This window comes from Bufo bufo, chromosome 7, assembly GCF_905171765.1.
Source record: "Bufo bufo chromosome 7, aBufBuf1.1, whole genome shotgun sequence".
Lineage (NCBI taxonomy): Eukaryota > Metazoa > Chordata > Amphibia > Anura > Bufonidae > Bufo > Bufo bufo.
In genome coordinates, this window is record NC_053395.1 from 226,204,275 (window position 1) to 226,348,453 (window position 144,179).

Consider the following 144,179-nt stretch of genomic DNA (forward strand, 5'->3'; position numbering starts at 1 on the left):
AAAAAAGTATACATATTAGGTATCGCCGCATCCGTATAGACCGGCTCTATAAAAATATCACATGACCTAACCCCTCAGGTGACCACCGTAAAAAAATAAAAATAAAAACGGTGTAAAAAAAGCCATTTTTTGCCATCTTACGTCACAAAAAGTGTAATAGCAGGCGATCAAAATGTCATATGCACCCCAAAATAGTGCCAATCAAACCGTCATCTCATCCCGCAAAAAATAAGACCCTAGTCAAGATAATCGCACAAAAACTTAAAAAAAACTATGGCTCTTAGACTATGGAGACACTAAAACATTTTTTTGGTTTCTAAAAATGAAGTTATTGTATAAAACTTACATAAATAAAAAAAATTGTATACATATTAGGTATCGCCGCGTCCGTGACAACCTGCTCTATAAAAAATACCACATGATCTAACCTGTCAGATGAGTGTTGTAAATAACAAAAAAAAAAAAGTGCCAAAAAAGCTATTTCTTGTTACCTTGCCGCACAAAAAGTGTAATATAGAGCAACCAAAAATCATAACAAAACTGCCACCCTATCCCTTAGTTTCTAAAATGGAGTCACTTTTTTGGAGTTTCTACTCTAGGGGTGCATCAGGGAGGATTCAAATGGGACATGGTGTAAAAAAAAACAGTCCAGCAAAACCTGCCTTCCAAAAACCGTATGGCATTCCTTTCCTTCTGCGCCCACATATGGGGTGTTTCTGTAAACTACAGAATCAGGGCCATAAATAATGAGTTTTGTTTGGCTGTTAACCCTTGCTTTGTAACTGGAAAAAAAATATTGAAATGGAAAATCTGCCAAAAATTTGAAATTTTGAAATTGTGTCTCTAAAGGGTTAACAAAGTTTGTAAAATCAGTTTTGAATACCTTGAGGGGTGTAGTTTCTTAGATGGGGTCACTTTTATGGAGTTTCTACTCCAGGGGTGCATCAGGGGGGCTTCAAATGGGACATTGTGTCAAAAAAACAGTCCAGCAAAATTAGCCCTCCAAAAACCAAACGGCGCACCTTTCACTCTACGCCCCGCTGTGTGGCCGTACAGTAGTTTACAGCCACATATGGTGTGTTTCTGTAAACAGCAGAGTCAGGGCAATAAAGATACAGTCTTGTTTGGCTGTTAACCCTTGCTTTGTTAGTGGAAAAAATGGGTTAAAATTGAAAATTAGGCAAAAAAATGAAATTCTCAAATTTCCTCCCCATTTGCCAATAACTCTTGTGCAACACCTAAAGGGTTAACGATCCTGGCCGGGGGGGTTCTGTCTCAGGCGTCTTTAACTTGACCTGTTTGACAGCCCCTCAGTGAAGTGAGTAGCAACTTCCAAAGTGTATGTGTCACTACCAGAGCTTTGAGACGTTCTCACAGCTCTGTTTCTCCACCCCTGTGATAATGTCACTACTAGAGCTTGGAGGAGTTCTCTCTGCTCTGTTTCTCTGCCCCTGTGATGAGGTCTATACTTTTTGTTTCCTTCCTCCCAGCTGTTCCTTCTGTGTTTGATTTCTCTGCCTTTAAATCACCCCTCCTCCTTTCTAGGGTGCGGATTATATTTCTCATTTGAGTTGTATCTCTCGCTTGAGCATCTTCACTTGTGTGCTATCATTTCACTGGACCTGTGTTCTGCTGCAGCAAGTACTCCGGATATTGCCAGCTGTCTTTGGATCTGTCTTCTCTGCTGCATGCAGCTCCTTCAGATTAAGTGTGCAGACATTGTGTGTTTCTGTTTGTTTGTTGACTGGATCCGAGACGACCCCGGTTCCGTCCATATACTGAGCAGGGCACCGGTGGCCGTGCCCCTTTCACTATTGTAGGGGTTACAGTGGTCATCAGTCTTAGGTACGCGGGCATGCCTCGATCCACCATTTGGATCCGGGCATGTGCTTAGCAGCATAGGGAGAGCTTTGAGGGTCTGACAGGGGTCACCCTTTATCCTCCCTAGTTTTGGTCCGGTCAGTAGCTCTATTTACGGTGTATGCTCTTGTTGCTCACATACAGCCGTGACAGTATGTTTTTATAATACAAATTCTCCACTCATGATGTCAATAGTTCTTAAAGTACTGTATAGAGAAATGTCGATCTTACCACTGATGTATACAAGTTTTTTGGGGATTAGGCGCTTTTGCGTAGCTGTTGATCAAGAAGGTCGATAACACTATAGACCAAAAATTTATATGCATTTTTTCTCCGTACTACTCGGACAACCTGGGAGTACAAAATTCATCCAGACATCCTCCCCATGCTGTTCCTGAACCATTTCGGTTGTGTTTCCATCAATTTCTGACCTTTTCCTATGAACCAGACACACTCCCCTCTTCAGAGCAGGGGGTGCCTGGTTTAATGCTCGGGTTCTCCCATTGACTTCCATTGTGCTCTGGTGAAAGCACCCGAGTATACCAAAGTGTTCTACTCGAGCACCCGAGTACTTTGGTGCTCGACCAACACTAGTTGGCAGTAATTACTTTAAGAGCCATGAGGTCACGAGTCAGAGCGGCCGAGGTCAGAACAAGGAGAAAAAAATCACATAATAATGAAAGGATAAGTGACATCACAACAGATGTGACATCACACTGAAGACTATAAAAGCTGTGTTGGTGCATAACTGTGGCCACTAGGAGGAGACCATTCAGAGTAACTGAAAGGGGCAGTTGAACCCTGCACAACCAGAAAGTAATCTCTTATTAGCCCCTAACACAGTGGAGCTGTGATTAAAAGACATTGGAATAAATAGGTTTAAATTTAATAAGTAAATGGCATAAGACATAAAAAAGAAAAGAAAACTAAAACCGTACAAGATATTAAAAGATATGTACATGAGGTACAAACAGCATATCAACAAGATACAGTAAAAGAAGCAGAGAGAGAGCCTGCTAAGTGGACGCTTCCCTCCCCTCGTCCTAGAGATTGATGGGGAGCTCAGCACTCAGACCCCCACCGATCAAAACTTTTGATATGTCCCTATGACATAGCAAAAGTTTACTGAAAGTACAGTGACCCTTTAATACAAGTTACTTTTTCAGTTACAGTAATCATATATATTCTATTCGAAACAAAGAGGGAGAGAGAGAGAAAAAGGAAGAAAGTGTCACAGCCACTATCTCTGGCTGTGACCTTCCGTCCTTGCTCGTTCGGCGCTCCTCGCTGAAGTTTTGTTTCTGTGTGCTATTTGTGGTTCTGTATGGGTTAACTCCCCTGTGTTCCTATTAGGAGTTAATCCTCTGTCTGCTCCATGGGTGTGGCCTCTCTGCTGCACCCATGGAACCTGTATATAAGGCTGAGGTTTCCTCAGTTCTGGGTCAGCTCTCCTGGTGTGTGTTGTCTTGTCCTGTCCTGCTCCTGGTTTGTACTCTCTCTCCCATGCTGCTGACCCATGGGATCCGTGTCTGTCTGTCTGTGCTCTGTGGGTTTCCCTACTTGTTCATTGACGCCCTTATTCCCGTCCTCTTTCCTGTCTTTCTGTTATCTGTTCTGCCAGTTATGTTTTAGTTACTTTGTGTTTATTTATATGTCTGTGTTCAACAAGCCCTTGCTGCACCTTTCTTTGCAGCAGAGTGGCATGCGCAAGGCCATGCAGTATACCACTGGTGGAGCAAGTCCTTCTCTGCTCATTGTCACTCCTGTTTCCTTGCTATGTATTTCTGCTTGTGTTATTAATTGCCCTGTTTTGTATTTGCCTGTCTGTTATGTTTGCCTATGTGCCGTCGGTACCTTCTGGTACTTGTTGTCCATTCGTTCCTGCTGTCACTGTCTAGTTCACGCTCCAGAGTGGACCCTGGCAACTTCCTGCGGCAAAGCCTAACCCTACCTTCTGGGGCCCTAGTGAATACCAGGAGTTGCTTAGTCACGCCCCTCTGGAGTATTACTAGACAGTGGCGCAGTGGGGTTTTTCTCCCACTGTGCTGACGGTACATAGAGCTCATGTTTTGTCTGTGCTGCCTTCCCTGGTTTTTATTTGTGCAATAAACTCTTGTGTGTCTGTACCTGATTTCCGTTTGTTTATTGCTTGACGACGCGGTGGTCTCTCCTGGGACCTCCAACTCGTGACAGAAAGTAACCAAAATAAGGGGATCTAAAGACTAAGTAGGACTCTCTTGTCTGAGGTACTACCGATCTGAGCCACACTGTTACAGATGTATGGCCAACTTCATCAGACCTCCTGAAATCCAGTTTACAACCTGCTCCTAGTTTCACACTTTTCTCATCTGGATGTGTCGCTACCAATAATACATGCTGGATCTGTGTGTCCAGGATGCTGCTGTCCTCCCCATGCACACTGCCTTGAGTGTGTTTTCCTCCCTATCGACAGTGTGAGCAGCCTTCCTTGGATTCTTTATCCTGTTGTCCACCACACTCTGATCTGGCCGGTACAACCTCCTCCCCCTCCCGGCTGCTATCTGTAACACTGAGCGAAGGGAGGGGGAGAGCAGAGAGACATAGGATAAAGGAGCAGGGCTTTGATGAAGCCAGGAGCTACATAAAGGACATACTGTACAGACGTAAAATGTAATTTTGTATTAGGAGGCTAATGAGCAATACCAAAATCAGTGCAAAGATGCCTTTAACCCTTAAAGTTCTGGAGCATACATCCATGAATTAAAGACCAGGGCTAGGTGATATGTTTATAGCATATGTATGTCCACTGCAAGCCTAAACCTCGCCATGCACGCTATGACTAAGCTCTCACCTGCCCTATAAATGGATGGTGAATTTTCCATTTACTTACCCTGTAAAAAGCAAACTTCAGGTCTTAATATATGGAATATGCAATTACTGCCCTGCATGTCATGTGCTATATATGTTCCCGTGCAAGAGAAAGTCACAATATGCCTGCAGCAGCAAGCACCTAATGTGGACGTCATCTTTTATAAATCTCACTGGCTCACCAAATGACTCATGGACCCTTGAGAACACAGAAGTGGTCTAGAAAAGTGCATGTTTACCAGCAAAATAGATTTCTGTGGGCAATGACTGCGGGAGACACGACAAAGCTGTCAAAATGTTCATGTCTGACGCCAAATTAGAATTCATGAGAATTATTTGTCTGTCGTATGAAAGAGCTGAGGAGAGATGAAAAGTAGCATAAACATATTAATATAAGTCAGGATGTGTAAGGCTGGAGCAGGAGAACGGAAAGGACGGATTCGGTATATAACTGAGCCGAACGGAGCCTACGGACCCCATAGACTATAATGGGGTCCATTAGGTTTCCGCTCAGAGGAAGATTTTTGAAGTGGAGACAAAAGTCCTGCTCTAAAATCATCACGGACACCGGCAATGTGCGTTTCGCATTTTGCGGACCGCACATCGCCGGCACTCTCATAGAAAATGCCTTTTCTTGTCCGCAATTGCTCTATTTTTTGGCGGAACGGAAGTGCGGACCCGGAAGTGCGGGTCCGCAAAAGCAGATGTGGATAGCACATTCTGGCCCCATTGAAAATGAATGGGTCCGCACCTGTTCCGCAAAATAATAACGTGTGAATGGACCCTTAGAGGGTATAGTCCTGACTGTCGTGTCGCAGTCGCAGCATGTAGCAGTGCAACACCATAGCCTATCATTATAATAATTGTTGAGACAAAATGTCTCGCAACACATGTTGTCGTGTAGCCCTAGCATTAAAGGGGAAGGGCACTGTTGAGGTCACTGTAAAGGGGCGGGCCCCTGAGGAGGTCACTGTCAAGGGAGTGGGGTGCTTTGAAACTCACTGTTAAAGGGGCGGGCTGCTGTGAAGGTCAAAGTTAAGGGGATGGGCTGCTGTGGAGGTCCCATTTTAAAGTGGCAGGTCAGTTTTAAGGGGTGGGGGACTGGGGGGGGAGGCGGGGTGCTGCAGAGGTAACTGTTATGGGGGATACTGTCGATATCTTTTAACGACACACACAAACATTAAATGAATCAGATGAAATATACCCGTGCAAAGCCGGGTCCTTCTGCTACTATGAATTAAAAGAAATGCAAGCAATGTTATATCATTACATTACTGTTCTTGGTGCCCCCCAACCATTAATTCTTCATGTGAGGAACCTCTCTATGGTGAACTATTTATGGGTAAAGCCTCTTCATTGTGTTATTCATGGGTGGAGCCTGTCTCACCTGTACTCTTCATGGGTAGAGACTATTCTTGATGGATGACACCTCCCTACATTGTACAGTGGATTCTCTCTTTAGACTAAACTCCTCATGGGTGGAACCTCCCTAGATTATACTCATTCATGGATGAAGCCTCTCTACACTGAACTCTTCATGGGTGGACCTTTCCTACACTTTATTTAATTGGTGAACCCTCCTTACACTGTACTTCATAGGTGGACCCTCTACTCCAGGGGTGCACAACCTTTTTTGGTTGGGGGCCACATTGTCACACTGAACCAATTCCAAGGGCCGGAAATAAAACTTAAAGGGGTATTACCAACTGAAATATTGTATTTATGGCACATTGAACATACAGTATATATCTTAAATGTCTTGTTACACTTCCAGGACTCCCATCTATTGGGAGAATACATGAAAGATACATGTGAGCAGCCACAAGCCATAGACATATATGTCTGTTACCATATGGTTGGGGGCCACACAGAATCGTATTGAGGGCTGCATGTTGTGAACTCTTGCTCTACTCTGTACTCTACATGAGTGGAGCCTCACTACAATACACTTCTTTTGGATTGAGTCTCCATACACTCTACATATTCATAGAAAGAGAGAATCCAGCTTCTTGTGGAGTAAAAAATAGTTCTTTATTGGCTCATCATATAAAATCCACCAAAATCACAGGAAAAAGGTGTAGTAACATGTTTCGGGCTACAGAATCCGGCCCTTCATCAAGACATAACACACATATTAAAACCATTCCTGTTTATGTAGCACAAGGTCCAACCCCCTCTGATCAGCAAAGTGTCCGCACCTGGAGCCGGGAATGGGAACCATTCAGCGGTCCAGGGGAGGAGATCCAGTATCACAGGTGACGCATACATACACATAATGAACATATCTTAGCCACTTTCACACCTGCGTTCAGAGCGGATCCGTCTGCCATCCGCACCTATAAATGCAAACGATGGCATCCGTTCAGAACGTCCGCATTCTGTGTAAAAAAGTTTAAGTCCAATTGTTAGGCAGACGGATCCGTCCCGACCCCACACCGAAAGTCAACAGGGGACGGATCCGCCCGCAACCGCACCACATTGAGTCAACGTAAAACGGATCCGTCCCCACCGACCCACACTGCAAGTCAGGACGGATCCGCCTGGCTCCACATGGCCAGGCGGACACCAAAATGCTGCAAGCAGCGCCCCGGTGTCCGCCTCCAGAGCGGAATGAAGGCGGAACGGAGCCAAACTGATGCACTCCGAACGGATCCGCATCCATCCAGAATGCATTGGGGCCAAACCAATCCGCCCGGGGCCGCCCGTGAGAGCCCCGATATGGACCCCACAGGCGGACACCGAAATGCCGGTGCGAAAGTAGCCCTAGTTGTATTGCAGAGTGAGGTCATGTTTTCTATTTAACCCCTTTGGCATGCAGGTATCAAGTGAAAACATCCAGAAGGTCTCCCTGCTAAGGAGTTTCTGTCTGCGGTCCCCTCCTCTTATGGGCAGTGACACCACTTCAATCCCCTGTGCACTAAACGCAGATGCGTCACCTCTGTGAACAGTGGCGAAGTGGAAAGTCGCTGCCGATACATTGCGAGTCTGAAGATGAGGAATATCACTGAGATGTTTTCTGATACGTATCTTCAGCTCATTTACACTGCACCCAACATACTGAACTTTACAGATTCTGCATGTAATAACGTACACAACAAACGCCGTATTACAGCCTTTATTAATGTTCTGGAGTATATAGCCTCTGTTTAGAGACCCCTGAGCAGAGGCTACACACTCCAGAACATTAATAAAGGCGTTGAGTTTGCCAGATTGAAAGATAGGGAATCTCTGATCTTTCCTCAGACCTTGAAAAAATCCCATAGATGTCAAAAAAGTCAAAAAAGTGAAGATCTTGCTGAGGAGGACAACAAACCTACTGTTTTTATTAGGGTTGTCCCGATACCACTTTTTTAGGACAGAGTACAAGTACCGATACTTTTTTTCAAGTAGTCACCGATACCGAATACCGATACTTTTTTTAAATGTCATGTGACCGTTTTGGGGGATCTGTGGATCTGTGGATGACGCACTGTCATGTGGGGGATCTGTGGATGGCACTGTTATGGGGGACCTGTGGATGGCACTGTTATGGGGGATCTGTGGATGGCACTGTTATGGGGATCTGTGGATGGCACTGTTATGGGGATCTGTGGATGGCACTGTTATGGGGGATCTGTGGATGGCACTGTTATGGGGGATCTGTGGATGGCACTGTTATGGGGGATCTGTGGATGGCACTGTTATGGGGGATCTGTGGATGGCACTGTTATGGGGGATCTGTGGATGGCACTGTTATGGGGGATCTGTGGATGGCGCTGTTATGGGGATCTGTGGATGGTGCTGTTATGGGGGATCTGTGGATGGCACTGTTATGGGGATCTGTGGATGGCACTGTTATGGGGATCTGTGGATGGCACTGTTATGGGGGATCTGTGGATGGCACTGTTATGGGGGATCTGTGGATGGCACTGTTATGGGGATCTGTGGATGGTGCTGTTATGGGGGATCTGTGGATGGCACTGTTATGGGGATCTGTGGATGGCACTGTTATGGGGGATCTGTGGATGGCACTGTTATGGGGGATCTGTGGATGGCACTGTTATGGGGATCTGTGGATGGTACTGCTATGGGGTGGGATATCTGTGCATGGCATTGTTATGGGGTGGGGGGATCTGAGGATGGCATTGTTATTTGGTGGGGGATCTGTGGATGGTGCTGTTATAGGGGATCTGTGGATGGAACTGTTAAGGGGAGGATCTGTGGATGACACTGCTATATGTCATCCACAGATCCCCCTCATAACAGTGTCCCCCAATACACCGGGCCCCGCCGCTCACCGAAGTATTTATAAACGTGAATCCTTATCCTGTTGTTAAGTTGAACTAACGCTGCCCTCTCCCATGTTCCCCTGTATCCCCCTGTATCTCCACAGCACTTACTTAAGCTTCCATAGCAGGCAGAGCGGACGGCACCAGTAACGTCACTCACTGAGGTCGCGCGCCTGCTCCGCCTGCTTCATTCATAAAGTGGGCGGAGCAGGCGCTCTACGTCAGTGAGTGACGTTACTGCTGCCGTCTGCTCTGCCTGCTATGGAAGCTTAAGTAAGTGCTGTGGGGATACAGGGGAACATGGGAGAGGGCAGCGTTAGTTCAACTTAACAACAGGATAAGGATTCACGTTTATAAATACTTCGGTGAGCGGCGGGGCCCGGTGTAAGAGTACAGTGACTGCACCGGGCCCCGCCCATAGTTACGCCCATAGTATTCTATTTATGTATCGGGGCGGGGTATCGGCGGCTGAGTACCGCCGAGAAAACTCGGAATCGGTCCCGATACCGATACTAGTATCGGTATCGGGACAACCCTAGTTTTTATTACTAACTACAGTAGAGAATATCCACACATCTACAGAATTATCCGTAAACATCTCCCTGTCCTCAATTACGATGAGGAGTGGAGAGATGTGGTGTCTGCGGGTATCAGGTGTGTATCCAAGAAAGCACCAGCGGTGGGAAAAAACACTCAGCCCCAGCCTGTTTACTGATACCATTCCCCGGGCAGGTTCCTGGCCAAAAACTACTGGCAATTATAAATGTGGAAGTAAGAAATGCATTTGCTGCCGATACATGTGTGTCACTAAGGAGGTCACATCTACAGTGAATAACAACAGATACGCTCTAAAACAATATATCAGCTGTAGTTTGTTGTGTACGTTATTACATGCAGAATCTGTAAAGTTCAATATGTTGGCTGCAGTGTAAATAAGCTGAAGATACGTATCAGAAAACATCTCAGTGATATTCCTCATCTTCAGACTCGCAATGTATCGGCAGCGACTTTCCACTTCGCCACTGTTCACGGAGGTGACGCATCTGCGTTTAGTGCACAGGGGATTGAAGTGGTGTCACTGCCCATAAGAGGAGGGGACCGCAGACAGAAACTCCTTAGCAGGGAGACCTTCTGGATGTTTTCACTTGATACCTGCATGCCAAAGGGGTTAAATAGAAAACATGACCTCACTCTGCAATACAACTAGGGCTACTTTCGCACCGGCGTTTCGGTGTCCGCCTGTGGGGTCCATATCGGGGGTCCCACGGGCGGCCCCGGGCGGATTGGTTTGGCCCCAATGCATTCTGGATGGATGCGGATCCGTTCGGAGTGCATCAGTTTGGCTCCGTTCCGCCTTCATTCCGCTCTGGAGGCGGACACCGGGGCGCTGCTTGCAGCATTTTGGTGTCCGTCTGGCCACGTGGAGCCAGGCGGATCCGTCCTGACTTGCAGTGTGGGTCGGTGGGGACGGATCCGTTTTACGTTGACTCAATATGATGCGGTTGCGGGCGGATCCGTCCCCTGTTTGACTTTCGGTGTGGGGTCGGGACGGATCCGTCTGACTAACAATTGGACTTAAACTTTTTTACACAGAATGCGGACGTTCTGAACGGATGCCATCGTTTGCATTTATAGGTGCGGATCCGTCTGTGCGGATGGCAGACGGATCCGCACCTAACGCAGGTGTGAAAGTGGCCTAAGATGTGTTCATTATGTGTATGTATGCGTCACCTGTGATACTGGATCTCCTCCCCTGGACCGCTGAATGGTTCCCATTCCAGGCTCCAGGTGCGGACACTTTGCTGATCAGAGGGGGTTGGACCTTGTGCTACATAAAAATGAATGGTTTTAATATGTGTGTTATGTCTTGATGAAGGGCCGGATTCTGTAGCCCGAAACATGTTACTACACCTTTTTCCTGTGATTTTGGTGGATTTTATATGATGAGCCAATAAAGAACTGTTTTTTACTCCACAAGAAGCTGGATTCTCTCTTTCTATTGGATATTCTATTAGGCCCAGTTCTGGCCTTTTTTCCGTGCTTCGTGGATTAAAGTCACAGGTGAGAGCTGCAGCCATTTCTATCATTGTTTTGGACTCTACATATTCATGGTTGAAACCTATTTACACTGTATTCTTCATGGATGGAGACTCCCTACACTGTACTTGATGGTTTGAACCTTCCTACAATGTACTTCATGAGTGGACGCTCTCTACACTGTATTCTTCTTGGTTGGATCCTCTCAACACTTTACTCTTCATGGGTGGAGCCGTCCCAATACTGTAATCTTCATGGGTGGAGCCTCGCAACCCTGTACTCTTTCATTGGGGAAACCTATTTACACTGTACTCTTCATGGGTGGACCCTCTCTGATTTGTTCTCTCCCAGACTCCTTATAAATTATCTTTGACCATGACTGTTTTGTTTGTCTGGGGACGAAGACTCTTTGGTCACAGAAGGTGGTATCATTTTAATAGACAGATGAAGACTGGAGGACATTAATTGGAGAAGAATGAGCATCACACAGAAAAAAATTACCAAAATCCAATAGCTATTTGTCACAAATAGTATCATTTTCACCCAGGTAAATGACTGCAATCATGGCAGACCAAAACAGAAACGATCTCATGTTTTTGAGATGATCATCCCCAGTGATATGTACATATGTGTATAGTGACCCCATTCAATGTACTCATGTGTTTCTAAAGCAAAATTAACACATTCTTTTATTGAAAAATAGAGTTTGTCCAGACAGATTGGCTGCAGATTCTGACTCCTAGTTCCTGTAGAAGATTTTCCTTCCTTCATGCCTCTCCTTTTGACATTGGTCTTGCCAAGCATGGGACAATCATTCACTTCCCGACAAGGCTCTAATTAATGATATTGGAATCTAAGCTCCAACGGCTTCTGCTGCGGAGATGAAATAGATGGCTTTACCTGCAGGTGGCAGAATTACATTTTCCAAATTACCTTTTTATGATATGCTGTTTTCCACTTAGCTAAATGATTGGCCAGTCTTTGATAAAACAGAAGAATGTCTTTGAAGTAAAGCATTTGCCTAACAGGCATAGATTTTATTTTTGTGCCAGGCAAGGTCAGTGCCATTCATGTATATCTATTGAATGAAAAGAATGAGGGCTGACTGGGAACGAGACACTAAAAACTTTTTAAAGGGCTGATTAATTCAGACTTTTAAGTGCTGAAAAGATAATTTAATATTCCACTCAATTGTTTCTTTTCAAATGCTGTAGAGACAGCTCAAGCTGCTAATTCATCTTCATTATGGAATATTTGGACAGCTAAGACAAAAGTTCTTTGTTGCTTTTTTGTCAGCTAGGAACAAATCATTACGCCCTGTAGAACCTCCTGTTTTGTCGCACTTAACAATGAAACAGATCAACAAAGCTGTTGAGGAGCTATTTCCCATTTAGTTAAGGCTCTACCAAAGTACATCATATCTCACGTTGTCTTAAGACCGACCCTGGTTTGTGGAGTGCACTTAACCTTAGTATTTTTAAGGTTCCTCTAAACTCAAAAATAGGAGGAGGTGTTTTCATTGAATTTCGTGCCTTCTTGGCATCACTTTGTGTCTCAAAAGTATTCTCAAAGAATAAAAATGAATAAGATGAAGAAAAATGTAAAAGTGTTATATAACAACCCATTCTGTATTCATTTTATTTCTGGGCTGTGGTTACCCTCTATGGACGCTGTAGATGGGTACTGTAGACTGGGTTATGGGTCACTGTAGTGGTTATGTCTAGGATCTTCCCATGGTGTGTAGAATGTTCCTGTCATTTATGAATGGAGTTGTCCATGAGGACCAAGTGGGAGAATGTATGTGAAAGTGCTGAGGGAATACCTAAGCCACTGGAATAGAGAGGATTGGCTAAGAAATACCTAGCAAGTGACAGTCAGTGACACTCGTTAGTTGGTACCGGGGCGTAGCTATAGGGGAAGCGGCTTCTTTGGGGCCAGTTCTCAGAAGGGGCCCACCTAGGATGAAGACTAAAAGATTTTATTGTCAGGACCCCCTAAACAGTATTATAAAATTTCTTTATATACAGTGACATTATAGGAAATGGATGGAGCGGCTGCCTGGCCTGGTATAAGAGAGAGATCCTGATTAGATGCAGGAGTGAGGGATGCACAGGAGGATGGGGTTGAGAAGAAGTTTCTTGGGGGAAAGGGGCTTCTGCAGTGGCCCACTGCCCGCGTATGGGGGATCCCTTGCCCCTTAGGAGGTTTCTACATAGTATGTCCTTCTTATAGAGCAAGTAAACGTGACGCCAGTTGCAGTTCAGCAACGAGGACATGGAGTCCCCTTTGTAGATGGTAGTGTTGTTACCAAGGGTAGAATTGCCAGAGTGGTGTAGAGCGGCCTACTATGTCTTTGTAGATGTTGTATGCACGTGTCACAGTGCTCCTACCTGGATATTCTTGGATCCTAGACGTGGTGTAGTCTGAAGCAAGTGCAAAGGGGGTGATTAACTTGGATGATAATGGAATAATTGAGTCCAGACTTGTTGTAACGTTGAACACAGCTTTACTTGGCATAAACGGTAATCCAAACAGTTTCCAAACGGTATCTTGGTCATCAGCAGGTATTGGCTTAACTTTGGCAGGCAATTACTTCAGCAACAATATCAGCTCTGCTATATCTGTAGCTCTCTCAGCTCTGCTATGCTAGCTGGGTTAAATAGGAAACTTCTCCTCTTCTGCTAGAACTTAGGTTAGCTGTATTCTATCCCTTACTTTAATCCTAGGAACTTCTTGTCCTGGCTTTTAGTACCTCAAGCTCTAGCTTCAGCTTGGATTAAGGCAATGCAAGCCCAGGAGAGGACAAGCAACCATGTAGGCTTCAGAGGAAGTGCCTCTGAGTACAGCAGAGCAGGCAGAGGTCTGCTGGATGACACACAACCTCTCCCTGAGGAGGGTAGGCTAGACTACTCACTAACTAAACTCCTCCCTCTCTAAAGAGGGATGAAATGGAACTAGAAGTTCCTCTCCAGAGAAACTAACTCTCTGCCATTGCTTCTGCCACCTGATGGTGAAACAGGCACATTACATGTTAACATTGGTTTAGAAGGAAATTCATATGCACATTGCAGGAAATGACAGTAAATATGTATGAGATGACACTTGCTGCACCAACCAAGATAGTGGGGGTATAGAAGAGGTGGTAATGCCACTCTGGGGTATTACACTTCAAAAATATGCTGTGGGCCCCAGTCATTTCTAGTTACACCACTGGTTGGTACTCCATCGTAGGGCCCTAGATAGAGATTGGATCAGAGCCACCAATAGCACTGTTCATCAGAGGCAGCACCATAGCACTTCCAAGCTCTTGTACCAGCAAGTATAAAGAGGACCTGTGATAGGCTAGGACAGGAGAAACAGACTTGCCAGCCTGACGGAATCAGAAATGCCTGTGTAGAGAGTGGAATACTGGACTGGCTAAGAAGAGGCAGTCAGAGTGTGCACAGTACTGTGGCTGAATGTGTGCATCACCTAAAGACTGTGAGCATGTATGCACATCACATAGGGAGAAGATCCGTAGCCTGAGGTCATGGCTTGGTAAAGAGTGATCTGCACATGGACAGTAGCCATGCCTCTAAAACAGCATCAAGAGCCATTCTTATCACTGGCACCAAAGGCAGATGCTAGAGCACAGTTGTAATGCCAGAGGAGTAAGTAAGCCAAGTAGAGATTTTGTCGCGTCTACGAGAATCTGCAACCATCAAGCCAAATTCCTCTTTTAACCATCAAGCTTGTTGCCTACTTGAGTTCAGTAAAACAGCTGTTTCTAATTTACAACTGACGGCATCCTTGAGGGGGAGCCACAAATACTTCTCTGACTTCATACAAGTTCTTCTTTACATGGGATAGGGCATTAGGTGGCATGAACCAGCACGAGTAAAGGGATTTACATCCTGAATTTGGCTACAAGGTCCCCTCTCTTCATATTGTCTTTACTCCTCATGGCACATTCTCAGTAATCACTATGCAATTTATTTACAATTTAAAGGTTAGGACACATTAGAAACTGCTTAATTTCCCTATGGCACCACCGCAGGAGAGATGAAGCATTACATTGTTCTCAATGATATCAATGGGCTGTCCGTGCAATAAATGGATGTGCTGGGTCCTCCAGAGGGAGAGAAGCTCTTTGTGGCTGCTCTGGTTAAAAGATGAGGGTCCTACATGGGAGACCCCTGTCCATTATCTCACAATTCTCTAATAGTATATTTGAGAAAAGTTTATTTATTATTTTTTTTATAAATGAGGCAGGTCCTGTAATATAGAGCTGCACTTCAATTTGCAAATTTCATAGAAACCACATTTTTTTGCATGAAATGTTCTAAAAATTGAAAATTAACAGGGGAAATCTGAAGTGCAAACTCTTAACAAGCATCTTATTTTTATTTCTCATGTCTTTTTCTGAATATTATTTTGCTTGGTGGTTAAGTCAAATATTGGAACTCTTATATCTGGAAAGTAACTCAGGAAGGCGCAAAAGACTTGGTGATAGACCAAAAACAAAACAATTAGCATATTCTGCATAAAACTGCTCTTATTTGCATATCAAGTGTTGACAAAGACATTCGCACTGCTACGCTCTACACATTTACAAAGTGAACTCCAGTTCTCACCTTCCAATTCTGACAGAATTAACCCACTTTTCAGCGCTAAATTATCACCTTTTTCTTGTACAAACATGAGCACCGCACGGTGTATAATTATGAGAGATCGTCAGTACAGCGTGTTCAGAGCTATCGCTTCATGCTGCTTCATCAACTAATTGATGTTTTAGGAGGAACGTTGTGTTTCATCACAGCTGGATCGGGGGAGAGAGATTTTAAATTCTCATAAATTAAATTGGATTGATGCAGATTTGAGAATACCGTCGGTATAAAGCTCATAATGATAGTCTAGGTGACATGAGAGCATGACCTAAGGGCACTTTAAATGTTAACACTTTGCACACCCAGTGCTTTAATTATTCTTAGGATTCAAGGCATTAGTAGTGCCATCACTCACGCCTTGCCGTATAGTTACACAATGGTGCCATTAGAACGATGGCATAATGCTCAGATATGTCATCACCTCCTGACTGGCTGCGGTCCGGACGCCTGCTGATCTTCAGAATGAAGGGGCCACATTGCTAGCTAAGCAGCGCAGCTCCTTCACAGCTTTTCCGTCAGTTTTTGTCTGCAGTCTATGCACCCGCTGTGCACATTATCACTTTTTTGTATGTCGTCATATAATTCAATGAGTAAGAAGCTCAACTCGCTCACTCTTTGCTGCACTTAAGACTTTTCAGCCTACTTATCAATAGCTTAACATTGCTCAAAACTTCTGCTGCTAAACCGAGTTATCTTGTCATCTATTATTATACTCAGGCAAGGTAACCTGGTCAGTGATTCTTATAAATGGGTAGATTTATCTGGTCAACATATGACAGCAGGTTGGGATATCTAGGCAACAATGTCTGCCAACAGGTAGAGTTATCTCATCATCTATCAGTATAAACAGGTAGGTTATTTGGTCACCAATTCTTATCAACAGGTAGATTAATCTGGTCAACGTTCACAAAGGGTACAGTTATCTGGGTAACAAATTTTAAGGAGAGGTTGAGTTATCCGGTCAACACTTCAAATTAGAGTTATTTGGACATCAACTTGTATGGATAGATAGAGGTTGTTAAGGCAGTGGTTGTAGAACCTACAAGTTTGACTTTGGGCTACTCCTAAGTGCTTTATCATGGCAGTCTCCTGGTTTTCACCATTTAGGGATTTTGACTTTGTATCAGGGGAACCACCAGGCTGCTACCTCCTAGAGAAGTCTCTGTTAGACACACTGATGCAGAGCACCAATGGATTAGGCAGGTTCATTTCCAGGGACAGGCTGAGGTTCAAGCAGCCAGTGTATGAGCAATCTGACAAACAATCTGAGATAAGGGCAGGCAGCGAATGGACAAAACAGAGGTCAGGAACTAGTCAGGCAGTGGAGGATCAATATCCAGGAAACAGGCAGAAGTCAGGTAAACAAAAACAGCACAACTTTGCAGGAACTAACAAGCTAGACAACCTATTGCTCAGGATCTCTCCCTATGAGGGAGGTGCCTTAATTGCTCAAAGGTGACCAGCCATTGGCTGATGTGACTAAGGGTGTCCGTGCACTGACCATAGGCAAACTGGTGTAGCGTGTACGCATGTTCTACAGCCAGAGGAAAGAGGCATTGGCATCAAGAAGCCATCTGCAGCTTTCTGAGAGACAGATGAGTCCAGGAACTGACCTGCCGCATGGGAGCAAAATAATGCCAGTGGGTTAGGCTGCTGGAGAAAGAGAAGAAGGGTAGGTGTAGAGGTACCTGTTCCCACCCTGAAGACATGGTCTGCCAACATAAATAAGTCATCTGGTCAACAACACATCACAACAGGGAGGGTTGTATAGTCATCTAACATTATGAACAGGAAGGGTTATGTGGCCAGCAATTCTTATGAACATGTAGATTTATGTAGGTGGCCAACTCATTATACGCAGAGTTATCTGAACAGCAATTGTTATGGACAGTTAGATTTATCTATTGACAAGCGCTATTGTGCAGATAAACCTAACTGTTGCCAAAAAACTTGGCAACAGTTAGGTTTATCTGCACAATAGCGCTTGTCAATAGCTCCTTACCTTTGACAATGATCCATGGGAACTATTTACTGTAGATTGTTTTCTTAGCACATCTATTAAAGACCCCTTGATCTATCTTTTATTTTTAAGTACAATTTATTTTTTCCGGAATATTTAGCCATCTTAACTAGCTTAATCTCTTCTGTCCTTCCATCCAATAAACAAGTAGTCAACCCTTGTCAACAACTGCTGTCAACTAGTAGGGTTCCATTGCACTTTATGGCCTATCTCTGTACAACCAAGAGAGCCCTCAGACTTTTCTAGCATCTCCATACTTTCCTATTTCTTGGCAGTGCTGTATGTTTCCTGATAGAAGTAGACCATTCGATGCTGTAGAAGAGACCAGTAATGGTTGGTTCCATCTTCTTTCCTGCTGAGTGTTGGGAAACCTTTGTGGATGAGGAATTGGTGCAAGACAGAGTCATCAAGAAGGGGAGAGGAAAAAATACTAATCCGTTCTGTACTGCACCATCATGGGGCCCATTTTGCCTCTTCTTTTCAATATTTAACCCTGATTGTTGGGTAATATAGTGATTGATAGGTCCTTTAGTCAATTCAATGTGGAGCCTGTTTTTGTTCTGACCTCAGAATAGGACTCCCAGTTTTTGTGTAATCGCCAGCACGGAGCTTCTGCCTTGTAGATGGCCAACTAAGACCTCTCGTAGGTTGCTAATATAGCTCATATGTTTATACAGCTAGACCTGCCAATACCCTTAATACAGTTCCTATGTTTGTGTGTTAAAGACAAAAACAGAGTTATTTACAGTGACTTCATGTTTGGATGTCATGTAATAGTTATATTTTGTGTCCACAGAAACAGAAAAAGATAATGTGCCTTTAAGATTCATTATATAATGTAAGGTAAGCTCAATGACACAGCAGAAACAACAGAAAGCATAGAGTTAAACAGTTGTTGCTGCGCACAGCCAGCCTCACACACAGCAGGAGTTTTGACCAATCACAGCCAGCCTCACACACAGCCCGTGTGGGAAATCCCCATAGCAGGAGCTGCTAGAATCATTACACCAGAGGAGAGAAGCTGAACAGACATTCACTCCACTAAGAGCTGTGTTTTATGGAAGCAGAGAGGCCAAAATAGGTATTTAAAACAGTTATATAATGTTCCTACTGTTAATATAGTGATTAGAACTGTATACTGAACTAGTTATATATGTGTTTACTTACAGTTTCACCAATTGCAAACTACGAAGTTCACAATACAAATTCAAATTCCATATTGCAATCCAAATTGCATACAACCATACCAGATCATATTCAATCAATCTGCAAATAGTTACTGCTAACTTCATACTGCAAATTGGGACCAAATTCAGCAAGTAAACTATTAGATAGACCTCAGATATACCTCTCAGAGAGATCATAAAGTGCTTAAATAACTTAAAGTGAGAGTACAAATACTGAAGAGAGAAATATATCCACCATTTTATGTTGAATGACAAGATTGAACAGTTGAACCACTATCTTATGCATACTGCCATTTTGTGATATCTTTTCAACAGGTGTTTTATAGATGGACTATCTGCTGTGGAGGCGGCAGTGTTATATATGAAGAAAAGTTGAAGTTAATAAAGAATTTATTTCAAGCATTTGGTGTGCTCTTTAAACCTACTGTTTCCATAGAACGGCGCTAGAGGAATTACAGAGTGATAGACAGTCTGGTTAGACTAATAGTCAGAGATATCAAAATTCTTCTAATGCCACAGCGCAAAAGGCACTTCACAGTGCTGCGCCTGCCACAGTGGAACTATAGCCCTCAGAGGGCGAAGTGATAGCGCTCCTCAACTTGCACAGTAAAGAGCGCATTAGAGCAGCAGAGTGCCAGCATATACCGCCGCGCAGCAAATGTTCCCTGAGTGAGCAAGCAAGGACACCTCAGCGGAGCTACCATAGAGGTCATAGAATGTGTGTGTTAGTCAAACTGCAGCCGACTCTTAAAGTGGCAGAATGGCAAAGGCAAAATAGTCAGAGAAAGAGCGCCAACCCTACTGCGATCTCTAGAGAGAGAAAGAGATGCATGGTAGAAGGAAAAAGTCCACAGTTAGAGTGCCCGCATCGCGATCCACGAAGAGGCCACGTACTGCAGACAGCTAGTTGCCTACCTGCAGCAGCATATCCAAGGCAGAGCATCGCAAGTCATCACAGAGCATCTCAAGTCAGCGTAGAGCATCGCATCATCAAGAAAAGACACGTCTCTTTTAAGACAGACATTTGTTCCTGCTCTTCAGAATAAGGTCAGAGCTTTCCTTATTACTTATCATTGCACATAGGTTTTGGTATAAAGTGACATTTTCATGTTCAGGAATAAAAGACAAAGGGCAGTTTGTAATACATGGACTCTATTGCATTTAAAGTGAAAGTCATTTTTTGCCTGCACTTATTGCTGTTACATTTAAAGTGAAAGTCATTTATTTCTGCATTTGTCAATATTGCATTTAAAGTGAAAGGCATTTTATTATTATTATTGATTGTTATAGCATTTTAAGTAAAATGTCTGAGAGTAGTATTACCCTGCCACTGTTAGAGAATACAAAGATAGATAGAGTAGAGGGGGAAGAGCAAGGGAACCTGTCTGAGGTAGAATGTAGAGTCTGATGCAGCATTAGTGCAGCTGAGGTAGAGTCTGATGCAGCATTAGTTTTGCCTCAAACAAATATAACCCAAACAGATGAATTAAGACGTTCAACACGTGCCAGAAAACCGACCTCAAAGATGCTGGAAAATTTAGAACTAAATGAGAAAATAGAACTGGATGATTCTATTCCTAGATGTCACTGCAACGGTCAGGAGAATGTTACAACCATTGTCCCACCAAGACAAAAGAGAACAGTTCTCGCTAGACTTCCCGTTCCGGAACCTACTGTATTTTCAGGAGAGGTACTGAAGTTCATAGAGTGGAAGGCAAGCTTTGAAATGATCATTGAGCATCATTGCTTCAGTCCAGTCGACAAGTTATTCTACCTTCAGAGATATGTTGGTGGAGAAGCCAAGGAAGTTCTTGAAGGTAACTTCCATAGAAAACACAAAGAAGCCTACAAGCAAGCTTGGGAAAAATTTAATGCAAGATATGGTCATCCTTTCTTAGTACAAAGAGGCTTTAGAGAGAAACTGAATAACTGGCCTAAAATAGGTCCTAAAGAACACTTCAGACTCCAAAAATATGGTGACTTGCTGCAAGCATGCAGCAATGCCATCCAACATGTACGAGGACTAGAAGTACTGAACGATTATCTAGAAAACCACAGGATGCTAACTAAGCTACCTGAAGAAGTGGCTTCTAGATGGAATCGCTATGTGACTGGACAGTTAGATCTAGGTAAGAACTTTCCAAGTTTTAAATAGTTCTCTGAGTTCGTCAATGAGGAAGTACGGATAGGATGCAATCCAATAACATCATCTTACGTATTAAAACCCTTGAAGAAAGGCCTGCAAGAGAGATAAGACATGCAAGAGCAACTAGCTTTGCAACCAACACAGCAGCTAAAAGTCCAGATACCTACGAGAGCAAGTTCAAAGTCACTACTGGGATCAGTAGAGAGACAGAACCGCCAAATCTTCAGACTACCTTCAAATGTATGTTCTGTGGAGAGAACCACTCCATACACAAATGCCAACAATTGAAGGAGAAGTCCACAGAAGAAAATTTGTACTGGATAACCAACTGTGTTTCGGATATCTAAGAAAAGGCTATGTTACTAAGGAGTGTAATAAAAAGGCCACATGCAGCATTTGCAAAGGACGCCATCCTACACCACTACATAAAGAATGTCCAAAGAAAGATAAATCCTCAATACCTAAAGATACTGAGGAAGGAAAGAAAGTATCAGCAGAGTGAGGGAAGGAGAAAGCAACGGCACATTAATGGTTGTACCAGTATGCATTTCAAATCCTAAAAGGAGGAACAGGAAGGTACATGCCTATGCGCCACTCCTAGGGAGAGTAGCAGCAGTGCTGAACTTTCTCCATTTATAGACAATTTGTCTTACCGTGGACTGATGAACAGCAAGGCTTTTGGAGATACTTTTATAACCCTTTCCAGCTTTATGCAAGTCAACAATTCTTAATCGTAGGTCTTCTGAAAGCTTGTTTGTGCGAGGCATCATTCACATCAGGCAATGCTTCTTGTGAAAAGCAAACCCAGAACTGGTGTGTTTTTTTATAGGGCAGGGCAGCTGTAACCAACACCTCCAATCACATCTCATTGATTGGACTCCAGTTGGCTGACACCTCACTCCAATTAGCTCTTGGAGATGTCATTAGTCTAGTGGTTCACATACTTTTTCCACCTGCACTGTGAATGTTTACATGGTGTGTTCAATAAAAACATGGTAACATTTAACTCTTTGTGTGTTATTAGTTTAAGCAGACTGTGATTGTCTATTGTTGTGATTTAGATGAAGATCAGTTCACATTTTATGACCAATTTGTGCATAAATCCATATCATTCCAAAGGGTTCACATACTTTTTCTTGCAACTGTATCAGAACAGTTTTGGAATAGATGGAGGAAAGAGTACTTAGCCAATCTGATGCTAAGAAGTAAATGACAAACACCCAGAAGAAATGTGACATAGGGTTAGTAAAAGAAGATTTACCTAGAAGTCAATGAAAATTGACCAAAGTTCTAGTTCAAAAGGATAAAGACAGACTAGTAAGAAAAGTGTTGTTACAAATAGGAGACTAAAAACTTGACAAAAAAGGAAAACGTCTCACTACTTCACTCAAGTTGGAACGTCCTATACAGAAGTTAGTTGTTCTACTTGAGAGTGATAAAAGACAGTTGGAAGTTGAGAACCTGATGGAAAATTCCTCAAATTCATGTTTAATTCCTACCACTAAGAACATAGAATTTAAGGTATTTTTGGTGGGAGTGTAGCTGGCCAGATAAGACCTGTCCTAGGTTGCTAATATAGCGTATATGTGTATACAGCTAGACCTGCCAATAGCCTTAATACAGTTCCTATGTGTTAAAGACAAAAGCAGAGTTATTTTCTGTGACATCATGTTTGGATGTCATGTACTAGTTATATTTTGCGCCACAGAAGCAGAAAAAGATAATGTGCCTTTAAGATTCATTATATAATGTAAGGTAAGCTCAATGACTCAGCAGAAACAACAGAAATCATAGAGTTAAACTGTTGTTGCTGCGCAGGAGTCTTGAACAATCACAGCCAGCCTCACACACAGCCTGTGAGGGAATTCCCCTAGCAGGAGTTGCTAGAATCATTACACCATAGGAGAGAAGCTGAACAGACATTCACTCTATTAATAGCTGTGTTTTATGGAAGAAGAGAGGTCAAAATAGATATTTAAAACAGTTATATAATGTTCCTACTGTTAATATAGTGATTAGAACTGTATACTTAACCAGTTATATGTGTGTTTACTACTAAGTTCATAATCCAAATTCACATTCCAAATTTAAATTCCATATTGCAATCCAAATTGCATACAACCAGATCATACTTAACCATTCTGCAAATAGTTACTGCTAACTGCATACTGTAAATTGCTACCAAATTCAGCAAGTGAACTATTAGTTAGACCTAAGATATACCTCTCAGAGAGATCATAAAGTGCTTAAATAACCTAAAGTGAGAGTACAGATACTGAAGAGAGAAATATATCCACCATTTTATGTTGAATGACAAGATTGAACAGTTGAACCACCATCTTATGCATACCGCCATTTTGTGATATCTTTTCAACACGTGTTATGTACATGGACTATCTGCTGCGGAGGCGGCAGTGTTATATATGAAGAAAAGTTGAAGTTAATAAAGAAGTTATTTGAAGCATTTGGTGTGCTCTTTAAACCTACTGTTTCCATAGAACGGCGCTTGAGGAATTACAGAGTAATAGACAGTCTGATTAGACTAAAAGTCTGAGATATCTGAATTCTTCTAATGCCACAGCGCAAAAGGCACTTCATAGTGCTGCGCCTGCCACATTCCTTAATCTGAGGACAATAGAAGTGAACCACGATGTTCTACCTCAACATTTCACTATGGATGATCATTTCATGTGATATTCCTTGTAAATTCTTAATTCGTATTTATCTTCCATTCGACAGAAAAGTTCCCTGTTTTCGCAGTCTTTTAATAAGCTTATAATAATCCCCTTTATATTGAATTATTAAATGTCAGACATTGTATGAGCGTTGACTGGATTGGATTGGAGATGTTAACGGTGATTTAGTGATTATTTCGTACTTGTAATCTTCAAGTTAATCTCCATCGCTTACTTCTGAGGCACCTGACGAGTTAACAGACTTTCCTATTTTGTTTGAACCTTTAGCCTTGAGCTTTGTCTCAATGATGTCCAAGTACGACTGGACTGGAGTCTGACAACTGGTTAAAGAGGAAGCAGGTGACAATGCTGGAGGACCTCCTTCCATGTGACAGGTTCTGGTGCTTTGTATTGATTCATCTCCGGCATGTCTGTATCTACTGTAGTATTCCAGAGACAGACATCAGTACCCAAGAGGTCCCCACGAAAAGCATTGACAGCGTCTAAGGAATGTGAAGGAAGAAGAATAAAGATTTGTTTTTGTTTTTATCTCGCTTCCATGGATTATATCTTGCAGATATTGCTAAGGTTTCCTACCTCTAAATAAAGGCATCCTAATATATATATAAATGGAATGAGGCAAACAATTGATCTGCTCCTAAATCTAGCTATTCATTTTAAAGAGAACCTGTCAGGTCAGCAATGTCAACCCTATTAAACTAGGAATACAGCCCTGATAAATGGGGTTGATCCTGTTGACAGGTGCTCTTTAAGATAATCTGTGGAGAGACCAAAGATAATTGTTTTATCTTAGTGTATATGAATGACTTCCAAACACATCTGCAGATCCAGATTGTAAAATAATAATGTACCCAGACAACCTGGGAATTCTACATGTAACCTGTACAAGACATTGGTATTTGCACCCTTGGGAGGGGTAAAATGTCTTCCTTAAAGGGTTTAGTAAATGAAGAGAAGAAGTGGCAGCATCTCCAGTGAATCATTTATTGGACGGACTTTACAGAAAGTGGGCCATAAAATCAAGCACGAACGTTTCGGCAGTATCCCAGCCTTTGTCAAGTCTTTGGGATACAGCCGAAAAAAAACATTGCTGCTTGATTTTATGGCACACTTTCTGTAAAGTCCGTCCAATAAAGAATTCACTGTAGATGCTGGCGCTACCTCTCTTTATTTACTATACGGTCGACTGCTGAGGATCTGCGGTCGTGGCTCGGCTGTTGCATTACCGGTGTGGCCTTTTAGGTCGGTGGGTGCTGCTCTACAAACACTTTTGTTCCTTAAAGCGTTTGTCCATTTTAGAAACCGCATTTAAATGTACCCCATCAGAGATTCTGCGCTAATAGACAATGGACAATGGACATTACACTGACATCCCACTGATTTATTGTGTAATGCTTCATTTCCCCTCTGGAGGCGCTGCAGAGAAACTAAACACGTACAGCCAGGTTTCCCGACAGATAGTAACTGATCATTGGGGGAAATCAATGTGATCTCTGTTAAAGGACTTTTCTAACAAGCTTGTCCAAAGGCTAGAACTCTTTTAAAGGGGTATTTTGGTTATATCAAGTTACTGCCTTTCCACAGGATAGTGGAAAACTATTAGATCAGTGGGTGTCCTACCGCTAGAACCTCCACACATCACAAGAACTGGGGTCCTGTACCTTGTGGAGCCGCCAAATTGAATAGAGTGGCTGGTTGGACATGGGCTTAGCCACTTCATTCAATTCTATGGTGGTTCTGGAAGTAATCAAGTGCTAAGATAGGGGACAACTTAACTTAAAGGGGTTTTCTAAGATTTTTCAACAGATGACCTATCCTCTGGATAGGTCATCAGTATCGGATCGATGGGGGTCCGACACCAGGAACCCCCTCCGATCAGCTGCTTTCAGTAGCACCACATCCTTTTCTCTGCTCACCAAGCACAGCGCCGTACATTTAATACTGGCCGTGCTTGTTATTGCAGCTCAGTCACTTCATTAGTGCTTAGCTGCGCCTAGGCCACGTAAACCAATGACTGTGACGTCACACGTCCTAGGAAAAGCTGAGAGAAGGACGCGGCGCTACTGAAAGCATTGTTATCTTCTCAAACTGCAGATCGGCGGGGGGTCCTGGGTGTCGGACCTCCACTGATCAGATACTGATGAACAGGAGGATAGGTCATCAGTCCAACAATCACAGTAAACACTTTTAAGTTTAGGGACTATCAATCAATTTTTATTTTTCACTAAAGTGATTTTTATAAGGAAACTTTCTCTTTCACTGCACAACATTTACCTTATATTAAAAAAAAAAAACTCCGACACAGTTATTTACCATGTAAGAGCCGGCTGATCGAGCGTGCCGCCGCTCCGGTATATAATGGAAGCCTCGGGCTGTATTAAGTGACATTGAAAAATTGCTGCACTGTAAAGAAGTAGGAGAAAAGAAAGTGGATCCCAGCTCCTTCTCCCAGAGTCTGAGGCTTCCTCCTTTCTCCCAAGTGCTGACAGTGAATCCGATACGCGGCGCTGAAAGCCTCCATCTTCAGTATAATTAGCTAAGTGACAGGTGTGTGTGGATTATGTTGGCCGCTGAAATGCATCTACTCTATTAGGAAGTAATTACATATTGCTAGACTGCACAATGTCCTCATCGCCGGCTGCAGAAATGAAAAGGGAAAAATGCGCAATAATTATCCATACAAGACGTTAATCATTTCTGAAGTGAAGGGGCTGCAGTTTTTGGGCTGAACTCTTGTCAGTTGAGTGTTGGCATCTTATAAATTACATTTAATTAATTTATCACAAAAAGCTCCAGACTGCTGTGAAAAACCGTAACTGTGAGAATAATAAAATGCGCTATATGGGCAGTCACATGTCATAACAAGCAGTATTATAGTAGTTATATTCTTGTACATAGGAGCAGTATTATAGTAGTTATATTCTTGTACATAGGAGGCAGTATTATAGTAGTTATATTCTTGTACAGAGGAGCAGTATTATAGTAGTTATATTCTTGTACATAGGAGGCAGTATTATAGTAGTTATATTCTTGTACATAGGAGCAGTATTATAGTAGTTATATTCTTGTACATAGGAGCAGTATTATAGTAGTTATATTCTTGTACATAGGAGCAGTATTATAGTAGTTATATTCTTGTACATAGGAGGCAGTATTATAGTAGTTATATTCTTGTACATAGGAGCAGTATTATAGTAGTTATATTATTGTACATAGGAGCAGTATTATAGTAGTTATATTCTTGTACATAGGAGGCAGTATTATAGTAGTTATATTCTTGTACATAGGAGGCAGTATTATAGTAGTTATATTCTTGTACATAGGAGCAGTATTATAGTAGTTATATTATTGTACATAGGAGCAGTATTATAGTAGTTATATTCTTGTACATAGGAGGCAGTATTATAGTAGTTATATTCTTGTACATAGGAGCAGTATTATAGTAGTTATAATATTGTACATAGGAGCAGTATTATAGTAGTTATATTCTTGTACATAGGAGGCAGTATTATAGTAGTTATATTCTTGTACATAGGAGGTAGTATTATAGTAGTTATATTCTTGTACATAGGAGCAGTATTATAGTAGTTATATTCTTGTACATAGGAGCAGTATTATAGTAGCTATATTCTTATACATAGGAGCAGTATTATAGTAGTTATATTCTTGTACATAGGAGCAGTATTATAGTAGTTATATTCTTGTATATAGGAGCAGTATTATAGTAGTTATATTCTTGTACATAGGAGGCAGTATTATAGTAGTTATATTCTTGTACATAGGAGCAGTATTATAGTAGTTATATTCTTGTACATAGGAGCAGTATTATAGTAGATATATTCTTATACATAGGAGCAGTATTATAGTAGTTATATTCTTGTACATAGGAGCAGTAATATAGTAGTTATATTCTTGTATATAGGAGCAGTATTATAGTAATTATATTCTTGTACATAGGAGCAGTATTATAGTAGTTATATTCTTGTACATAGGAGGCAGTATTATAGTAGTTATATTTTGTATATAGGAGCAGTATTATAGTAGTTATATTCTTGTATATAGGAGCAGTATTATAGTAGTTATATTCTTGTACATAGGAGGCAGTATTATAGTAGTTATATTCTTGTACATAGGGGCAGTATTATAGTAGTTATATTCTTGTACATAGGAGCAGTATTATAGTAGTTATATTCTTGTACATAGGAGGCAGTATTATAGTAGTTATATTCTTGTACATAGGAGGCAGTATTATAGTAGTTATATTCTTGTACATAGGAGCAGTATTATAGTAGTTATATTCTTGTACATAGGAGGCAGTATTATAGTAGTTATATTCTTGTACATAGGAGCAGTATTATAGTAGTTATATTCTTGTACATAGGAGCAGTATTATAGTAGTTATATTCTTGTACATAGGAGCAGTATAATAGTAGTTATATTCTTGTACATAGGAGCAGTATTATAGTAGTAATATTCTTGTACATAGGGGCAGTATTATAGTAGTTATATTCTTGTACATAGGAGGCAGTATTATAGTAGTTATATTCTTGTACATAGGAGCAGTATTATAGTAGTTATATTCTTGTACATAGGAGCAGTATTATAGTAGTTATATTCTTGTACATAGGAGCAGTATTATAGTAGTTATATTCTTGTACATAGGAGCAGTATAATAGTAGTTATATTCTTGTACATAGGATGCAGTATTATAGAGGTTATATTCTTGTACATAGGAGGCAGTATTATAGTAGTTATATTCTTGTACATAGGGGCAGTATTATAGTAGTTATATTCTTGTACATTGGAGGCAGTATTATAGTAGTTATATTCTTGTACATAGGAGCAGTATTATAGTAGTTATATTCTTGTACATAGGAGCAGTATAATAGTAGTTATATTCTTGTACATAGGATGCAGTATTATAGAGGTTATATTCTTGTACATAGGAGGCAGTATTATAGTAGTTATATTCTTATACATAGGAGGCAGTATTATAGTAGTTATATTCTTGTACATAGGAGGCAGTATTATAGTAGTTATATTCTTGCACATAGGAGGCAGTATTATAGTAGTTATATTCTTGTACATAGGAGGCAGTATTATAGTAGTTATATTCTTGTACATAGGAGCAGTATTATAGTAGTTATATTCTTGTACATAGGAGCAGTATAATAGTAGTTATATTCTTGTACATAGGATGCAGTATTATAGAGGTTATATTCTTGTACATAGGAGGCAGTATTATAGTAGTTATATTCTTATACATAGGAGGCAGTATTATAGTAGTTATATTCTTGCACATAGGAGGCAGTATTATAGTAGTTATATTCTTGTACATAGGAGCAGTATTATAGTAGTTATATTCTTGTACATAGGAGGCAGTATTATAGTAGTTATATTCTTGCACATAGGAGGCAGTATTATAGTAGTTATATTCTTGTACATAGGAGCAGTATTATAGTAGTTATATTCTTGTATGTAGTGTTAAAAACTTTCCTGTCTGAGCTCCATAGCTGTTGTCCCTAGCTTCAGCTAAGATGCGCTGTCCCCCAGCGACGTGGCCGCGTCCTTGGTAAGAGAGCAATGCTCTGTCTCTCCCCGTAGTGGGAGCTATGGGCTAAATGACAGCCCAGGTTATAAGTCGGTTTTACCTTAATCCAGGCCCCAATGAGTGCTGAGCTAATGGACCTATCAGGTCCTGAGCCTGGGATTCGGCACCCTATTTGAAGTCATTCCTGGCTTTGCAGCTTTGCTATAAATAGTCTCTGAGTGACTAACTTTGTTCCTGGCTCCTGTTTTTTGTATTTTGGTATTACTCGTGCTCCTGACCTTGGCTTCCCTTTTTGACCACTCTCTGTCTCATGTATTGGTACTGTGCTCCCCATCTGGTTGTGATCTTTGCTTGGCTTTTTTACTTTTCTCTGTCTCTCAATTTGGCGCTTATTGTCCTCCTGGTTCTGACCCATTTCTGTACGACTATGTTTTTGTGTCTTGTTTTGTCCCTTGGTGTTGTTCGTCTCGCACCTTAGCAGAGTAGTGAACGTCGACCAGTTGCAGACTTGCTACCTAGGGCTTGCACTGCAATTAGGCAGGGAATGCCAACAGGGCTCCAGTTTAGGGCTGACTGCCCCTGTCCCTTCCTACTGACACGTAGGAGGAAATATTACAGGACTTATATTCTTGTACATTGAATGCAGTCTTATTGTGGCTATTTTCTTAGACCTAGGATGTTCCATTTTCATGCTCATATTGTTGTAGTGTAAATTTTTTGTCAACTTCTATTCAACATTGTGTTCCTTGTGAAGCAATGCTGGGAATTGACAGGAAGGTAATTGTCCTGCCCCAGCCTAAATGCCACTCTTCCATTAGAGTTACTATAAATTATTCTGGTTGCTCTACTCTACTCTGCTTTTGGTACATTACAGTAGCACCTAGGCTACTTACTGTATGCCCTTTATCCGTATTTAACTTCCTGGTGGCTCCTGACTTTCCAGCTTTTATGTAGATGAAGTTTATGGTGACTTTGTTGAATTGACCTTTACTGCATTGCTCATCAGTTTATGAACAGAATAACATGGGAGCTCGGAGTTAATTTGTTAAATATGGTTGTATCCGTGGGTCCGCCCATTTTAATGGCTGCAGTTAATTACAAAATAAATGAGCAGTTCTCGATGTTCCAACTGAGCCCATCCAGAAAGTCATCTCCTATCGCCCGTCCTGCAGATGATGCTCCCATAAAGGTTACTCTCCATTCATGGGCCAATAAAACTTCATAACCTGGTTCTATGAGCCATGAGCCATGGGTTGTAAAAGACTTTTTCGCTTTCCAGTTTTACAGTCTGGTTCTCTGGCTGTAAGGCACCAAATGTACTGCAAAGTGTGTGATAAATTATGCAAAGCGAGTGAATTTAATTCCCCGACCTGTCGAGACACGAGACTCATGTTTTTGCTTTTCTTTTTTTCATGCTACAAAGAATTAAAGATCATTTGACACTTGGGGCTTTCGCCATTAATCTGCCGCCATCGACAACAACAGACACACAATAGGTTATGCCGCCCTCTGGCAAAGTGAAGGCCGGGACTGATAATTACTGCTATCTGTGACTGGAGCGAACAAGGTCCCACAAGTGGAAGGACAGAGGTGAGCAAATTCTCATCGGTCTTCAGATTTGTACTGCATTTGTCATCCTGAATCCGGTGTGACTATTATGGCTGCCCACAGTGCTTGAAGAGGTTGCATGAGATTTCAAAAATTATCTTCTCTTTTTTCAAAGACAGCGCCACTTTTGCCCATAGGTCATGTCTGGTATTGCAGCTCAGATTTTTTGAAGGGTTAGATGCTCTGTTGCAATTCCAGGTTCTAGTTCTGAAAATATCTGGTGTAGATTATGTATCAACTTGTAACAAAATGTCCTCCTCCTGACAATGTTTATCCTTTCCATAGGCAATCAAGATATTCAACTTAGGTTGATTTGACTTTTAGGGATATGGGAGCTAACAGAGACTTTTTAAAAAAGGGAAAGACCTGTCTTTATTGCAGGCAGAGCCGCGGGGGAGGTTCCTTCTACGACAGGCTCCTTCTCAGTCCGAGACAATGTAGTCTAAACTCCTCCCATTTTTATGGGCTTCCTGTCTCACATGCTCTGGAAGGAGGGGGGAATGGACATCTAATGACATACCTATTGAAGTTTTTTTTTTTTTTATGGGATTTTTAATTGGGATTTGAGATGGAAAAACATGAAGGAAGACCCATACTCTGTGTGGATGTCCTGTAATCCAGTACGATATAATGTGAGTGTGATGACATCATCATTACTTGTAGATAGATCTGCTTTTGTTCAGATGAAAAGGATTTGGAAGAGAATGAATTGCTCATGTGCTCCCACGCTGGATTGTTTATGTCTGAACGTCGCTGGTAATGGTCTCGTTGGAGGCAAATTATTGGATGTTTTGTGTAATGTGTACGTTTAGGCATCTTTTATGCTGGACGCCGTATCGATCCTTTTCACGCCATTTGCCTGATGGATCACTGTCCCTATTGATTGCCTTATAAAAAATACATGCTTTGTGTTTATACGGTGGGATGTGTTTCCAGCACATGTTCATGCTGGGATTTCACTGCAGAACATTAGCCGTGACAGCCAACGTAAAGAATGCGCAGGCGAATTGGCGCTGCAAGATCTGAAAACTGGAAATTTAACGGCACGCTCACATCTTAAAGGGGAACGCCACCATTAGTCACAGAAACAGGACATATACTCTACAGCAGTCAAGGAACAAATGAGATGTACTATGTATGTTCAGAGGAGTATATCAGTGGGCAGAATGTTCCTAAGGGCTCATGTACATGGGTGTATTGCACCCGAGATGTATGCATCCATAAAATGACACCCGTACCATTCTATGGGGTCATAATGTGTCCATATAGCATAAAGAATCCAACAGGTATGCTCCATGTTAACTGCAGAATTTCTCCATCACAAAGTGCATGGAGCACAAGGAGTGAGTGCTTATAGCACCATAGTGTGGTGTCACAGAGACTCAGACTATAATATCAAGACCACAGCACAGACCATAGGCACTTAAGTTGACATTTTACTTTCTGTGCAGTGTGCATGAGTTGTAAGGCCACAATACACTGTAGTACTAACTGTGGCCACTAGGTGTCAGTGCAGAGCTCTTCAATTCAAATAAGATACTTATTGCAACATGTTATTTGTAGGCTACACAAGGACAGGAGTCATATTGATGCCATTCTCTCTCATATTGTGCATAATTCTCTCCAGTGGCCAATAAATTGTGCTAATTGCTGGGGAAGAATGATGATTGTGTGTATTTTATAGGCAAATAGCTAAATATTTTCTATTTTTCCATCGTCATTGATAAGTTTAGTGTCTCCCCCAGTAACTTTCATCTATTCTGCCATTGTGTTTAGTTTTCATCCTTGTGACAGGGAAATGTCAGCAACAAGTGAGACAAGCTGATTACTCTTATCACCCGGCTTTTGTCTCCAGAGTATCAGCGGCTTCCAGGAATCACAGTTGCATAGATAATTGTACAAAGAGATGTGTTATTATGAGCTTCTTGTCATGGAGAAGTTGGCACAAAAGTAGAGTCCGTCTCCATCGGATCTGGAAACGAAGGCACAAAAGCCTACAAAGACAGCTGATTCTGCATGGTGGACAAGGGCCATCAGCCATACAGCCCCGAATCTCCTACATCTGGGGAATATACAGTATGTGGGCGGCTGGGGACACCTGCTGAAACCCTACGATTTAACTTGTGAATGATGCCTAATTACAAAGGCATGGATCAACAAGTATGAATTTTTTGTTTTAGGAAACATAATCTCTGTCTGTCATGGAAAGATTGAAGTGGTTGTCCCACCATTAAATGTTCTATAGATCATAGTAAGGAAGCATATTTACCATTTATGAATTTTGATATTTTCTTATATAGTACAATGCTACCTGGTGTTCATTTACTTACATAGTATGGCTCCCCCTGGTGTTCAGTTACTTACATAGTATGGCTCCCCCTGATGTTTATTTACTTGTATAGTATGATGCCACCTGGTGTTCATTTACTTACATAGTATGGCTCCCCCTGGTGTTCATTTACTTGTATAGTATGATGCCACCTGGTGTTCATTTACTTACATGGTATGGCTCCCCCTGGTGTTCAGTTACTCACATAGTATGGCTCCACCTGGTGTTTATTTACTTGTATAGTATGATGCCACCTGGTGTTCATTTACTTGTATAGTATGATGCCACCTGGTGTTCATTTACTTACATAGTATGGCTCCACCTGGTGTTCATTTACTTGTATAGTATGATGCCACCTGGTGTTCATTTACTTACATAGTATAGCTCCCCCTGGTGTTCAGTTACTTACATAGTATGGCTCCACCTGGTGTTCATTTACTTGTATAGTATGATGCCACCTGGTGTTCATTTACTTACATAGTATGGCTCCCCCTGGTGTTCAGTTACTTACATAGTATGGCTCCACCTGGTGTATATTTACTTGTATAGTATGATGCCACCTGGTGTTCATTTACTTGTATAGTATGATGCCACCTGGTGTTCATTTACTTACATGTTATGGCTCCCCCTGGTGTTCAGTTACTTACACAGTATGGCTCCACCTGGTGTTTATTTACTTGTATAGTATGATGCCACCTGGTGTTCATTTACTTACATAGTATGGCTCCACCTGGTGTTCATTTACTTGTATAGTATGATGCCACCTGGTGTTCATTTACTTACATAGTATGGCTCCCCCTGGTGTTCATTTACTTACATAGTATGGCTCCCCCTGGTGTTCAGTTACTTACATAGTATGGCTCCACCTGGTGTTCATTTACTTGTATAGTATGATGCCACCTGGTGTTCATTTACTTACATAGTATGGCTCCCCCTGGTGTTCAGTTACTTACATAGTATAATGCTACAGGTCACTCATTTACTTATGTACTATGGTACCACCTGGTCTTCATTTACTTATATATTAAGATGCTACCTGGTGTTTATTTACTTACATAGTATGGCGCCACCTGGTGTTCATTTTCTTAAATAGTATGGTGCCACCTGGTGTTCATTTAGGGTACTTTCACACTAGCATTATTCTTTTTTGGTATTGAAATCCGGTAAAAGGTCTCAATACTGTAAAAAAAAACGCATCAGTTTTGTCCCAATGCATTCTGAATAAAAATCAATCCATTCAGTATGCATCAGGATGTCTTCCGTTCCGTCCCTTGTACGGTATTTGACTAAAATCCCGGAACACTACTGCACTTGCCGGATCCGGCATTAATGTATTTTATTCTATGTGCCAACATTATATGAGTAATTATCTTGCACCATCGGACTGAATATTTTTGAAAGCTGTTTTCGTATCTACAGTTGCAAGAAAAAGTATGTGAACCCTTTGGAATGATATGGATTTCTGCACAAATCGGTCATAAAATGTGATCTGAGCTTCATCTAAGTCACAAAAATAGACAATCACAGTCTGCTTAAACTAATACCACACAAAGAATTAAATGTTACTATGTTTTTATTGAACACACCCTGTAAACATTCACAGTGCAGGTGGAAAAAGTATGTGAACCCCTAGACTAATGACATCTCCAAGAGCTAATTGGAGTGAGGAGTCAGCCAACTGGAGTCCAATCCATGAGATGAGATTGGAGATGTTGGTTACAGCTGCCCTGCCCTATAAAAAACACACACCAGTTCTGGGTTTGCTTTTCACAAGAAACATTGCCTGATGTGAAGGATGCCTCGCACAAAAGAGCTCTGAGGACTTGGATAAAGCTGGAAAGGGTTATAAAAGTATCCCCAAAAGCCTTGCTGTTCATCAGTCCACGGTAAGACAAATTGTCTATAAATGGAGAAAGTTCAGCACTGCTGCTACTCTCCCTAGGAGCGGCCGTCCTGTAAAGATGGCTGCAAGAGCACAGCGCAGACTGCTCAATGAGGTGAAGAAGAATCCTAGAGTGTCAGCTAAAGACTTACAAAAGTCTCTGGCATATGCTAACATCCCTGTTAGCGAATCTACGATACGTAAAACACTAAGCAAGAATGGATTTCATGGGAGGATACCACAGAGGAAGCCACTGCTGTCCAAAAAAAACATTGCTGCATGTTTACAGTTTGCACAAGAGCACCTGGATGTCCCACAGCAGTACTGGCAAAATATTCTGTGGACAGATGAAACCAAAGTTGAGTTGTTTGGAAGAAACACACAACACTATGTGTGGAGAAAAATAGGCACAGCACACCAACATCAAAACCTCATCCCAACTGTGAAGTATGGTGGTGGGGGCATCATGGTTTGGGGCTGCTTTGCTGCGTCAGGGCCTGGACGGATTGCTATCATCGAAGGAAAAATGAATTCCCAAGTTTATCAAGACCTTTTGCAAGAGAACTTAAGGCCATCTGTCCACCAGCTGAAGCTCAACAGAAGATGGGTGTTGCAACAGGACAACGACCCAAAGCATAGAAGTAAATCAACAACAGAATGGCTTAAACAGAAGAAAATCCGCCTTCTGGAGTGGCCCAGTCAGAGTCCTGACCTCAACCCGATTGAGATGCTGTGACATGACCTCAAGAAAGCGATTCACACCAGACATCCCAAGAATATTGCTGAACTGAAACAGTTCTGTAAAGAGGAATGGTGAAGAATTACTCCTGACCGTTGTGCACGTCTGATCTGCAACTACAGGAAACGTTTGGTGGAAGTTATTGCTGTCAAAGGAGGTTGAACCAGTTATTAAATCCAAGGGTTCACATACTTTTTCCACCTGCACTGTGAATGTTTACATGGTGTGTTCAATAAAAACATGGTAACATTTAACTCTTTGTGTGTTATTAGTTTAAGCCGACTGTGATTGTCTATTGTTGTGACTTAGATGAAGATCAGATCACATTTTATGACCAATTTGTGCAGAAATCCATATAATTCCAAAGGGTTCACATACTTTTTCTTGCAACTGTATAATGTATTTGGATTTAATTTCTTTGTACTTATATTGTATTTGACCCTTCAGTGCTATTTACAGGACTAAATGGCCGCCACCTGAAGCTGCCCCCATCCTCCTCCATATTTCAGCGTCATGCCATTACCCAGCAGGCTATCTCAGGGTTTTATATTCTGTAATAATAGGGAATGGTGGTCCCATAGAGCTGCCGCTCAGAGGAGGCTTGTAACCATGGCGTTGAATCACTTGAACTCCTTTCATTTATCATCGTCCTGACATTGTTCATGAAGTTACATGAATACACACACCGGGGAGCAGAGCGGGCCGTCACATAATGACAGAAAGCAAGTGAGGCCCAGCACAAATGGACTTTCAATGTAATGTATTGTCTGTCCAAGTGAAGGAACCGGAGGACATTTAGTGGTTCTATAGACTAGATATGACCCTGGGGATATTGGGGATACAGAGAAGGAGGAAAGAGAAATCAGGATGCGGGTGAAACGATGCTCCGCTGAACGAGGCTGAAAATGAGTCACAGGGTAATTGCAAATAAAAATAAATGTCTATGTATAAGGAGGAAGTTATCAAAGGCTTTACATAAAAAAACCTGACTGGTGTGAATTATACAGCAAAGCTACACCAGCGTAATATGCAAAAAAACTAATAATACTCCCTCCGAAATAAGGCAAAGGAGAGCATTGGAATGAAATGCTCCGATGCTCATATCAGGGGGGCTGTCTGGGGGAAAATGGAGATATGTTCGGGTTCAGCCCTTTAAAGAGTCTACATAATACTGCCATACAGTTACCACATAGTATATTGTTTCCAAATAATACTCCCTTAAACATTATATTGCTATATTGTTATAACATAGTATACAGTATCCAAATAATACTCACCTGAAGAGGCCACATAATACTGCCATATAACACCACACAATAAAAACTGGGCAAAAACCATTTGTCCTATACTAAATCGCTCAGAATTGTTGTAACACGTCACTAAATTTTGATCTGCATAGGTATGCCTAAATGAATGAAGCACTTGGAAAGCATTGAATCATTTTGAACAGAACGAGTTTTACTCCAACAATTCCCTGATCTACATCAAAGTTTGCGCAGTAAACAGTGTATAAAATGAAATGGAATAACAACATTTCAAAAAGTCTCATTTTTCAGTTTAAAAGTCTAACTTGAGCGAGGCCCAGAACTGGTAAAAGTGCTTCCGGCATCTGCTTTTGCGTTTGTGAACGGTCATATTTTCCTGTTGTAAACACCAGCAGTAGTCCCCCATCGTGTTGGGATTCCAGCGGCCTTGATAACTGTTCTCCACTGTAGAAATATCTTTATGGAACCGCTTTCCATGTTCGTCACTTAGGTGTCCCAAATTGGGTGGGAAAAAGTCAAGATGGGAATGTAAGAAATGCACTTTCAATGACATTCGGCAGCCAAGTTGTTCATGTGCTGTAAGCCGGCGAAAACTAATGAAGCGCTTCCATTTTGGAAGCGCTCATTAATACCGGAGGACCAGGAAGCGGTGAACGCTCTGTACTTACCACTTCCTCGTCCTCGGCTGTCGGCTGTGCAGGTCTGCGCACAGCGTGAGGCGCTTTGTGATGTCATGCTGTGCGCGCCAGTTTAGAGCACAGCCGAGAGCAGGAGGAAGAGAATCGTGGGCGGCGAGGAGCGGCGGCGAGGAGCAGAGAGGTAAGTAACATAGTAACATAGCGCATAAGACCGAAAAAATACATTTGTTCATCCAGTTCGACCTGTTAACCTGCAAGTTGATCCAGAGGAAGGAAGTGTTTTTTTATTTTATAAAAAATTTGGCTGCTGGGACATAATGGGGGCTAAAGAGGCATATGGGGGCTAAAGAGGCATATGGGGCTAATGAGAGGCATAATGGGGGCTAATGAGAGGCATAAGGGCTGATAATGGGGCTTATGAGGCATAAGGGCTGATAATGGGGGTAAATTAGGCATAAAGGCTGATAATGGGGGTTAATGAGGCATAAGGGCTGATAATGGGGGCTAATGAGAGGCATAATGGGGGCTAATGAGAGGCATAAGGGCTGATAACGGGGCTTATGAGGCATAATGGGGGCTTATGAGGCATAAGGGCTAAAAATGGGGGTAAATTAGGCATAAAGGCTGATAATGGGGGTTAATGAGGCATAAGGGCTGATAATGGGGGCTAATGGCATAAAGGCTATATATATACATACATACACACGCTCGCGGTGTGTGTGTGTGTTTGTGCTTTAGGGTGCACACCTATGATCCTAATAATACTCCTTTGAAAAGGCTGTGCCATCTCAGACATTGGTGGAATATCTCTAGGATAACCACCAAAGTCAGGTAGGTGAGGGTCCACACCTGTCTCCGGTCTCCCCAAAGTGAATGAGAGTGTCTTCAGCTATTTTGTTCCTCCCATAGCAGCAAATTGTGCATGCAAGGCCACCTCTCTATTCACCTCTATGGGACTCTCCTTCACTTTGGAGAGACTTGTTCTGAAGACAGAAGAGGGTCCCAGAGGTGGGACCAGCACCTATCTGACTTTGGTGGCATATCCAATGTCTGAGATGAGACAACCCCAAAATAGCTCACATAATACTGCCATATAGTTATCATATAGTTTACTGTACTTAACATGTCCACATAAGGCTGCTATACAGTAACCACATGGAATACAATATCCTAATAATACTCTCTTAAAATCCTGCCCTCGGGGACCTATATCATTAGCACCCCTTAAAATGAGCCCTTCTGTGGGGCCCCAAAACACCCATGTGACTGCCTGTAATGCCTGAAATCTCAGTGAATCACTCACAGTGCTAACAGCCAGGAGTCTCTTTGTGGCCACATCTGTATTTGCAGATAAACACTGCACCATCACACCGAGCGCTCCTGCGCGTGTACAGCCGCTCCCTCCAGGCCTTTTCTGATTTGATGGATGAGCCTTTCCCTGCCTCACATTTAATGTTGTTCCTCCCGAAGCTTTTCCACTGCAGCACTTTATTCTTGTCTGGTAACTTCTGACCTTATACACATCCCTGGATTTCTTGTCTTGTTTTCTGTCCAGAACTTGCTCACTGCCTCGCCTCCTCTGCCAGGAGTCGTTCTGCGCACATTTATAGCTTAGTACAGAAAGAATGAGAAATGGCAATCATTAAAGAGGTTTTTCAGGCTCCTGATACTGATGACCTGTTCTCAGGATACGTCATTAATATCTTATCAATGAGGGTCCAGCACTCCATACCCCCCACGATCAGCGATTCCCTGCAGTCTTTGGTTCTGAAGCTAGCACTTTGTATAGAACAGGAAGCACAGCGCTGTGCAGAGCGTAGTGGCCGGGCCGTGTTACTGCAACTCAGCTAACAATCACTTCCATGGGAAATGAGCTGCAGTACCCTGTACAGCCACTACACTTTGAACGGCGCTGTGTTTCCTGTTCTATTCAAAGTGCTAGCTCTGGAGGCTGCAGGATACAACTGATTAGTAGGAGTCCTGGGTGTCAGACCAATTCGATATTAATGGCCCCTCCTGAGGATAGGTCATCGATATGACAGGAGCTTGGAAAGCCCCTTGGAAGAGGAGAGGACTTTAAAGGGGTGGGCACAATGGAGTCACGGTGCAGTGAAGTTGTGTAGGAGAAAGTTTATAATGTGCTTACTTTTCCAAATTTACCTGGATTGGCCATTCTGGCTTCCGGCCAAGACTATGGACGGGTCAGGACTGTTCCTCTTCCTGGTACACATGCAGATGAAATGGATTTAGAAGTTCAGGGAGACGGACAGTTCTAGTCCTGTCCACAGCAGGAGACGTCCATAGCTCAGGCCGGAAATTTCGTAAAGAACGTGACTCCAGTGGAAGCAGGATCTTCAGAAGAGGAGCGTCAGGTAACCAGGTCCCGCGAGGGAATATCTATATCAGTATCTTAATTTTTATGTAAAAGGTTAACTTTTTGTTTCCAGCTGCTATCATTCCACTAGAGATTTTCCTGAAGGTAGACTGGAATTTTCTTAATTTAATTAGTTCATGGTTGCTAATTAATATAATTAATTAAAATCAGTTCGGTATCTTAGACCTTTAATTGGCATTAAATAGAATTTGTAGGACACCCTAATTATATGTGATCTGATGCCTCCGTCCCTATGAATTGATGTCGTATCATTATTTGTTAAGAAGAGGAGAAATGATTCTGTGTTCTCATTGTAACGAGTCATTTCATATCTTTCTCCTTTTTTAATTATCCGGGTAAGGAGCGCGGAGTCCCTGGATTTATGTGCACTTCAGACTGGTCGGCTGACGGGGTAATTGAATAAAACTTTCTGATTATTCACAGTGTATAATTGTTGTGATTTAATTGTAATAATTAATGTCGAGATGAGAGTAATAATAACTTCTCGTTACACCTCAGCGATCACACAGACGGGTGTAAGACCCAAACAGCACACAATCACAGCGCATTCAGTGCCTTGAAAAAGTATTTACCCGTGTGGTGTTTTTCCTGTTTTGTGGCAATTACAACCTGGAATGAAAATTGATTATTTTTTTTGGAGGGGGAGTTTTTTATAATTCAAATTGGTTGGTAGCAGAGCTGCAGCAACCCAGCACAACCCCTATATTTTGCACGGAGCTGTGCTTCCTGTTCCTTCAAAGAGCTCATTCCCATGCCAGAGGCTGGGGGTGTGGGTTGTTGGGCCATCACTGATCAGATATTGATAACCTATTGTTATGCAAGTGGGTGTGGGCCCACTGTGCCACTGACCGGCTGTCACGATCAGTGCGTGGGGGAAACTCCACACTGAACACAAGATGGAAGGGGAACAGTAGCTGGGCCTGGAAACAAGGGAAGAAACAGGTCACCTCCTAGACAAAAATCACGGATATTTTTCTTATTGTTATTCACCTCCTAGACAACCCTAATCCGGGCCCTGACTACCTATCAATATGAATAGACCTTGAAGGCAGGAAAATTCACAAGCAGTATACCTAGGCCCTGATTTCCCTATAAGGCCCTGGAATAAGTATAGGACCAGAGACAACCCATTCCTCCCCAGATGGATGAATGGAAGTCTCTGTCTCAGGCCCAGATACAACAGGGAATATAACAAATACAAACAAACGCGACACTTAACTTCTGTAGAGATGGAAGAACAGGAACACCAGAGACAAACTCACACCAGCTCAGCCAAACCCAAATGAAGCTATCCACCGCATAGTCAGAAGGGTGAGGTGAGACTATAAAGGGTAGAAGTGCTGACTAATGAGCAACAGCTGAGAAAAGGGAAGTGGCCATTAACCCTATCAACACTGAATCAAAAGAAATCAAGGAGGCTGTTAGATTCCTCCACGCTCAGCCAATCTCCTTGATTTCCTGACATCAGTCACCTGAGGGGCCGTGACACCGGCTATACCCTGGAGAGGCGTGTCTAAGTAACTATCTGGTCTTCACTAGAGCCTCTGATGCTGAGGAAAGGCTTGGGCCATTAGGGTAGTCACCAGGTGCCACTCCAGAGGAGATCCCGCGTCAGTGGAAGCTGACCAGGGGGTCAGAGATAACGGTGCAATCTCCGAGGGGAAAGATGTAGTCAGGGAGTCTGAAGTCAGGGCAGGCAGCGATCATGCAAAGTTCCTGATCAAAGTCCAAGGTCAAAGGCGGGCGGCAATCAAGCAAAGTCCATTGAGTCAAGAGTACTGGAGCTCCACTGGACCATAAGAGTTAAGTGAGCGTGTGGACACAAGGCACAAGATCACAACCAGATGTAGAATGTAATAAGGTTTATTGGGAGACAACGCGTTTCGGGGTTCTACGGATCCTTTTATCAAGTCTAAAAAAAAGTATAAAATGGACAGAACCGGCAGCACCAACCAGTCACCCGTAACTTCTCCGGTTGGCCTTCATTGTGGTTGCACCCAATATTAGTGCAACCTGAACAGGTGAGCATAATTAACCCGCCTATATTTGGAGGACACTGTTTATTTGACATACTCACCCTATGAGCGCCTTTCTCTCCCATTATTTGCCATTAAGTCAAGAAGCAGGGTCCGATATGCAGAAAAGCAGAACTTCAAAACACCTTCACACAAAGAACTAGTCAAGCTAGTGACCAAGATTGCTCAGGCACCGTCCTGGGGCAGGAAACACCTTTAAACACTTCCTGCAACCCAGCCATAGGCTGGAGAGATAGAGGGCGTGTACCTGCTGCCTCACAGAGGAGGAGAGACACGCCTGTGCATGCCCTGGCAACAGTAATGGACTCAAGCAGGAAGTAAGCTCTGGCATGGAGCGCAGATACAACAGTTAAGCTACCTGCTGCCTGCGCTTGTCAGCAGGAGGGAAAGAGGGAGCCCGACGCCCGTGCCCATGGGTAAAGCTGTCAGCGCAGGCACGGACTGCAGGGATAACACCGATACAGAATATAGGTCATCAATATCAGGAGCCTGGAAAACCTCTTTAACAACAGCAACTTGTTAAAAACGGCAAGTGGAGACCATACTTTATTTGTTTATAGGGCCCCCATGTCCAGGTCAGAGTGGGTCCTATAGCCTTTAAAATTATGCCTAACTTTTACTGGGTCTTTCTTCCCTCAGTGCACTTATTACAAGTATTCAACACTGAAAACTTCCTGAGACCATCGACTGGGCCCCTGTTCAGATTTAAATACTGCACACGCAGGATACCTGACTCTGCCCTGTATACAAAGAAGAACAACTATACAGGGGCAGGTATACCTAGAAGTGTAAGGCGACATCAAAGTAAAGAGATCACCACATGCCTAGCCATTGCCATAGCCATAGCCAGACTTTACTTCACTCAGAGTAAAGGCTCCGTTCACTTTCCTCACCTTGTATCAAAATACCTGGTCCAGACAAGTGGCTGGATGGACTCCATTCAAAAATACTGATAGGTAAGTTGGCCCCAAATTAGATTGTGGGTCCAATGGGGACAAGGACTGGTGTGAGTGATATTTGACAAGTGCTGTAAAATATGTTGAAAAAAAATGAAAATCTAAAAAAATAATAATGTCTTAAGAGGAACATTGTATCATGTGTCATATTTGTATCAATCTGACCAAGTATAAATAAATAAACTGTGCAAGAAAAGGCGAAAACTGTAAAACTGCAGTTTCTTCATATGTTTCTCCTCATGCTCTCGCTTTCTCCTGCATGTTTTCCAGGTCTGGTTTTGTGAAGTCAGCAGCCCTCTGACAATATTTTAAAAGTTCATTTATTTCTCTGTGGGAAGCAGACGAAGAGGAGAAAACACAGTGGCAGAGGAGATCGGCAAAGGTTTGCTTTGCTTTTTGTCTGCTCGTAGGGTAAGTGACAGGGAAGCTGAGTTCCCTTTCGTCCTAACCAGCAGCACAAGTGGGGTATTCGCCCCTGTGAAGCTGGTCAGGACAGGCGGAATTTTTGCTGAATAAAATTCTGCATCTCTAGTAATTAATTAATTAATTAACTCCCCCCTCCTTATATAGGCCGCCCTCACACAGGGCTAGTTGCTTTTATTTTGTCCTGTGTGTTGGTCTGACAGGCTCGACTCTATTCAGAGTCTCTCCCTCAGTAGTTGGGGGGAAAAACTTGCTGAAGTTCTGCTTTTATTTTGTCTTAATGTTACAATTTTCTTTTACAGGGTCCCTGCCTAGCTGGGAGCGTAAGTATGGAGACGGTCTGGCTGCAGGTAGCCGGTAAGTTCTGACAGCGTGTACTCAGTAAGCGGAGCTGTGAGCTCCCTCCCCCCTGTCTCCTCTCCGCTCCGCTCCTGCGCTCCCCTCCTACCTCCTCTGTAATCTGCGGCCGGCCCAGAGATCGTTTTCTCAGCTCCGGTGTATCGGACGCGAGACCGGAAGTGCGTCATTGTCACTTCCGGTCCGGAAAAAAAAAAAAAAAAAGGACGCCGCCGCGATAAAAATTAGCGCGAATTAGCGCAAATTAGCTGATGTGCTTGTGGAGGAGGGGGGGAGGAGCGAATTCGATTAACTTGCTAATAAAACTTCGTTTTTTTAAATGGGTCCCTCAGTGGGGAGCCTGGAGATTTTTGGGGGAGGAGCTGTTACTCCTCCTCCCCCTGGTCCTCCCCTTCCTGCTATATAAGGCCAGGCTGCTGGCAGGGTCAGTGTTGCACTCAGTTCCTATGTGCAGCTGATCTTGACTTTTGCTGACCCAGTGCTAAGGCTGTGAGAGTACCTACTCTGATCAGAAGGTTCTAGGTTGTTCAGAATTCTTAAAGTCATGACGTCACCATCTCAAGGTAAGATTGACGTCTGCGCTTGACCCCTGAGCGCGTTGAAACCAGCTTTAATAGTGCCTACTTCTTTTCTAGGAAAAGTCGCCCACAAGCAGAAGCACCTGGCCTGTTCCAGTTGTGGCACCCCGTTACCCGACAGCTACGAGTTTCATCGTTGTCCAGGCTGCCGCCCTAGGCCAGCCAATCCTGAGCCGACGGTTGTTGAAATGTTTTCCTGGATGAAGGAGTTCTTGGATACCTCTGTCGCAGAGATCAAGGGGGCGGTCTCCAACAAGAGACCCAGGCAGGCCTCGCCGGGGCCTGTTCCTATGTCAGAAGACGCGATCTCGCTTGGCGAGAATTCTTCCTCTGAGGAAGAGGAGTCGGTCTTTTCTTTTCCGGCGGAGAAGACACAAAGATTACTGCGCTCCATCAGGTCAAGGGACCAGGATGTTGAGCATGGGGAAGCTCCACACTCCACCGCTAGGGGGCCAAGGGCCTTCAAAGTGGACGAGTCGCTTAAAAGACTAATGGCGACCGAATGGAAACATCCAGAAAAAGGACCGGTCTTAACCAAGAGGTTTAAGCTGATGTTCCCCCTACAGGACGGGGACTCCCTGGATTGGGTCCCTCCGCCTAAGGTGGATATGGCGATAGCCAAGCTTTCTAAAAGAACTTTGGTACCTTCCGATGACGGGAGTAACCTGAAGGATCCCCTGGATAGACGCGCAGAATGTTCGCTTAGGCGCAACTATGCTGCGGCGTCCGCCTCTGCCTCTGTGGCCATAGCCGGTACCGAGGTGTCTGAGTTCATTCGCGCCCGTACGCTGAAGATCCAGGCAGACATAGACTCGGGAATCGCCAGAGATGACATTCTGGATCAATTCAAGACCCTTCTATTAGGCATTGATTTTTTGGCGGATGCGTCTCAGCAGCAGCTAAGGCTTTCTGCCAAGTCAATGGCTTTGTCTGCTGCCAGCAGACGGCCCTTATGGCTGAAGCCCTGGGTAGCGGACAACATGTCAAAATTTAATTTGTGCTCCCTCCCTTACGAGCCTGGCAGGTTGTTCGGCTCCGAGCTAGACCGCCTCATGGAGAGTCTAGCAGACAAGAAGGGAAAATCACTCCCTCAGCAATCCTTTCGAGGACGTGGGAGAGGCAGAGGGGGGAGATTCCAAGGAAGAGAGAGGAACCAGAGACGTTCCGAAATTAACAAGAGAGGTAGAGGTCGCGGTCGCGGGAACCGCAGGGCTGAGCAATGACTCTCGGCAGCCCGTCACCTCCCCGTCCCCACCCCCCTCACTCCCACACGAATCTCCCTGCCTGAATCCTCCAGTAGGAGGTCGTTTATTTTTGTTCAGAAATTTTTGGGAGAAAATAATTCCAGATCCTTGGGTGCTGCAGGTCATCAGCACCGGTTACAGGATCGATTTCAGTTCCCAACCTCAAGAGAGGTTCGTCCTCACAGGACGTCTAACACCCAGCAGACAACTGATCCTGGAAGACTCTGTACTCCAGTACATTGTCAAAGGGGCCTTAGAGGAGGTTCCTCCTCAAGAGCTCGGTCAGGGAGTGTATTCTCCCATCTTTCTCGTTCCAAAGCCGTCAGGAGACTGGCGCATGATTATCGATCTGCGTTACCTAAATCGGTTTATCAGAAAGAAGCGTTTCCGGATGGAAACCATTCGCTCAGTCCTCAACATCCTGAACCCGGCAGACGTGATGGTGACGATAGATCTGAAGGACGCTTACCTTCATGTTCCTATCTGTCCGGCCCACAGGAAATATCTCAGAGTTGCTGTCTGCATAAAAGAGGTAGTGAAGCACTACCAGTTTGCTGTGTTGCCTTTTGGCATCTCCTCTGCGCCACACACCTTCACAAAGGTTGTGGCTCCTGTGGTCGCCCACTTAAGGCTCCTCGGCTTAGAAGTCGTCCCCTATTTAGACGACTGGCTTTTAAAAGCCGCGTCCGCAGACATCTTACAAGCCCAGCTTCAACAAGCTCTCCACACTCTGCAGAACCTGGGGTGGCTCGTGAATTGGGACAAATCAGAGTTGGTCCCCTCTACCACAAGGCGGTTTCTGGGGTTTGTGATAGATTCACAACTAATGACCCTATATCTGTCTCCACAGAGGAGAGACAAAGTAATAAAAGCTGCAGAGTTTCTCCTACCCCCCAGACGGGTGTCTATTCGGGTTCTCATGAGGATGTTAGGCCACATGTCAGCGTCTGCAGAGGCAGTACCTTGGGCCTTGTGGCATCTTCGGCCACTACAAGAGGAAGTCTTAGCGGTTTGGAATCGCAAACCCAGAGACCTAGATCGGAATCACTCCCTGTCTGCAGAAGTCCGTTCCTCCCTCAGGTGGTGGAAGAACCTAGTGGATGGAATGCCTCTAACCCAACCTACTTGGGTGATCCTGACCACGGACGCCTCCCTTCTGGGCTGGGGAGCCCATCTGGGACACAATACAGTTCAGAATACCTGGAATCCTCAGGAGAGACTCCTGTCGTCCAATCTGAGGGAGCTAAGGGCGGTGAGGTTAGCCCTCAATCACTTCTCACCTCTCATCCAAGGTCAAGCCGTGAGAGTACGGACCGACAACACGACTGTGGTTGCTTATCTAAACAGACAGGGAGGAACGAGATCCCGGACCCTCCTGAGGGAGGTGGGATTGATTTTATCTTGGGCAGAGAGCAATCTATCTCATCTAGTGGCAGTTCACATCAGAGGGGATCTCAATATAGTAGCAGATCGTCTAAGTCGGGGCCTTCCGGTACCAGGAGAATGGTCCCTGAACGACAACATCTTCTCCAGGATAGTCCAACGCTGGGGGACTCCAGAGATCGATTTGATGGCAACCCGTCTGAACGCCAAAGTAAGCAAATTCTGCTCCTTGTACAAGGAGGACAATCCGGTAGCGATAGATGCTCTGTCCATAACATGGAGGTTCAGGCTGGCCTATGTATTCCCTCCAATTTCCATGATACCAAGGGTATTGATGAAGATCAAGCAAGACCAGACCTCAGTGATAGCCATCATCCCATTCTGGCCGAAGAGGTCTTGGTTCACCCAGCTCATGCAGATGAGTCAGGGCAATTATTGGAGACTTCCCCTAATACAGGACCTTGTGTATCAGGACACAGGTCCCTGTCTAGATCTGAGGAGACTCAGTCTGACAGCCTGGAGACTGACCGGTCCCTTCTAGAAGCTAGAGGGCTTTCGGTGGAGGTCCTGAGAACAATCTCTCACTCCAGAGCGGATTCTACGAATCAGAAATATTCCCGCATATTCAAGATATTTATGCGATGGTGCACGGATAGAGAGGTAGTTTCCTCAGATCCTCCTCTCTCTGAGATTCTTCAATTCCTGCAAGATGGTCTAGACAAGGGTCTAAGCCCATCTACATTGAGAGCTCACGTCGCTGCCTTGTCAGCATGCCTTGGTAAGCCAATTTCTCAGGACCCCCTAATTAAGAGGTTCCTTAAGGGTGCTCAGAGGCTTAGGCCCAGCATCCAGAGACCAATCCCTGAGTGGGAGCTGCCAGTGGTCCTAAGGGGGTTGTGCTCCCCCCCCTTCGAGCCTTTGGAACAGGTAGACTTAAAGTACCTTTCCCTCAAGGTTACCTTTCTCTTGGCCATAACATCAGCCAAGAGGGTTGGGGAGCTCCAGGCTCTGGGGGCAGCGGAACCATACTTAAGTTTTCTGCAGGACAAGGTCCTGTTAAGATTTCTGCCTACCTTTTTACCAAAGGTTCCTTCGTTTGCGAACACCAACCAGACGATAACACTGCCGGTGTTCTCTCCTACCTCTAACTCTCCTGAGGAGGAGAGATTACTTTCCTTGGACATCACAAGAGTCCTTAGAATTTATTTGAATAGAACGGAAGAGTTCAGGAGATCAGAAAACCTGCTGATCTCTTATTCGGGGAACAATAAAGGGCTCAAGGTTTCCAAGCCCACCTTGAGTAGATGGATTAAGGACACTATTAAGCTGACTTTTACGTCCCAAGGCTTACCACCGCCATCTTTCTTATCTGCCCATTCTACAAGGGCAGTTTCTACATCATATGCGGAAAGGAAGCTAATCCCCTTAGAGCAGATTTGTGCGGCTGCCTCGTGGAGCACGCAAAACACCTTTATTGCCCATTACCGCCTAGAGAATAGGCGTTCTGAGGGAACAGCCTTTGGACGGTCCGTGTTAGATGCTGCTCGTCCATAGGTCAGCTCTCTAACTCCTGTGGGATTATTAGCTACTTAGTGCTAGTCCTTTGCCCTCCCAAGATTTGTGTGAGGTTCCTTGCTACTTCCCCACTTGTGCTGCTGGTTAGGACGAAAGGGAAGCGTCAATTTTGACGTAAATTTGTTTTCCCTTAGTCCTAACAGCAGCACACAAATATCCCTCCCTCTATGCTGTTATGTTTACTTGTTATAAAAAGCAACTAGCCCTGTGTGAGGGCGGCCTATATAAGGAGGGGGGAGTTAATTAATTAATTAATTACTAGAGATGCAGAATTTTATTCAGCAAAAATTCCGCCTGTCCTGACCAGCTTCACAGGGGCGAATACCCCACTTGTGCTGCTGTTAGGACTAAGGGAAAACAAATTTACGTCAAAATTGACGCTTCTTCTCATTAGGAATTTACAAAAAGAGGAAAAGAGCGGCTGGAGGGATGTACACCGCCTCTCCACAAACAGCAGGACAACGACTGTAGTAAGAAGGAAGCTGGAGAAGGTCCGCTTGTCTGTTGTGGCCCCATCAGTGGTATATTAGGCCAGAGAGAAAGAGAAGGAAAAGAGATCAATCCCAACATCTAAATATAAATCTGATCACTGCATGGCAGGGTCCAATGAATAAAACAATAATAAGACAATGTTCTGCAGCTTCTGAACATCTGCCCCACTGAGTAATCCCTGCAGGGTCAAAACAAAGTCAGGAATTCTCCTTCCTAATCATAGGAGCAGTATTATAGTAGTTATATTCTTGTACATAGGAGCAGTATTATAGTAGTTATATTCTTGTACATAGGAGCAGTATTATAGTAGTTATATTCTTGTACATAGGAGCAGTATTATAGTAGTTATATTCTTGTACATAGGAGCAGTATTATAGTAGTTATATTCTTGTACATAGGAGGCAGTATTATAGTAGTTATATTCCTGTACATAGGAGCAGTATTATAGTAGTTATATTCTTGTACATAGGAGCAGTATTATGGTAGTTATATTCTTGTACATAGGAGCAGTATTATAGTAGTTATATTCTTGTACATAGGAGCAGTATTATAATAGTTATATTCTTGTACATAGGAGGTAGTATTATAGTAGTTATATTCTTGTACATAGGAGGCAGTATTATAGTAGTAATATTCTTGTACATAGGAGGCAGTATTATAGTAGTAATATTCTTGTACATAGGAGCAGTATTATAGTAGTTATATTCTTGTACATAGGAGGCAGTATTATAGTAGTTATATTCTTGTACATAGGAGCAGTATTATAGTAGTTATATTCTTGTACATAGGGGCAGTATTATAGTAGTTATATTCTTGTATATAGGAGGCAGTATTATAGTAGTTATATTCTTGTACGTAGGAGGCAGTATTATAGTAGTTATATTCTTGTACATAGGAGGCAGTATAATAGTAGTTATATTCTTGTACATAGGAGCAGTATTATAGTAGTTATATTCCTGTACATAGGAGTAGTATTATAGTAGTTATATTCTTGTACATAGGAGGCAGTATTATAGTAGTTATATTCTTGTACAGAGGAGCAGTATTTTAGTAGTTATATTCTTGTACATATGAGGCAGTATTATAGTAGTTATATACTTGTACATAGGAGGCAATATTATAGTAGTTATATACTTGTACAGAGGAGCAGTATTTTAGTAGTTATATTCTTGTACATAGGAGCAATATTATAGTAGATATATTCTTGTACATAGGAGCAGTATTATAGTAGTTATATTTTTGTACATAGGAGCAGTATTATAGTAGTTATATTCTTGTACATAGGAGCAGTATTATAGTAGTTATATTTTTGTACATAGGAGCAGTATTATAGTAGTTATATACTTGTACATAGGAGGCAGTATTATAGTAGTTATATTCTTGTACATAGGAGCAGTATTATTGTAGTTATAATTTTGTACATAGGAGCAGTATTATAGTAGTTATATACTTGTACAGAGGAGCAGTATTATAGTAGTTATATTCTTGTACATAGGAGCAGTATTATTGTAGTTATAATTTTGTACATAGGAGCAGTATTATAGTAGTTTAATTCTTGTGCATAGGAGCAGTATTATAGTAGTTATATTCCTGTACATAGGAGCAGTATTATAGTAGTTCTATTCTTGTACATAGGAGCAGTATTATAGTAGTTATATTCTTGTACATAGAAGGCAGTATTATAGTAGTTATATTCTTGTACATAGGAGCAGTATTATAGTAGTTATATTTTTGTACATAGAAGGCAGTATTATAGTAGTTATATACTTGTACAGAGGAGCAGTATTATAGTAGTTATATTCTTGTACATAGGAGGCAGTATTATAGTAGTTATATTCTTGTACATAGGAGCAGTATTATAGTAGTTATATTTTTGTATGTAGGAGACAGTATAATAGTAGTTATATTCTTGTACATAGGAGCAGTATTATAATAGTTATAATCTTGTACATAGAAGAATGTATTATAGCCGTTTCTTTTCATGTACCTACGAGAAATATTATTTTAGCCGTATTTCTGTTGATAGGGGCAGCATACATGTCACTATGACGGACAAATAAGTTAACTAATTTGTTTAACCCCTTAGTGACTATGCACATTTTTTCATAATCACATTTCAAGAGTATAACTTTTTAGTTTTTTACATCAATATACCTGTAAGAGGGCTTATTTTTGCAGGACAAGTTATAGTTTTTAATGCATCATTTTGGGTACTTATAATGATTGATTAACCCTTTATGGACCGATCCCTAAACATTGCACCCGCTCGCGCGTGTAGCGGGTGCCTCAGCCGCAGGGTTTCTGATATTTTAAATAGCAGAGACCCATGGCACATGTATGCAATCAGCCATAAGGCTGATCACATACATCTTACCTTTCAGATTTCACATTTGACCACGGTATCTGCGCAGACCGGAACCGGAAGTCGCGCGCTTCCGATCCGGTAACAGCGTTACCCGGCTGAGATCGGGGGACATGTTACCTTGAGCTAATTGACCGAAGCCTCAAGCAGACTTCTGAGCCAATTAGATGTATATATCAATACAGGCCTCTAGGTGGCAGCCTTGTATTGATATAGTGCAAACAAGGTCTTCAATTGCTATTTAGACATCACTGAATACTATGGGCAATTGAATGATTGCCAGTTAGTGTCACCCAAGGTGACTTAAAAAAATTAAAATAAAGTAAAAAAAAGTTTTTACAAATATATATATATATATATATATATATATATAAAAAAAGGTCAAATCACTCCCCTTTCCTTAAAATAAAAATATTTAACTAATAAAAAATTAAACATCATGGGCATCGTCGCATACGAAAATGCCCATACTATTAAAATATACCAATATTAATGGCATATGGTAAATGGCGTTGCGGGGAAAAAAATACCTGCCAATTTGCTATTTTTTGTCACTTCAACTACCCAATAATATTTTTATAAAAAGTGATCAAAAAGTCGCACACACTTAAAATTGGTATCAATGTAAAGAACAGATCGTCCTGCAAAAAATGAGCCTTCACACAGCACCGTACACATAGCTGCAAAAAAAGTTATAGGGGTCAGAATATAGTTATGAAAAAAAAAAACTTTTTCCTCAAAGGTTTTAATTTTTTTTTTCAGTATTCAAACGCAAGAAAAATTATACAAGTGTGGTATCGTTGGAACCGTACTGACCTGAATAATGAAGATTACAGGTCAATTTTACCGCATGTACAATGTAAAAAAAAAAAAATTAAAACCTTTATCAGAATTGCATTTTTTCCCAATTCTACCCCATTTGGAATTTTTTCCCCGCTCCCTACTACATGGTATGCAACCGTAAATGGTGCCATTAGAAAGTACAACTAATCCCGCAAAAAATAAGCCCTCATAAGGCTATGTGAATGGAAAAATAAAAAAGTTAGAACTATGGAAAGGCGGGGAGTGAAAAACGAAAAACAAAAATGAAAAATCCCAGGGTCCTTAAGAGGTTAAAGACAGCTGTTTGGCTTAAACCCCTTTGTTTATGTCAGTAAAAAGGCGTATTGGTGGTCACTAAGGAGTATCACATTTGCAATTAAATACAATTTTCTTATGTCACTGGTCATCAGCTGAGGATGATTCATACGACGTTTCTCCGCAGGTATAAACCCATCTATTATTTTCCATATTACCAGTACAATACTTTCTTCAGATACCAGTTGCCTTGTTTAACAGCTCTCTTTGTCTTGCAGTATTGCAGGCAGAGTGCAGTGTGAACATTTGGGAGATTGCATTTTTTTCTGCTTTCACAATGTACATGAAATCTATCAAAATAAAGCAATTTTCCCAGCTGATGCTCCCGCTCAGGGCTAGAATATTGAATGATTGTCGGGTTCCAATCTGAAAGCAATCCTCTTGATCGCACCGTTCGCCCTGTTTATTTTATTCCCACAAAGAAAGGACTCCTGCAGACAGCCATTAAACCTAAATGCCTTTTTTACTGAAGCAAGAAATGCATTTTGGTTATTATTCCGGAGCTGTGAACAGTAAAACCATAACATTAAAATAATGTGCTCAGGTTTGCATGTGCAGCCTATGCCGGGTGCTGGCTTTTTCTCAGATCTTGCATTCTATGGTTTCTGTATGTCAATCAATTGTATTAAGAGGACACTAAACCTGAAGTTCTAGTTTCTGAACAGTTGAATGCATTCTATTGTTCACTGTTATCAGCTATTTTAAATTGCCAACAGCCTGGCTGTAATGATCTTTGGCGGCTGCAGTAGCGGATTACATATAAATGTGATTGGAAAAGTATAATGTTTTATGTTTTTATTATTGGTGAAGTGAAATGTCTCAAAACACTGAATTAAAATGTTTTTTTAACTTCCAAGCACGGCCCTTCTAGGACCTCCAGTAACAAGCTGTAATCTGTTAGGAGACAGGATGGTAAGGATAGGTTCAAACAGAGTTTCTTGAAGCAAGTTTTGAGGCAGATTTCCCTTCAGGATTTTCAGTGGATCCAACACGGAGAAGAAGAAACAGTCCTTCCTTTATATTTCTGAAATCTTTCAGATCTACTTCTGGCTTTGGATGAAAAACCTGAATGGAAATGTCCCTCAAAACCTCACATAAGAAGTCAGTGTGAACCTACCCTAAGTGTTCAATTTATCTCTAGCGCCAGGATATGGGAACCTGAGAATGACACAGATCTCACCACATCTGGGAGTTTTTCTTGAAATACAGGCAGAAATACGCCATATAACAACTTTACACAGGTCAACAGATAAGAATCCAAAACAGAAGAACCCCCCAAAATTAACACAGAAGTAAAAACACTTTAATATGGTAAGCTCCCAGTGTTTAATGTAGAAATAAATGCGGATAAAATGGTTTGTAATTTTGGGGAGTTTGTCATTGTAAAGCAGTGCTTCTCAATTATTTTCTGTCATGCCCCCCCTAGGAAGAAGAAAACATTTCGCGCCCCCCCGGGCGACTGTAAATAGTATCATTTGTCTATAAAATTGTTATAAGTACACCTCTGCATAACACTGTATCCTTATTAACGTATAAGAGAATAAAAAAAGAAAGAAATGTGGATCGGACACACACTTATGGGGGGATCTGTGGATGACGGACACTTATGGGGGGATCTGTGGATGACGGACACTTATGGTGGGATCTGTGGATGACGGACACTTATGAGGGGGATCTGTGGCTGGCACTGTTACAGGGGTATCTGTGGCTGGCACTGTTATATATGTGCCATCCACAGACCCCCCCACCCCATAACAGTGCCATCCACAGTGCCCCCCCAGCCCATAACAGTGCCATCCACAGACCCCCACCCCTTAACTGTGCCATCCACAGATTCCGTGTGCCCGCCGCCGCCGTTTAAAGTTATTAAACATGCCCCCCTCACTCCTAATAGTACCGTATATCCGAATTTCTTCTGTATAATGCCGGCACGCGGGCCGGGCGGCCGGCGCGTCCCTCAGTGACGTCACTTGTCTGCGCCGCCTGCTTCATTCATAAAGCAGGCGGCGCAGGCACGTGACATCACGGGATTATACAGAAGACATTCGCACTCCCCTAAGGCCGGCCCTGAACGAGCCCCCCTTTACGGAGCCTGGCGCCCCCCCTGGGGGGCGCGCCCCACTATTTGAGAAGCACTGTTGTAAAGTAACGCGAATTCAAAAGATTTGAGAATGAATAAGCTTACATAGGCTAAGTGAATAAATATATTTACTAATTGTGATTACAAATAAGATAACACAGATAAATCACATACTGAATAATAAAAAGGAAATATATCACTAGTCTAAATATGTAACATGCAATATGGGGATGAGACTATGGAGTGAGACTCCTTTGGTTATGCTTTAACACGTGGCTGTCTTTCACGTTATAACACATGACCGACACCCCAGGGTGTACAAGAAATAGAGCAAACCTATACATACATCCTACCAAGGAGGAAGGCTTCAATGGAGTCTCAATTAATTTTTAGTGCATACCACAGTTATTACCATCAGCCCCTCCTCCACTGTATATCACACATGTTTCTGAGATCACTCGGGAATGTGTTCTTATCAGCACAATGGGGGAGGGGTACTATCTTTAACCCAATACATCACAAGAAAAACTTAATTACACAGAGTATTAAACATAATATAAAAGAGGACAGAATTAAAGAGGATAGAACTAATCAGTACTTAAAAATACCCTTACAATACATTCCATTCCTATTCTATATACAGTACATAGCCTAGTCATTTGACATAATACCAGTTTGGGACCATTGGATCTCTAAAAAAAACTAAACCCAAAAATAAAAAAAACCTGTATTGCGCTAACAAGAAGTGTCTCACTGAGGTCTTCTTCACTTCTAATCAGCTTGGATAACAAACAAAGTCTGTGGGGCAAAGTCAATTGTCCATTTCTTGATGTTCTGTGTACCTGCATGGCCCATTTTTGTGTTGTTACAAAGTTCAGTCTATTACCCCTCCTTATTTATGTTAAGGGTTTTGTAGGTGTAATGACAGTGCAGGTCTCGGAGCCTCTGATCAGTGGGTGTTAGTCCATTACCTTGTCTGTGGGAGGAGCTTTGACACAAGGACCTCCTCCCCTCACTGGTCTGAAGATCATTGCATCAGCCCTGCTGGTTGGTCAGGAAGTCTTGGGCAGACGATTACCTTTGAGGTCCACCCCTAGACAGCCATAGTACGAGCAGCAAGACCTTGTTCAGCATGGCAGACCAGCAGTTGAAGTATTTCTTGTTGGGTGACAGTCAGGTCACCGAAAACTATGTCTTACCACACCTGGTGTTTTTGACTTGGGCAGCCCCTGAACACTGCTGAGGTTGTATTAAAATAACACTTTCCAATGATACCATAGAAATCCTCTGCCAAAGCAAAATAAACTTTGATAATCTAATTATCTATATATTAATAATAATAATACTTCAAAACAAACTTACAAATCATTTTAGAACTAATAGTAATTCATGGGTAACTTTTTCACTCTCACTTATATAAAACAAAACACCATTAAAATCACATTTATTCGTGAACCTTCTAAGGTACCCAATGTTGTTTTGTTGTTTACTAAGGTGTTGTATTGTGTATTCTGCACTTAATACCCTTTGGGTTTGCAGAAATACCCAACTTTCCTTGACGTTGGAATGAATAGACTTTTTTTTTTTCATCAAGGAACGCAGGACTTCTCATCTTTCATGCGGGTGTTTTGTAACTAGGGAATGGGCCCAAGGGCTGTCTTTGTGTCTGTGACGTCCACCTTGACCTTCCCTCCCCCCCTTCTAGGTCATCTAAGTCCACCCCTTGCGGTCAGACAGTTCAATCCTCCCTCTTCTAGTAAGTGTATTCTCAACTGTTCATGAGGACAGATCTCTGGTGTTATCAGTACATTTAACATATTACAGTCGACATATAACAGAGACATAGAAACAAACAAATCTGAAAATACAGACATGAACACATGAAGGGACTATAGGGAACGTTTCATTGAATTCAATAAAAAAACAAAAACGTAGAGCTGAATCAAAAATGTTGTCACCTATAAAAACCAAAAATATCCCAAGAAAAATAAAAATCCCCAATGCGCATTATAAAAAAAAATATCGTACTCCATACCATACACATTAAAATTTTCATTCATTCATTTTTTGCTGCAGCATTATTTATCTGTTAAACAAACTCCAGCTAGGACTGCTGCAATGCCACTGCCACAGAGGACCCCCAGAAATGGCAGATGGGTTAATGTAGGTTCTGGAAGTCTTAGAGTGGTGGATAGAAGACATGTCCCACAGTCGGTGGTTCTCCATAATTCATTTGCAGCACTCTCAGAATGTAAGGACAACATGGATATGGACTCAAGCACAGAGGGTGAGAAACCATCGACTCCTATGTCTAATGTATGCAACAAAAAAGATAAAGTGAAGTCTCAAAGGATGCAGCTGTTGCTGGGTGATTCAATCATAAGAAGTGTGGAGCTTAAAGAAAATGGTTTTGTGAGATGTCTCCCTGGGGCTACTGCTAGAAGAGATAGAAGACGTATTATTAATATTGTTAAGCAAGCAAAGCAGGAAGGGGACGTGGATGTTCTTGTCCATCTAGGGACAAATGACCTGGCTTGCAATGAAGTGTCAGAGGTGAAAAAATCTTTTATCACACTTGGTAATGACGTACAGGATTTTGCATCCACCATTTCATTTTCTGAAGTTCTGCCTGTGCATAATGTTCAGAATGATAGGCAGAGGCGCATAAAGGAGTTCAACATATGGCTTGGTAAATGGTGTCAAGAGCAAGGATTTGGCTTTGTTGCTCATGATAGATCTACTTGGAATAGAAAGGAACTGTACAAAAAAGATGGTTTGCATCTTTCTCTCAAAGGAACAAATGTACTTAGTGAACAACTCCAAGAATTTGCGAAAGAGTATTTAAACTAGGAAGGGGGGGCAAAAGAGTGAAAATAAAAGAGTCCAATTGCCCCCCGAAACAATGCCAGAACAGGTCAGAAGCACAGAGGTTAAGAAATGATAAGCTCAGAGTCCTGTCTACAAATGCTCGCAGTTTAGGTAAAAAAATCAATGAACTTGGTCAATAATGGCATCTGAGAATGTAGATTTAGTGGCTGTTACGGAGACATGGTTTAATGAAAGAAATGACTGGGACATAACCATACCAGGGTACTCTTTATACAGAAGAGACAGAGAAGGCAAGAAAGGAGGAGGAGTGGCCCTGTATGTGAAAGATAGCATTAAATCTAACCTAATACAAGTTGGTGAGGCCAACATAGAGTCAGTTTGGGTTACGTTGCAGTTTGCTAACCATGCAGTAACTCGTGTAGGTGTGATATATAGACCACCTGGTCAAGTTAAAGAACTAAATGATCTACTAGTTGAAGAAATAGCTAAAATGACAATGAAAGGGGAAGTTATCATTATGGGAGATTTCAATCTTCCAGATATAAACTGGAAAACCAAAATAGCAAGTTCTACCAGGAGTACAGATATTCTAAATTCCCTACTGGGGTTATCTCTACAACAAGTGGTTGAGGAGCCAACCCGGAGGGAGGCCATTTTGGATTTGGTATTCACAAACGGGGATTCGGTATATGATGTCATTGTAGGCGAAACCTTGGGATCTAGTGATCACCAGTCAGTGTGGTTTAATATAAGAACTGTGAAAGAGTCCCACCACACAAAAAAAAAAGTTTTAGATTTTAGAAAAACAGACTTTTCAAAAATGAAATTAGTCATAAATGAGTCCTTATCAGACTGGAACGGATTACATGGAGTCCAGGAGAAATGGGACTACTTAAAAGGTGCATTATTGAAGGCAACAGAAAATTGCATTAGACTTGTCAGTAAAAGCAAAAAAAGGAGGAGACCAATGTGGTACTCAGCAGAAGTGGCCCAAATCATTAAAAATAAAAAGCTAGCATTTTGTAATTATAAAAAAACCCAGAGCAATGAAGATAAGGAAATCTACAAGATTAGGCAGAGAGAGGCCAAGCAAGTTATAAGAACTTCTAAAGCGCAGGCAGAAGAAAAACTAGCTCAGTCTATGAAAAAAGGGGATAAGACATTCTTCAGATATATAAATGAAAAAAGGAAATTAAAACAAGGAATAACTAAATTAAAAACAAAGGACGGAAGGTATGTAGAAGAGAATAAAGGGCTAGCCGACTGCCTTAATGAATACTTCTGTTCAGTTTTTACAAAAGAAAAAGGAGAAGGACCTCCACTAGAAAGAATGACTATTAAATCGTTTGATGCATGTATCTTTACAGAGGAAGATGTTCTAAGTTTGCTGTCTAAGGTGAAGACAGATAAGTCACAGGGGCCTGATGAGATACACCCAAAATTATTAAAAGAGCTTAGTGGTGAGCTGGCAAAACCGTTAACAGATTTATTTAACCAATCATTAGTAACAGGAGTCGTCCCGGAAGATTGGAAATTGGCAAATGTCGTGCCCATTCACAAGAAAGGTAGTAGGGAAGAATCGAGCAACTATAGACCAGTGAGTCTGACATCAATAGTAGGCAAATTAATGGAAACCCTATTAAAGGATAGGATTGTGGAACATCTAAAATCCCATGGATTGCAAGATGAAAAACAACATGGGTTTACTTCAGGGAGATCATGTCAAACAAATCTTATAGATTTTTTTGACTGGGTGAATAAAATAATAGACGGTGGAGGTGCAGTAGACATCGCATATCTAGATTTTAGTAAGGCTTTTGACACTGTCCCACATAGAAGACTTATCAATAAACTGCAGTCATTGAGCATGGACTCCCATATTGTTGAGTGGATTAGGCAGTGGCTGAGTGACAGACAACAGAGGGTTGTAGTCAATGGAGAACATTCAAAACAAGGTCATGTTACCAGTGGGGTTCCACAGGGATCTGTACTGGGACCGATTTTGTTTAATATCTTCATAAGTGATATTGCAAAAGGCCTCGCTGGTAAGGTTTGTCTTTTTGCTGATGACACAAAGATATGTAACAGGGTTGATGTTCCTGGAGGGAAACGCCAAATGGAAAAGGATTTAGGAAAACTAGAAGAATGGTCAGAACTCTGGAAACTGAAATTTAATGTGGATAAGTGCAAGATAATGCACCTGGGGCGTAAAAACCCAAGGGCAGAATATAGAATATTTGACACAGTCCTGACCTCAGTATCTGAGGAAAGGGATTTAGGAGTAATTATTTCAGAAGACTTAAAGGTGGGAAGACAATGTAATAGAGCAGCACGAAATGCCAGCAGAATGCTTGGATGTATAGGGAGAGGTATAAGCAGTAGAAAGAGTGAAGTGCTTATGCCGCTGTACAGAACACTGGTGAGACCTCACTTGGAGTATTGTGCGCAGTACTGGAGGCCATATCTCCAGAAGGATATAGATACTCTAGAGAGAGTTCAGAGAAGAGCTACTAAACTAGTACATGGATTGCAGGATAAAACTTACCAGGAAAGGTTAAAGGACCTTAATATGTATAGCTTGGAAGAAAGAAGAGACAGAGGGGATATGATAGAAACTTTTAAATACATAAAGGGAATCAACTCGGTAAAGGAAGAGAGCATATTTAAAAGAAGAAAAACTACCACAAGAGGACACAGTTTTAAATTAGAGGGGCAAAGGTTTAAAAGTAATATAAGGAAGTATTACTTTACTGAGAGAGTAGTGGATGCATGGAATAGCCTTCCTGCAGAAGTGGTAGCTGCAAATACAGTGAAGGGGTTTAAGCATGCATGGGATAGGCATAAGGCCATCCTTCATATAAGATAGGGCCGGGGGCTATCCATAGTATTCAGTATATTGGGCAGACTAGATGGGCCAAATGGTTCTTATCTGCCGACACATTCTATGTTTCTATGTTTCTATGTTTCTATGTTATCCATATCTACTCAAGGCTAATAATCTCTATTGCTTTTCTGCCATTACTTGCCAACACCTTCTGGTCTTCAATCTGTAATCAATCAAAATCAACAAGACAGAATACAAGTTATAGTAATAAAACATTTATTATTAAAACTGAATCATTTTATATGACTCAATTGGTGGTGCACATAAAATAATTTTCCTTTAACCCCTTAAGGACTCGGCCCCATTTCACCTTCTGGACTTGGCCATTTTTTGCAAATCTGACCAGTGTCACTTTATGTGGTGATAACTTTAAAATGCCTTGACTTATCCAGGCCATTCTGAGACTGTTTTTTCATCACATATTGTACTTCATGACACTGGTAAAATGAAGTAAAATAAATTCATTTTTATTTATAAAAAAAATACCAAATTTACCATAAATTGGTAAAAAATTGCAAATTTCCAAGTTTCAATTTCTCTACTTCTATAATACATAGTAATAGCTCCAAAAATAGTTATTACTTTACATTCCCCATATGTCTACTTTATGTTTGGATCATTTTGGGAATGATATTTTATTTTTTGGGGATGTTACAAGGCTTAGAAGTTTAGAAGCAAATCTTGAAATTTTTCTGAAATTTTCAAAAACCCAATTTTTAGGGACCAGTTCAGGTCTGAAGTCACTTTGCGAGGCTTACATAATAGAAACCACCCAAAAATGACCCCATTCTATAAACTACACCCCTCAAGGTATTCAAAACTGATTTTACAAATTCCACAAGAATTAATAGAAAATAGAGATACAATTTCAAAATTTCACTTTTTTGGGCAGATTTTCCATTTTAATATTTTTTTTACTTTTACAAAGCAAGTGTTAACAGCCAAACAAAACTCAATATTTATGGCCCTGATTCTGTAGTTTACAGAAACACCCCATATGTGGTTGTAAACTACTGTACGGGCACACGGCAGGGCACAGAAGGAAAGGAATGCCATACGGTTTTTGGAAGGCAGATTTTGCTGGACTGTTTTTTTTGACACCATGTCCCATTTGAAGCCCCCCTGATGGCCCCATTTTCGAAACTACGGGATAGGGTGGCAGTATTGTTGGTACTAGTTTAGGGTACATATGATTTTTGGTTGCTCTATATTACACTTTTTGTGAGGCAAGATAACAAGAAATAGCTGTTTTGGCACCGTTTTTATTTTTTGTTATTTACAACATTCATCTGACAGGTTAGATCATGTGATATTTTTATAGAGCCGGTCGATAACTTTTACACAATGATTTCATTTTTGAAGCAAAAAAAATCATGTTTTAGTGTTTCTATAGTCTGAGAGCCATAATTTTTTTAGTTTTTGGGCGAATACCCTGGGTAGGGTATGATTTTTCCGGGATGAGATGACGGTTTTATTAACACTATTTTGGGGTGTGTGTGACTTTTTGATCGCTTGCTATTACACTTTTTGTGATGTAAGGTGACAAAAAATGTTTTATTTAGCACAGTTTTTTTTTTTTTTTTTTTTTTTACGGTGTTCATCTGAGGGGTTAGCTCGTGTGATGTTTTTATAGTGCCGGTCAATACGAACGCGGTGATACCAATTTTTTTTTATTTATGTAAGTTTTACACAATAACAACTTTTTTAAAACCAAAAAAATTATGTTTTAGTGTCTCCATATTCTGAGCCATAGTTTTTTTATTTTTTGGGTGATTGTCACAGGTAGGGGCTTATTTTTTGCGGAATGAGGTGTCGGTTAGATTGGTACTATTTTGGTGGGCAAACGCCTTTTTGATAGCTTGCTGTTGTACTTTTTGTGATGTAAGGTGACAAAAAAATTGTTTATTTAGCACAGTTTTTATTTTTTATGGTGTTCATCTGAGGGGTTAGGTCATGTGATATGTTTATAGAGCCAGTCGATACGACGCGGCGATACCTAATATGTATACTTTTTTCCCACACTATTTTTGACCAATTTGTTTAACTTTATTTGGGGAAAATGACATTTTTGTTTATTTCTACTTGAAACTTTAATTTTTTTTGGGGGAAAACTTTTTTTTCACTTTATTTTTTGTCCCACTTTGGGACTTGAACTTTTGGGGGTCTAATCCTTTACAATGCATTCCAATACTTCTGTATTGGAATGCATTGGCTGTATGAGTAATACTGTGTGTATTAGGCCTCATGCACACAACAGTATTTTTTCACGGTCCGCAAAACAGGGTTCCGTTGGTCCGTGATCCGTGACCGTTTTTCGTTTGTGGGTCTTCCTTGATTTTTGGAGGATCCACGGACATGAAAAAAAAGTCGTTTTAGTGTTCGCCTGGCCGTGCGGAGCCAAACGGATCCGTCCTGACTTACAATGCAAGTCAATGGGGACGGATCCGTTTGACGTTGACACAATATGGTGCAAATGCAAACGTATCCGTCCCCCATTGACTTTCAATGTTAAGTCAGGAGTTAATATACCATAGGATCAGAGTTTTCTCCAATCCGATGGTATATTTTAACTTGAAGCGTCCCCATCACCATGGGAACGCCTCTATGTTAGAATATACCATCAGATTTGAGTTAGATCGTGAAATTCATATCCGACAGTATATTCTAACACAGAGGCGTTCCCATAGTGATGGGGACGCTTCAAGTTAGAATATACTACGAACTGTGTACATGACTGCCCCCTGCTGCCTGGCAGCACCCGATCTCTTACAGGGGGCTGTGATCAGCACAATTAACCCCTCAGGTGCCGCACCTGAAGGGGTTAATTGTGCGTATCATAGCCCCCTGTAAGAGATCAGGGGCTGCCAGGAAGCAGGGGGCAGACCTCCCTCCCTCGTTTGAATATCCTTGGTGGCCAGTGTGCGGCCCCCCGGCCCCCCCTCCCTCTATTGTATTATCATTGGTGGCCAGTGTGCGCCCCCCCCCCGGCTCCCCCTCTATTGTATTAATATCATTGGTGGCCAGTGTGAGGCCTCCCCTCCACCCCCCCTCGATCATTGGTGGCAGCGGAGAGTTCCGATCGGAGTCCCAGTTTAATCGCTGGGGCTCCGATCGGTAACCATGGCAACCAGGACGCTACTGCAGTCCTGGTTGCCATGGTTACTTAGCAATATTAGAAGCATCATACTTACCTGCTGCGCTGTCTGTGACCGGCCGGGAGCTCCTCCTACTGGTAAGTGACAGGTCTGTGCGGCGCATTGCTTAATGATCTGTCACTTACCAGTAGGAGGAGCTCCCGGCCGGTCACAGACAGCGCAGCAGATAAGTATGATGCTTCTAATATTGCTAAGTAACCATGGCAACCAGGACTGCAGTAGCGTCCTGGTTGCCATGGTTACCGATCGGAGCCCCAGCGATTAAACTGGGACTCCGATCGGAACTCTCCGCTGCCACCAATGATTGGGGGGGGGGCGAGAGGGGAGGGCGCACACTGGCCACCAATGATATTAAAACAATAGAGGGAGGGGGGGCCGGGGGGCCCACACACTGGCTACCAATGATAACACAATAAAGGGAGGGAGGGGGGGCCGGGGAGGGCCGCACTGGCCACCAATGATATTAATACAATAGAGGGAGGGGGGCCGGAGGGGGGCCGCACTGGCCACCAATGAAATTAAAATTGGGGAGTGAGGGGGGTCTGCCCCCTGCTGCCTGGCAGCCCCTGATCTCTTACAGGGTGCTATGATACGCACAATTAACCCCTTCAGGTGCAGCACCTGAGGGGTTAATTGTGCGGATCACAGCCCCCTGTAAGAGATCGGGTGCTGCCAGGCAGCAGGGGGCAGTCATGTACACAGTTCGTAGTATATTCTAACTAGAAGCGTCCCCATCTCTATGGGAACGCCTCTGTGTTAGAATATACTGTCGGATTTGAGTTTTCACAAAGTGAAAACTCAGCTCTGAAAAAGCTTTTTTGCAGATGGATCTTCGGATCCGTCTGTATGAAAGTAGCCTACGAACACGGATCACGGACACGGATGCCAATCTTGTGTGCATCCGTGTTTTTTCACGGACCCATTGACTTGAATGGGTCCGTGAACCGTTGTCCGTCAAAAAAATAGGACAGGTCATATTTTTTTGACGGACAGGATACACGGATCACGGCCGCGGATGACAAACGGTGCATTTTCCGAGTTTTCAACGGACCCATTGAAAGTCAATGGGTCCGCAGAAAATCACGGAAAACGGAACAACGGCCACGGGTGCACACAACGGTCGTGTGCATGAGGCCTTACTCATACAGCTTCCGGCCTGTGAGATCCAGGGGGCTGGATCTCACAGGCTCTTCACCGGAAAGCAGTGCAGATGCCTAAGGAAGGCATTGCGCTGCCTTCCATGCCATCGGGCCCCCCCCACAGCCCCATGGGGACCCGATGGCACCACCGCCGTCGCACCAGGTAAAAGCCGCAAACCGCAGGTCTGAATTGTCACGGGACCCCCCCCCCCGCGCATTTAGCCGAGGTGCCTGCTCGATGATTTGAGAAGGCACCTTGTTCCGATCACCGCCCGCCGGGCGGCGGTGATCAGAACAACACATGACGTACCGGTACGTCATGGGTCCTTAAGGACTCGGGGACCATGCCGTACCGATACGTCATGGGTCCCTAAGGGGTTAAGGCTGGGTTCCTACATTACAATTAGCTGCTTGGGAAAGAAGAAAAGTTATTAAATAATCTTCACTTTTCGATGTCTTGTAAAAAGCCATTGCATCACTTACTAAACACATCCTACATTTAAAAAATCTTAGACTCTATTTGTTGTAAATTTAAGTTTTATTGAATTTTTTTCAAAAGAAAAAAGTTTTAACAATATAACAATGGAAAAGCAGGTTATCCAATACAAAGATTTACAGGATGATTTTCATTCAAAAAATTCTGTAACCCCCAAGAGAGGGCAAATTTTGGTGGAGTAGAGACCCAAAAAGGTACCTCAAAGGTTAGTCTGCTAAAAACAAACATAGAGTATCTCTCTAATCCTGTACCTTAATACAGAGTATTTAGATTCAAGTGTATTCTCATCTGAACGTATTAACAGGATTTCAATGACAGTACAATCTTAACAATCAAATAATATTGTAAAACTCCCGTAAGGTCCTCCAATAAATTTACCAACCCTACATAGTAGGGGATAATCTGAGATTATTCCATTTAAGGCTCCTTATGGTACCTTAGACTTTATTTGTCTTACTCCTCATACCCCTACCCCCTCCCTTTTTACTACAAGGGCAATGGGGCCATAAAATACCACTATCTGTGTGAGTCTATATCCCTTAACAGCCCAGACACACCAACCCTTGTTTGAAGGTAGGGATTCGGGAATTCTTCAAGGACACATTTCTTCTCTAACCTTATTCAACTTCAGACATACACCACACAATCTTAACACTTTTATCTTCATATTCTTAGTGCTAGCCACAGATCTATTGGCACACACTAGGTAACATAGTAACATAGTACATAAGGCCGAAAAAATACATTTGTCCATCCAGTTCGGCCTGTTATCCTGCAAGCTGATCCAGAGGAAGGCAAAAAAAGCCAATTTTCCTCACTTTAGGGGAATAAAAAATTCCTTCCCGACTCCAATCAGGCAATCAGAATAACTCCCTGGATCAACGACCCCTCTCTAGTAGCTATAGCCTGTAATATTATTACACTCCAGAAACACATCCAGGCCCCTCTTGAATTCCTTTATTGTACTCACCATCACCACCTCCTCAGGCAGAGAGCTCCATAGTCTCACTGCTCTTACCGTAAAGAATCCTCTTCTATGTTTGTGTACAAACCTTCTTTCCTCCAGACGCAGAGGATGTCCCCTCGTCACAGTCACAGTCCTGGAGATAAATAGATGATGGGAGTGATCTCTGTACTGACCCCTGATATATTTATACATAGTAATTAGATCTCCCCTCAGTCGTCTTTTTTCTAAAGTGAATAACCCTAATGTTAATAATCTTTCATGGTACTGTAGTTGCCCCATTCCAGTTATTACTTTAGTTGCCCTCCTCTGGACCTTCTCCAGCTCTGCTATGTCTGCCTTGTTCACAGGAGCCCAGAACTGTACACAGTCCTCCATGTGTGGTCTGACTAGTGATGTGTAAAGTGGTAGGAATATGTTCTCATCACGGGCATCTATGCCCCTTTTGATGCAACCCATTATCTTATTGGCCTTGACAGCAGCTGCCTGACACTGTTTTTTGCAGCTTAGTTTGCTGTTCATTAAAATTCCTAGATCCTTTTCCATGTCAGTGTTACCGAGTGTTTTACCATTTAGTATGTACGGGTGACTTGCATTATTCCTTCCCATGTGCATAACTTTCCATTTGTCAGTGTTAAACCTCATCTGCCACTTATCTGCCCAAAGCCTCCAATCTATCCAGATCCATCTGTAGCAGTATATTGTCCTCTTCAGTGTTAATTACTTTACACAGCTTAGTGTCATCTGCGAAAATTGATATTTTACTATGCAAGCCTTCTACAAGGTACAATACTTTATTCATTATTAACTGACACAGTCCCTGATATATCACACTAACTATCCTTTACTGCTCTTACTAACACATCTAATCTCTAATGCTATAGCATTAGGGTAACAACATTTCTGAATATTAAAAATAAGTGCCGTTCTGATCATTGTAGACACTTGGGCACTTTTCTCTTTCTGGTGCCATAAATTACCATCTTGACACAACACTGTTTCAAACTCATCAGGACCCCCCTCAACATCACAGGAGCTGTGATGTTCACAATCTGCAAGCTATCGCTTCACAGAATCTTACAGATTTTCATTTGAATCTGTTCAGTTTTACAACTTTCAAAAGAACGTTGCTAAATTCTACCAAGACTACTACAGCCCCACTCACAGCTCGTAGCAGATTTGCACAACACGTGCAACCCTAAAAATCCGTCCACAAATTTTTAATTCCCACGAATGCCCGGGACAGAATTAAAGGGGAAGTGGCAGGTCCAAACTACCCTCTCTCTATGTAACACCCTATCAGCGATAAGAGTATTTATTTGCTCAAATCCCACTTCTGACTCCAAGTTGTCACGGCCACGGTTTTGGCCGTGACTCCTTGGGAGCCGCATACAGTTGCCCGCGGTTTGGGTTGTTGTTTCAACCGCAGCTTGAGGCTTGATGTTGTTTGCCTCAAGTGCGGTTGCCGCGGACAACAGGTATGTGTGCGGTCCCTTTGGAGTTTGTGTGCGTGTATGTATGCACTGTCGTTTGTCTGTGTGCACTCTGTGTAGTGTGTGGTGTGCACGGACACCTTTCCTGCACTGTGGTTGACCGTGGCAACGTTTGTCGTTGTCTACATGTGGTGGCAGTGTCCCGGCCTTGGGGCTGACTCCCAGGACACGGTTGCCACCCATGTCGTTGCCTGCGGCAACAACCACAGTGTGTTTGTTGTGTTGGACACTGTTCCTTTTAGTTGGTGTTTTCCCTTTCCTGTGGTGCTGGAAGGGTTAACTCCCTTCCCAGTCTGTGTGATGTCACTGGGTGTGTCTGACCGTTGGGTGTGGCCTCTTAGGCCTATAAAGCCTCTCACTTTGGCATGGCTCAGGAGGTTGCTTCAGTCATGCTTTGCTGTAGCAGCCTCCTGTGATTTTCCATCTTCTTGTAAGGGCCACCCTTCCGGTCATAAGTTCTAATACCGTGATGTGTTGTTGATGTCTTGTGTCTTTGGTTTTTGTGCAGCTATGGATGTCCTGGTCCCTGTGTGTTTTCATGTGTGTGCTGTTTACCTTTGTCTGTGTGGACAGCCTCTCCTTAGCACGGGTTCCAGTCAGCAAGGCTGAGACAGGTTTGTGTGGAACTGTTTGGTTCACCTGTCTTATCCATAGTCCTGTTTATGTACCCCCTTCTTCATGCTGCTTGGCCAGTGAGACTCCTGCTCCTCCGTGCCTAGGAGGAGTGGGTTGTCTTACCCTGCTCCTTAGCCCAGGGACCGGTCGGAGGGTAAGTCAGGGTTCCGAGGTTCCTGCGCATGGGTCCTCCTACCATCAAGGTCGGCCCATGCAGGTAGGAGACAGGGTCAGCGTTAGGGACGCAACAGGAGGTGACCTGCTCCCTGATTCTGTGTTCCTGGCGAGTAGCGACTGGACATCCTATGTCATCGCACGGCTGAGGATTTCCCCCATCCTCAGCCGTGACAGTATGACCGGATTTGCTCCTTGCTTGGAGTCTCCCTCGACAGAGGGTGAAGCATGTACCGCCGTCTGCGGAAGGGGTACATGCACGCTCTTCGGAGGGAGAGCGTTCTGGGGGTTTCGCCTCTGACGGCGCGGTGAGTGGCGTTTCCTCGCCATCCCTTCACCGTTGCCTCGTTTGGCGTCCCCCTGATTTTATGGCACTGATGTGTTTGTTTGGTGTGCGGGTGCACACCATCGAAAGAGGGTGCAGCATGCAGTGCCATCCTCTTGTGGTCTGCATGCGCGTTCTCCGGAGGAAGAGCGTTCCGGGGGATCACCGTTAACGGCACGGTTGGTGGCTTATTCCCCGCCACCTTACCTTTCGTGTCCGTGTTGGTGATCCCTCGTTCCTCTCCATGTTCCCATCTCTGGTCGTTTGCTGGCAGCACTCCGTAAGTGGTCCGGCTGCATGCTGGTTAGGAGTGTCTGCTGGCAGCGACTGGAGTGGGGACGTGTGTGGAGAGGACCCTCGTTCATCTCTCTGTGGTTCTCCCCCCTGTGTCACTGGTGCGGGCTGCAGGCCTCATCGGACTGGCTGAGTTGTGCTGGGAGAGGATGCAGCTGACAGCGACTTTTTGGGAACCGTGTCTGAGAGTGGACGTCCCCTTCTCCCATCCCCTTGTGTGAGTCCCTCACGTGTTTTTTTTTTTGGTGGGGGGGGGCTTTGAGGGGTGGGAGTGTCACGGCCATGGTTTTGGCTGTGACTCCTTGGGAGCCGCATTGTCACGGCTGTATGTGAGCAAATAGAGCTACTTACTGGACCCAAACTAGGGAGGATAAAGGGTGACTCCTGTCAGACCCTCAAAGCTCTCCCTATGCAGCTAAGCACATGCCTGGATCCAAATGGTGGAACGAGGCATGCCCGCGTACCTAAGACTGATGACCACTGTAACCCCTACAATAGTGGAAGGGGCACGGCCACCGGTGCCCTGCTCAGTATATGGACGGCCCCGGGGTCGCCTCGGATCCAGTCAGAAAACAAACAGAAACACTACAATGTCTGAACACTTAGCTGAAGAAGCTGCAGCAGCAGAGAAGACAGATCCAAAGACAGCTGGCAATATCCGAAGTACTTGCTTCAGCAGAACACAGGTCCAGTGAAATGATAGCACACAAGTGAAGATACTCAAGCAAGAGATACAACTCAAATGAGAAATATAATCCGCTCCCTACAAAGGAGGAGGGGTGATTTAAAGGCAGAGAAATCAAACACAGGAGGAACAGCTGGGAGGAAGGAAACAGAAAGTAAAGACCTCATCACAGGGGCGGAGAAACAGAGCAGTGAGAACTCCTCCAAGCTATAGTAGTGACATCATCACAGGGGTGGAGAAACAGAGCTGTGAGAACATCTCAAAGCTCTGGTAGTGACAGTACCCCCCCTCTACGGGTGGACTCCGGACACCCAGGACCCACCTTCTCAGGATGAGCCCTATGAAATGCCCTGATGAGGCGAGTGGCTTTAATGTCCGACACCGGAACCCACATCCTCTCCTCAGGACCATAACCCTTCCAATGAACGAGGTACTGAAGAGAACTGGTGACAATGCGAGAGTCCACAATTCTGGAAACCTCAAACTCCAGATTGCCATCAACCAAAATCGGAGGAGGAGGCAAAGAGGAGGGTACCGTCGGCTGGACATATGGTTTTAAGAGAGATCTGTGAAAAACATTATGTATCTTCCAAACCCGTGGAAGATCAAGACGGAAGGCAACAGGATTGATGACTGACAAGATTTTATAAGGCCCAATAAACTTGGGACCCAATTTCCAGGAGGGAACCTTCAGTTTAATATTTCTTGTAGACAACCACACCAGATCACCCACATTCAGGTCCGGACCAGGCACACGTCTCTTATCAGCCACACGCTTATACTTCTCACTCATCTTTCTAAGATTACTCTGAATCTTTTGCCAAATGGTAGACAAAGACGAGGAAAATCTCTCCTCCTCAGGTAAACCAGAAGGAGCCCCTCCCGAGAATGTCCCAAACTGCGGATGGAACCCATATGCACCAAAGAATGGTGACTTATCAGACGATTCCTGACGACGGTTGTTCAGAGCAAACTCAGCAAGAGGGAGAAATGAACACCAATCCTCCTGGTTCTCTGCCACAAAACAGGTCAAATATGTCTCCAGATTCTGATTGTGGCGCTCAGTCTGACCATTCGACTGCGGGTGAAAAGCAGAAGAGAAGGACAGCCGAACCCCCAGGCGAGAACAGAAAGCCTTCCAGAATCTGGACACAAACTGCGTGCCTCTATCGGAAACAATATCAGAGGGAATGCCATGCAATTTAACAATATGGTCGACAAAAGCTTGCGCCAACGTTTTAGCATTGGGTAAACCAGGGAAAGGTACGAAATGAGCCATCTTGCTAAAACGGTCCACCACCACCAGGATCACTGACTTCCCTGAGGAACGAGGAAGATCCGTGATAAAGTCCATGGACAGGTGTGTCCAAGGACGGGAAGGTATGGGTAACGGGAGAAGGGAACCTGAAGGCCGTGAACGAGGGACCTTAGCGCGAGCGCACGTCTCACAAGCAGCCACAAAACCCTCCACCGACTTACGAAGAGCCGGCCACCAAAATCTCAGAGCAATGAGATCTACTGTGGCTCTACTCCCGGGGTGACCAGCAAGAACAGTATCATGATGCTCCTTGAAGAGTTTGTGACGTAGCTCAGGAGGCACAACTTCCCAGAAGGGCAACAGGCAGGTGCCTCAGTCTGGGCAGCCTGGACCTCGGCCTCCAAATCAGAATATAGAGCAGAAACAACTACCCCCTCCGCCAAAATGGGACCCGGGTCCTCGGAGTTTCCTCCTCCCGGAAAACAGCGAGAGAGAGCATCAGCCTTCACATTTTTGATCCCAGGGCGGAATGTAACGACAAAATTGAATCTGGAGAAGAACAGAGACCATCTGGCCTGTCTCGGATTCACACGCCTGGCCGACTCCATGTATGCCAGATTCTTATGGTCGGTAAAAACGGTGATAGGGTGCCTGGCCCCCTCCAACCAATGGCGCCATTCCTCGAAAGCCAACTTGATGGCCAACAACTCCCTATCTCCCACATCATAGTTTTTCTCTGCCGGGGAGAGTTTTTTAGAGAAAAAGGCACAGGGTCGCCATTTGGCAGGAGAAGAGCCCTGGGACAAAACCGCACCCACACCCACCTCGGAAGCATCCACCTCAACAATAAAAGGTAAGGAAACATTGGGATGCACCAAGACGGGAGCAGACGCAAAACTCTCTTTAATCTTAGAAAAAGCTGCAAGCGCCTCCTCCGACCAAGAGGAAAAATCCGCCCCCTTTTTTGTCATGTCAGTGAGGGGTTTGACAACAGAGGAATAATTCAAAATTAACTTTCTGTAATAGTTCGCAAAACCCAGAAAGCGCATCAATGCCTTCTGATTCTCAGGAAGCTCCCACTCAAGTACAGCACGGACCTTCTCCGGATCCATGCGAAAACCAGAAGCAGAGAGGAGAAAACCCAGAAATTGAATCTCCGATACCATAAAAAGACATTTCTCCAGCTTGGCGTACAATTTATTTTCCCGCAGAATCCGCAGAACCTGAAAAAGATGATCCTGATGGGTCTGAACATCAGGGGAAAAAATCTAAATATCATCAAGAAACACCAATACAAATTTCCCCATTAAATGGTAGAAAGTACTGTTAACAAAATGCTGAAAGACGGCCGGAGCATTCATCAGGCCGAAAGGCATAACGAGATTCTCTAAATGCCCGTTAGGGGAATTAAAGGCAGTTTTCCATTCATCCCCCTCTCTGACCCTGACCAGGTTGTACGCGCCTCTCAAATCCAATTTGGAAAAAACCTTGGCCCCAACAATTTGGTTGAAGAGGTCCGGGATCAGAGGAAGGGGATAGGGATCGCGAATCGTGATACGGTTCAGCTCCCTAAAATCTAGGCAAGGTCTCAGAGAGCCATCTTTTTTTTTAACAAAAAAAAAAACTGCGGCAACAGGTGATTTTGAGGGACGAATATGCCCCTTATCGAGACTCTCGGAGATATAGGTTCGCATTGCGATTCTTTCCGGTTGTGAGAGATTGTAGAGGCGTGCTTTTGGCAGCTTGGCGTCGGGAATGAGGTTAATGGGACAGTCAAACTCCCGGTGAGGAGGTAGCTCCTGAACACCGCTCTTGGAAAACACGTCCGAGAAATCAGAGAGAAACGATGGCACAGTTTTAGTAGACACCTCTGCAAAAGTCGCTGAGAGACAATTCTCTCTACAAAAGTCACTCCACTCATTTATTTGCCTTCCTTGCCAATCAATAGTGGGGTTATGTCTAGTGAGCCAGGGTAACCCCAAAACTAGAGGAGAAGGCAATCCGTTAAGGACAAAACAAGATATATCCTCCACATGAGTGTCACCTACAGCTAACCGGATATTGTGAACAATGCCCTTCAGAGATCTCTGTGAGAGTGGAGCAGAGTCAATAGCAGAAACAGGTATATCCTTTTCTAATGTGCAAACCTGAAAACCATGCATGGCTACAAATTGAGTGTCAATAAGATTGACGGCCGCTCCACTATCGACAAAAATCTCACAAGAAAGGACTTTGCTCTCTAGCGCCACCCTGGCAGACAGGAGAAAACGGGAACTGCAGGTCAGAGGAAAAGCATCAATTCCTACATCAACTTTGCCCAAAGTAGCAGATGAAGCAGAGTTTGATGATTTACCTTTTGAGGTTTTTCTCTTATTATCGCTCTTAGTACAGTTCAAGAATCTCCTAGACGGACAAACATTTGCCAAATGACCTATGCCCCCACAACAAAAACACACCATACTCTGAGGACTAAATCCTCTTTTATCAGGGGCAAGTCGACCTAGCTGCATGGGCTCCTCCTCAGAGGGGACCGAGACAGGATGAGGCCCCTGCACACTGAATGAGTCCGCACCACTGCCCCTAGACTGACAATGGCTGGACAGAGAGGTCTCGTTTCTTTCTCTTAGACGCCTGTCAAGGCGTACCGCCAATGACATGGCAGACTCTAAGGACGTTGGTCTCTCATGGAAAGCAAACGCATCTTTCAATCTCTCTGAGAGACCATGACAGAACTGACTCCGGAGTGCAGCATCATTCCAACCTGAATCAGCTGCCCATCTCCGAAATTCAGAACAATAAAGCTCCGCAGACAGTTTGTTCTGGCATAAAAAACGTATGTTAGATTCGACCAGAGCAACACGATCCGGGTCATCATATATCTGCCCCAGGGCCACAAAAAATCTTTCCACGGATCGAAGGGAAGGATCCCCTGATGGCAGCGAAAAAGCCCAAGTCTGAGCATTACCCCTGAGCAGGGGGATGACAATCCTCACCCTCTGCTCCTCATTACCAGAGGAATGGGGACACAAGCAAAAATGGAGTTTGCATGCCTCTCTGAAGCGAACAAAATTCTCACTGCCCCCGGAGAACGTTTCCGGAAGTGAGACCTTTGGCTCGCAACAGACTCCATGGGCCGGAACATAGCCCAATGCATGAAGCTGAGTCATAGATTGACGGAGATCCGCTACCTCCAAAGAAAGACCCTGCATGCGGTCAACCAGGCCAGAAAGCGGATCCATGTCAAAAAGGACGGTTTTGGCGGATTATAATGTCATGGCTGTATGTGAGCAACAAGAGCATACACAGTAAATAGAGCTACTGACCGGACCCAAACTAGGGAGGATAAAGGGTGACCCCTGTCAGACCCTCAAAGCTCTCCCTATGCTGCTAAGCACATGCCCGGATCCAAATGGTGGAACGAGGCATGCCCGCGTACCTAAGACTGATGACCACTGTAACCCCTACAACAGGTATGTGTGCGGTCCCTTTGGAGTTTGTGTGCGTGTATGTATGCACTGTCGTTTGTCTGTGTGCACTCTGTGTAGTGTGTGGTGTGCACGGACACCTTTCCTGCACTGTGGTTGCCCGTGGCAACGTTTGTCATTGTGTGCATGTGGTGGCAGTGTCCCGGCCTTGGGGCTGACTCCCAGGACACGGTTGCCACCCATGTCGTTGCCTGCGGCAACAACCACAGTGTGTTTGTTGTGTTGGACACTGTTCCTTTTAGTTGGTGTTTTCCCTTTCCTGTGGTGCTGGAAGGGTTAACTCCCTTCCCAGTGTGTGTGATGTCACTGGGTGTGTCTGACCGTTGGGTGTGGCCTCTTAGGCCTATAAAGCCTCTCACGTTGGCATGGCTCAGGAGGTTGCTTCAGTCATGCTTTGCTGTAGCAGCCTCCGAAGATGGGACTTAGTCGTTTTTCTGCATGAAATTGACCGACCGCACAGCCCAAATCTATGGAACTGTTTTGGGCAGGAAATTGTGTTCGTGGTCGGTCATAAAGGACTTCCACTTAACTTTTGATCCGCTGGAGGGATTTGTGTGATTTTTGGAAGTGTTTATGTTTGATGTATGCTGAGTTTAAATATGTAATTTTTATGGAGATGGAATGTATGGTTTTAAAGTTACAGTGTATGTTTAAAAACTGTATTTTTACTGTCTGTGATAGTTATGTTAATCCATAATTATATCCCAGACAGAAGGGAGGATTTTGTGTATTTGGGTGGTAATTCCGGCCCTATTGTTCCCACATGTGTATTCGTGATTTCCCTTTGTCCTGAGAGATAATTGAATTGCTCTTCTGGTGTCTCCAGGGCAGAGAGGAGGAAACCATGATGCATTGTGGGGACCTGCATAAATACGGGCGGGTAGCCCTCAATAAAGAGTTAGTTCAGTTCAGTTCATGTTTTTGTAACCCTTCAAAACGCAGCCTTGTCTCGTTATTGGAGGGAATTGCTGCATCATGCTGGGGATTGCTATGCTCTGCATATTCCCTGGAGTAGAGATCTTTCCCACACGGTCCTGAATGCTGGAGGTTCATTCAGGGTGGAAGGAAGACGGTGCGGCTCCAGTTAAGCTACGGCGGTTGTGGAGTCTGCGGTGGTTGTGGTGTCCAGTGCGGTGCTTGTGGTCCTCGGCGCAAGCTAGGAAGCATCCATTAACGGAAGGGGATCCGTTACAGTCCTGTTTATGTACCCCCTTCTTCATGCTGCATGGCCAGTGAGACTCCTGCTCCTCCGTGCCTAGGAGGAATGGGTTGTCTTACCCTGCTCCTTAGCCCAGGGACCGGTCGGAGGGTAAGTCAGGGTTCCGAGGTTCCTGCGCATGGGTCCTCCTACCATCAAGGTCGGCCCATGCAGGTAGGAGACAGGGTCAGCGTTAGGGATGCACCAGGAGGTGACCTGCTCCCTGATTCTGTGTTCCTGGCGAGTAGCGACTGGACATCCTACGTCATCGCACGGCTGAGGATTTCCCCCATCCTCAGCCGTGACAGTATGACCGGATTTGCTCCTTGTTTGGAGTCTCCCTCGAAAGAGGGTGAAGCATGTACCGCCGTCTGCGGAAGGGGTACATGCGCGCTCTTCGGAGGGAGAGCGTTCTGGGGGTTTCGCCTCTGACGGCGCGGTGAGTGGCGTTTCCTCGCCATCCCTTCACCGTTGCCTCGTTTGGCTTCCCCCTGATTTTATGGCACCGGTGTGTTTGTTTGGTGTGCGGGTGCACACCTTCGAAAGAGGGTGCAGCATGCAGTGCCATCCTCTTGTGGTCTGCATGCGCGTTCTCCGGAGGGAGAGCGTTCCGGGGGGATCACCGTTAACGGCACGGTTGGTGGCTTATTCCCCGCCACCTTACCTTCCGTGTCCGTGTTGGTGATCCCTCGTCCCTCTCCATGTTCCCATCTCTGGTCGTTTGCTGGCAGCACTCCGTAAGTGGTCCGGCTGCGTGCTGGTTAGGAGTGTCTGTTGGCAGCGACTGGAGTGGGGACGTGTGTGGAGAGTCCCCTCGTTCATCTCTCTGTGGTTCTCCCCCCTGTGTCGCTAGTGCAGGCTGCAGGCCTCGTCGGACTGGCTGAGTTGTGCTGGGAGAGGATGCAGCTGACAGCGACTTTTTGGGAACCGTGTCTGAGAGTGGACGTCCCCTTCTCCCATCCCCTTGTGTGAGTCCCTCACGTGTTTTTTTTTTTTTGGTGGGGGGGGGCTTTGAGGGGTGGGAGTGTCACGGCCACGGTTTTGGCTGTTACTCCTTGGGAGCCGCATACAGTTGCCCGCGGTTTGGGTTGTTGTTTCAACCGCAGCTTGAGGCTTGATGTTGTTTGCTTCAAGTGCGGTTGCAGCGGACAACAGGTATGTGTGCGGTCCCTTTGGAGTTTGTGTGCGTGTATGTATGCACTGTCGTTTGTCTGTGTGCACTCTGTGTAGTGTGTGGTGTGCACGGACACCTTTCCTGCACTGTGGTTGCCCGTGGCAACGTTTGTCGTTGTGTACACGTGGTGGCAGTGTCCCGGCCTTGGGGCTGACTCCCAGGACACGGTTGCCACCCATGTCGTTGCCTACGGCAACAACCACAGTGTGTTTGTTGTGTTGGACACTGTTCCTTTTAGTTGGTGTTTTCCCTTTCCTGTGGTGCTGGAAGGGTTAACTCCCTTCCCAGTGTGTGTGATGTCACTGGGTGTGTCTGACCGTTGGGTGTGGCCTCTTAGGCCTATAAAGCCTCTCACTTTGGCATGGCTCAGGAGGTTGCTTCAGTCATGCTTTGCTGTAGCAGCCTCCTGTGATTTTCCATCTTCTTGTAAGGGCCACCCTTCTGGTCATAAGTTCTAATACCGTGATGTGTTGTTGATGTCTTGTGTCTTTGGTTTTTGTGCAGCTATGGATGTCCTGGTCCCTGTGTGTCTTCATGTGTGTGCTGTTTACTTTTGTCTGTGTGGACAGCCTTTCCTAGGCACTTGTTCCAGTCAGCAAGGCTGAGACAGGTTTGGTTGGAACTGTTTGGTTCACCTGTCTTATCCATAGTCATGTTTATGTACCCCCCTTCTTCATGCTGCTTGGCCAGTGAGACTCCTGCTCCTCCGTGCCTAGGAGGAGTGCGTTGTCTTACCCTGCTCCTTAGCCCAGGGACCGGTCGGAGGGTAAGTCAGGGATCCGAGGTTCCTGTGCATGGGTCCTCCTACCATCAAGGTCGGCCCATGTAGGTAGGAGACAGGGTCAGCATTAGGGACGCAACAGGAGGTGACCTGCTCCCTGATTCTGTGTTCCTGGCGAGTAGCGACTGGACATTTTCTATCACCGCACGGCTGAGGATTTCCCCCATCCTCAGCCGTGACAGAAGTTTAACGTAAGATGAATTCAAAAGATTTGAGAAAGCCTGCGTAAACGTATTCAAAGTGAACAAATATATTTACTAAGTGTAATTAAATATACAATAACACAGATAAATCACATACTGAATAAAAAAATGTAAATACATCACTAGCCTAAATATTCAACATGCAATATGGGGTGAGAATATGGGGTCAGACTCCATCAGTCATGCTATAACACATGGCTGTCTACCACGTTATACCATGGCCAACACCCCAGGGTTAAAAGGAAAACTTTATATCAAAGAGTATTAAATGTAATATAAAAGAGGACAGAATTAAAGGGGATAAAACTATTTAGCATTTAAGAATACCCTTGCAATATAATCATTATGTCCACACAGCAAAACTAGAAGTTCTGTTACTCTGTACATAGGAGGCAGTATTATAGTAGTTATATTCTTATACATAGGACAAAGTATTATAGTAGTTATAATCTTGTATTATATTAGTTGAATAATTGTACATAGGACGCAGTATTATAGTAGTTATATTCTTGTACATAGGACGCAGTATTATAGTAGTTATATTCTTGTACATAGGAGCAGCATTATAGTAGTTATATTCTTGTACATAGGACGCAGTATTATAGTAGTTATATTCTTGTACATAGGAGCAGTATTATAGTAGTTATATTCTTGTACATAGGAGCAGTATTATAGTAGTTATATTCTTGTACATAAGAGCAGTATTATAGTAGTTATATACTTGTACATATGAGCAGTATTATAGTAGTTATATTCTTGTACATATGAGCAGTATTATAATAGTTATATTCTTGTACATAGGAGCAGTATTATAGTAGTTATATTCTTGTACATAGGAGGCAATATTATAGTAGTTATATTCTTGTACATAGGAGCAGTATTATAGTAGTTATATTCTTGTACATAGGAGCAGTATTATAGTAGTTATATACTTTTACATAGTATTATAATAGTTATATTCTTGTACATAGGAGCAGTATTATAATAGTTATATACTCTGTACATATGAGCAGTATTATAGTAGTTATATTCTTGTACATATGAGCAGTATTATAATAGTTATATTCTTGTACATAGGAGCAGTATTATAATAGTTATATTCTTGTACATAGGAGCAGTATTATAGTAGTTATATTCTTGTACATAGGAGCAGTATTATAATAGTTATATTCTTGTACATAGGAGCAGTATTTTACTAGTTATATTCTTGTACATAGGAGCAGTATTATAATAGTTATATACTCTGTACATATGAGCAGTATTATAGTAGTTATATTCTTGTACATAGGAGCAGTATTATAGTAGTTATATTCTTGTACATAGGAGCAGTATTATAATAGTTATATTCTTGTACATAGGAGCAGTATTATAGTAGTTATATTCTTGTACATAGGAGCAGTATTATAGTAGTTATATTCTTGTACATAGGAGCAGTATTATAGTAGTTATATTCTTGTACATAGGAGGCAGTATTATAGTAGTTATATTCTTAACCATATTTCTTTTTATTGAAAGAAAAATTCAGGGCCGTGACCCACACAAGACATTACATTGGTGATAATATGGTACCAAATAGTATCCAGCATACATGTCAAGTGTAAGCAATACAAAACAGTTATTATCATTGACCCTAGCGTGATATCCAAGAAAAGGAAGGGGGAGGGGGAGATCAGGAAGGGAAGGAGGGGAGGGAAACAAGGAGGTGATAAATTTCTGCTCTATTATGTAAAGTTTCTATAGGCTTTCCATGGAGACCACAATTTTAGGAAGCGAGAGCGTGAGTTATTTTCCCAGTGCGCTAGCTCCTCAAAACGGTAGATCTGGTCTACTTTATCAGTCCACATCGGGAGAGTTGGTGGGGAGTCATTCTTCCACAAGAAGGGGATAAGTAATTTAGCTGCTGTGAGCAGCATCGTGGGAAGGTCATGTTTGGTGGGTGTGAGGGAATTGTTCGGGCACCATAGCAAGATAAGCTTAGCATCCAGTGATATCTTAGTATTACATATTTGATTAACTAAATCCTCAATTAAGGTCCAGAACGGTTGAATCTTTTGGCAGAGCCACCAAATATGTGACAAGGAGCCAGTGTCCAGGCCACATCTCCAACATTTTTCAGAAATTTCTGGGTTCAATTTATGCAAGAATTCAGGTGTTTTGTACCATCTACACAGGAGTTTAAAGGAATTCTCCTGAATCCTCACACAACGATTGAAGCCGTGTGAATGAGCTAGTATGAACGCTTTCTCTGGCTCTGTAAGGGATATAGAGAGCTCCCGTTCCCATGAGGCCACAAAACGAAGCTCCGGGGGCAGGGAGGAAAGCATTTCTTTATACATCTGAGATAGTGGCCTAAGGGGGGGTTTTGTTGCCAAGACCTTCTTTTCAAGCCAGGAGGGCGAACTACTATCAGAAAATGGTCCAATACACAATTTGGTATCTCTTTGGAAATTTGCTAGGTGGAAAAAGGGTGCTGTTTTGACCTCAGGGAGGTCCATTACTGAATCCCATTTTAAACAGCCATCCGGGAGAAGGACATCCCGCAGAGGAATATCAGCGAGCTTAGACCAAATCCCGGAGGGGTTTAATACAGCTGGATGGATGTGGCTTTGTAGTAGTCTAAGCGGCATACGAGTGTTAGGGAAATTAAAGATACGGGACTGAACCATTTTGGACCATTCCACCAACATGCCTTTCCAAACCGGGGACGTATAACAGTGATTAGCAGAGATAGGCCTAATACCCCATAAAGTAAGCAATTCTTGGTTAGACAATAGTGCATTTTCAAGACGGGAGCAAAGAGAGCTAGATTGGCGAGACATAATAGTTACGCATCTGCCTAGTTGTACAGCAGTATAATAAAGCTTCACATCTGGCATCCCAAAGCCTCCGAACCTCCTATCCCTTGTGAGGACAGAGTAAGCAATACGTGGTGACTTGCCATTCCAGAGAAAGCGTGTGAATACCCTACGTATTTCAGTAAAATATGAATTTGGAAGCCAAATAGGGAGGGATTGTAGCAAATACAGAAATTTGGGTAGGATAAAGGTCTTGATGTAATTTTTTCGTCCTACCCAGGAGACAAATGGGAGTTTCAGGTTTTGGAGATGTGTCCGGACCGTTTGAAGGAGCGGCAGGTAGTTAAGGGAAACCAGATCTTGGACATTAGCCGAAACATGAGTACCTAAATACACAATGTCTCTGGAGGCCCAAGTGAATGGAGTAGCACGCTTAAGATCATTAATCACTACTTGTGGACAAGAGATATTGAGAGCCATGGATTTCCCATAGTTAATTTTAAAATTCGATATAAACCCAAAATCTTCAAATATGAACAGCAATCTGGGCAAGGCTTCCCTGGGGTTTGAGGTCATGATTAAAAGGTCATCCGCGAATGCCGCAGCAACGTGTGTACAGGAACCTATTTGTAAGCCCTTTATCTCTGGGTCCAATCTTATTCTACATAAAAGGGTCTCCATCACTAAGATGAATAGTGCAGGAGACAAAGGGCATCCCTGCCTTGTCCCGTTAGTGATGTGAAATGGTGGTGACAGTGTTCCATTAACTTTGACCATGGCAGAGGGGGTCGAGTATAACGTATAAATGGCAGTAATAAATTGGTCAGGTAGGCCAAACCTCGACAGGGCCCGCGACATATAGTGCCAACTGACCCTGTCGAAGGCCTTTTCCGCGTCCGTGCTTACTAGCACCAAGGGCTTAGATGATCTTTTAGCCCAATTTACAAGATGAAGAAGCCTTATTGTATTTTCTGACCCCTGTCTGCCATGGACAAAACCCACCTGTTCCTCATGGACGATGTCAGGCAGTACATCTTGAAGCCTAGTGGCCAAGATCTTCGCCCACCACTTCACATCACAGTTTAGCAGAGAGATCGGCCTATAGTTGCTGCAGCATGTCGGATCCTTATTCTCCTTATGTAGGACAGTAATATGTGCCAATAAGGAATGAGGGGCAAGGGAGCCACCAGTGAGAAGATGATTGCACAGGTTCCTGAAGCGGGGAATTAGAATATCTTTGAAGGATTTATAATAAGTAATGGGGAACCCATCTGGTCCTGGGCTTTTGCCCGAGGGGATGGACATGAGTACTTTGTGAATCTCTAGATCAGTGACAGGTCTAGTCAATTGAGATGCCTTGGCCGGGGCTATAGAAGGGAGATCTAAATTCTGTAGGAATTTATCAGTAGCTTCTGAGAGATCACTAACAGATGCACCATCTGGGGGGGGTAGATTGTATAGGGTCTCATAAAAAGCACAGAATGCCTTAGCTATATCTGGGGTAGATTTATGTATTTTACCTTTGGGGTCCTTAATAGAGGAAACAAAGGAGTCAGAGAACTGCTTCTTGGCAATCGCCGACATCAGTCTGTTTCCTCTATCCCCATGTGCATAGGCTTTAAATCGTGAGCGTAGGATCAGCTTTGCAGAGGTTATATTTAATAGGTTTTTTAAGTGTACTCTGGCTTCAGTTAGTTCGGTCAGGGTGCGCTTAGCTTGTGATTCCTTGTGAGAGGATTCAAGGCGAGCAATCTTCGCTAACAAAGCGTCTAATGCCTGCGTTCTTTGCTTTTTTACATAGGCCCCTAGTGCAATTAGTTCCCCCCTTATAACTACCTTATGGGATTCCCATAGTATGGAAGGAGAAGGCGGGGAATCTGGTGTATCATTTAGCGCAAAAAATTCGGAAAGCGAGGCCTTGATTTTGCACGCGTGGGTGGGGTCCAAAATCAAGGTGTCGTTCAAACGCCATAGGCGTTCTTTTCTCTGTGGTCCGGACAGGGAGAAGTTAATGATAACAGGGGCATGATCGGATAACGTAATACTACCAATCCGGGCTCCAGAGACATTACGAATATGTGAGTCAGACAAGAACAAATAATCTAATCTATGGAATGACATCTTGGCATGTGAATAAAATGTGTAGTCTCGGCCATTGGGGTTTATAGTACGCCAAACATCAAGGACCTTTAGTTTTCTCAGGGAAGTTTTAAGCCTTTTCAAAAGCTTATAGGACACAGACGGTCTACCTACTGACGTGTCTACTGCCGGTTCTAGAGCAACATTGAAGTCGCCTCCCAAAACTAACAGTCCATCAGAAAAAGATGACAATAAAGCAAGGGTCTGAACGAGCCATGGTACTTGGCCTCTATTAGGCGCATATAAATTAGCGAATGTAACTGGAGAGTCACCAACTACCCCCTTTACAAAAATATACCTGCCCTCAGGATCCGCTGAAGTAGCGGTATGCTTGAAGGGAAGGTTTTTGTGTATAGCTACACTGACACCTCTACTGGCGGATTCATGTGTACTATGAAACCACTGAGCAAACTTCCTGGGAGGAAGATTAGGGATTTTATTTGTCCTAAAATGTGTCTCTTGCAGGAAGGCTACCGAGACTTTATCCCTCAGAAGGAGAGAGATGGTTTGAGACCTTTTGCATGGCTCGTTCAGCCCGTGTGCGTTTAGAGAGGCGACTACAATTGAAGACATGACAGTATATGTACTAAGGAGGAAAAGCACATATTATCCATGGAGATATCTGAGAGAGCATAGCATATATGAGCAGAATGAGGAAAGGAGGGGAAAGGGGAACAAGTAAAATAGAATAAAATAAAATAATATAAAATGAGAAAGATAACCAGCAACATGTCAGGCTGGTATAAAACCAGCTCAGATGAAATATTCATCTAGAGAAAAGTAGGTGCCTACCTATCACCATCCAAGACAGGGTTGGATTGGCGAGGGGGCAGGTAAAGCACCTTTTGGTCTACAACAAAAAGGGGAGACCAACAACAAAAAATACTTCCAGCACCGGAATCTATCCGGACATTACCCTGCAAATAGGGAAAGAAAAAGTTGCCTTCATGGAGGCAGAGTTCCAAAACAGCAGAAGAGTGTCCCGGTTAAGGTCTGACGTCTCATACATAACTCTAAGCCAGAAGTAAAAAAGTAAAAAATTGGCTCAAAAACAGAACAATCGTGAACAGGCCACTACCTTCCGCATAAAACACTATGCCGAGGGGCCGGGAGACAGTCATCTCTTATAGTGGAAAAATGAGGTAGGACCTAATATTGGCAGTCCATGTTAGCAGACAAATAGTACCAATGTCACCTTGGTTTGAGCTCAGGTAAGGGCTCCGTCCATCCTGCTGCGACCCAAACGATCTGACTTGTTTACAGATGCCGTCTGCCAGGGGGACACACGTGGCGGGATAGGCAGGGGGCCATCTTGATCGGCTGGTAGCCACGAGGGGATCTCAACCGGAGGGACATCCAGGGACCTCCAAACTGACTCTAGGTCTGCGGGAGAGCGAACTGTAAGCAGCTTTCCATTCCTGGAGATCGCCAGCCCAAAGGGATATAGCCATCTGAACGGGGTCGACGTCTTCCTGAGGACTTCCAGTAAGGGCTTAAATAAGCGCCGCTTAGCCAGGGTAGATGGCGCTAGATCCTGGAACATCTGAATCGGCGTATTCTCATATTCTAGTACCTCCATTTCTCTTTGCCTTTTCAACAGTGCCGCGGTATCTACAAAACTTAGTAGGCCGCAAATCACGTCACGTGGCGGTTCTTGAGGTTTGGGCCTAGGGCGCAGCGCCCTGTGTATGCGCTCCACCACTATTCCCTCTGCTCTTTCCGGTTCAAGCATCATGGAAAATAACTCACGCGCCACTGTCGGCAAGGCCTCCGCCGCAATAGATTCAGGTAGGCCGCGGATGCGTATGTTTCGCCGGCGACTCCGGTTCTCCTGGTCTTCCAGTTTCAAGAAGGCATCGTTCAATAGGGCCTTGTGAGATGCTAGCACCTCTGATGCTTTGCCTTCATAGGTCAAAATGGCTTCTTGCGTGCCTTCTAATGTGACCACTCTCTGGCCTAGATGTTTTATGTCGTCTTTGATGTCCGCCAGATCTTGTTTGAGAGGCGTAAGGGCCGATTCAAGAACCCGGCGAAGGGTCCGCTCCGATAGAGGCGGATCTCTGGGCCTTCTATCTGAAATATCAGAGCCGCTGCCCGCATCTGAGAGTTCTCCTGCGTCGGAGTCATGAGCATTAGACGCCGCCATATTGGCGCCTTTCTGTGTGGCAGCTCTCGGCGTTTTCCGGAGAAACTTCTCCATCTCTGGCTGTTTGGAGTGCCGTGGGGTCGACTCTGAACTTCCTCTGATCTTCTCCTTGCCAGGTTTCCCCATAATAAAGTAAATTATAGGCTTATATAGGGTTAGTGAGCCGGAATGCTGGAGGAGCTCAAGCTCGTGCGGCCATTCAGCTGCGTGGCTAGGCTCCGCCCCCCAATAGTTATATTCTTGTACATAGGAGCAGTATTATAGTACTTATATTCTTGTACATAGGAGCAGTGTTATAGTAGTTATATTCTTGTACATAGGAGCAGTATTATAGTAGTTATATTCTTGTACATAGGAGCAGTATTATAGTAGTTATATTCTTGTACATAGGAGCAGTATTATAGTAGTTATATTCTTGTACATAGGAGCAGTATTATAGTAGTTATATTCTTGTACATAGTAGGCAGTATTATAGTAGTTATATTCCTGTACATAGGAGCAGTATTATAGTAGTTATATTCTTGTACATAGGAGGCAGTATTATAGTAGTTATATTCTTGTACATAGGAGCAGTATTATAGTAGTTATATTCTTGTACATAGGAGCAGTATTATAGTAGTTATATTCTTGTACATAGGAGCAGTATTATAGTAGTTATATTCTTGTACATAGGAGGCAGTATTATTATTGTTATTTTTTGTATCTAGGAGACATTATTATTAACTATGACAGTTGTTATTGTTGCACAATCAGTTTACCCTGTCAGATCATGTAGCTCTGCACAGATTATGATCTTTTCATTATTATTACAGCTTTCTCCTGTCATGTTGATTGTGTGGATGGCTCATTATGGGTTGACTAATAATTAGCATGTGAGAACATATGTGCTTACCGTGTATGGGTGCTTTCACACTTGCAATAACGTTTTCGGGTATTGAGTTCTGTCACAGGGGCTCAATACCAGGAAAATGCGCTTCAGTTTTATCCTAATGCATTCTGAATGGAAAGCATTCTGTTCAGGATGCATCAGGATGCCTTCAGTTCAGTCACTCTTACGGTATTTGGCCGGATAAAATACTGCAGCATGCTGCAGTATTTTCTCCGGCCAAAATTCCAGAACACTTACCATTGAAATGTATTAATTCCGGATCCGGTTTCCCAATCTGCGCATGAGCAGACCTTTAAAAATGTAAAAATATATAAATAAACCGGATCCGTTTTTTCGTATGACGGATCCGGTGTTTCAATGCATTTGTCATCCAGATCCACATCCGGATCCAGAAACAAATGCCAACATTTGCATACGGATTTCCGGATCCGGCAGGCAGTTCCGGTGACTGAACTGCCTGCCGGAATCCAACAATGCAAGTGTGAAAGTACCCTATGCCAATTAAACTGTGGCATTATCTCTGGCACTTCTAGTATAATACTGTGTGAAACTGTTTTCTGCCTATTGCTGCCAGTAGAGTTGAGCGAATTGAAGTTGACGAAGTGGAATTCAATCCGGATTTCAGGAAAAATTTGATTCGCACCGAATCCGAATTTCCTCACGCTTCATGGTAAGGAATCATATTTTTCCTAAAATGGCTGCTGCACGTGTTAGGACATGGAGCAAGGAACTCTGGGAACGTGGGATTACCCATAATACCATGCATGCAGCTAATCAGCAGCCAGCCAGCTCTGTGATGTCACAGCCCTATAAATAGCCTCAGCCATCTTGGATTCTGCCATTTTCCAGTGTACTTAGTGCAGTGAGACATCAGCAGGTGCTAGGGACAGTGCTAGGAAAGACTTCATTGTGCTAAAAAAACGATTTACAAGTTCAGGGAAAGATTATTCAAGGTGCAGGGAAAGGATAGGGAAGAATCATTCCACAGCATTTCTGTAGAACAGGGTTCAGTGGGGGAGGTTACAGCCTGGGGAATAGGAACAATCCTATTACACCTTGCTGCACTGACTGCGGATCCAAATTGCCATTATACAGCTCTGTAATTACAGCAAACTGTTCTTGTTATTGGGGTGCACGTGCTGTGTGATACGGCCATTAACAGGGTTTATTACAAGGAAATATCTCTACGTCTTATTTGCCCTTATGCGGTGCAGTTATATGTTCTAAAGCATTTTTTGGCTTGTATTAGTGGAAAAAAATGGCTTATTAGCCATTGTGTGGTGAAGTGAGAAAATTACTGACTTTTTTGGGGTGTTTTAATTTCCTCTTTATTTACTTATTTGATCTAACAGTATGTCAGACAGAGAAGTGCCAGGCCCTGCACAGGGGAGTAACAGAGGCCTAAATGTTTCTGGCGCAGGCAGAGGTCGCAGCAGAGTAAGGGGCTGTGGCAGCAGGGGTCGCAGCGAGAGGCCTGAGCTCCCGGTGTCATCTAGCGGTTGTGTTTTGACCAGCAACCCAGCGGTTCTTGAATGGTTGACTCGGTCATCCACTTCGTCCAAAGTGACATCAGACAACCCCAGCCAAGAGTCGGTGGGTTTGTCAGACACAACCCTTAGTTGGCATGGCCCGGGAGCAGGCCCTGTGCCTTCACCTGTCCTCAACCTGCCTCTGCCCTTTTCTGTTCCCTCAGCCAGAGAAGTATTATATGCTGTGGGCTCAGCTTCACTATACAGCGAGGACGAGCTACAGCAGGACAGTCAGCAGCTACTGCCCAGCCAAGATGTGGAGGAGACATCTGCCGCTTCCTCCGCTAGGTGGGCAAGTAGTGATGAGGAGAGTGGCGTGGGAGCTGGTGTTGCGAGCGGTGAGGCTCCTGACCCAGAGACTGTTGAGGAGGACATCAGTGACGTGCAGACAGTATTCAATGATGATGATATAGCTGATCGCACTTGGGAGCCGGGTGACAAAGGGGCTTATCAGGAGAAGAGGGTTGCTAGTGTGGCAGGGAGTCAGCAGTGGGAGGTCGGGAGCCAAACATGCCCGGTGTAGATCACTCGCTTTGCAGGAGCCTGGAAAGTAGTGGTGCAGGGGTTCACGGAAGCAGCGGCGGTAGCAGTCAGTCAGTGCAGAGTGTTGGGGGTAAAATCCCCTACTCGGCGGTGTGGCAGTTTTTTGTTAAGCCACCGGAGGAGGTGAACATGGCCATTTGTAGAATCTGTGGGCAGAAGGGGAAGCGTGGCCAGGGTGCTAAATGTTGGCACCATGGCCCTGCGTCAACATATGCAGCATCACCACAAAGTGTCCTGGGAGAACCGTGGCTCCGATGTGGTGGTCCAGCCTGCCGCAGCAACCGCTGCAACACCTAGTGGCACGCACCCGGTTTCAGGCAGTCAAGGATCCACCACCTCAGCCGAAGTGAGCTGTCTGTCCTTCCTATCATCTGCTGGTCCTGATGCTCCTGCTCCTCCTCCTCGTTAGTCATTCTGTCAGCAATCGATCACCGAAGCAATTGCCAAGAGACAACAGTATGCGTGCACTCATCCAACGGCGCAGAAGCTGAACGTGCTCCTGTCCAAGTTGCTGGTGCTGCAGTCCCTCCCTTTCCAAGTGGTGGACTCTGCACCTTTCAGAGAACTGATGGCTTGTGCCGAGCCGAGGTGGAGAGTCCTAAGATGTAATTTCTTTGCCAAAAAGGCAGTACCAGCCCTGCACACGTATGTAGAACAGAAGGTGGGCCAGTCGTTGACCCTGTCGGTGTCTGCCAAAGTGCACGGCAGTGCCGACGTGTGGAGCTGTAACTACTGTCAGGGACAATACATGTCTTTTATGGCCCACTGGGTGAATGTGGTTCCTGCACAGCCACACCAGCAACTTGGCCAGGTGATGCCACTTCAGCCACTCGTACACCACAAAGCACACCCTCCTTGAGCTGCAGCGGTAGAACGCCATCCCCCAACATAGTCTGATAAGCAATGTTTTCACCCATTGAAATTCCACCCTCCATATGTGGGGCCGACTGTACGAACAGAGAAAGGCCATAAACGATTTCTTGATGATCCAAGCGGACAGGAGTACTCCTCTGTGTAACTTCGACATCAGCCAGTGGCAGCTCATGCGTGACACCTGCCGTTTGCTAAGGCCCTTTGAGGAGGCCACGTTATTTGTTAGATGCCAGGACTACGGAATGAACAACATCATTCCACTGCATCATGTCCTGGAACAGATGCTGGTAAATCTGGCTGGTCAGGGGACTGGAGACGTGGCGTCTAGATCTCACGGCCACATGAACCCTGTGGGGGCTGAACTGGAGGAGGAGGAGGACATTGGAGCACAATGTGTAGCGAAATGTTTTTTTTTTTTACACAGGTGAAAGGAGAGGAGGAGCAGCCAGAGGAGCTACAGGACAACGAGGAAGACGAGGCAGAGGACCCTGACACACTGTGGCAGTATGCAGTGGAGATGGAGGCAGGGAGTCCCTCTGAGTCACTTGCACAAATGGCCCAATGCATGCTCACTTGCGAAGGTTTTCTGCTGCTCTGTGTAAACCCTACTAACAGTGGAATCAGTAGAGTTTTCCGTCCTATTGTCCATTTTACTGTCTGGTTGCTGTAGAGTTGAATATTTCTGGTCTGAAAAGGAGCATGGGAACGACTGGTTTGGTATATTGCACAGTTGTGTGCCAGGAGCACTGTGTGCTGATGGTTTACAGTATGCGGCCTTGTGTTGTGATGTAAAAACAAAATTTATTACATCCACTTTCTTCTCCAAAATCCCTCATATTACTTCCGGTGATTGGATTCAGTGTTCTAATTTGTATCCTTATTGTTGCAAAAATTGCAGTTTAAGGCCTCATGCACACAAACGTATTTTCATTCCGTGTCCGTTCCGTTTTTTTGCGGACCGTATATGGAACCATTTATATCAGTGGGTGTGCAAAAAAAATGGAAGGAACTCCATGTGCATTCAGTTTCCGTATGTCTGTATTTCTGTTCCCCAAAAAATCAGAACATCTCCTATTATTGTCCGCATTACATACAAGGATAGTACTGTTAGCCTATTAGGGGCCAGCTGTTCCGCCAAATACGGAATGCACACGGATGTCATCTGTATTTTTTGCGGACCACAAAATACATATGTGTGTGTGCATGAGGCCTTACAGATGAGTATCTTAAAGCATTGCTGGTTGTTCTGGACATTTGTTTCTTGCCACATCTGAAAATGTAATACAGGATGTGGCAGACTATCACTCTGAAGCTGAAGGAGGTTGACGGCAGAGTATGGGACATGGCACACAAAGTGTTTTGTCAGAAGATTCTTATGTATCATGATTTTTCAAACGTGGAAACCATCAGCAGTCAAGCCTTTGTGAATAGGATCTTCTATGTGACCTTCCCATCAATTAACATCTGTAAAAGATATTTGGAAGCAGTGAAATCATTGAAGCCGGACTTCCCATTCACTCGCTTTCACTGCCTCATACAAAGAGAGGAAAGAAGGATCACAATTTTAATGAGGAACTCACATACCCTCAGCAAGGCCATTACAAGTTTCCTCAAGGGAAACTACACAGTGGCTGAAGAGAAACCATGCCCAAACTGAATGTTGGATATGCAGAGAAGATGCCTGCAGAAACTGCCGGGGAAGACACAAGATCAAAGACTGCCCAAAAAAGATGACTTTGCGGACTGGCCTTCCACATATTCAAGGACTTCTAAAAGAGGGAGAGAACCTGGGCAACTATAGCAATTAAAGCTCCAGCGAGCAGGAAATACACCTCAGCCCCCGCATCTCAGAAGCCTAAGAAGAAAGTCATTAAGCAAAAAGGAGGATATGGGGACAACTTCACCTGCCCAAGTTCGCAAGCCCAACCCTCCCTGCCAACCGTGCCCCACCACCAACACTGAGGTTATCCAAAGGCATCATCACCTGCCCAAAAGCCAACCCTATAGTCCCCAGTGTGAAGGATTTTCCCCCTCTTCTCTCCCCAAGTAGCCAGCAGAGGAAGAGGAAGGTGAGGGACAGCCCAGCTCCTTATCCCTGAAAGAAGAAACTTATCAAGGAGCACAAGTACCCCCTTCCCCAGGATAAGGGATGGAACACTTTGTAGAGGAGCTGGTGTCCAGCAACAAAGTCTTGTAATGCAGATATTCGGGCAGATTTATTAGGGATGTTCCTGTGTACGTTCGTTCCTAATAATCTACCTGTCTAAAGGAGCAGCCGATCACCCGATGAACGAACAAATGCTGATTCATTGTACTGGCAAGTAAATTATCATTTCTGGACAGCAAATCGTGCTGTCTATACAGCTACAGTCAGGTCCATAAATATTGGGACATCGACACAACTCTAACATTTTTGGCTCTATACACCACCACAATGGATTTGAAATGAAAAGAACAAGATGTGCTTTAACTGCAGACTGTCAGCTTTAATTTGAGGGCATTTACATTCAAATCAGGTGAACGGTGCAGGAATTACAACAGTTTGCATATGTGCCTTCCACTTGTTAAGGGACCAAAAGTAATGGGACAGAATAATAATCATAAATCCAACTTTTACTTTCTAATACTAGGTTGCAAATCCTTTGCAGTCAATTACAGCCTGAAGTCTGGAACGCATAGACATCACCAGACGCTGGATTTCATCCCTGGTGATGCTCTGCCAGGCCTCTACTGCAACTGTCTTCAGGTCCTGCTTGTTCTTGGGGCTTTTTCCCTTCAGTTTTGTCTTCAGCAAGTGAAATGCTCAATCGGATTCAGGTCCGGTGATTGACTTGGCCATTGCAGAACATTCCACTTCTTTCCCTTAAAAAACTCTTTGGTTGCTTTTGCAGTATGCTTTGGGTCATTGTCCATCTGCACTGTGAAGCGCCGTCCAATAAGTTCTGAAGCATTTGGCTGAATATGAGCAGATAATATTGCCCGAAACACTTCAGAATTCATCCTGCTGCTTTTGTCAGCAGTGACATCATCAATAAATACAAGAGAACCAGTTCCATTGGCAGTCATACATGCCCATGCCATGACACTACCACCACCATGCTTCACTGATGAGGTGGCATGCTTAGGATCATAAGCAGTTCCTTTTCTTCTCCATACTCTTCTCTTCCTATCACTCTGGTACAAGTTGATCTTGGTCTCATCTGTCCATAGGATGTTGTTCTAGAACTGTGAAGGCTTTTTTAGATGTCGTTTAGCAAACTCTAATCTGGCCTTCCTGTTTTTGAGGCTCACCAATGGTTTACATCTTGTGGTGAACCCTCTGTATTCACTCTAGTGAAGTCTTCTCCTGATTGTTGACTTTGACACACATACACCTACTTCCTGGAGAGTGTTCTTGATCTGGCCAACTGTTGTGAAGGGTGTTTTTTTTCACCAGGGAAAGAATTCTTCGGTCATCCACCACAGTTGTTTTCCGTGGTCTTCCGGGTCTTTTGGTGTTGCTGAGCTCACCGGTGCGTTCCTTCTTTTTAAGAATGTTCCAAACAGTTGTTTTGGCCAGGCCTGATGTTTTTGCTATCTCTCTGATGGGTTTGTTGTGTTTTTTCAGCCTAATGATGGCTTCACTGATGGTGACAGCTCTTTGGATCTCATCTTGAGAGTTGACAGCAACAGATTCCAAATGCAAATAGCACACTTGAAATGAGCTCTGGACCTTTTATCTGCTCATTGTAATTGGGATAATGAGGAAATAACACACACCTGACCATGGAGCAGCTGAGAAGCCAATTGTCCCATTACTTTTGGTCCCTTAACAAGTGGAAGGCACATATGCAAACTGATGTAATTGCTGCACCGTTCACCTGATTTGGATGTAAAAACTCTCAAATTAAACCTGACAGTCTGCAGGTTAGGTCTCATGCACACGACCGTTGTTTTATTCCGTGTCCGTTGTGCCGCTTTTCGTTATTTTCTGCGGACCCATTGACTTTCAATGGGTCCGTTGAAAACTCGGCTAATGCACCGTTTGTCATCCGCGTCCGTGATCCGTGGTTCCAGTCCGTCAAAAAAATATAACCTGTCCTATTATTTTCACGGGAAAACAGTTTGCGGACCCATTCAAGTTAATGGGACCGCTAAAAAACACGGAGGCACACAAGATTGTCATCCGCGTCCGTGTCCATTTTTTCCTAATATTTGCATGGCAAACCTGTCTTAGATTTTTTTTTACTTTCCTTCATGTCTGGTAATCCTCCAAAAACAAAGGAAGACACACGGAAACAAAAACGGAAACGGATCACGGAACAACGGAACCCCATTTTGCGGAACGGAACAAACAACGGTCGTGTGCATGAGGCCTAAAGCACATCTTGTTCATTTCATTTCAAATCCATTGTGGTGGTGTATAGGGCCAAAAATGTTAGAATTGTGTCGATGTCACAATATTTATGGACCTGACTGCACAGTCGTGGCCAAAAGTTTTGAGAATTACATAAATATTGGAAATTGGAAAAGTTGCTGCTTAAGTTTTTATAATAGCAATTTGCATATACTCCAGAATGTTATGAAGAGTGATCAGATGAATTGCATAGTCCTTCTTTGCCATGATAATTAACTTAATCTCAAAAAAACCTTTCCACTGCATTTCATTGCTGTCATTAAAGGACCTGCTGAGATCATTTCAGTAATCGTCTTGTTAACTCAGGTAAGAATGTTGACGAGCACAAGGCTGGAGATCATTATGTCAGGCTGATTGGGTTAAAATGGCAGACTTGACCTGTTAAAAGGAAGGTGATGATTGAAATCATTGTTCTTCCATTGTTAACCATGGTGACCTGCAAAGAAACACGTGCAGCCATAATTGCGTTGCATAAAAATGGCTTCACAGGCAAGGATATTGTGGCTACTAAGATTGTACCTCAATCAACAATTTATAGGATCATCAAGAACTTCAAGGAAAGAGGTTCAATTCTTGTTAAGAAGGCTTGAGGGCGTCCAAGAAAGTCCAGCAAACGCCAGGATCGTCTCCTAAAGAGGATTCAGCTGCGGGATCGGAGTGCCACCAGTGCAGAGCTTGCTCAGGAATGGCAGCAGGCAGGTGTGAGCGCATCTGCATGCACAGTGAGGCGAAGACTTTTGGAAGATGGCCTGGTGTCGAGAAGGGCAGCAAAGAAGCCACTTCTCTCCAAAAAAAACATCAGGGACAGATTGATCTTCTGCAGAAAATATGGTGATTGGACTGCTGAGGACTGGGGCAAAGTCATATTCTCCGATGAAGCCTCTTTCCGATTGTTTGGGGCATCAGGAAAAAGGCTTGTCCAGAGAAGAAAAGGTGAGCGCTACCATCAGTCCTGTGTCATGCCAACAGTAAAGCATCCTGAGACCATTCATGTGTGGGGTTGCTTCTCATCCAAGGGAGTGGGCTCACTCACAATTTTGCCCAAAAACACAGCCATGAATAAAGAATGGTACCAAAACACCCTCCAACAGCAACTTCTTCCAACAATCCAACAACAGTTTGGTGAAGAACAATGCATTTTCCAGCACGATGGAGCACCGTGCCATAAGGCAAAAGAGATAACTAAGTGGCTCGGGGACCAAAACGTTGACATTTTGGGTCCATGGCCTGGAAACTCCCCAGATCTTAATCCCATTGAGAACTTGTGGTCAATCCTCAAGAGGCGGGTGGACAAACAAAAACCCACTAATTCTGACAAACTCCAAGAAGTGATTATGAAAGAATGGGTTGCTATCCGTCAAGAATTGGCCCAGAAGTTGATTGAGAGCATGCCCAGTCGAATTGCAGAGGTCCTGAAAAAGAAGGGCCAACACTGCAAATACTGACTCTTTGCATAAATGTCATGTAATTGTCGTTAAAAGCCTTTGAAACGTATGAAGTGCGTGTAATTATATTTCACTACATCACAGAAACAACTGAAACAAAGATCTGAAAGCAGTTTAGCAGCAAACTTTGTGAAAACTAATATTTGTGTCATTCTCAAAACTTTTGGCCACGACTGTATATGCTGCCCAGAAACAATGCACTAACCCATATCTTTCTCCTTCATAGCTGATGTCAAGATATTTTCCATTAATGTGAGAAGCATTAGGTATAGGTCTAGATGTCATACGGTGCTTGCTTTACTTGCTGCTCAGGTTGCCGGTGTCATCATGTTGCAGGAATGTGCTATACCCTCTTCTATGTCCTACAACCATCTGGCCAAGCAGAGGTCTCATGGACAACCCTACTGGTCTGAGGGAATGACTGAAAGTCCGCTTGGGCTGCCATCCTTCTCACGGAAAATGCTTTTACACTTGGCTGTGTCCAGGAGTTTGATTTTGGCAGACTTCTGATCATATATGTTTCATGGGCAGGAGAACTGCATAGGTTCATTAATATATATACTTCCCCAGACACAGGGGAGCGACTAGAACTTTTTCAGGTCCTGCCACCACAGCTTGCCACCACTAGGACTGTGGTAGTGGCAAGAGACTTTAACTGCCTGATCGAGGAGGATGGGCGCAGCTCCGACACCTCAAGCAGGTTAGATGTCACTTCCAAGCTGCTTATTGAGATGACTGAGGCATCCTTGCAGGACTTTGTGGGTTCCATGGGAAGACACTTTGTTAATTATACATGCGCCTATCATGATGGTTGACTTCATTATTGAATCAACTTTGTGTCTACCTCTTGGTCACTTAGGCAATCTAGGATACTATGGTCCCCTGCTTCTTCTCTGCTCACAAAGTCACTCACGTCCAGTGTGTCCTCAGCAATGGATTCTTGGCTGGCCCAGGCTCCTAGAAGTTCAATTGCTGTCTGCTGAAACAGGAGGAACTGTTGGCAGAGCTTAGACAGGCTTACACTGCCTGGGAGAATGACAAATACCTGTCTGCACAGACAAGTGAATGGTGGGAGTATATGATGTCCAGTTTGTTTCTTCAGACCAAGAGTCAACAACAAGTGTGTAAGAATAAGAGGGACTTCAGAGATCTGCCGCATCAGTTGCGATCCCTGCAAGACCTTCATCAATGAGGATGGCAGAGAAGAGCTGGAAGAGACCAAAAAGAGTCTGAAAAGACATCATCTTCCATTGTAAGGTGGAGAATCTGGAGAAGGGTGAGAAATGTAACTTGCTCTTTTTCAGGAAACTCTATGCCGGCCACATGCACCCTGACTGATCTTCGAGATGGGACTAGAAGCATGCGATCGGGGAAGGAGGGAGTGATGGGGCTTATCACAGACTACTAGAGCAACCTCTAATCCCGGAAGACCACCTACTTCAAAGCTGTCAATACGTTCATTTCAGGTATCACTAAACATCTTGATACTGCAGGAGTGGAGGCCATGAATGCCTCTCTTCATGATCAGGACACTTCAAGGTCAACTGCTCGCTCTACATGGTTGAAGTGACCATTTTCTACGCTGAACAGCGATCAGTGACTGCACTTGTCCTCACGTGGCCTGCAAGGAGTTTCGGACAAATCTCAGGGGAAAAGATCAACTGTGGGAAGTCAGAAGCTATGATATTTGGAGACTGGCAACTCACTTCTTCTGCTCCCTTCCCATTTACCATCAAGCTGGGCTTCATCAAAATTCTGGGAGTCAGGTTTGGGAAGGAATGTGCAGGCCTCAAGTCTTGAGAAGAACAATCAACCAATAGTTTGGACTATGGAGCTTCAGACAGCTCACCATTGAGGACAAAGAATTGGTCCTGCACAGCAAAGTTCTGCCTGTGCTCCAGTACACCACATAGGCATAGCCCCCTCTTACCACTATATCCGGTGGTATCACAAGGACAGTATTTCACTTTCTATGGGGCTCCAAAATGGACAGAGTGAAGCTAGCTATTATGAACAGAGCCCCATAAGGGTAGGATAGCCACTCTGGTGCAGACTGCCTTTGTATGTGGCTGTGTTCGCCGGCTCTTCCTACCCCTTTGGCGAGGTAATGGGAAAAGTACATCCCTTACAACTGACATGCTCCTTGGTACTATAGAGAGGTTGTCTGCTTACGAGCGAACACCATCTGGAGAGTCTGAAGGCCAACATGTGGAAGCCCAAGACAATCCACAAGCTAATCACAGCAAAGGACTTGGTGTAGTCTATTCAAGGGTTCTCTTATGACACTTCAGAAACTGTATGGAATAATGTATCTTCAGACAGGTTGTCCAACAGACACAAGGTCTTTTTTTTTATGGATGGTTACCCAAGGGGGCCTGCCTCTCAGGTCTTTATGAAAGCCCACAACCTGTGCAAAACCTTCTACTGCCTCAGGTACTCATTTATGGAGGAAATATCTTGGCATCTGTTTTGGCAGTGCCCCTATGCACAAGATCTGTTGGATGCCCTGGGACATGAACTCATAGACTCTGTGCCCTGCTTTAGTGCCTAGTGCATGCTTTAGTGCTCTATGGCCTATTGCCTGGCACCTTATGAACTGTCACTGACACTATCTGGCTACCTAGGAATCGCCTCATTCTTAGGAGGGAGAGCATGTCCATCCTAGACTGTTGCAGGTTTATCCACAGCTTTCTTAGAGACTACTCCATCTTGAACCAACTGGACATCGACCAAGAAGAGGACTTACATCTCTTCCCTTCCTCCTTTGCCTAAGGCTACATGCGCACAACCGTGCCATTTTTTGCGGTCCGCAAACCGCGGATCCGCAAAAAACAGAAGCCGTCCGTGTGCCTTCCACAATTTTCGGAACGGGGTGGCCCATTGTAGACATGCCTATTCTTGTCCTCAAAACAGACAAGAATAGGACATACTATATTTTTTTTGCGGGGCCTCGGAATGGAGCAACGGAGTGCTGTCGGACCAGACCGCCATGATGATTTCTTCAACCATCTCTTGTCTTTTGCAGAGTTTGACAAACAGACATCTTAGTTTTCTACTTTTCCATCATCCTCCCACTTTCTCCACACCCCATCCTCCCACCCCCAATACTGTACCAGCTGTGTTCCCCAAAACATTGCAGAAAAGTCCCCCTTAAAATACTAGAACCACGCAGATAGTGCCCTCTTCAATAATTATTGGCACACAGGGCCCTAAAAAATTGCTGTGCCTCCACCACACTAATAGTGTCGTAAAAATAAGGTGATACTGTGCCAGGGTGCCCCCCATAGTGCTCCACAAATTCCCACCAATACAAATAATGATCTGCCTGATTGCATAGTGGTAACGGTGCCCCCAATAGTAATAATGCCCCCATTGTGACCATACTAGTAATCATGTTTCCCATAGTCCCCCAGTACTAATATATACTGTATCCTTATAATGTGTGCCAGTAGAAAATACTCCCTTAGGCCCTTTCACACGAGCGTGACGGATTGACTCCGGATGCGTTCAGGGTGGGTTCAGTGAAACTCGCACAATTTTGCAAGCAAGTTCAGTCAGTTTTGTCTGCGATTGCGTTCAGTTGTTCAGTTCTTTTCCGCGAGGGTGCAATGCGTTTTAAAACGTTTTTCACGTGCGCAATAAAAAACTGGTTTACAAACATCTCCTAGCAACCATCAGTTAAAAATGCATCGCACCCGCACTTGCTTCCGGATACAATGCGTTTTTCACGCAGCCCCATTCACTTCTATGGGGCCAGGGCTGCGTGAAACATGCTGAATATAGAACATGCTGCTATTTTCACGCAACGCAGAAGTGATGCGTGAAAAAAATGCTCATGTACACAGACACATTGAAATGAACGGGTCCGGATTACGTGCGGGTACTATGCGCTCAAGTCACGGATTGCACCCGCGCGGAAAACTCGTCTGTGTGAAAGGGGCCTTTTATAATGTGCACTAGTACAAAAAATACTCCTTTACCTTTCAGATCAGACCCCCATTTCAGACCTCAAATCAGAACCCCATATCTATCACACCTCATATCAGACTGCCATACCAGATCTTCAGATCGGACCCCCATATGAAACCTTGAATCAAACTCTTTTATCAGTCCTTAAATCAGACCCCCATATCGCACCTCAAATCAGACTATCATATCAGGTCTTCACATGTAGACCTCCATGTCAGACCCCTATCAGACCTCAGATCAGACCCAAAATAAATAAATTAACTTACCTGTCATGCTCTGCAAAAAGACAATTGCAGGAGAAAAAAATAAAATAAAAATTATATATATATATATATATATATATATAAAAAAAAGAAAAAAAGAAAAAAAGAAAAAATAAAAGAAAAAATGAAAAAATAATGGCGGCACTGGAAACAGGTAGTGTGGGTGCTACGTCCAGGGATATAGCTGCTTACCCCAAATAGACAAAGTGGAAACACGGACAGCACTCCAAGTGGAAAAGTGGTATTTAATCACCCATGCAGATGGCAACGTTTCAGCTCAAACAAGAGCCTTTTTCAAGTGTTTCCACTTTATATATATATATATATATATATATATATATATATATATATATATATATATATATAACACAATGCAACAGCACTCTGCAAACCAAATAAAGTACAAAAATGCCATAGTAATAGAAAATATTCTGGTGCTAATGCTACGCTTATTTTATAAATTTGAGATTCTTGGCAAATACATTTTGTACAAAATTATTTGGGCCCATCTGCTACACGTCAAGGCGATCTCTGTAAGATGGGAACCTAACATTAAATGCTACCTGTTAAGGGCCATAACGGCCACCATAAAATTCAGGGAGTGCAGGTTCCACATGCATGCTGGGTCCACTCTGTTATTTATTATTTTTGGTGCCAAAATGGCCTCCATTAAATTCAGGGAATGCAGGTACCAACATGCATGCTGAGCCCACCCTATACCTCTCCTGGTGCCAAAAGGCTTCCAGTGAGTGCAGGTAGAGCAGGCTACAGCTTTAGGGCTCCTGCACACGACCATATGGCTTTTTCAGTATTTTGTGGTCCGTTTTTCACGGATCTGTTGTTCCGTTTTTTGTTTCAGTAGTGTTTCCGCTTCCATTCCGCCGTTCCGTTTTTCCATTTGGTTTCCGTTTTTGATCTGTTTTTTTTGCGTATCGCAAACGGAAACAGAAGCATATAATAATGTTTAAACAGTAAGTACATAAAAAAATTGGACTGGGTATAAAATTTTCAATAGATAATTCTGCAAAAACGGAATGAATACGGAAAACATACGGATGCATTCAGGTTTTTTTTTGCGGACCCATTGATTTGAATGGAGCCATGGATCGTTATTTGTGGGCAATGTTAGGACATGTTTGAACGGAACGGAAATACGGACATATGTAAATGGGAGGCATACCTTCCATTTTTTTGCGGATACACTGAAATGAATGGTTCCGTATACAGAACGATGGTTCCGTATACAGAACGAAAAAAAAAATGTCCGTGTGCAGGAGGCATTTTGCTTACACTAATTAAAATCAGCCTATGGAGCACACAGGCTAGTCAGGGGTGCAAGACTAAATGGAGTCACAACTCCAGTACAAACTGCAAAGAAAAAGAGGGTCAGTCAGCACATCCCAATGCGCAGGTGCGCGCTGCCATGGCTAGAAATGCAAAGAAAAAAAACAAAACACAATGCAACAGCACTCTGCAAACCAAATAAAGTACAATAATGCCATAGTAAAAGAAAATATTCTGGTGCTAATGCTACACTTATTTTGTAAATTTGAGATTCTTGGCAAATACATTTTGTACAAAATTATTTGGGCCCGTCTGCCACACGTCAAGGCGATCTCTGTAAGACGGGAACCTAACACTAAATGCTACCTGTGCCATGACAGCTACAATAAAATTCAAGGAGTGCAGGTTCCACATGCATGCTGGGTCCACTCTGCTTTTTATCATTTTTGGTGCCAAAATTCAGGGAATGCAGGTACCAACATGCATGCTGAGTCCACTCTATACCTCTCCTGGTGCCAAAATGCTTCCAGTGAGTGCAGGGAGAGCAGGGAGAGCAGGGAGAGCAGGGAGAGCAGGGAGAGCAGGGAGAGCAGGGAGAGCAGGGAGAGCAGGGAGAGCAGGGAGAGCAGGGAGAGCAGGCTACAGCTTTATACTTACACTAATTAAAATCAGCCTATGGGGCAGACAGGCTGGTCAGAAGTGCACGACAAAATAGAGTAAGCCACACCTCCGGCACAAACTGCAAAATAAAAGGGGTCAGTCAGCACATCCTAATGCACAGGTGCGCGTTGCCATGGCTAGAAACATGAATAAAAAACCCCCCCACCAAAAATGATAAAAAGCAGAGTGGACCCAGCATGCATGTGGAACCTGCACTCCCTGAATTTAATGGTGGCTGTTATGGCACATAAAAGGTAGTATTCAGTGTTAGGTTCCCGTCTTACAGAGATCGCCTTGACGTGTGGCAGACGGGCCCAAATAATTTTGTACAAAATGTACGTATTTGCCAAGAATCTCAAATTTACAAAATAAGCATAGTATTAGCATTAGGCCTCATGCACACGACCGTGGTGTGTTTTGCGGTCCGCAAATCGTTGATCCACAAAACACCGATGGCGTCCGTGCGGGTTCCGCAATTTACGGAACGGCACGGACGGCCTTCAATATAAATGCATATTCTTGTCCGCAAAGCGTGGACAAGAATAGGACATGTTATATTTTTTTAGCGGGGCCACGCAACGGAGCTGCTGTCCGCATCTTTTTCGGCCCCATTGAAGTGAATGGGTCCGCATCCGAGTCGCCAAAACGGCGGCTCGGATGCGGACCAAAACAACGGCCGTGTGCATAAGGCCTTAGAATATTTTCATATTGCAGAGTGCTGTTGCATTGTGTTTTTTTTCTTTGTGTTTCTAGCCATGGCAGCGCGCACCTGCGCATTGGGATGTGCTGACTGACCCCCTTTTTCTTTGCACTATATATATATATATATATATATATATAAAAAGTGATGAGCGGGAGGTGCCATATTCGATTTCGCAATATTTCTCGAATATTCGATTGAATATTCGTCTTTGTCGAAATCGAATATTCGTCATTATTCTATTTATCGCGAATAATATACGATTTAATTATTTGCTTATTGGGATTTTTCTTTTGACAGTATAAGGCAACGTTCCTATGACTATGGCTAGGCTAATATGTGTATTTTACGAATATGCTATATACAGCTAAAACTTCGTCGTTTAGAATATTACGAATATTCTAAAAGACGAAGTTAGAGCAATATTACGAATATTCGTAAAATACACATATAGATTGTAATTTAGCTAATATAGTGCTAAAATCTTAATTTTTTTAGTCTAATTTTTTTGCCTCTTCTGAACTTCAGTTTTGGAATAATATATACACTATAAAAAAATTTACTATAGCACTATATTAGCTAAATTGCAGTCTATATGTGTATTTTACGAATATTCGCTATATTGCTATAACTTTGTTTTTTAGAATATTCGTCTTTTTTTTTTTCCAATGTGTACTGTTATTCCACTTTGGCATACTGCTTCCCGACAAGCGTCCCCGTAACCATGGGAACGCCTGTGGGTTAGAATATACCATCGGATCTGAGTATTCACGATCTCAGGGAAAACTCAGATCCGATGGTATTTTCTAACCCACAGGCGTTCCCATGGTGACGGGGACACTTGTCAGGGAGGAGTATGCGAACAACTGTACAGATAGGAAAAAAATAATGCCAAAATTCTAAATAACGAATATATTCACTATATTGCTATGTATTCGTTTTTTAGAATATTGGTCATTTTTTTTTTTTCCATATGAAAAAATGATTCCCCCCTGCTTAAGTTGCTTGTGGGCCAATGGCTTATTGACCCACAAGAAAGAAGCAGGGAGGAATCATGTTTTCAGATGATAAAAAATGACGAATATTCGAAATAACGAATATATAGCACTATATTCGTAATATTTGCGAATTTACGAAGTTACGATATTCGCGATTAATATTCGCTATTCGAATATTCGAGCTCAACACTATATATATATATATATATATATATATATATATACATACACATATATCCATATCTGGATGCATTAAATAAGAAACTCATGCATGATGATCAGCGACTGACGGGAAGGAAAAAAACTGTTAGTTAGCAATGTTAGTTTTGCTTGCGTCTGTAAAGGTTTAAAACACGCCAATATCACAAATCATTGCACTTTTGATCAGTTTGTCACATTTCTTTAAAAAAAGAAAACAATTTGTCTACTACCGTTTCTCTAGTTTTTTACACTGCGCGGTGCTGGATTAAAATTGTGACTTTTCTTTAGCAATTTATCACTAATGAATCTGTCTTGCACTTCATTAGCATAGCTAACCACACCCTCTCTCCCACCCACTTTTACAAATTCAAAAAAGTCATACATTTTTGCCTAACTTTTTGACTTTCTTGGGGTTGCCAACCCCCCCCCCCCCCCATTCTTTCAAAACCCTTTTTTTTTCCAATTTTATTGCCATTGTTTAGGGGTTACATGTTTTGTATTTCAGCTTCTGTTCTAGGTACTGTAGCGTGTATTCACCCGTGCAGCTCATTAAACCTCTCTCTGTCTCTTGTAGCTGCTGGAGGAGTCTCTCTGTTGCAGTCATCAATGACTTTTCCCATCAGAGTTATCGTGTGGAATTGTTATTTATTCGCCTAATCATTACCCACAATCCTCCAGCACGGTCTTTCTCGAGGAATGATCAAGCCGCCGTTCATTAGCGGTTATTGTCTGCCGTGGATTCACAATCTCTAGGTGAGAACGAGCTCAATAATGTTCTCAGCAGAAAGGTTCTAATGGATCGAGATGGAATGCGCCAATAATTAGCTACAAGTGGCTACAATGTAACAATATGCTGACTTCAAGTAGCGCTTGTATAAAGCCGGGTTAGTGACAAGTGCTGCAGTCAGATGACAGAAAATAATAAGTGAGATCCTGCCGTTAGATGTCGCCTTTGTGTTTACTGCTGTATTTAATGACCTATTGTTAAAATCAAGTTTTTACTTCATTTTTACATTTGGGGATTATTATAATTTTTTTGTCTTTATGTGAAAAAAAATCTTTCAGTCTTGCAGTCTTCACACTGGCGGAGAGTCTCACTCATGATAAACAGTTTTTCAGCTTATGCTGCGTACACTAGGGTGACAGTCAGCAGTCATCTTACAGGAAGGATTATTAGGATAGGTAACACCTCCATTATAAAGCTGCAGACAGATGAGGAGCTGACCATCGACAAAAAGTGATAGACACAGCTTTCTTTCTCCCGACACTGTGATCTGTGTGCCTGTCACAGAGCATGACCACAAAACTCTCCCATAGAAATGAATAGTTCATGAGAAAAGTTCAGCTCTTTTTCTCTACACATGCACTGTGACCTCTGCACATGTCAAAGAGCATGCCCACCACAGTCTCCCATAGAAGTCAATAGGTGATAAAAAGACTTCAGCTCCTTCTGCCTCTTTCTGCACATGTCACAGAGCATGCCCACAACCCTCTCCTATGGAAGTCCATTCAGCTCCTTCTCTCTACTCGCGCACAGTAATGTCTGCACATGTCACAGAGCATGCCCACAACCCTCTCCTATGGAAGTCAATTTAGCTCCTTCTCTCTACTCACGCACAGTGACTTCTGCACATCACAGAGCATGCCCACAACCCTCTCTCACCAAAGTCACTTTTCTGCCTTAGTTCCTATTACTATGCGGCTACTGTAAAGCAAATCATAGCTGAGAACAGCAGCTTATCTAAGAAGGTCCTTGTAAACATGATGCTCTGTAGAATAAAAATATGGAATCTGAAAGTAAAAACAAGAAAAAATATGTACCAAAGTCTGGTGTTAATGTGTTAATCAGCAATATAATATGTTTTACATCCCCTTTGAAAGATAACTTTCCAATAGGCTTTATGTTTCATTTACCCACCACTTTCAAGATCTCTGCTTGCTGCTAGTGAATGGCAACATTCTGGTTTATCTCCAGGGACTGTACATTATAACTCTCAAAGCAGAAGGTTTCTGACAATGACTCTATTTAGACAATGCTCCGAGATATATTTCATCAGCTGAAATCTCTCTGCTGCCCTGATAGTTTGTTACAATGTATCAACGCAGATAAATAGCGTCTATATTGTGAAGTTCACAGAGGATTGTCTGGTCTGGATATAATTGTAGCTCAAGAATGCAGCAAATTAAGTCACAGCGACAAGTAAAAAAGCTGTTGGACATGAGCACAATGCCTAAAAAGCGCGTTGGTCAGACTCTATAAGATCTGCCTTGGCGTGATCCTCCCAGCAGGCAAGTGACCGGTCAGTGCTAGAGATGAGTGAAGTTTTGATAAATTTGATTCGGCAGCTTCCGAGAAGTTCGCCAAGAAATTCGATTCCTTATGGATTTGTCACAAATGACAATACATCTGGTATACCCAGGCCAATCTGCCTAATCAAATTCTCCCCACTTGGTGGCCCAATCTCATTGTGAAGGCTTGGAAGTTAACCCTTTTACGACCACTGACAGTAAATTTACATAGGCAGCAGGGCATAAAAAAATGGCCCTCACTGGCGCGCGTAGCGGGCGCCATGGCCACCGGGTGTCTGCTGTTTTAAAAAGCAGACACCCGGGACTAATGTCTGCGACCAGTGGTCATAGCAGTTGCAGAATTTTAACCATTCAGATCCTGCGGTCATCCAGGTGTGCTCCGACTGCCCGGGCGGGGATCGGGGGAGCCAGAGTGTGTAAGGCTACTTTTACACTCGCATTTGGTGCGGATCCAACTTGTATCTGCACAGACGGATCCGCACCAATAATGCAAATGCTTGTATCCGTTAAAAGTCTAAGTCAAACCGGATCAATGGGGGACGGATCCGTTTTCAATTGCACCATATTGTGTCAGTGAAAAACGGATCCGTCCCCATTGACTTACATTGTAAGTCAGGACGGATCCGTTTGGCTCCGCATCGTCAGCTGCAAGCTGCGTTTTAGTGACCGTCTAAAAAACACAGCGGAGAAAAAACGGAGCCAAACTGATGCATTCTGAACAGATCCTTATCCATTCAGAATGCATTGGGGCTGAACTGATCCGTTTTGGGCCGCTTGTGAGAGCCCTGAAACGGATCTCACAGGCTGACCCAGAAACGCCAGTGTGAAAGTAGCCTAAGCAGCAACCTCTGTCCTGTGTGTGATGGCACCAGAGATTGTACACTGCACTGAGGTGGGAAAACCTCAAACCTCAAAGAAATAAAAATGAGGGATCTACAACAGGGATGACCATAATCCCATGTGGATCCCTCCTTAAGGTCTGGGATCCTTCCCTACTATGAACCCAGTGGTAATTTGCTTTTAAAATTATTGGGGTTACAAGATGGCAGAACATGGTGGATGGATCAAACATGGTCGCTGGATTATTGCAGCAGCCCTGTCCTTAGTGCATGAGGGCTCCCTATTAGAGTTGAGCGAACCCGAATTGTAAAGTTCGGGTTCGTACCGAACGTTAGGATTTTCGGCACTCGGACCCGAACCTGAACATTTACGTAAAAGTTCAGGTTCGGGTTCGGTGTTCGGCGATTTTTATGGCGCTTTTTGAAAGGCTGCACAGCAGCCAATCAACAAGCGTCATACTACTTGCCCCAAAAGGCCATCACAGCCATGCCAATAGTAGGTAGTGATTGGCCAGTGCAGCATGTGACCCAGCCTCTATTTAAGCTGGAGTCACGTAGCACCGCCCCTCACTCTGCTCGGATTAGTGTAGGGAGAGGCTGCAGCTGCTGTGAGGGAGAGATCAGGGAGAAATCTTATCAAGAACTGGTTCATGTACTCAGCGATCTACAGAAAAAGTGTTTTGTGGGTGCAGTGCACAATTTTTTTAGGCCTGCCCTGAGCCAACTACTGCTGAAAACGATTTTTTTTTCTTCAGTTAGTCAATATCAATACATAATAGGCAGCCATTTTATGCAACGATAGTGCACCAGCACAGACTATCTGCATGTCTGCAAGTCCAGAAATACAGCTTTTTGGTTACTGGGGTGAAAAAACCCTCTAATATACTGCACATCTGGGATTAGAGAAGCATAAGTGACTGTCACATTTAGGACAGAAATACAACTTTTTGGTTAGTGGGGTGAAAAAACCCTCTGATATACTGCACATCTGGGATAAGACGTGCATAAGTGACTGTCACATTTAGGCCACAAATACCGCTGTCATATAGAGTTAAAAAAAATAAAAATTTAGTGCAATACCCTACATCAGGGTTTTTATTTGCGGTTAATTATTTTTAACACACTTAACCACTTTTTACTTTGCTTTGTAAACGCTAACTATGAGGCAAACATCTAATAAAGGACGCAGTCATGGTGGTGGTGTTGGTGGAGCCTCTGGTGCAGAGAGAGGACGTGGCCGTTCTGCCACATCTACACGTCCTACTGAACCTACTACCTCAGGTCCCAGTAGCCGCCAGAATCTACAGCGATATTTGGTCGGGCCTAATGCCTTTCTAAGGATGGTAAGGCCTGAGCAAGTACAGGCGCTAGTCAATTGGGTGGCCGACAGTGGATCCAGCACGTTCACATTATCTCCCACCCAGTCTTCTGCAGAAAGCGCACAGGTGGCGCCTGAGACCCAAGCCCATCAGTCTGTCACGTCACCCCCGTGCATATCGGGGAACCTGTCTGAGCCTCAAGTCATGCAGCAGTCTCTTATTCTGTTTGAAGACTCTGCTGGCAGGGTTTCCCAAGGGCATCCACCTAGCCCTTCCCTAGGGGTGGAAGACATAAAATGCACTGACGCACAACCACTTATGTTTCCTGATGATGAGGACATGGGAATACCACCTCAGCACTTCTCTGATGATGACGAAACACAGGTGCCAACTGCTGCGTCTTTCTGCAGTGTGCAGACTGAACAGGAGGTCAGGGATCAAGACTGGGTGGAAGACGATGCAGGGGACGATGAGGTCCTAGACCCCACATGGAATGAAGGTCGTGCCACTGACTTTCAGAGTTCGGAGGAAGAGGCAGTGGTGAGACCGAGCCAACAGCGTAGCAAAAGAGGGAGCAGGGTGCAAAAGCAGAGCAGCTGTCGCCTTCCCGCTCACCGCCTAATATGCGACGTGCCCACCAGGTGGAACTCCACCTTGCACATACTGGAGAGACTGTGCGAGCAGCAGCAGGCCATAGTGGAGTTTCAGCTGCAGCACGCACGGGTGAGCCGCACTGCGGAACAGCACCACTTCACCACCAATGACTGGGCCTCCATGCGAGACCTGTGTGCCCTGTTGCGCTGTTTCGAGTACTCCACCAACATGGCCAGTGGCGATGACGCCGTTATCAGCGTTACAATACCACTTCTATGTCTCCTTAACAAAACAATTAAGGCGATAATGGAAGAGGAGGTGGCCCAGGACGAGGAGGAGGAAGAGGGGTCATCTCTAACACTTTCAGGCCAGTCTTTTAGAAGTGGCTCAGAAAGAGGATTTTTGCAACAGCAGAGGCCAGGTACAAATGTGGCCAGACAGGGCCCACTACTGGAGGACGAGGAGGACGAGGACGAGGACGAGGAGGAAGTGGAGGAGGATGAGGATGAAGCATGTTCACAGCGGGGTGGCACCCAACGCAGCTCGGGCCCATCACTGGTGCGTGGCTGGGGGGATACGAAAGACGCAGACGATACGCCTCCCACAGAGGACAGCTTGTCCTTACCTCTGGGCAGCCTGGCACACATGAGCGACTACATGCTGCAGTGCCTGCGCAACAACAGCAGAGTTGCCCACATTTTAACGTGTGTGGACTACTGGGTTGCCACCCTGCTGGATCCCCGGTACAAAGACAATGTGCCGTCCTTAATTCCCTCACTGGAGCGTGATCGGAAGATGCGTGACTACAGGCGCACGCTGGTAGGCGCGCTCCTGAGAGCATTCCCGACTGATGCCCGGGGACAAGTGGAAGCCCAAGGCGAAGGCAGAGGAGGAGGAAGAGGTCACCAACGCAGCTGTGTCAGCAGGGGCGTAGATAAAGGCTCATGGGCCCTGGTCCAAGGGTTCAGCTTGGGCCCCCCCTTCCCTCAGTGTTTTGTGGCTAGGGAAGCACATAGCCTTCATGCTATTGACACAGTAGACCCCCCCCCCAACCCCGTCATGCCAAATTCTTGACCTAACCCCTTCCCTCCAGCCAGAGCTATAACTTGACCAGCACGCACTTTCTATAATACTGGTGTCTTTCTATAATACTGGTATCTTCTTATGTGGCACAAGGGTCTTTGGGCCCCTCAGGCTCCTGGGCCCGGTAGCGACTGCTACCTCTGCACCCCCTATAGCTACGCCCCTGTGTGTCAGCGCCAGCACCTCAGAAGGCAGGGTTAGCATGGCCGACATGTGGAAAAGCTTTGTCACCTCGCCGCAACAACCGGCCCCAACTGCTGATATGGAGCGTGTTAGCAGGAGGCAGCATTTCACCAACATGGTGGAACAGTACCTGTGCACACAACTACACGTACTGACTGATGGTTCTGCCCCATTCAACTTCTGGGTCTCCAAATTGTCCACATGGCCAGAGCTTGCCCTGTATGCCTTGGAGGTGCTGGCCTGCCCTGCAGCCGGTGTACTCTCTGAACGTGTATTTAGCACGGTAGGAGGCGTCATTACAGACAGACGCAGCCGCCTGTCCACAGCCAACGTGGACAAGCTCACGTTCATTAAAATGAACTAGGCCTGGATCCCTCAGGTCTTGTCTGTACCTTGTGCAGAATAGATATTCATACCAGCCTCAACCATCCATCCTTGTACTCAAGTGCACTTATTCTTAGTTTTATTTTGTTATATGTCCCAATATTTTTATTTAAAAATAAAAAATAACACAAATCAGTGTTGGCTACCTATTCCTCCTTCACCGCTGCTTCCACCTACACCGCCACGTCAACCTACACCGCCACATCCACCCATCCACCGCCTCCTCAACCTCCTCAACCTCCTCAACCTCCACCTTTTTAACTTTTCTGTATTTTATGTTATTTTAAGTCATTTCCCTATCCACATTTGTTTGCAGAACAGTTGTCATGCTCTTAAGCACATTTTGATACCTTTTGCAGCCCTATAGCCCTTTCCAGGACTATTTTAGAGCCATTTTAGTGCCCAAAAGTTCAGGTCCCCATTGACTTCAATGGGGTTTGGGTTCGGGGTCAAGTTCGGGTCAAGTTCGGGTCCCGAACCCAAACTTTTTTTTTAAGTTCGGCCGAACCTGCCGAACCCGAACATCCAGGTGTCCGATCAATTCTACTCCCTATGCATAGCTCACAGGACATAGAAACATAGAATGTGTCGGCAGATAAGAACCATTTGGCCCATCTAGTCTGCCCAATATACTGAGTACTATGGATAGCCCCTGGCCCTATCTTATATGAAGGATGGCCTTATGCCTATCCCATGCATGCTTAAACTCCTCCACTGTATTTGCAGCTACTACTTCTGCAGGAAGGCTATTCCATGCATCCACTACTCTCTCAGTAACGTAATACTTCCTGATATTACTTTTAAACCTTTGCCCCTCTAATTTAAAACTATGTCCTCTTGTAGCAGTTTTTCTTCTTGTAAATATTCTCTCCTCTTTTACCTTGTTGATTCTCTTTATGTATTTAGCAGTTTCTATCATATCCCCTCTGTCTCGTCTTTCTTCCAAGCTCTACATGTTAAGGTCCTTTAATATTTCCTGGTAAGTTTTATCCTGCAATCCATGGACCAGTTTAGTAGCTCTTCTCTGAACTCTCTCCAAAGTATCAGTATCCTTCTGGAGATATGGTCTCCAGTACTGAGCACAATACTCCAGATGAGGTCTCACTAGTGCTCTGTAGAGCGGCATGAGCGCCCCCTCTGTCTACTGGTAATGCCTCTCCCTATACACCCCAGCCTTCTGCTAGCATCTCCTGCTGCTCCATGACATTGTCTGCCTACCTTTAAGTCTTCTGAAATAATGACCCCTAAATCCCTTTCCTCAGATACTGAGGTTAGGACTGTGTCACTGATTTTATATTCTGCTCTTGGGTTTTTACGCCCCAGGTGCATTATCTTGCACTTATCAACATTACATTTTAGTTGCCAGATTTTTGACCATTCCTCTAGTTTTCCTAAATCCTTTTCCATTTGGTGAATTCCTCCAGGAACATCAACCCTGTTACAAATCTTTGTGTCATCAGCAAAAAGATACACCTTACCATCGAGGCCTTCTGCAATATATATTAAACAATATGGGCCCCAGAACAGATCCCTGAGGTACCCCACTGGTAACAAGACCATGGTCTGAATATACTCCATTGACTACAACCCTCTGTTGTCTGTCCCTCAGCCACTGCCTAATCCATTCAACAATATGGGAGTCCAAGCCCAAAGACTCCAATTTATTGATGAGCCTTCTATGTGGCAATGGCGGAGACCGTGCGAGATGAGGGTTTTATATTACTGCGGATTGGCTAGCTGCACGGTTTTATGGGTAATCTCATGTTCCCGGGCTTCTTAATCTCACTTTTTAACATGTGCAGCCGATATTTTAGGAAGACCTGATTCGTTACCGAGAAGCAAGAGAAGATTTGCCTTCATTGCGAATCGAAGTTTTCCTAAACTTTGGACTGAATTCCGTTACGAATGCTTCACTAGTCAGCGCCATTACTATATTTTCAGGTCCTCTACTCACAAAAAAAGCAAAATGATTTTATTGTTTAAAGTTGCAAGCGGGGGGGGCATCATCTGGTTTGTGTATGCTGCTTTGAATGTGACTGCAGAAGAACCTGTCCCCAATATAAATAAGTGCATTGTTCTCCCCTGTAGAGCTGCGCTCCTGCTTATTGTTACTTGGGATTTTTCAATGGACTTGGCATTGTTTGCTCTATGGCCTGCACGTCCTGCATCCCTCCTGCGCTGCAGCAGGAGATCGCGGCCTCTGTCTGTCTCTCAGCGCCCATCATCTGTTATGTCATCAGCAAGGCCGTTCATCACCATCCCCAGATGAATGACGTGTACCGTGAACTCCCAGGCATATACACCCTGCAGGTTCTTCACTGAACTCCACCACCAACAATCCCAACCCTATCGACCTTCCAGGTTACCCTCCCAGTGACCGCAACGATAAAAATAGTCCAATGTCAGATGACGGATGAAGGAGGAGAAAAGGGCGTGCGTGCAAGGTTCGGAGAAATTCTGGATTTTAACCATTGTCTGTAGTTCATGATTGAGAACACGGATCTGAGACATTCCTCTGGAAACATTGCAGAAGAAAAGAACAGAAACCAGGCAAACTGCTTATAGGGTTGATCCTGCTGATTATAATGATACCTGGCTTGCGGCGTTCCTGAGAAAAAAGACCTTTACTCTTTGTGGAATGGGAGCTTAAATGCAGGAAGGGGAAACTGAAGAGCTGATGATGGGGTGGGTTTTTGATTATTATGCGTTAAAGAGCCTCTTCAGCATGAGCGTAGTAGGGTTGATCATGCTGAGTATAACAATATATTTATTTTCCTTATAGGGTTAATATGAATCCAGCTATATACATTTTTATATTTATGCAAATTTGCTATTTTGAGCATCAGGGGGCTGGCCATAGCACTAGCAGCACACCACCGCAATGCCCCCTTTGAGTGACAGGGCATCTCGTCGTGCCCTGTGTTCTTGCACCACTGCCGAGGCTCAGTGACTCAGCATCTATGCAGTGGATCTGGTAAACTCGTAAAAAACACTCATCAGATCCACTGCGCAGGCATCGAGTCAGTGAGCCAACTAAGCGCTTGCGCAGTGGAACGTCTGCTGCTTCCCAAGCTAAAGAAGCAGCATTTACTGTACTGCTGTGATAACACAGGTAGATCAGATGTCTAGCCCTGTCAATAAAAGGGAAGGAGGAGTACTGAGAGCATGGGGGTGTTGTGCTTGCAGTGCTCCTAGTGCTATGGCCAGCCCCCTGGTGCTCCAAATAGCTAATTTACCTAACTATAAAAATTAATACATTTTGGCACTTGTTAACACTATAGAGAAAAAAAATATATTCTATTACTCAGCAGGAAAATCCCTGGTTTAATAGGGTTGATCATGCTGACAGAGGCTCTTTAAATACCTTTAGTTTCTCTGCCTCTTTGCCGAGTATAGTGAATGCTATGTCCAGTTGTTTCCAAGAGTCTGGAATCCTAGTCTATTTGCTTTGTTTGAGTGCATCCTGGGATTTGTGGTTCCATGATCTTCCTGTGATCTGTATTGTAGTTGTGTTTGTTATGGGTTTAGCTTTCTGCTGCTCCTGGTTTTTGTGATTTGTTGCCTTAGCAGTTCAGGGTCGTTTCTGTTTGGTTTTATAGCTCACACTCACTATCCTCACCCTCCACACGTACACCATTGCTGTCCGCTCCAGACTCCATCTCCCTCATCTATTGCTATCTCTATCCAGTTTTCTATTCTGTATTTGCCTTCTGTCAATCTGAATCTTTTATGCAACCATCTGGTTGTTGCATAATTCTGCTCAAGTCCTGGGGGTATCTGAGTACCAAGAGCCACTGACTAGGACTTGGGAATGGTGACAGCTAGAGTGAGGTCAAGTTCTGCAGTCTTGTAGGCAATTGGCATCGTTACACATGAGACATATGCAGCGTACTCAAGTTGTGTGTAATGGAGTTTCTGGGTGTAGTAGTGCAATGACACTAACCTGGTACGGCTGACTCTCTGCAAGGGCAGGTGATGGTAGAAAATGTTCGTGACGCCAGTGCCAAGTAAACGGTGGCACGCCGTTTGCGGATGCAGGAATAAATTGAGGAACACGTGGTATTAAAACCAAACTCCAACTTTAGTAGTCATCATCAATACAGGGACATTAATGGAATCACAGTTCCTTTGCATACAGTCGATCTTGCAATACGGTTGATGCAGGCAATTACAGATTTAGCAAGGTGATTACAGAGTGTTGAACACAGGACTTGCAGTACAGGAGCTTGCACTCTATTTCTGTCTGTTCCTGGAATATAGCAATTCTTCACCAAGGCCCAATAACCTAGTTCTGGCTTTATATCCTTGGTTGTAGCTTTATAAAAGTACCTCCTCTGTTATTCTTAGTACCTCTTGCTTTCCTGATCTTTGCCTCTGTCCCTCTCAGCTTCCTCAGGCTCTTTAGCTAAGATATTCCTGTTTCTGCATATGGGAATTCAGGAGGGAATCTTCTCCTGGACAGCAGGCTTCAGGCCTGGACTGGTTTCTGACATTGTCTAATCTCCTACTGCAGACTACAGACACTAGACTCCGTCTGCCTTCTACTTCCCTGTCTGGGCCTTATATAAACTAGGGCTCCCTAGCTCCCTCTAATGACTAGAAGCTGGAATGACACCCCTAGCAGGCCTGTACATGCAAGTGTCATAGTAACAGGGAAACACATAGCATTGCATTACATGACATTTTATAAAACTGACATATAACAACTTCCCCATAATTAGGAGGGACGACAGCACACCAAGTGACACTTTGGTAGTGACGGGTATTACAGTCCCCGTACACTACATACCCCACTGCTTTAAGCTGAGTACGACCTCGTACTCCATCATGGGTCTCCCAACTGGAATCTCTACCTGAAATAGAAAATAGAGACATGCAGGCATACATACATGTAATTCATCTGCATTTACATTTACATCAGGTCCAATTGGCAAAAGTGAAGGGTAGTGACAAGGGGCGTCGTTCTCTTCTCTCAGGATAGTGAATGGAACGGGGGCGCTGACCTGGCACAGCGTAACATTATAACCAGGATAGTCCATGACAATGAATAAGTCCATGATGGAACAGTAGAAAACGGTAAAACAGTATCAAAGTTCTTGGAGGCTCAAAGAACAAACATGAGTCCGTACCCAGGTTATTTCTTATTAAATCACAGAGGCTCTCATGCAGTGGAGTCCATCCCTGGGCACAATACTTTTAAAAGAGTAAGAATCTCAGAGGCTCAGGTCCTTTTGAGTCTGTCTCCGGGTACGGTTCCTTAGTATCAAATTGCACAATAAAAAGGACAGCAAGAAAAGTGCTGTAATACCCCTGATCAACCTGAAAAGGGGGTGAAGGGCAAAAGGTGCAACTAAGGAACAGGCACAACTTGGCGTGGGATAGCAAAAGCAGGCAGGAGGTCCTGGAAACAAACGTGGCCTTGCTGACTTTGTGATTTCAGTGGTCAACACCTACCACTGAGCCGTGGACAAACTGGCAGCCGCAACAAAGGACCAGAAACATAGGACTCCTGTAAGGGTTAACATCAAACTTCTGCAGTGAAACAAATCAAAGGCCTAGCAGGCTGATTACAGTGGCCTATCATATCCACTTGGCTCCGCTGGCAGGTATCGTCTATAGTATTCTTCTACAGGAGGGTGTGCCCACATAACAGTGTGAGGGGGCAGCTGTAGAGTAAAGGGGCCCCTAATAGGTATTGGCCCCATAGGCCTAGGGGTGAACCCTCTGGTGGACCGTGCCGGTCCTGGCATGATCACTGCAGGGTGTAACGTGCTTGGCACCGCCGCAGCAAGCGGTCCGGTGCTCTGGGTGCAGCAGTTTACGGCAATCGCGGGTCCGGTCTGGGGCACTGACGGAGCGGTGGCAACAGAAGGTGGTCTACGGGTGGTGACAGGCACCCTTACCTCATCCTTCCTTGGCGGTGTCCGGATCCTGGCGGTGTGTATCTTGCGTAACTCCCGCAACTTCTCCTCCAGCCGGACGATCTGCTCACCGATGCTCTCTGTGTCGGAGTCGCTGTCCTCTGCTGGCGCCGCCGGCGCAGGTACAGTCACCGATGGCGCGGACTCGGCCTCTGCAGGTTCGGGCGATGCGTCTGGTCTCCGACCCATCCGGATGTTCTTAAAGGTAGCACTAAGTCCTTTTAACTGTTCCAGCTCTGATATGGTCCTCTCCCGACGAGGCAGCTCGGGGGAAGGATAGGGGCTCACCCATTTCTCCAACACGGTTGGCTGCCAGAAGACATTAGGCCTAATGAAGGAGCTCCGCTCCTGGAAGGCGTGATGGGCCGGCTCTGGAGAGCGTTCAGGTTCCCGCTCGCAGCCAGAGTAGTCTTCTCCTTCTTCTGCCTCCCAGTCCTCAGGTGCTCGCTTGGGACGGGTCACAGCAGTCGCATAAGGGCCTCGCAGGCTCTCGGCAGGGGTGTACTCCACTTCCTCTCCCTCGCGGAGGCTGTGCTGGTACGAAGGGAGGTAGTCTCTTTTGACAGACCTTCGATTCACATAGAGGTCTCTGCCAGTTAGATAGTCCTGGATAAACCCGTAGCCACGGGATTTGTCAAATGACAGCACCACTCCCTTTCTCCTTTCCAGGCGGGGTTGAGTGTGCGTATGCTTCTCATGTATTGTCTTAGTTAGTTCCTCATAGATGATTTTGGTCTTTGTATTCCGCTTTATAGCGGCCTCTCGGATCTCCGCCATCAGGGAGGACCATTTGAAAGATGGTTGGAAAAAGTCCCTCCACGAGCCATAGTAGGGCTCGGGTTCTTTCTCCCTTGGGCGGCAGCCAAACAAGATTGTATCTTTATTGCCCTGACTCTGCCGTTTACAGAAACACCCAATATGTGGCCGTAAACTACTGTACGGCCACACAGCGGGGCGTAGAGTGAAAGGTGCACCATATAGTTTTTGGAAGGCTGATTTTTATGGACTGGTTTTTTGACACCATGTCCCATTTGAAGCCCCCTGATGCACCCCAAGAGGAGAAACTCCCTAAAAGTGACCCCATCTAAGAAACTACACCCCACAAGGTATTCAAAACTGATTTTACATACGTCGTTAACCCTTTAGGTGTTGCACAAGAGTTATTGGCAAATGGGGATGAAATTTGAGAATTTCATTTTTTTGCCTAATTTTCAATTTTAACCCATTTTTTCCACTAACAAAGCAAGGGTTAACAGCCAAACAAGATTGTATCTTTATTGCCCTGACTCTGCCGTTTACAGAAACACCCCATATGTGGCCGTAAACTACTGTACGGGCACACAGTAGGGCGTAGAGTGAAAGGTGCGCGGTTTGGTTTTTGGAAGCCAGATTTTGCTGGACTGGTTTTTTGACACCATGTCCCATTTGAAGCCCCCCTGATGCACCCCTAGAGTAGAAACTCCATAAAAGTGACCCCATCTAAGAAACTACACCCCTCAAGCTATTCAAAACTGATTTTACAAACTTTGTTAACCCTTTAGGTGTTGCACAAGATTTAATGGAAAATAGAGACACAATTTCAAAATTTCACATTTTTGGCAGATTTTCCATTTTAATATTTTTTTTCCAGTTACAAAGCAAGGGTTAACAGCCAAACAAAACTCATTATTTATGGCCCTAATTCTGTAGTTTACAGAAACACCCCATATGTGGTCGTAAACCGCTGTACGGGCACACGGCAGGGCGCAGAAGGAAAGGAATTCCATACGGTTTTTGGAAGGCAGGTTTTGCTGGACTGTTTTTTTTGACACCATGTCCCATTTGAAGCCCCCCTGATGCACCCCTAGAGTAGAAACTCCAAAAAAGTGACCCCATTTTAGAAACTACGGGATAGGGTGGCAGTTTTGTTGGTACTAGTTTAGGGTACATATGATTTTTGGTTGCTCTATATTACACTTTTTGTGCAGCAAGGTAACAAGAAATAGCTTTTTTGGCACGTTTTTTTTTTTTGTTATTTACAACATTCATCTGACAGGTTAGATCATGTGGTCATTTTATAGAGCAGGTTGTCGCGGACGCGGCGATACCTAATATGTATACATTTTTTTTTATTTATGTAAGTTTTATACAATAACTTCATTTTTAAAACCAAAAAAATGTTTTAGTGTCTCCATATTCTAAGAGCCATAGTTTTTTCAGTTTTTGGGCGATTATCTTGAGTAGGGTCTCATTTTTTGCGGGATGAGATGACGGTTTGATTGGCACTATTTTGGGGTGCATATGATTTTTTGATCGCTTGCTATTACACTTTTTGTGACGTAAGATGGCAAAAAATGGCTTTTTTTACACTGTTTTTATTTTTATTTTTTTACGGTGGTCATCTGAGGGGTTAGGTCATGTGATATTTTTATAGAGCCGGTCGATACGGACGCGGCGATACCTAATATGTATACTTTTTTTTTATTTATGTAAGTTTTACAGAATGAGTTCATTTTTGAAAAAAAAAAAATCATGTTTTAGTGTCTCCATAGTCTAAGAGCCATAGTTTTTTCAGCTTTTGGGCGATTATCTTGAGTAGGGTCTCATTTTTTGCGGGATGAGATGACGGTTTGATTGGACAGCAGGACGCCTGAGCAGGCGTCGGTTGCTCCGGTCCCGGAGAGTAGGCCGGTGGAGCCTCTTCTGGCTCTACACCAACATCAGACATCTTTGCAATTTCAGGTGCGGACGCTGCAGTAACACTCTGCTCACTATCCAACATGCTCGATCCTTCTGAGGAGAGCGATAGGGTCGCGTCAATTAGAGTAGCCAGCTCCTCCCACTGCACTGGGAGGCCGCCCCCCAGGTGTTCCAGTATATGGAAGGCGGTGTCCATGCTGGCAGACATGCAAATATCCAGATAAGCCGTGGCGCCTGACCTTGACCTTCTTCCCGCTTTTTCCTCAGAAAGGCGCCAATTTTTCCCGCCTTTTCGGGATGAAGGTGACGCAGCAGTAAATTCAGCAAGCCCGGCAGCCATCTTTGGGTATAAACGCTGTCTATTCACTGACAGCAAGCAGGATTGTAAAAAGTCCACAAAACCACACTCCAATGCGGCGATTTTCTTCCTCTGGGTAGCGCAACACTGCACAGCGCTTTTTGGAGGTTTTTGGTACACTTTGGGTATGATTTTCAGTCCACAAAGTCCACTTGCAATAAACAGGCAAATTGTCACTTTGGTCACAGGGCAACTGTATAAGGCACAAAGTTCACGCTTCTTGCACTAGAAAGCGTGCGTATCCTGTTCGTGACGCCAAAAGAGAGGTGCAGCGTACTCAAGTTGTGTGTAATGGAGTTTCTGGGTGTAGTAGTGCAATGACACTAACCTGAGACGGCTGACTCTCTGCAAGGGCAGGTGATGGTAGAAAATGTTCGTGAAGCCAGTGCCAAGTAAACGGTGGCACGCCGTTTGCGGATGCAGGAATAAATTGAGGAACACGTGGTATTAAAACCAAACTCCAACTTTAGTAGTCATCATCAATACAGGGACATTAATGGAATCGCAGTTCCTTGGCATACAGTCGATCTTGCAATACGGTTGATGCAGGCAATTACAGTTTTAGCAAGGTGATTACAGAGTGTTGAACACAGGACTTGCAGTACAGGAGCTTGCACTCTATTTCTGTCTGTTCCTGGAATATAGCAATTCTTCACCAAGGCCCAATAACCTAGTTCTGGCTTTATATCCTTGGTTGTAGCTTTATAAAAGTACCTCCTCTGTTATTCTTAGTACCTCTTGCTTTCCTGATCTTTGCCTCTGTCCCTCTCAGCTTCCTCAGGCTCTTTAGCTAAGATATTCCTGTTTCTGCATATGGGAATTCAGGAGGGAATCTTCTCCTGGACAGCAGGCTTCAGGCCTGGACTGGTTTCTGACATTGTCTAATCTCCAACTGTGGATTACAGACACTAGACTCCGTCTGCCTTCTACTTCCCTGTCTGGGCCTTATATAAACTAGGGCTCCCTCTAATGACTAGAAGCTGAAATGACACCCCTAGCAGGCCTGTACATGCAAGTGTCATAGTAACAGGGAAATACATAGCATTGCATTACATGACATTTTATAAAACTGACATATAACAACTTCCCCATAATTAGGAGGGACGACAGCACACCAAGTGACACTTTGGTAGTGACGGGTATTACAGTTCCTGTACACTACACATACAGCTATAGGGAGGACAGGAGGTGCAGCAGCATCCAGACCCTAGCGCCAAAGGGGGCTCGAAAACGTATTTTCCATATTATTAAACCCAGTATCATAAAGGGCACTTGGTAGGTGAGGGCAATGTTATGGGTTTTGAATTGGGGCCGCAAAATCTCAACGTAAGCAACGACAATCCTTTTCATTCCCCATCAATAACAGTCCAGTATGTTCTTGCAGCCAGGTGCCGCTATCCCCCCTTGTACAAGCCCCCTAAAAATAATGACCGGATAAGATTTTATCAACTTAACTGAAGTGTTTTTTTCTGTAGGAATCCTGTGTCACTTCCTGCAACTTTGTATCAATTTTATTCCAAGTCAGGTTTAATGTTTCTTTGCAAAAATCCTTAAAACAAGTAACTTAAAGAGGACCTTTCATCTGAATCAAGTAAGTAAACTGAATATACATACATGGAGAGCGGCGCCCAGGGATCCCCCTGCACTTACTATTATCTCCGGGCGCCGCTCCGTTCTCCTGTTATAGGCTCCGGTAAAGTCACAGTTAGGCTCCACCCATTTGAGCCTGCCGCGGTCTCCTTCTCCTATGCTGTAGCGCTGGCCAATCGCAGCGCTCAGCTCTTAGCCATGCTATGAGTAGAGCGCTGCGATTGGCCAGCGCTACAACATAGGAGAAAGAGACGCCGGCAGGCTCAAATGGGTGGAGCCTAACTGTGACTTTACCGGAGCCTATAACAGGAGAACGGAGCGGCGCCCGGAGATAATAGTAAGTGCAGGGGGATCCCTGGGCGCCGCTCTCCATGTATGTATATTCAGTTTACTTACTTGATTCAGATGAAAGGTCCTCTTTAAGAAAAAAAAATTAGAAACGTTCTTCTGTTATTTGATCAGGGAATTAAGGTAATGTGCAGAGATTTTTTTGCCGCTGTCATTATTTACAGCTTCCTTTCTTCTCTTTTTTATTTCTCTTCTTTTAATTATCTTCTTTGATGTTATTTTCTTGCTTTAAAGGTAGAGAAGTTGGTGTTTTTTTCCCAAAAGCTTGTCTTCAAAAAATAATGGTTCGTCAGTGCTGTAAAATGTCCCCGAGCTCTGCTCTGCTCTTTATTTTCCATGCAACATAATTAATGGGAGGACAACAATGGTAGACACGGCTCAGCCAGATGTAAATGTGTGTAAACTTTCCGGATAAGACTGAATTGTTAATTCTTTGAACATCTCTGAAATTATTAAAGAAAGATGTCTGATGGGGAGGCTCAAACAACCATAATGTGATAGATATCAATTACAGCTTTATGTAGGAGGTAGATAGATGTGGATTGACTTTGCACACAACAATTGAAATTGTACAAAACCATATTAAAAGGGCTTGTCAGTAATATAGGCTCCAGAGAGAGAAGTGACACGACATCAAATGGCTCCTTTCCCTTTCTTATGGGTGATGTGAACTAATTAGCTACTATGTACAACAATAAAATACTATAATATTGCTATTCCAAAAAAGTTGGCGCGATGTGTAACATGTAAATACTCTGAAAACTGAATTCTGAGATCTGTAAATCTCATGGTCCCATATTTTATTCACAATAGATCACAGATCAGATGATGAAAGTGACATATTCCATTTCATGAAAACAATTAACTCCTTTAGATCTTGATGGCAACAAAGCATCTGAAAAAACTATGACTGGGGCAACAAAAGGCTCAAAAAGTAATTGGTACTAATGAAAAAAAGCTGGAGGAGCAATTTGCTACTAAGTCACATGACTGGGTATAAGAAGATCGCGTTAGAGAGGCAGAGTCTCTCGGAAGCAAGGATGGGCAAAGGTAGTAATAGTAATAAAATTTATTTATATAGCGCCACCATATTCCGCAGCTCTTTACAAATTCATAGCGTTCATGTACAAAACAAAAGTAACTGGATAATATACAACTGAAACACTAGGAGTCAGGGCCCTGCTCGCAAGAGCTTACAACCTATGAGGAATTGGGGGTGACAAATAAGGTAGTTGATTGTAATAAGTAGGATCTGAACCATTATTGAACTGACAGGAGCGGCGCCGGCCGATCTGCTTCGGGTATGGGACTGTTAGAGGTTCGAGTTCAGACCAGAGGTGTTGGTGGGGGAAAGGTTTGGTCGGGAAAAGTCGTATTAGGTAGCTTGATAAGCCTGCCTGAAAATATGTTTTTCAAGGCACGTTTGAAGGTGGAGAAGTTGTGAATTGACCTAGTATTCCGGGGCAGAGTATTCCAGAGAGTAGGTACAGCTTGAGAAAAGTCTTGAAGATGGGAGTGAGAAGATGTTAATCTTAGGTCGCTAACAGAACGGAGAGCACGAGTAGGGTGGCAGACAGTAATGAGGGAGGAGATGTATGGAGGTGCAGCACTGTGGAGAGCTTTGTGGGTGAGAAGTGTTTATTGTATTCTGTGGTGGATGGGCAACCAGTGAAGTGACTGGCACAGACCAGTAGCATCAGTGTAGCGGTTGGATGGATAGATGAGCCTGGCTGCAGCATTTAGGATAGACTGAAGGGGGGAGAGTTTAGTGAGAGGGAGACCGATTAGTAATGCATTGTGGTAGTCAAGACGAGAATCAATCAAGGCAACAACAAGAGTTTTTGCCTTTTCCACCGTAAGAAAAGGGCGGATTCTGGCGATATTCTTGAGGTGAAGACGACAATAGTGTGTAAGAGATTGAATATGGGGAACAAAGAAACGATCAGAGTCAAACGTAGCCCCAAGACAGCGAGCATGTTGCACAGAAGTTATGATTGTGCTGCAGACCGAAATTGAAATATCAAGTTTGGGTGGGTTAGTAGATTGGGGAAAGACAAGAAGTTCAGTTTTTGAGAGGTTCAGTTTTAGATACAGAGAGGATATGATGTTAGAGACAGCGGCAAGACAATTACTGGTGTTTTGGAGTAAAGCAAGGGTGATGTCAGGGGATGAAGTGTATAGTTGGGTGTCTTCAGCACAGAGATGGTATCAAAAGCCAAATCTACTGATAGTCTGTCCGATGGGGGCTGTGTAGAGAAAGAAGAGTAGAGGACCTAGTACTGAGCCCTGGGGAACGCCAACATCAAGAGGAAGAGGAGAAGAAGAAGAGCCAGCGAATGATACACTGAAGGAGTCGCCAGAGAGATAGGAAGAGAACCAAGAGAGGGCAGTGTCCTTAAGGCCAATTGAGTGAAGCATGGTGAGGAGGAGTTTATGGTCTACGGTATCAAACGCTGCAGAGAGATCCAGAAGAATCAGTAGAAAATAATCACCATTTCTTTTTGCTGTTAGTAGATCGTTACACACTTTAGTAAGGGCAGTTTCTTTAGTGAAGTGAAGTGGGCAAAAGGCGGAGTGAAGAGGGCAAAAGGCAGATTGTAAAGGGTCAAGAAGAAAGTTTGCAGAGAGATAGCTTATAAAGCGAGAGTAGACAAGATGTTCAAGGAGTTTAGAGATGAAGGGGAGGTTAGAAACAGGTCGGTAGTTAGCAGCACAGGTCGGGTCAAGAGATGGTTTTTTTAAGTAGTGGGGTTATAATAGAGTGCTTGAAAGAGGAGGGAAAGATACCAGATGAGAGAGAGAGGTTAAAAATTGTAGTTAGGTGAGTGATGACAGCCGGGGAGAGGGACTGTAGGAGGTGTGATGGAAAAGGTTCACTGCTACAGGTCGTGGGTCCAGAAGAATCGAGAAGCCTGGAGACTTCTTCATCTGTGATAGAGTTGAAAGAGGAGAGAGAGCATATGGAGGAATTGGAGGGAGGAGGATTGAAATTATTTGGCGACTGGGAGATTATTTCCTGCCGGATACTGCCAATCTTGTCTCTGAAGTAAGTGGCCATCAGTGCAGAGGTCAGTGACAGGTTGTGGAACTTTAGGGATTAATGAAAAGTGTCAAAGAGTTGTTTTGGGTTATATGAGAGTGAGGAGATGAGAGGTGAAGTACTTTTGTTTGGCAGAGGGAGAGGGCCGAATTGTATGTATGTTTGAGCATAAACTTAGAATGGAGGAAGTCTGCTGATATTCGTGATTTTCTCCATAAGCGTTCTGCACATCTGGAGCAGCGCTGTAGAAAACGTGTTTCAGGTGTGTGCCAGGGCTGCCGTGTTCAGTGTCAGGAGGGACGGATTGATACTGGAGCAACTTCATCTAGGGTGGTTTTGAGGGTCTGGTTGCAATGATTGGCAGCCAAGTCTGGACAGGGGAGGGAAGTGATTGGGGTAAGAGCTAGTTGTAGGGTGTTAATAAGTTGCTGGCAGTTAATGGTGTGTAGGTTTCTGTAAGTGTGAAAAGTAGGATTGTCATGAGAAGAGTGAGAGGTCTTTATGGTAAATGAAAGAAGATTGTGGTCAGAAAGTGGGAAGGATAAGTTACTAAAGTTTGAGACTGAGCAGAAGAAGTATATTGCCCTGTTCATGCGTGAAAGAAAGTGAGCGGCTGATGGGGAGATGGGATCATCAATGGGGATATTAAAATCACCCATAATTAGTGTTGAGCGCGAATATTCGAATTTCGAATTTTTTTCTCGAATATCGCAATTTCGAGATTTCGCGAATATTTAGAATATAGTTCCAAATATTCGCGAAATCGAATATTCGTATTTTTATTCGAAAAAAAAATTCGTACGATTATTTTAATCTTATGATTTTTTTTTTTTTCCTATGACTATGGCTAGGCTAATATGTGTATTTTACGAAATTTCTTAATATTGCTCTAACTTCGTCTTTTAGAATATTCGTAATATTCTAAAAGACGGAGTTAGAGCAATATTCCGAATATTCTAAAAGACGAAGTTAGAGCAATATTAAGAAATTTCGTAAAATACACATATTAGCCTAGCCATAGAAAAAAAATAAAAAATCATAAGATTAAAATAATCGTACGATTATTTTAATCTTATGATTTTTTTTTCCTATGACTATGGCTAGGCTAATATGTGTATTTTACGAAATTTCTTAATATTGCTCTAACTTCATCTTTTAGAATATTCGTAATATTCTAAAAGACGGAGTTAGAGCAATATTCCGAATATTCTAAAAGACGAAGTTAGAGCAATATTAAGAAATTTCGTAAAATACACATATTAGCCTAGCCATAGAAAAAAAAAAAAATCATAAGATTAAAATAATCGTACGATTATTTTAATCTTATGATTTTTTTTTTTTCCTATGACTATGGCTAGGCTAATATGTGTATTTTACGAAATTTCTTAATATTGCTCTAACTCCGTCTTTTAGAATATTACGAATATTCTAAAAGATGAAGTTAGAGCAATATTCCGAATATTCTAAAAGACGAAGTTAGAGCAATATTAAGAAATTTCGTAAAATACACATATTAGCCTAGCCATAGAAAAAAAAAAAATCATAAGATTAAAATAATCGTACGATTATTTTAATCTTATGATTTTTTTTTTTTCCTATGACTATGGCTAGGCTAATATGTGTATTTTACGAAATTTCTTAATATTGCTCTAACTTCGTCTTTTAGAATATTCGTAATATTCTAAAAGACGGAGTTAGAGCAATATTCCGAATATTCTAAAAGACGAAGTTAGAGCAATATTAAGAAATTTCGTAAAATACACATATTAGCCTAGCCATAGAAAAAAAATAAAAAATCATAAGATTAAAATAATCGTACGATTATTTTAATCTTATGATTTTTTTTTCCTATGACTATGGCTAGGCTAATATGTGTATTTTACGAAATTTCTTAATATTGCTCTAACTTCATCTTTTAGAATATTCGTAATATTCTAAAAGACGGAGTTAGAGCAATATTCCGAATATTCTAAAAGACGAAGTTAGAGCAATATTAAGAAATTTCGTAAAATACACATATTAGCCTAGCCATAGAAAAAAAAAAAAATCATAAGATTAAAATAATCGTACGATTATTTTAATCTTATGATTTTTTTTTTTCCTATGACTATGGCTAGGCTAATATGTGTATTTTACGAAATTTCTTAATATTGCTCTAACTTCGTCTTTTAGAATATTCGTAATATTCTAAAAGACGGAGTTAGAGCAATATTCCGAATATTCTAAAAGACGAAGTTAGAGCAATATTAAGAAATTTCGTAAAATACACATATTAGCCTAGCCATAGAAAAAAAATAAAAAATCATAAGATTAAAATAATCGTACGATTATTTTAATCTTATGATTTTTTTTTCCTATGACTATGGCTAGGCTAATATGTGTATTTTACGAAATTTCTTAATATTGCTCTAACTTCATCTTTTAGAATATTCGTAATATTCTAAAAGACGGAGTTAGAGCAATATTCCGAATATTCTAAAAGACGAAGTTAGAGCAATATTAAGAAATTTCGTAAAATACACATATTAGCCTAGCCATAGAAAAAAAAAACAAATCATAAGATTAAAATAATCGTACGATTATTTTAATCTTATGATTTTTTTTTTTTCCTATGACTATGGCTAGGCTAATATGTGTATTTTACGAAATTTCTTAATATTGCTCTAACTTCGTCTTTTAGAATATTCGGAATATTCTAAAAGACGGAGTTAGAGCAATATTCCGAATATTCTAAAAGACGAAGTTAGAGCAATATTAAGAAATTTCGTAAAATACACATATTAGCCTAGCCATAGAAAAAAAATAAAAAATCATAAGATTAAAATAATCGTACGATTATTTTAATTTTATGATTTTTTTTTCCTATGACTATGGCTAGGCTAATATGTGTATTTTACGAAATTTCTTAATATTGCTCTAACTTCATCTTTTAGAATATTCGTAATATTCTAAAAGACGGAGTTAGAGCAATATTCCGAATATTCTAAAAGACGAAGTTAGAGCAATATTAAGAAATTTCGTAAAATACACATATTAGCCTAGCCATAGAAAAAAAAAAAAAATCATAAGATTAAAATAATCGTACGATTATTTTATTCTTATGATTTTTTTTTTTTCCTATGACTATGGCTAGGCTAATATGTGTATTTTACGAAATTTCTTAATATTGCTCTAACTTCGTCTTTTAGAATATTCGTAATATTCTAAAAGACGGAGTTAGAGCAATATTCCGAATATTCTAAAAGACGAAGTTAGAGCAATATTAAGAAATTTCGTAAAATACACATATTAGCCTAGCCATAGAAAAAAAATAAAAAATCATAAGATTAAAATAATCGTACGATTATTTTAATCTTATGATTTTTTTTTCCTATGACTATGGCTAGGCTAATATGTGTATTTTACGAAATTTCTTAATATTGCTCTAACTTCATCTTTTAGAATATTCGTAATATTCTAAAAGACGGAGTTAGAGCAATATTCCGAATATTCTAAAAGACGAAGTTAGAGCAATATTAAGAAATTTCGTAAAATACACATATTAGCCTAGCCATAGAAAAAAAAAAAAAATCATAAGATTAAAATAATCGTACGATTATTTTAATCTTATGATTTTTTTTTTCCTATGACTATTGCTAGGCTAATATGTGTATTTTACGAAATTTCTTAATATTGCTCTAACTTCGTCTTTTAGAATATTCGGAATATTCTAAAAGACGGAGTTAGAGCAATATTCCGAATATTCTAAAAGAGGAAGTTAGAGCAATATTAAGAAATTTCGTAAAATACACATATTAGCCTAGCCATAGAAAAAAAATAAAAAATCATAAGATTAAAATAATCGTACGATTATTTTAATCTTATGATTTTTTTTTCCTATGACTATGGCTAGGCTAATATGTGTATTTTACGAAATTTCTTAATATTGCTCTAACTTCATCTTTTAGAATATTCGTAATATTCTAAAAGACGGAGTTAGAGCAATATTCCGAATATTCTAAAAGACGAAGTTAGAGCAATAATAAGAAATTTCGTAAAATACACATATTAGCCTAGCCATAGAAAAAAAAAAAATCATAAGATTAAAATAATCGTACGATTATTTTAATCTTATGATTTATTTTTTTTCCTATGACTATGGCTAGGCTAATATGTGTATTTTACGAAATTTCTTAATATTGCTCTAACTTCGTCTTTTAGAATATTCGTAATATTCTAAAAGACGGAGTTAGAGCAATATTCCGAATATTCTAAAAGTTAGAGCAATATTAAGAAATTTCGTAAAATACACATATTAGCCTAGCCATAGAAAAAAAATAAAAAATCATAAGATTAAAATAATCGTACGATTATTTTAATCTTATGATTTTTTTTTCCTATGACTATGGCTAGGCTAATATGTGTATTTTACGAAATTTCTTAATATTGCTCTAACTTCGTCTTTTAGAATATTCGTAATATTCTAAAAGACGGAGTTAGAGCAATATTCCGAATATTCTAAAAGACGAAGTTAGAGCAATATTAAGAAATTTCGTAAAATACACATATTAGCCTAGCCATAGAAAAAAAATAAAAAATCATAAGATTAAAATAATCGTACGATTATTTTAATCTTATGATTTTTTTTCCTATGACTATGGCTAGGCTAATATGTGTATTTTACGAAATTTTTTAATATTGCTCTAACTTCATCTTTTAGAATATTCGTAATATTCTAAAAGACGGAGTTAGAGCAATATTCCGAATATTCTAAAAGACGAAGTTAGAGCAATATTAAGAAATTTCGTAAAATACACATATTAGCCTAGCCATAGAAAAAAAAAAAAAAATCATAAGATTAAAATAATCGTACGATTATTTTAATCTTATGATTTTTTTTTTTTCCTATGACTATGGCTAGGCTAATATGTGTATTTTACGAAATTTCTTAATATTGCTCTAACTTCGTCTTTTAGAATATTCATAATATTCTAAAAGACGGAGTTAGAGCAATATTCCGAATATTCTAAAAGACGAAGTTAGAGCAATATTAAGAAATTTCGTAAAATACACATATTAGCCTAGCCATAGAAAAAAAATAAAAAATCATAAGATTAAAATAATCGTACGATTATTTTAATCTTATGATTTTTTTTTCCTATGACTATGGCTAGGCTAATATGTGTATTTTACGAAATTTCTTAATATTGCTCTAACTTCATCTTTTAGAATATTCGTAATATTCTAAAAGACGGAGTTAGAGCAATATTCCGAATATTCTAAAAGACGAAGTTAGAGCAATATTAAGAAATTTCGTAAAATACACATATTAGCCTAGCCATAGAAAAAAAAAAAAATCATAAGATTAAAATAATCGTACGATTATTTTAATCTTATGATTTTTTTTTTTTCCTATGACTATGGCTAGGCTAATATGTGTATTTTACGAAATTTCTTAATATTGCTCTAACTTCGTCTTTTAGAATATTCGTAATATTCTAAAAGACGGAGTTAGAGCAATATTCCGAATATTCTAAAAGACGAAGTTAGAGCAATATTAAGAAATTTCGTAAAATACACATATTAGCCTAGCCATAGAAAAAAAATAAAAAATCATAAGATTAAAATAATCGTACGATTATTTTAATTTTATGATTTTTTTTTCCTATGACTATGGCTAGGCTAATATGTGTATTTTACGAAATTTCTTAATATTGCTCTAACTTCATCTTTTAGAATATTCGTAATATTCTAAAAGACGGAGTTAGAGCAATATTCCGAATATTCTAAAAGACGAAGTTAGAGCAATATTAAGAAATTTCGTAAAATACACATATTAGCCTAGCCATAGAAAAAAAAAAAAATCATAAGATTAAAATAATCGTACGATTATTTTAATCTTATGATTTTTTTTTTTTCCTATGACTATGGCTAGGCTAATATGTGTATTTTACGAAATTTCTTAATATTGCTCTAACTCCGTCTTTTAGAATATTACGAATATTCTAAAAGACGAAGTTAGAGCAATATTCCGAATATTCTAAAAGACGAAGTTAGAGCAATATTAAGAAATTTCGTAAAATACACATATTAGCCTAGCCATAGAAAAAAAAAAAAATCATAAGATTAAAATAATCGTACGATTATTTTAATCTTATGATTTTTTTTTTTTCCTATGACTATGGCTAGGCTAATATGTGTATTTTACGAAATTTCTTAATATTGCTCTAACTTCGTCTTTTAGAATATTCGGAATATTCTAAAAGACGGAGTTAGAGCAATATTCCGAATATTCTAAAAGACGAAGTTAGAGCAATATTAAGAAATTTCGTAAAATACACATATTAGCCTAGCCATAGAAAAAAAATAAAAAATCAGAAGATTAAAATAATCGTACGATTATTTTAATCTTATGATTTTTTTTTCCTATGACTATGGCTAGGCTAATATGTGTATTTTACGAAATTTCTTAATATTGCTCTAACTTCATCTTTTAGAATATTCGTAATATTCTAAAAGACGGAGTTAGAGCAATATTCCGAATATTCTAAAAGACGAAGTTAGAGCAATATTAAGAAATTTCGTAAAATACACATATTAGCCTAGCAATAAAAAAAAAAAAAAAATCATAAGATTAAAATAATCGTACGATTATTTTAATCTTATGATTTTTTTTTCCTATGACTATGGCTAGGCTAATATGTGTATTTTACGAAATTTCTTAATATTGCTCTAACTTCATCTTTTAGAATATTCGTAATATTCTAAAAGACGGAGTTAGAGCAATATTCCGAATATTCTAAAAGACGAAGTTAGAGCAATATTAAGAAATTTCGTAAAATACACATATTAGCCTAGCCATAGAAAAAAAAAAAATCATAAGATTAAAATAATCGTACGATTATTTTAATCTTATGATTTTTTTTTTTTCCTATGACTATGGCTAGGCTAATATGTGTATTTTACGAAATTTCTTAATATTGCTCTAACTTCGTCTTTTAGAATATTCGTAATATTCTAAAAGACGGAGTTAGAGCAATATTCCGAATATTCTAAAAGACGAAGTTAGAGCAATATTAAGAAATTTCGTAAAATACACATATTAGCCTAGCCATAGAAAAAAAATAAAAAATCATAAGATTAAAATAATCGTACGATTATTTTAATCTTATGATTTTTTTTTCCTATGACTATGGCTAGGCTAATATGTGTATTTTACGAAATTTCTTAATATTGCTCTAACTTCATCTTTTAGAATATTCGTAATATTCTAAAAGACGGAGTTAGAGCAATATTCCGAATATTCTAAAAGACGAAGTTAGAGCAATATTAAAAAATTTCGTAAAATACACATATTAGCCTAGCCATAAAAAAAAAAAAAAAATCATAAGATTAAAATAATCGTAAGATTATTTTAATCTTATGATTTTTTTTTTTTCCTATGACTATGGCTAGGCTAATATGTGTATTTTACGAAATTTCTTAATATTGCTCTAACTTCGTCTTTTAGAATATTCGTAATATTCTAAAAGACGGAGTTAGAGCAATATTCCGAATATTCTAAAAGACGAAGTTAGAGCAATATTAAGAAATTTCGTAAAATACACATATTAGCCTAGCCATAGAAAAAAAATAAAAAATCATAAGATTAAAATAATCGTACGATTATTTTAATCTTATGATTTTTTTTTCCTATGACTATGGCTAGGCTAATATGTGTATTTTACGAAATTTCTTAATATTGCTCTAACTTCATCTTTTAGAATATTCGTAATATTCTAAAAGATGGAGTTAGAGCAATATTCCGAATATTCTAAAAGACGAAGTTAGAGCAATATTAAGAAATTTCGTAAAATACACATATTAGCCTAGCCATAGAAAAAAAATAAAAAATCATAAGATTAAAATAATCGTACGATTATTTTAATCTTATGATTTTTTTTTCCTATGACTATGGCTAGGCTAATATGTGTATTTTACGAAATTTCTTAATATTGCTCTAACTTCATCTTTTAGAATATTCGTAATATTCTAAAAGACGGAGTTAGAGCAATATTCCGAATATTCTAAAAGACGAAGTTAGAGCAATATTAAGAAATTTCGTAAAATACACATATTAGCCTAGCCATAGAAAAAAAAAAAAATCATAAGATTAAAATAATCGTACGATTATTTTAATCTTATGATTTTTTTTTTTTCCTATGACTATGGCTAGGCTAATATGTGTATTTTACGAAATTTCTTAATATTGCTCTAACTTCGTCTTTTAGAATATTCGTAATATTCTAAAAGACGGAGTTAGAGCAATATTCCGAATATTCTAAAAGACGAAGTTAGAGCAATATTAAGAAATTTCGTAAAATACACATATTAGCCTAGCCATAGAAAAAAAATAAAAAATCATAAGATTAAAATAATCGTACGATTATTTTAATCTTATGATTTTTTTTTCCTATGACTATGGCTAGGCTAATATGTGTATTTTACGAAATTTCTTAATATTGCTCTAACTTCATCTTTTAGAATATTCGTAATATTCTAAAAGACGGAGTTAGAGCAATATTCCGAATATTCTAAAAGACGAAGTTAGAGCAATATTAAGAAATTTCGTAAAATACACATATTAGCCTAGCCATAGAAAAAAAAAAAAAATCATAAGATTAAAATAATCGTACGATTATTTTAATCTTATGATTTTTTTTTTTTCCTATGACTATGGCTAGGCTAATATGTGTATTTTACGAAATTTCTTAATATTGCTCTAACTTCGTCTTTTAGAATATTCGTAATATTCTAAAAGACGGAGTTAGAGCAATATTCCGAATATTCTAAAAGACGAAGTTAGAGCAATATTAAGAAATTTCGTAAAATACACATATTAGCCTAGCCATAGAAAAAAAAAAAAATCATAAGATTAAAATAATCGTACGATTATTTTAATCTTATGATTTTTTTTTTTCCTATGACTATGGCTAGGCTAATATGTGTATTTTACGAAATTTCTTAATATTGCTCTAACTTCGTCTTTTAGAATATTCGGAATATTCTAAAAGACGGAGTTAGAGCAATATTCCGAATATTCTAAAAGACGAAGTTAGAGCAATATTAAGAAATTTCGTAAAATACACATATTAGCCTAGCCATAGAAAAAAAATAAAAAATCAGAAGATTAAAATAATCGTACGATTATTTTAATCTTATGATTTTTTTTTTCCTATGACTATGGCTAGGCTAATATGTGTATTTTACGAAATTTCTTAATATTGCTCTAACTTCATCTTTTAGAATATTCGTAATATTCTAAAAGACGGAGTTAGAGCAATATTCCGAATATTCTAAAAGACGAAGTTAGAGCAATATTAAAAAATTTCGTAAAATACACATATTAGCCTAGCCATAGAAAAAAAAAAAAAATCATAAGATTAAAATAATCGTACGATTATTTTAATCTTATGATTTTTTTTTCCTATGACTATGGCTAGGCTAATATGTGTATTTTACGAAATTTCTTAATATTGCTCTAACTTCATCTTTTAGAATATTCGTAATATTCTAAAAGACGGAGTTAGAGCAATATTCCGAATATTCTAAAAGACGAAGTTAGAGCAATATTAAGAAATTTCGTAAAATACACATATTAGCCTAGCCATAGAAAAAAAAAAAATCATAAGATTAAAATAATCGTACGATTATTTTAATCTTATGATTTTTTTTTTTTCCTATGACTATGGCTAGGCTAATATGTGTATTTTACGAAATTTCTTAATATTGCTCTAACTTCGTCTTTTAGAATATTCGTAATATTCTAAAAGACGGAGTTAGAGCAATATTCCGAATATTCTAAAAGACGAAGTTAGAGCAATATTAAGAAATTTCGTAAAATACACATATTAGCCTAGCCATAGAAAAAAAATAAAAAATCATAAGATTAAAATAATCGTACGATTATTTTAATCTTATGATTTTTTTTTCCTATGACTATGGCTAGGCTAATATGTGTATTTTACGAAATTTCTTAATATTGCTCTAACTTCATCTTTTAGAATATTCGTAATATTCTAAAAGACGGAGTTAGAGCAATATTCCGAATATTCTAAAAGACGAAGTTAGAGCAATATTAAGAAATTTCGTAAAATACACATATTAGCCTAGCCATAGAAAAAAAAAAAAAATCATAAGATTAAAATAATCGTAAGATTATTTTAATCTTATGATTTTTTTTTTTTCCTATGACTATGGCTAGGCTAATATGTGTATTTTACGAAATTTCTTAATATTGCTCTAACTTCGTCTTTTAGAATATTCGTAATATTCTAAAAGACGGAGTTAGAGCAATATTCCGAATATTCTAAAAGACGAAGTTAGAGCAATATTAAGAAATTTCGTAAAATACACATATTAGCCTAGCCATAGAAAAAAAATAAAAAATCATAAGATTAAAATAATCGTACGATTATTTTAATCTTATGATTTTTTTTTCCTATGACTATGGCTAGGCTAATATGTGTATTTTACGAAATTTCTTAATATTGCTCTAACTTCATCTTTTAGAATATTCGTAATATTCTAAAAGATGGAGTTAGAGCAATATTCCGAATATTCTAAAAGACGAAGTTAGAGCAATATTAAGAAATTTCGTAAAATACACATATTAGCCTAGCCATAGAAAAAAAAAAAAATCATAAGATTAAAATAATCGTACGATTATTTTAATCTTATGATTTTTTTTTCCTATGACTATGGCTAGGCTAATATGTGTATTTTACGAAATTTCTTAATATTGCTCTAACTTCATCTTTTAGAATATTCGTAATATTCTAAAAGATGGAGTTAGAGCAATATTCCGAATATTCTAAAAGACGAAGTTAGAGCAATATTAAGAAATTTCGTAAAATACACATATTAGCCTAGCCATAGAAAAAAAAAAAATCATAAGATTAAAATAATCGTACGATTATTTTAATCTTATGATTTTTTTTTTTTCCTATGACTATGGCTAGGCTAATATGTGTATTTTACGAAATTTCTTAATATTGCTCTAACTTCGTCTTTTAGAATATTCGTAATATTCTAAAAGACGGAGTTAGAGCAATATTCCGAATATTCTAAAAGACGAAGTTAGAGCAATATTAAGAAATTTTGTAAAATACACATATTAGCCTAGCCATAGAAAAAAAAAAAAAATCATAAGATTAAAATAATCGTACGATTATTTTAATCTTATGATTTTTTTTCCTATGACTATGGCTAGGCTAATATGTGTATTTTACGAAATTTCTTAATATTGCTCTAACTTCGTCTTTTAGAATATTCGGAATATTCTAAAAGACGGAGTTAGAGCAATATTCCGAATATTCTAAAAGACGAAGTTAGAGCAATATTAAGAAATTTCGTAAAATACACATATTAGCCTAGCCATAGAAAAAAAATAAAAAATCATAAGATTAAAATAATCGTACGATTATTTTAATTTTATGATTTTTTTTTCCTATGACTATGGCTAGGCTAATATGTGTATTTTACGAAATTTCTTAATATTGCTCTAACTTCATCTTTTAGAATATTCGTAATATTCTAAAAGACGGAGTTAGAGCAATATTCCGAATATTCTAAAAGACGAAGTTAGAGCAATATTAAGAAATTTCGTAAAATACACATATTAGCCTAGCCATAGAAAAAAAAAAAAAATCATAAGATTAAAATAATCGTACGATTATTTTAATCTTATGATTTTTTTTTCCTATGACTATGGCTAGGCTAATATGTGTATTTTACGAAATTTCTTAATATTGCTCTAACTTCATCTTTTAGAATATTCGTAATATTCTAAAAGACGGAGTTAGAGCAATATTCCGAATATTCTAAAAGACGAAGTTAGAGCAATATTAAGAAATTTCGTAAAATACACATATTAGCCTAGCCATAGAAAAAAAAAAAATCATAAGATTAAAATAATCGTACGATTATTTTAATCTTATGATTTTTTTTTTTTCCTATGACTATGGCTAGGCTAATATGTGTATTTTACGAAATTTCTTAATATTGCTCTAACTTCGTCTTTTAGAATATTCGTAATATTCTAAAAGACGGAGTTAGAGCAATATTCCGAATATTCTAAAAGACGAAGTTAGAGCAATATTAAGAAATTTCGTAAAATACACATATTAGCCTAGCCATAGAAAAAAAATAAAAAATCAGAAGATTAAAATAATCGTACGATTATTTTAATCTTATGATTTTTTTTTCCTATGACTATGGCTAGGCTAATATGTGTATTTTACGAAATTTCTTAATATTGCTCTAACTTCATCTTTTAGAATATTCGTAATATTCTAAAAGACGGAGTTAGAGCAATATTCCGAATATTCTAAAAGACGAAGTTAGAGCAATATTAAGAAATTTCGTAAAATACACATATTAGCCTAGCCATAGAAAAAAAAAAAAAATCATAAGATTAAAATAATCGTACGATTATTTTAATCTTATGATTTTTTTTTTTTCCTATGACTATGGCTAGGCTAATATGTGTATTTTACGAAATTTCTTAATATTGCTCTAACTTCGTCTTTTAGAATATTCGTAATATTCTAAAAGACGGAGTTAGAGCAATATTCCGAATATTCTAAAAGACGAAGTTAGAGCAATATTAAGAAATTTTGTAAAATACACATATTAGCCTAGCCATAGAAAAAAAAAAAAAATCATAAGATTAAAATAATCGTACGATTATTTTAATCTTATGATTTTTTTTCCTATGACTATGGCTAGGCTAATATGTGTATTTTACGAAATTTCTTAATATTGCTCTAACTTCGTCTTTTAGAATATTCGGAATATTCTAAAAGACGGAGTTAGAGCAATATTCCGAATATTCTAAAAGACGAAGTTAGAGCAATATTAAGAAATTTCGTAAAATACACATATTAGCCTAGCCATAGAAAAAAAATAAAAAATCATAAGATTAAAATAATCGTACGATTATTTTAATTTTATGATTTTTTTTTCCTATGACTATGGCTAGGCTAATATGTGTATTTTACGAAATTTCTTAATATTGCTCTAACTTCATCTTTTAGAATATTCGTAATATTCTAAAAGACGGAGTTAGAGCAATATTCCGAATATTCTAAAAGACGAAGTTAGAGCAATATTAAGAAATTTCGTAAAATACACATATTAGCCTAGCCATAAAAAAAAAAAAAAAATCATAAGATTAAAATAATCGTACGATTATTTTAATCTTATGATTTTTTTTTTCCTATGACTATGGCTAGGCTAATATGTGTATTTTACGAAATTTCTTAATATTGCTCTAACTTCATCTTTTAGAATATTCGTAATATTCTAAAAGACGGAGTTAGAGCAATATTCCGAATATTCTAAAAGACGAAGTTAGAGCAATATTAAGAAATTTCGTAAAATACACATATTAGCCTAGCCATAGAAAAAAAAAAAAAATCATAAGATTAAAATAATCGTACGATTATTTTAATCTTATGATTTTTTTTTTTTCCTATGACTATGGCTAGGCTAATATGTGTATTTTACGAAATTTCTTAATATTGCTCTAACTTCGTCTTTTAGAATATTCGTAATATTCTAAAAGACGGAGTTAGAGCAATATTCCGAATATTCTAAAAGACGAAGTTAGAGCAATATTAAGAAATTTCGTAAAATACACATATTAGCCTAGCCATAGAAAAAAAATAAAAAATCATAAGATTAAAATAATCGTACGATTATTTTAATCTTATGATTTTTTTTTTCCTATGACTATGGCTAGGCTAATATGTGTATTTTACGAAATTTCTTAATATTGCTCTAACTTCATCTTTTAGAATATTCGTAATATTCTAAAAGACGGAGTTAGAGAAATATTCCGAATATTCTAAAAGACGAAGTTAGAGCAATATTAAGAAATTTCGTAAAATACACATATTAGCCTAGCCATAAAAAAAAAAAAAAAATCATAAGATTAAAATAATCGTACGATTATTTTAATCTTATGATTTTTTTTTTCCTATGACTATGGCTAGGCTAATATGTGTATTTTACGAAATTTCTTAATATTGCTCTAACTTCATCTTTTAGAATATTCGTAATATTCTAAAAGACGGAGTTAGAGCAATATTCCGAATATTCTAAAAGACGAAGTTAGAGCAATATTAAGAAATTTCGTAAAATACACATATTAGCCTAGCCATAGAAAAAAAAAAAAAATCATAAGATTAAAATAATCGTACGATTATTTTAATCTTATGATTTTTTTTTTTTCCTATGACTATGGCTAGGCTAATATGTGTATTTTACGAAATTTCTTAATATTGCTCTAACTTCGTCTTTTAGAATATTCGTAATATTCTAAAAGACGGAGTTAGAGCAATATTCCGAATATTCTAAAAGACGAAGTTAGAGCAATATTAAGAAATTTCGTAAAATACACATATTAGCCTAGCCATAGAAAAAAAATAAAAAATCATAAGATTAAAATAATCGTACGATTATTTTAATCTTATGATTTTTTTTCCTATGACTATGGCTAGGCTAATATGTGTATTTTACGAAATTTTTTAATATTGCTCTAACTTCATCTTTTAGAATATTCGTAATATTCTAAAAGACGGAGTTAGAGCAATATTCCGAATATTCTAAAAGACGAAGTTAGAGCAATATTAAGAAATTTCGTAAAATACACATATTAGCCTAGCCATAGAAAAAAAAAAAAAAATCATAAGATTAAAATAATCGTACGATTATTTTAATCTTATGATTTTTTTTTTTTCCTATGACTATGGCTAGGCTAATATGTGTATTTTACGAAATTTCTTAATATTGCTCTAACTTCGTCTTTTAGAATATTCATAATATTCTAAAAGACGGAGTTAGAGCAATATTCCGAATATTCTAAAAGACGAAGTTAGAGCAATATTAAGAAATTTCGTAAAATACACATATTAGCCTAGCCATAGAAAAAAAATAAAAAATCATAAGATTAAAATAATCGTACGATTATTTTAATCTTATGATTTTTTTTTCCTATGACTATGGCTAGGCTAATATGTGTATTTTACGAAATTTCTTAATATTGCTCTAACTTCATCTTTTAGAATATTCGTAATATTCTAAAAGACGGAGTTAGAGCAATATTCCGAATATTCTAAAAGACGAAGTTAGAGCAATATTAAGAAATTTCGTAAAATACACATATTAGCCTAGCCATAGAAAAAAAAAAAAATCATAAGATTAAAATAATCGTACGATTATTTTAATCTTATGATTTTTTTTTTTTCCTATGACTATGGCTAGGCTAATATGTGTATTTTACGAAATTTCTTAATATTGCTCTAACTTCGTCTTTTAGAATATTCGTAATATTCTAAAAGACGGAGTTAGAGCAATATTCCGAATATTCTAAAAGACGAAGTTAGAGCAATATTAAGAAATTTCGTAAAATACACATATTAGCCTAGCCATAGAATAAAAATAAAAAATCATAAGATTAAAATAATCGTACGATTATTTTAATCTTATGATTTTTTTTTCCTATGACTATGGCTAGGCTAATATGTGTATTTTACGAAATTTCTTAATATTGCTCTAACTTCATCTTTTAGAATATTCGTAATATTCTAAAAGACGGAGTTAGAGCAATATTCCGAATATTCTAAAAGACGAAGTTAGAGCAATATTAAGAAATTTCGTAAAATACACATATTAGCCTAGCCATAGAAAAAAAAAAAAATCATAAGATTAAAATAATCGTACGATTATTTTAATCTTATGATTTTTTTTTTTTCCTATGACTATGGCTAGGCTAATATGTGTATTTTACGAAATTTCTTAATATTGCTCTAACTTCGTCTTTTAGAATATTCGTAATATTCTAAAAGACGGAGTTAGAGCAATATTCCGAATATTCTAAAAGACGAAGTTAGAGCAATATTAAGAAATTTCGTAAAATACACATATTAGCCTAGCCATAGAAAAAAAAAAAAATCATAAGATTAAAATAATCGTACGATTATTTTAATCTTATGATTTTTTTTTTTTCCTATGACTATGGCTAGGCTAATATGTGTATTTTACGAAATTTCTTAATATTGCTCTAACTTCGTCTTTTAGAATATTCGGAATATTCTAAAAGACGGAGTTAGAGCAATATTCCGAATATTCTAAAAGACGAAGTTAGAGCAATATTAAGAAATTTCGTAAAATACACATATTAGCCTAGCCATAGAAAAAAAATAAAAAATCATAAGATTAAAATAATCGTACGATTATTTTAATCTTATGATTTTTTTTTTTTCCTATGACTATGGCTAGGCTAATATGTGTATTTTACGAAATTTCTTAATATTGCTCTAACTTCGTCTTTTAGAATATTCGTAATATTCTAAAAGACGGAGTTAGAGCAATATTCCGAATATTCTAAAAGACGAAGTTAGAGCAATATTAAGAAATTTCGTAAAATACACATATTAGCCTAGCCATAGAAAAAAAAAAAAAATCATAAGATTAAAATAATCGTACGATTATTTTAATCTTATGATTTTTTTTTTTTCCTATGACTATGGCTAGGCTAATATGTGTATTTTACGAAATTTCTTAATATTGCTCTAACTTCATCTTTTAGAATATTCGTAATATTCTAAAAGACGGAGTTAGAGCAATATTCCGAATATTCTAAAAGACGAAGTTAGAGCAATATTAAGAAATTTCGTAAAATACACATATTAGCCTAGCCATAAAAAAAAAAAAAAATCATAAGATTAAAATAATCGTACGATTATTTTAATCTTATGATTTTTTTTTTTTCCTATGACTATGGCTAGGCTAATATGTGTATTTTACGAAATTTCTTAATATTGCTCTAACTTCGTCTTTTAGAATATTCGTAATATTCTAAAAGACGGAGTTAGAGCAATATTCCGAATATTCTAAAAGACGAAGTTAGAGCAATATTAAGAAATTTCGTAAAATACACATATTAGCCTAGCCATAGAAAAAAAAAAAAATCATAAGATTAAAATAATCGTACGATTATTTTAATCTTATGATTTTTTTTTTTTCCTATGACTATGGCTAGGCTAATATGTGTATTTTACGAAATTTCTTAATATTGCTCTAACTTCGTCTTTTAGAATATTCGGAATATTCTAAAAGACGGAGTTAGAGCAATATTCCGAATATTCTAAAAGACGAAGTTAGAGCAATATTAAGAAATTTCGTAAAATACACATATTAGCCTAGCCATAGAAAAAAAATAAAAAATCATAAGATTAAAATAATCGTACGATTATTTTAATCTTATGATTTTTTTTTTTTCCTATGACTATGGCTAGGCTAATATGTGTATTTTACGAAATTTCTTAATATTGCTCTAACTTCGTCTTTTAGAATATTCGTAATATTCTAAAAGACGGAGTTAGAGCAATATTCCGAATATTCTAAAAGACGAAGTTAGAGCAATATTAAGAAATTTCGTAAAATACACATATTAGCCTAGCCATAGAAAAAAAAAAAAAATCATAAGATTAAAATAATCGTACGATTATTTTAATCTTATGATTTTTTTTTTTTCCTATGACTATGGCTAGGCTAATATGTGTATTTTACGAAATTTCTTAATATTGCTCTAACTTCGTCTTTTAGAATATTCGTAATATTCTAAAAGACGGAGTTAGAGCAATATTCCGAATATTCTAAAAGACGAAGTTAGAGCAATATTAAGAAATTTCGTAAAATACACATATTAGCCTAGCCATAGAAAAAAAAAAAAAATCATAAGATTAAAATAATCGTACGATTATTTTAATCTTATGATTTTTTTTTTTTCCTATGACTATGGCTAGGCTAATATGTGTATTTTACGAAATTTCTTAATATTGCTCTAACTTCGTCTTTTAGAATATTCGGAATATTCTAAAAGACGGAGTTAGAGCAATATTCCGAATATTCTAAAAGACGAAGTTAGAGCAATATTAAGAAATTTCGTAAAATACACATATTAGCCTAGCCATAGAAAAAAAATAAAAAATCATAAGATTAAAATAATCGTACGATTATTTTAATTTTATGATTTTTTTTTCCTATGACTATGGCTAGGCTAATATGTGTATTTTACGAAATTTCTTAATATTGCTCTAACTTCATCTTTTAGAATATTCGTAATATTCTAAAAGACGGAGTTAGAGCAATATTCCGAATATTCTAAAAGACGAAGTTAGAGCAATATTAAGAAATTTCGTAAAATACACATATTAGCCTAGCCATAGAAAAAAAAAAAAAATCATAAGATTAAAATAATCGTACGATTATTTTAATCTTATGATTTTTTTTTCCTATGACTATGGCTAGGCTAATATGTGTATTTTACGAAATTTCTTAATATTGCTCTAACTTCATCTTTTAGAATATTCGTAATATTCTAAAAGACGGAGTTAGAGCAATATTCCGAATATTCTAAAAGACGAAGTTAGAGCAATATTAAGAAATTTCGTAAAATACACATATTAGCCTAGCCATAGAAAAAAAAAAAATCATAAGATTAAAATAATCGTACGATTATTTTAATCTTATGATTTTTTTTTTTTCCTATGACTATGGCTAGGCTAATATGTGTATTTTACGAAATTTCTTAATATTGCTCTAACTTCGTCTTTTAGAATATTCGTAATATTCTAAAAGACGGAGTTAGAGCAATATTCCGAATATTCTAAAAGACGAAGTTAGAGCAATATTAAGAAATTTCGTAAAATACACATATTAGCCTAGCCATAGAAAAAAAAAAAAAATCATAAGATTAAAATAATCGTACGATTATTTTAATCTTATGATTTTTTTTTTTTCCTATGACTATGGCTAGGCTAATATGTGTATTTTACGAAATTTCTTAATATTGCTCTAACTTCGTCTTTTAGAATATTCGGAATATTCTAAAAGACGGAGTTAGAGCAATATTCCGAATATTCTAAAAGACGAAGTTAGAGCAATATTAAGAAATTTCGTAAAATACACATATTAGCCTAGCCATAGAAAAAAAATAAAAAATCATAAGATTAAAATAATCGTACGATTATTTTAATTTTATGATTTTTTTTTCCTATGACTATGGCTAGGCTAATATGTGTATTTTACGAAATTTCTTAATATTGCTCTAACTTCATCTTTTAGAATATTCGTAATATTCTAAAAGACGGAGTTAGAGCAATATTCCGAATATTCTAAAAGACGAAGTTAGAGCAATATTAAGAAATTTCGTAAAATACACATATTAGCCTAGCCATAGAAAAAAAAAAAAAATCATAAGATTAAAATAATCGTACGATTATTTTAATCTTATGATTTTTTTTTCCTATGACTATGGCTAGGCTAATATGTGTATTTTACGAAATTTCTTAATATTGCTCTAACTTCATCTTTTAGAATATTCGTAATATTCTAAAAGACGGAGTTAGAGCAATATTCCGAATATTCTAAAAGACGAAGTTAGAGCAATATTAAGAAATTTCGTAAAATACACATATTAGCCTAGCCATAGAAAAAAAAAAAATCATAAGATTAAAATAATCGTACGATTATTTTAATCTTATGATTTTTTTTTTTTCCTATGACTATGGCTAGGCTAATATGTGTATTTTACGAAATTTCTTAATATTGCTCTAACTTCGTCTTTTAGAATATTCGTAATATTCTAAAAGACGGAGTTAGAGCAATATTCCGAATATTCTAAAAGACGAAGTTAGAGCAATATTAAGAAATTTCGTAAAATACACATATTAGCCTAGCCATAGAAAAAAAATAAAAAATCATAAGATTAAAATAATCGTACGATTATTTTAATCTTATGATTTTTTTTTCCTATGACTATGGCTAGGCTAATATGTGTATTTTACGAAATTTCTTAATATTGCTCTAACTTCATCTTTTAGAATATTCGTAATATTCTAAAAGACGGAGTTAGAGCAATATTCCGAATATTCTAAAAGACGAAGTTAGAGCAATATTAAGAAATTTCGTAAAATACACATATTAGCCTAGCCATAGAAAAAAAAAAAAATCATAAGATTAAAATAATCGTACGATTATTTTAATCTTATGATTTTTTTTTTTTTCTATGACTATGGCTAGGCTAATATGTGTATTTTACGAAATTTCTTAATATTGCTCTAACTTCGTCTTTTAGAATATTTGTAATATTCTAAAAGACGGAGTTAGAGCAATATTCCGAATATTCTAAAAGACGAAGTTAGAGCAATATTAAGAAATTTCGTAAAATACACATATTAGCCTAGCCATAGAAAAAAAATAAAAAATCAGAAGATTAAAATAATCGTACGATTATTTTAATCTTATGATTTTTTTTTCCTATGACTATGGCTAGGCTAATATGTGTATTTTACGAAATTTCTTAATATTGCTCTAACTTCATTTTTTAGAATATTCGTAATATTCTAAAAGACGGAGTTAGAGCAATATTCCGAATATTCTAAAAGACGAAGTTAGAGCAATATTAAGAAATTTCGTAAAATACACATATTAGCCTAGCCATAGAAAAAAAAAAAATCATAAGATTAAAATAATCGTACGATTATTTTAATCTTATGATTTTTTTTTTTTCCTATGACTATGGCTAGGCTAATATGTGTATTTTACGAAATTTCTTAATATTGCTCTAACTTCGTCTTTTAGAATATTCGTAATATTCTAAAAGACGGAGTTAGAGCAATATTCCGAATATTCTAAAAGACGAAGTTAGAGCAATATTAAGAAATTTCGTAAAATACACATATTAGCCTAGCCATAGAAAAAAAATAAAAAATCATAAGATTAA